General features: G+C 43.2%; 2 protein-coding genes across 2 annotated transcripts; one reads left to right on the plus strand and one right to left on the minus strand.

Moving 5' to 3' along the window:
* Positions 1-2,435: 2,435 nt before the first annotated feature.
* Positions 2,436-59,629, minus strand: TRIM62 (tripartite motif containing 62). The gene is made up of 5 exons (XM_036745882.1): positions 59,222-59,629; positions 30,655-30,750; positions 16,303-16,559; positions 14,448-14,563; positions 2,436-4,784 (listed from the first exon to the last, which is right to left on the minus strand). The coding sequence occupies exons 1-5, from the start codon at positions 59,627-59,629 to the stop codon at positions 4,234-4,236; spliced, it is 1,428 nt and encodes a 475-aa protein (XP_036601777.1). The 3' UTR covers positions 2,436-4,233.
* Positions 59,630-77,725: 18,096 nt separating this feature from the next.
* On the plus strand, positions 77,726-78,122 carry LOC118839883 (pancreatic progenitor cell differentiation and proliferation factor-like). Its single transcript, XM_036747387.1, has one exon. It carries the CDS (start codon positions 77,778-77,780, stop codon positions 78,120-78,122), a length of 345 nt encoding a protein of 114 aa, XP_036603282.1. The 5' UTR covers positions 77,726-77,777.
* Positions 78,123-131,642: the final 53,520 nt, after the last annotated feature.

The following is a 131,642-nucleotide window of genomic DNA, read 5'->3' on the forward strand; positions in this document are numbered from 1 at the left end:
ATCACTGTGACTCCACTCATCTTTCTGAGGCAGGACCTCAAGGCCAAGAGCAAAGACATTCCTCCCTCTGATTTGTTCTTCTCTTCACTTCCCCATTCCCCCATCCCCAAGGACTTAACCTGATATTACAATGACTTATTTCCTTATCGTCAGATATAAACACTTATCGATCCATAGACTGTCTGAGCTAGAAGGAACCTTACCTTTTGAGATTACCTGGTCCAAGGTAACTCTTCCGGTTGCTGCTTAAAATCACCCGAGGCTTTTGTAGCTATGATCAATCTTTGCTTGGCAGTTCCTTTGCCCCTGCCTTATATACCTTTGTGACTTTTTACCTTTCAAGGCTACCTTAGGTTTTTCTTGTAACCTGTCACTTAGCCATGTCGGAGACACAGTGTAATCTGCCCCAGCCGTATTCCCTGCCTTTGGGAATGACCTTCCTACTAATCTATGTGTCCATTTGACCGTGAGCTTCTCCAAGAAGCCTTTTCCTGGAAAGCCTTCCCCTTTGGATTCTGGTTAGATTGTAATAACAACCCACCGACGCAGTGCTTTAAGATTTACAAGGCATTTTCCTCTACGTTAGATAGCTTAAGGACCATCACCCGCATTTTACAGATCAGAAAACTGGGCCATGGAGAGGTAGAAAAGTTTCTCTAGCATCACAGCTGGCAAATCCTAGAGCCAGGAATTGAATTCACTTAAATGTCCCTTAACTCCAAGTCCAGCACTGCCAGATACAGTTTTGGACTTGGAAGCATGAGGGTCTAAGTTCAAACCCTAGCTCAGACACTTAGGAGCTATATAGCCCTAGACGGGTCACCCTCTCCAAGACTCAGTTTCCTCATCTATAAACTGGGGATGCTAATAGCACTCACACCTCAGGGTCACTGTAAAGATCAACTGAGAGAAAAATACATGGGAAGTGCTTTATAAACCCATCAAACATGAGCTATTCTTACCCAATCGGGCCTTTCGATATTCTTTACTACTGAGTGCTTCATAATTGTTTTCAAGTCATTTTACTTAATTATCCTTTTTCCTCTTCCCCCTGTGCCTAAATAGTCAGAACCACCCTCCCCCCCACGCTGATCTTGTTACTTTTGCGATCATCCCTCCCCATCTTCTCCTCCCACACACAGTGCCTGGGGCCCAGCTGCCCGCTGGTGGCCTGCTTCCCTACTCACCTTGGCAGCTGTGGAAACAGTGGTGGTCAGGACCCATAGCGAGAGGCAATGGGAAGAGGGCTGGGCCGGGAGTCACGAGAGTTTACCATTCGTTAGTTGTCAGCTAATTTCACAGAGCCTGGATTTCCTCATCTGTAAAATTGGGGCTAAATCCTGCCCTGTCAGGTTCTCCCTGGGAACATGCCTTTAATAAGCAAGTACTGGGAAGGAAAGCATTCACTGAACAAAGCAACCACGGACCCGTGTCCACATTCCCGGTCGCTTCCTCTGCTCGTTATCTGAACTTCCACTTGATCACCTGTGCCCATATTGCTCCACTGGCCTACCCGTGCCATGCCTGCGTTGCTCTGCCCAGGGCTCTTGGCTCCTGTCCTCACCCCGAACACTACTTTCGTGGTGTTTCTGGCCACATTCTCTCACCTCATTCTGAGGAAACTCCATCATTCAGCATCTCTGGAATTTTATTTTGTTTTTAAACTCAAGCTGACTTCTCCCCTTCCCAGTCTGGTTTCCACTACATTTCCTCCATTCTCCACCTTTTCTTCACTCCAGCTCATAGGATGACCCAGATTGCTAGGTCGTGTCTGTGGGCCTGTGCCCTTTGCCCACTTAGTGGTATCTCCCCTTACCCTTCTGAGTTCTCATACCTCCTCTGCTGTTTGAAACCTGCTTTCAGGAAAGGATCTGGTGAAGTTCCATCACAGGAAGATGTGAGGGGGAGAGATGCTGTGGGGGAGTTCCCCAAGCCCTTGAGATTCCACTTGTTTATAAGGGCAGGCAGAAAACAGGTTCTCTAGGGTGACTCCTAAAGGCCTAACTCAACCTTAGGTGAAAAGCGGCCTTTCTGGGCAGCTGCGTCCTCCAGGGGTGGCTGATAACTCTGAAGACTTTCTGCTTATGCTTTGGCAGCCAGGTCACAGATGGTGAATTTCTGAATCTTGATTGGCTGGGAGGAAATCCAATCTAGTCCAACAGGTATTTATGAAGGTAACCCAGCCCCAGGTAGGGTTAGACATGGAATAGGGTAAGGGGGTCTCACCCCAGACAGAGAGTGAGAGAGAGGGAAGGAGGGAGCCCCTCTCAAAAGAGAAATTGGGCAAAGCAAGAAGAGAGGAGGAGGTTAGAAGAATGAGCTTGGAGACTTTGCCTGTGATCAGAGGTCCCTGCTCATTGAGAAAAACAAACCATAACACCCCATAACTTTAACATTGTACAAATAAGCCATTAGTCACAAAACGGGTATAGTAACCTTTCTTTCTTTTTCTTTATTATAAATACTGCATTCTGGGGAGTGCGGAGGATCAGAGAATGGGGGGAAGGAGAGAAAGGTTGTACAGGCACTGGGCCCAGCTTTCCCAACCATGTCCCTCCAGAGCAGCTCCTTCCCTTTGGGGAACCCCCTGAGCATTCCCATGCCACTGCATTGTTCCACTGCTGCCCTGGGGTCTCGAGGAGACCAAGCGGGACTGCTGATTAATAGGCACACTGGGGTGAGGATATGGGGGCTCTGAGCCATGCCATAATTGTTGTTTTCCCATGAGCTAAGATGTTTCAACTCCTGGTCTCACTTTGTGAATACTGGTGATTTGAGAATGGATCTCAAATTTGCCTGAAAGGATCTGGCCCTGAAATGACTAACTGGGCAACCAGGGGCTGTGATCACAGCTAGACATGGTTCCAGGGAACAGGGAGAAAAAGGAAATCTCAGTTTTGACTTGGGGGGCAGTGCAGCCCCCCTTTTCTCCCTGAGAATTCAGAGCTGCCTTGGGTAGAGCGATTTGAGCTAGGGGGAATGAGGAAGGCTTGGGCCCAATTCCAACAGCAGCAGGGTTTAGATATGGACGGAGGAGCCTTCCTTTCCTGAAATGGACCTCCTTGGAACCCAGGCTGCTGGGCAGGCCTGCCATGCAAAGTCAACTACGGAAGATCAGTCCCTGGATGTCCTTTGGCCTGTCCCTCCCACACTAAGCTAAAAGCTCTGTGGTCTTGTAGGAATACACGATGCATGGCCTAGACTAGGCTACAAGTCATTGATTTCACCAGGGCTGGGCCTGGGGTCTATCCCAAGGCTTCTTTTCTTCTTGCTAGACACTTAAGAGTCCTTGATTTGGGGACTGAGAGTTAACTATAAAGAGATCTGCTCCCCCAAAGCCTCCTTTCCTATACTTTATCCTCTTCTTTAACCTTCATTTGAAAAGCCAAGCTTAGGGTCAGGTTGACTAACATGATAGCTTCTCACCAAAGAAACAATCCTATTAGACTCAGAGCTCATGTCTATACTCCTCCAATCCTGTCCCTTCCCACAGTGGCATGCCTAGGTCCCTTGGATAGTCCCTCTGGCCCCACATCCTACCCTCTGGCAGTCTTCTTTCCCAAGCCCCACATGTTTCTTTAAAATCTCTGAGGCTGGGACAGGAGGTCCACGCACTGTCTCACCCACCAAGACTAAACCACTCCAGCGTCCTTCTCCAAGGGGCTGGCATTGAGAGGGCTCCTGAGGGGCTCTCATTCCCATGAGGCACTGTGTTGTTTCACCCTCATGCTTGAGAAAGAAGCTAGCATGGAGGGAACCTGCAGCCTATATGATCAGGCTGCTGCTCTGAGGGGCTAGGAGAACTCCAATGTGCATAGTCTATGGAAAAATAAGAGGAAAAACATTGCTCTGGAATCTGGGGCAGGTGGGGGGTTTGGAGCTCTCAGACCTTGAGAAATTCCTATCTCCACCTAGGAGTCAACAGTGGCCACTGGCCAAATGGGGACCAGAGTCACGAAACAACCCCTGTGGTTGAGGGGGTGATATTTGATCCCTGTACTGGTCATGGGCAAGCCTCAAGCTGTCCAGGGAGAAGTGACTTCTCTAGCTCCCTGAGGCTGCAGACCACTGGGGCAGCCTCCATCCAGCAAGGCCCCAATGGCAGACGTGCCAGCACTGGTGTATGGCAAAAGGAGGGGGGTAGCCGATCCCACAGGTCAGGGGAGGAGGCAGTGTTCTGCCGCTCCTTCCCAGCTCTGAGGTCTGCTTGCCCACTTCCCCAGGGAGCGGTCACTAAATGCGCACCGTGTTAATGCGCAGAGGCTGCACATTCTTGCCATTGGCGTGGCTCTGACCCGGACTGAAGTAGGAGCAGAGCTTCCCTGGAAACTTCTCCCGGAAGGTGTATAGCCACGACATATCATCTGCATTGTAGAAGATGAGGAGTCCTTTGTCGTAGTCCAAGAAGACGCCCACCTTCTCCAGTTTGTTCTTGACATTGAGCCGGGTCCAAGGTTCTGTACAGGCGCTGTACTGGTTGCCATCATGCATGACGATGCAGTAAAAGCCGCGGCTAGGCTGGATTTGAATGCTGCCCTTGCGGCTGACGGCCTCATGAGCCAGCCCAATCATCCACTGGGTCTTTTCTGACACCACCACCTCCCAGTAGTGGACGCCGCTGCCAAACGCCTCTGAGCCCAACACAGACACCTCCACATCGAAGCGCTTGGGTGAGTCCTGCAGGGGCTGGGGGTGGAGGTTCCCATAGGCTACAATTGTGCAGTCATCAGACAAGATGAGTCGCTGATGGGCCGTCACAGGATCCAGGGTAAGAGCCGCCGGGACTGTGGAAGGAAGGACAGAGAACATGAGGGAGGCGTCCAGCTTTCCTAACGAGGAGAGGGTCGTTGTAACAGATCTGTAACCACATAGCCACTGGCTGCAGACAACAATCATTCTTAATGTATAGTCTGGGTAACACTGCAGCTAGGTTGGTGGTTTGCTTTTATCAGCTTGTGGAAATTTATTAACTCCACTATATACTTTTTTCATTGTATGGAACCTGGAACCCAGCAAGGTTCCAAGGCTAGGAGGAAAAGTCGTTTTAAAATCAAAACACTTAATTACCTCTCTAGGACAGCAAGAGGAATGAAGAGAGTCCTAGGCTAGAGGTCAAAGGCAGAAAGCAAAAAAGATATATACACCCAAATATTAATTGCAACAACTTTTTTGTGGTAGCAAGAAAAAAAATTGGGAACAAAGCTGATGTCCATTAAATGGGGAATGGCTGAACAAACTCAAACTATGGTATGTAATTGCAGTAGAATATTATTGTGCCACAAGAGATAGTGAATATGAGGAATTCAGAAAAATATGAGAAAATATGGACGAGGGGTACAGAGCAAAATAAGTAAAACCAGAAGAGTAACATATACACCCTTCACTTGACCCACCCATCCCCATCCCAGTCCCTCTCCCACACTGTCTTACATCTTTCCTTTTGGTAGCTAAATTCCTAGAGAAGGTACCTCCACTTCCTCTCCCCCTCTCTCTTAACTCAACAGTCTGGCTTCCAACCTCATCATTCAACTGAAACCACTCCCTACAAAGACCAAAGATCTCTTAATCCCCACATTGAATGACTTTTCCTCTGTCCACATTCTTCTTGACCTCTCTACAGATTCTGACACGGTGGATCAGATCACCTTCTCCCCTCTGATACTCTCTTTCCTCGAACATGGCTCTCTCTCGGGGTTTTCTCCTTCTCGTTCTGACTACTCCTTCTCAGTCTCCTTTGTTTGATTTTCATTCAGACCATGCCCATGAACTGTGGGTGCCCTCCCAGGCTTTCTCCTCTTCTCCCTTCATACTATTTTGCTTAGTGATCTCATCAGCTCCTATAGATTCAATTACCATCTCTGTGCTGACGATTCTTGGATCTACTTATCCAGCAGTCTTGTATCTCAAGCTCCCTACTGGACATCTCAATTTGGATGTTCCCCGGACTGGAAGCTCTTTGAGGGCAGGGGCTATCTTGTGACTCTTTTTGCATCCTCAGTGGTTAGCACAGTGCCTGGCACACAGCAAGCTCTTAATAAACTCTGACTGATCTTCAACTCAACTTGTCTAAAACTGAACTCCCCACCCCTGCTCCTCATACTCCTCTTCTTAACATGCTCTTATTGTAGAGGGTACCACCATCCTCTCAGTCACCCAGACTAATAACCTAGGTGTTATACCTGACTCCTCATTATCTCTCACCCCTCCTACACAATCTGTTGCCAAGTCCTATCGATTTTACCTTCAAAATATCGCTCTTGTATGCCCTCGTCTTTCCTCTAACATTGCCACAAGCCCAGAAAAGGACCCTTATTCCCTCATGCCTGGACCAGTCTGATAGCCTTCTGGTCAGTTTCCCCATTCTAGTCCATCTTCCATTCAGCTGCCAAGTTAATTTTGCTAAAGCACAGGTCTGGCCATGTCATTCCCCTTTGTCAATAAACTCCAGCGGCGCCCTGATATATCACTTTCAGGATCAAATGCAAACTCCTTTTAAAGCAATTTATAACCTGGCCCCCTCCAACCTTTCCAGTCTTCTTATACCTTATTCCCCTCCAACGGGCTCTTTGATCCAGTGATGCTCCTTGCTGTTTCTCACAGAGATGTTCCATCTCTGCCCGCTCTGCATTCTCTCTGGCCATGCCCCAAGCCTGGAATGCTCTCCCACATCTCCACCTCTTGGCTTCCTGGCTGCCTTCAAGTCCCAGCTAAAATCTCACTTTCTAGGAAAAGTCTTTCCTGATCCCCCTTCATACTAATGTCTTCCCTCTGAGATTATCTCCTATTTATCCTGCACACATCTCTTTGTTTTTTTTTAAATTAAGATTTTTTTATTTTTAGTTTATAACACTCAGTCCCACATGATTTTGAGTTCCAGATTTTCTCCCCGCCCCCGCCCAAGACGGCATGGAGTCCTATATATCTTCTACATATAACTTCGCGTTGAATTTATTTACACAATATCATGTTGCAAAGAAGAATTATGACCAATGGAATGAATCATGGGAAAGAAGAAACAAAAGCGAAAAAAAACCAAAAACAAAAACAAAAGAGAAAAAGAAAAAAAAAGGAGAACAAACAGTTTGCCTCAATCTGCATTCAGACTCCACAGTTCTTTCTCTGGATGTAGATAGCTCTCTCCTTCGTGAGTCCTTTGGAGTTGTCTTTAAACCTTGTATTGCTGAGAAGAGTGAAGTCTACCAGCATTAGTCCTCACAGAATCCATATATCTGTGGTTGTGTATAATGTTCTCATGGTTCTGCTCTGCTCACTCAGCATTATATCATGTAGGTTTTTCCAGGTTATTATGAAGTCCGTATCTTCCCTATTTCTTATAGCACAATAGTATTCCATTACATTCATATGCCGCTGGTATATGAACATATATCAGTGGTATATGAATATATCTTTGGTTGTTTATATGTTGTGTCCCCCATTAAACTGTGAACCCTCTGAGGGTAGCAATGCTTTTTGTCTTTCTTTGTATCCTGAATGTTTATTGAGTTGATTTGACAATGACTATAATAATGTAAAGAGAATGAAACTGAAATGAAGACAAATGGTCATTGTGATGACCAATCTTGGCTCTGGAGAAGAGACAAAGATGCATCTCCCTTCCTTTGGAGAGAGATGGCGGCCTAAGGATGTAGAATGTTGCATACGCTATTGTTGGTTTAGCTTGATTGTTTTTCTTCATTACAAGAGGGATGAGATGTAGTAAGGAGAATGTATCTATAAATTAATGTGATGTAAAAATGAAAAGTTCCAATGAAACTTATTTTTTAAAATAAAATAAAGAGATCCATAGATCTGGAAATGGAAGAGAATGAAGAGGTCATTCAGTACAAGCCCCTGTAGTTTACAGATGAAAGATCTGAGGCCCAGGGGAGGGGATTGACTTGTTCAAGGTGACATGGGTTGTTAGCAAGCTTTGTTTAGACTAGCACTTGACAAGGGTCTCAGAGGGGATGCATTCCATTCTCAGTATGCATGGGGAAGGAGCAGTGAGTGAGATGGGGGAGAGAAGGCTTTGATGGGAAAACCAACGGGGCTGGCAACCAGAGGCCCAGCGGCCAAGCAGTGGGGTGCTCCCTGGGGCACGATGGAATTTCACTCACTTGGGTTGGAGCCATGGCCCTGCTTTTTAAAAAACAAACAACAACAAAAAGCCTGGGCCACAATTGTGACTCAGCTTTCATTTCAAAAGGGTCAGATTGGTGGCCACTGTTTACTAAAAAAAATCTGCCTCAGTAACATGTCTATTCCTGAGACTATTATATGACATCTAGAAAATGGCAAGTTGACAGTGAATATTAGCACTGGGCCTGGAGTCAGGAAGACTAATCTTCATGAGTTCAAATCTGGCCCCAGACACTCACTAGCTGTATGACCTTGGGCAAATCACTTAACTTCTACCTCAGTTTCCTCACCTGTAAAATAGGGATGATCTTAATAGCATCTATTACACAGAGTTGCTATGAGAATCAAATGAAATAACATGTAAAGTGCTTTGCAAAACTTAAAGCTCTATATAAATGCTATTATTATTATTATTAATAATTATACTGCTCTTCATTGACACATACAGTCAAGGACTGATGGCTGTGTCCTGAAACCGAAGGTATGTGTTATGGCTAAGTACCAAATTGCAACTAACATCCATAACAATCCTTACTAGAATTGGATCTCCATTTACATGTCTACTTACCACAGGTAGCCATTTGTTTAAATAAGTTTCTTCCTGGCACACAGCAAATACTTAATGAATGCTTTCATTCATTCATGCCTTGACCATGACCAATACTAAATTAAAGTGCTTATATTACAAAAGTAAATTTGATTTTCATGAGTTTTGCATTTCACAGCCTCAGTGAACACTCTTTCTCGGTTCACTCGTCAAGGGCAAAGGCAGCATTAAAATGGTTAGCCTAATCAACAGAAGTATAAACAGAAACATAGTTCTCTAATCTGCTGTTTTCTCTTCTCATGCTGCGGACATCTGCTGTGGTTCAGTGAAGGACAAAATCCACCAGACAGACATGTTTGTAATAATATCCTCCTTGATATACCACCCCCTGCACATCAGGGGAGAGCGAAGCCTAACAAAAAAGACACAGTCCCCAGTTTTCCTGGGCCTCAGCTTTTTATTTTTAGAAGAATCCTTGCTTCAGCTCTTTTTTCCCCCTCTGAGTTGAGGTGAAGATTCACGGGTTAGAAGCTGTGATGTGTTTTTGTGTTTCTTGGAGACTGACTATATACAAAGGCAAGGTGGCGGTGTTATCACTGCCTTTAAGAATCACCCCCCTCCATGTAAGAAGCACGTCTCTTTCTCTGTCAGGAGGTGACAGACCAGAGTTGACAACTTTGCCCTCTGGCCCACATCTCCCTGGATCAGTGCAGTCTTCCACGTTAGTTAGGCTAATGCTTAGGTACCTTCCACTATTTACTAAAAAAAAAATCTGCCTCAGTAACATGTCTGTACCTGAGACTACTATATGATGTCTAGAAAATGACAAGTTGACAGGCATTTATTAAGCATCTGCTATGTGCCTTTAATATGTCATCACTGCTCTGGATAGCCCTCAGGGGCCCTGGGTGTGACCTCTCCAGAGAGCCATGGGCTCTGAGATTGTTTGCAGAGTTGGAGAAGCTTCCAGTCACCAGAAAATGCTTTCCAGGCTCCCCACATCCTGTGGGACAAAATCGGACTTCTCTGCAGCATTCCAAGCCGCTGAGGAATTCCTGCCCGGAGCCGATGAAGGCTGGGCCCCGAGAGACGGTTCAGAAAAGGACTAAATGCTCTTTGTTCCCGGGCTTGCCGAGTCGGAGGCACTATGGGAAATGGAAGCATCCCCTGAAGTGGATGGAACTTTGTCTGACCCCAAGATTCCCTGGCGTGTCAGCATTTTAATGGGCAAAGTGGGGCAGCAGGGAGGAATGAGGAGGGGGAAAGGGGAGAGGGTTAGGTTAGGAAATATAGGGGCTCCCTGGATGATACCACATCCTCGGCCACCTCCCACATTGCTGGCTCAGCAGGAGGAGAGCTCAGTCAAGTAGACAAGCATTTATTAATCTCCTACTACATGCCAGGCACTGTGCTCATTGCTGGAGGTGCTAAGTTCAGCCTACTTCTTCCTTCCCAGCACTACTTCCAAACCAATCTTATGTCACTAACATGCTCACACAGAGGTCAGAAAAAGTGATACGAGGTCACTCTCAAGGTCTCTCTTGTGAGACATGGGAGACAATGGTGTGCCCACATGAAAGAAGGTGTTGTGCTTTATGAGCAAAGCAGAATTGTAGTAGCTCAAAAGAAACACGAGATGTGCAAATTTAGAGACATCTTCACTCCAAATGCTCCCATGGACTATTTACACCTGACCTGTGGTAGAGCTTTCTAAGCTTGTATTGGTCTGATCAGCCACAGCTGGACACACCATACCTCAGTCCAAACATAGTGATGCCATTTTGGTCCTCTCTGAGTACAAAGGACAACAACCAACATCACTCACATGCTCCTCTATCGAGGTTCCCACCAGGTAACTTATATCACCCTTCTCCACTGTCACTGACCACCCTTTATGACCCTTCTACCATCCTTCATGGCTTCAGATCCTTGCTCATCCACCCAGTCTCCTGCTGTCATCCTCAGTAACCTCAATATCTACCCAACTTCTCAGCATTCCAGCCCAACGGTGGGTTACATTGGACAACTTCTAAGGTCCTTTCCAACCTGGAGATTCCAGGATTCTGTGAACGCCTCAATTCTGGAGACTTTCATGCTGACTGTAGGACTATCATGCCACCATCTTGGCTTCACCCCACCCCACCTTCCTTTTTTTTCTAGGACTGTCAAAAGAGAAGTTCCCAGCTTGGGAGGTGAGGATCCTGAGAAGGCTTCATGGGCAAACATTCTATTCATTAGCTGTCTCTCTTGGGTGTTTATCAGTCAGGCTCTAGAAAGAAACACTATTCCTGTGGTTATGTGATCTAGTATCTGTTCCCACATAAGCACCGGGCACACAGCACAGTGCCTGGCATGCTGAAGGTGCTCTGGAAATTGGTTGCTACTATTGTTTGTTCCCAGATCTCACCCGAGTCTGTGGCATCCTTTTCTTCCTTTCCATCCCTTCTGGCCTCTCACTTGTAATGAACTTCATTTTGTCCTCCCCACTAATGGGAGGCAATGCAACATGGTGGAGAGAACACTGGAATTGGAGTCCCAATATCTAATAGCTGTATGACCCTGGGTAAATTATTCATGGTCTCTGAGTCTCAGTTTCCTCATTGGAAAATGAGGAGGAGGTTGGACTAGATGGGCACTAAGATCCCTTTAGCTCTAAATCTATGATCCTGTGACCTGCTTGTAAATCCTGGTTCTGCCACTTACAACCTAGGCACCCATTAGATTGTAAGCTCCTTGAAGGCAGGGATGTCTTTTTGTATACCTAGCACTTAGCACAGCCCCCAGCACGCACCAGGCACTTAATAAATGTTTACCAACTGATTGATGTGACTGTGGGCAACTCATTCAACTTCTCTGGGCCCTCAGAATCTTCATCCAGAAAATGTGGGGGTTGGTCTAGATGATTCCAGCTTTAAGCCATAATCCTGAGCCTGGACACTCACCAGAGGCCATTCTTCTACTTCATTACTTCCCTTATGGTTTAGATCCACAGACTACTGAAGGCAGGAGGGCTCTCAGAGAGGATGTAGTCTAAGGGTCCTTCATTCTTCTGTGTCCTAGACTGCTGGGGTGGTGTCTGGTGATGCCTACGGACCCCTCCCTTCTCAGAATCATGTTTTTAAATGTGCAAAATAAAACACACAGCATTACAAAAAAAGCCAAGAATAGTGAAAATAAAGATGTGATTTTTTTTCCCAGCCCACATAACTGAAATCTATCTACGGACCCCTTGGGCATCTGGAGGCCCCAGGCTGAGAGGCTCGGATCTAGATCACCCCTGCTATTTTACAGAGGAGGCCCAGAAAGAAGTTACTTGTTCAAAAGCACACAGATAATGAAGTTAGTTGAGGGAGGAATCAAACCCTGGTCTTTCTGCCCACTGCAGCCCACTGCCTCTCAGTGTTCAATCCCATAAAAGCAGCAGCAACAGTAACAATAACTGACCAGCTGAGATCCCCAAACTCAGCATGGCGGCCATGCCTTTGTACAGGCTGGCCCTGCACTGGTACCTAGAATGTGCTCCCTCCTCACCTCCATGTCTTAGAATCCTTAGCTTCCTTCAAAGTTTGGCTTGTGTGACACCATCTAAGGGAGGACCTTTCTGATCTCCTTAGTCACTGATGCTCTCTCTTCTGAAATTTTCACATCTGTATTTATCTGGTTAAATGCAGTATCTTCCCCGTGTGCCCTTTCTCCCCATGCCCTAGTATGACAGAAGCTCATTAAATGCAGGAAAAGCTTCACTTTTGTCTTTGCCTGGCACTCAAATACCAGGTGCTCAATAGATGCTTATTGGATTGGACTGGAGTCCAACAGATGAAAGTTTCAGCAGAGAGACCAAGGAGATTTAGGTGGCCAGTGTCTACAACAGAGAAGGGAAGCAAAAGGCTCAGAGGGGCTCCTGTGGGCCAGAGGAGTCACCAAAGCGGTTGCTAGTGACTTCTGTCAGACACAATGGGACTCCTCTCTCAGGGGCCCAGGAAAGGCAAGAAGGCAGAACCTTCCTCTGGAGCATCTCCGGCATCTAGGCTTCCTCTCCAGTCTCACTCTAGAAATGTGAGGCTCAGTTCTTGGATTGCTTACATGCTACTTGGGGAAATGTCTCTCGCACATAAGTAAACACTTGCAAAGCAACATGCAAACAAAAGCCAATTAAAATAATTCAAGTAGTGCCATGGGACTGGAGAGTAAATGAGGAATCGGAGTAAGATGGGGATAATCAGGGTGGGCTTCCTAGAATAGGTGAGTCTAAAGAAGAGAGGGAGGAACAGAAATTCATAGGAAGAAAAGCAAAGGGCATCTCATGGGTCTTTTCTGAAGAATACCTGCAAAAAATGGTGTGGAAAGGAGGGTGACCAGCAGCCTAGGTTGGCCAGAGCAGGAAGATTTAAAGAAAGGTGAGCCTAACAAGTGAGAGGGTGGGCAGAGGGGTCTGGATTAGGGTGCCACAATTGGCTCTTGAGCAGGGAAATGAGAGATGATTAGAGCTGACTGGTATATAGTAGGTGCTTAATAAAGGCTTGCTTGTTGATGTGACATTTATATAGAGCATCGAAGTTTACAAAGCCCTTTTTTGTGTACCACACACAGAAGCCTCATAATGACCCAGTGAGGCAGATACTCCAGGTATTATTGTTATTTGAGAGACAGGGAAACTGAGGAACAGAGACAGGGAGTAGGTCACACAAAAGCAAGATTCAAACCCAGATTCTTCTTGACTCCAGGGCTGATAACTGCCTTGAGCAAGGAGCCCTAGGAAGATTCTTCTCCCTGATTAAAATCATAAAATGGATGGAAGCTTGGGAGAGACTAGCGACCTTCTGGGATACTACCATGGTAAGCAGGCAAGGAGGGCCAAGGTCTGGACAAAGCCAGCGGCTTTGGAAGGCGGTGGATCCAGGCAGGCCAGGAGAGCTTTCTGAGGGGAGCCACAGAAAACCTGAGCTCCCAGGATGGCCCTCTCTCTGCTTGTATTTCCCAATAATACTCATCCTTTACACAGCAGTCATGCCATAACCTTCAGTGAGTATCTTTTGGATGAATGAACCTTAGTTTCTTCCTCTGGAAAACAAGGAGCTTGGAATATACAGCTTGTAAAGTGTCTTTTAGCTGTGTCATGCTCTGTTCTCAGGTCCCTTCCATCTCTGATACTCAGTGTTCTTTTCTTTTCTTTTTTGAAGGGGGGGAAGGCAGTGCAATTGGGGTTAAGTGACTTGCCCAAGGTCACACAGCTAGTAAGTGTGTCACGTGTCTGAGGCCGGATTTGAACTCAGGTCCTCCTGACTGCAGGGCCCATGCTCTACTCACTGCGCCACCTAGCTGCCCTGATACTCAGTGTTCTGACATTTTATGTTCTAAGCTCCTTTCTAGCTATGATATTCTGTGTTCTAAGGTCCATCCTAGTCTTGATATTCTGGGTTCTAAGGGTCCTGCAGGCTCTGTCATTCTATGTTCTAAGGGTGCTCTCAGATCTGACATTCTGTGTTCTAAGGTTCTTCCTGATTCTGACATTCTAGGTTCTAAGGCCCCTCCCAGCACTGACAATCTATAACTGAAGGTGTGCATCTGCCCATCTCCCTATAGGCATAAGCTGATGATGAGTCTTGGAGAGTAATTTCACCACTAACAATGATGCTGCACCTTCCATCTCTCTGTCCAAAGTCCCTCTGCCCCATGTGGGGAGCCGGGAAACAACACCACCCCCCTTCCCCGGGAGGGGCTGCACTCCTAGTTCCCCAAGGTGAGCTGGACAGCACCTTACCAGGGTGGATATCCTGAAAGAGAGACTTCCAGATGGTGTACTGCAAGGGGCCTGTGTACTTAGAGGTGGGAAAGTCTTCATAGGTCAGGTTTGTTTCATGAATCTTCCCTTTGAGCCTGGAAGGAGAATGTTCTGGATTAGGGACTAGCTTCCCATTTATTTCCAGGCATTTGCAGCACTGCCCCACCCAAGATGGCATGGATACAAAACAGAGAAGGAGCAGAAGAAGAAGGAAGAAGCTAAGCTTTCATGGGGCCTAACCTCATGGCCCACACAGTCTATAGGGATGCAATCCTCACAGTTCTCTTTGGACCATGTACCATGGTCTAGATCTCTCTCTCTCTCTCTCTCTCTCTCCCATCCCCAACAAAAATGCATTTTTTTCTCATCCTATCCCCTTCGGGTTTTGTTAGGTGACTGGCTAACTAGATTGATTAATTGACAGAAGGTGTTAATGGCTCATGTTGGTTTCATGTTTGTCTTCTTCTCAGAGGGCATTTTTACTCTCCTGGATGGAACAGTAATAGAATGGCAGAACTCCTGGCAGGGTGGCAGGTCTCAGGCCACTGCTTTGATTCTTCTGTTAACCTAAGCTCTATCTTTACCTTGCTCTCTCTTGGGTCAGTCACTTGGCCCGAGATGGAGGCCAACCAGCCTATTTTTCCTACTGTGAATGTTGGTCACCAGTGGCCAGTAACTAACAAGGCCTGTGGTCCTTTCAAAGACTTCCCAGGAGATTCTGCAGCCACTGAGATCACTGAGGAATTCTCAGGGGAGAAGGGAGCCAGGGGAGGAGAGCAGCCTTGTAGGCCTTGAAAGGCCAACATGATGGGCTGTTCTTGCTATAATGGCTTCTGTATCTACTCAGTCATACTGCCCATCCACACTGCTCATTCTAAACTATCAACCTGGCTTGGGAATTGGGTGGATGCAAGTGTCAGCCCTGCCATTAATAACTAAGGCTCTCTCTGGGCCTCAGCTTCCTCGTCTGTAAAACAGGGAGAATGCTATCTACCTACTACTCTGGAAAACCTAGAAGAACTGAACAAATGTCAGCCCTCAGTGCCTATTGAAGGCCTTTATTAAAAATGGAGGCATATGTCCAGAGAGAATGGACCGTGTTTATGTAGGCTGTGTACCCTGTTCCCGGCCTCAGAGTTGAAGCAGGCCTGTTCTTAGCTCCCTGCTCACACTGCCTTCTTCCCTTACACCTCCCTGGGTCCTCACCAAATGCACTTATCCTGCTGCTCATAGTCTTTAATCATGTAGGACATGGCCTCCCTCCCTTCAGGTAGGTGCTAGCTATTATCATCCCCATTTTATAGGTAAGGAAACTAAAGCTGAGATGTACAGTGATGTGCCCAGGGCTACGTAGCCAGTAAATGACCGTGATGGGGATGGAGCTCAGATCTTCCTGCCTCCAAGGTCAGCCCTGGATTCTCTAGCTGCCTCATGGCATGCGATGCTCAATGCTTTCTTCACTTTCCCTGATGGCTTCTTTTCCCCATCTTTCTTCTTAATTCTCTGAGTAGGGGAGGAGGAGGAGAGAGTGAAGGGGATGGAAAAATAAAACGGATCTGTACAAATTTTAAAAAGGAATGCCATCTGTACTTTACATCTGTCCAGAGCTTTATAATGCACTTTTATCTAAGTGAAGATCACAGTCCCCTTACACTTCCCTCGGTGTGCCCAGACTAAGGAGGAGCAATCCCTTTTTGCCTTATAGTCTAGGGTCAAACTTGGCTCCTGGCAGCCACTGGAGGAAAGGGGGAAGGAGGAAGAAGATAGCAGCCAGAGTGGATGCATGGAGGAAGAGCCCCTCCCTGGATGGACCTCTCCTGTCTTCGCCACGTACCGCTCAGACAGTGAGGCGACCCCGGCCAGGAAGGCATGCCTGTCCGCCTCAGCCAGCCGCTCCTGAAGGATCTGGCTGCCCTCCTGGACCCTGCGCAGCTGTTGACTGTAGCGCTGTATCTTCTGCTCAATGTCAGTCAGGGTGCGGGCCGTGTCCGCCTCCAGCTCCTCCAACATGGCCTTCTGGCGCTCACGTAGCAGCCGGTGCAAACGCTCAAAGGCCTCCCCGATGGTGGCCCGCAGGCTCTTGGTGGAAGACTGCAGAGGACACACACAGAGTGAGGCAAGGCGTGGGGTACGAGGTGATGGCACTGGGGTACCAGTGGACAAAAGCACAGTGTTGGGAGCCCGGGGACCCGGGTGCTGCCCTGGCTCTCTCGCTGACCAGCTCTGTGACCTGGGGCAGTCGGCTTCCATTCTCTGAGTTTTTATTTCTGTAAAGTGAGGATAATACTACCTCACCTGACCTACGTCACAGAGGACCAGGTGAAATAAGAGATTCAAAAATATCTGTAAAATTTAACATGTTATATAAATGCAAGGGATAGTTTAATTCAACTTAGCATACCTACCATGAGCATAGCACTATGTTAGGCATGAGGGATACAATAAATACAAGGATTGACAAATCAAAGATGCAGAATGATGGGGGGTGGGGGTGGGGAGAACAGACAAAGGGATATATAAGGAAGGAAAGAACATTATCAGTAGAGGGGGTGAGGGAGTGTGTCATGGAAGCTTCATGGCCCCTGAGCTGAGCCATGAAGGAAGAGAAGAAATCTGAAAGGCTAAGGGGAAGAAGTACAATGGAGGCAGGAGAGATGGCAGTGCAGATACACAGAGGAGGGTGATGGCATATTGAGTCTGAGGAACAAGTGTCTAGTTTTTGCCAGAATGCAGAATGGGCAGCTGAGTGGTGCAGTGGGTAGAGTGCCAGGCCTGGAGTCAGGAAGACCAGAGTTCAAATCTGGCCTCAGACACTTCCTAGCAGGATGACCCTGGGCAAGTCACTTCATCCTGTTTGCCTCAGTGTCCTCATGTGTAAAATGAGCTGGAGAAGGAAATGGTAAACCGTTCTGGTATCTCTGCCAAGAAAACCCTAAATGGCATCATGAAGAATACGACTTGACTGAAACAACTGAACAACAGTGACAAAAGAATGTTTAAAAAGGGGGTACCATGAAATACGCCTGGAAGGGTCGGGTGGAGCCAGGTTAGAGGAGGCCAAGCTGAGGCATATGTATTCTGTTCTAGTGGCAATAGGGAGGGAGCCCTCTCTGAGTAGGAGAAGGACATGGTCAGACCTGAGCTAATTGAGGAAGATTATTTTGCAGGTAAATAAACAGATTGGACAGGGAGGGGGATGGAGCATGGAGGCAGAGAAACCAATCAATAGGCCATTGCAATACTCCAGTGAGGGACAACGAAGGCCGAACTAGGAGGGTGGTGGCAGCTGCCATGTTAGTGGTGAGAAGGGGATGTCTCTGAGATGTTATGGAGGTAGAATTGCCAGGACTTGGCAACTGATGGACAATGGAGTGGGGGCAGGGGGAGGGAATAATCCAAGAGGATTCCGAGGTTTCCAGCCTGGGTGACCTGATGAACATCCAACACAAATGGGAAGCTGAAGGAGACAGCAGATGAGTGGAGTTCTTAACAGGCCCCCTTCCACTAGGGCTGCTTCTGATGCCCGACTTCCTGGCCCTGGCACCTCAAGGCCAGGGAGAATCTCCCTCAGGGGATATGAGATTTTTCTTCCCTAAAAAGCCAACACTAGAGGGTGGTGTCACCCTAAACTTGGAGGTGCCAGAGAGGGGGCAATGCCTTTGATTTTCCCTGCTGAGATGGATAAGTCCATGATAAACAATAACGTTAAATTTTTATAGTGCTTTAAACTTTCTGTAAGGTGCTGCGCATCCCTTATCTCTTTTGAACCTCCCAAAACCTTGGTAAGCTAGGTATTGTCATGCCATCATCTCCATTTTACAGATGAGAAAACTGAGGCTCAGTGATGAAGTGACTTACTTGCCCAGGATTACATTAGCCAGTATCAAAGTCAGGATTTGAATCCTCGGTCTTCTTGACTCCCAACCCAGCACTCTAACCTCTATATTGTTGTTCAGTTACTTCAGTCATATCTGACTCTTCATGGTCCCATTTGGGGTTTTCTTTGCCACTGGAGTAGTTTGCCATTTCCTTCCCCAGCTCATTTTTACAGATGAGGAAACTGAGGCAAACATGGTTAAGTGACTTGCACAGGGCCACAAAACTAGTAAATGTCAGGCCAGATTTGAACTCGGGAAGAGGAGTCTTCCTTATTCTAGGTGTAGTGCTCTGTCCACTGTGCCACCTGGCTGCCCCACTTCTACATTAGGTTGCTTCTAAAGAAATGGCTGAATCTGAACATACCTCTAGAAAACCTACACGAGAACATCGGCCCTTAGTATGTCATACCGAGACGTACCCTGGACAGCAGAAGGGAGAAGGCGGTTTTATTCTTTCCTAGGTCTCAGTCTCATTTACGAGATTAACACTAGGAGATTGTTTCCTTCTTTGTATTTGTATCTCCAGTGCCTAGCACCATGCTTGGCACATAGTAGCTGCCTGATAAATACTGGTTGATTGATTGTAAAAGAAATTGGACCAGATTAAGAGTTCGTACCCTTTTTTATGTCATGGTCCCCTCTGGTGAAGCTCATGGACAGAATGATGGTTTTCAGTGCATAAAATAAAATAGATAACATTAACGAGGAAACCAATTAAGTTGAAATACAATTATCAGAATATTTTTTAAAAAGGCAGTGGGCTCCAGGTTAAGTACTCCTGGCTTAGATGGCCTCTAAGGCCCCCCTCAAGTTGGAACACTCTAGCTTTGAAGGTCTCTTCCAGCTACCTTTTCTGTTCCCTTATCTATATAATGATCTGTAAAATATCGATTAAAAGCTCTCTAAGATCCCTTCTAGCACCAAATCCCATGATTTCCCAACTGAAGGTTTCTTCCAGCTCTAACGTTTTATGTTGGAAGGCCACTCCACCTAACATTCTACATTCCCAGGTCCCTTCTAGCTCAGACATTCTGTGTTCTCAGGTCACGGCATCCAATTGGGTCCAAGAGCTCCCGAAGCTTTCACTGGAACAGTCTCCTGAGCATCCTCTAACCCAAGACTGGGGGGACTAATGATGGCTTTAGGTGGGTCATCACATACTTCCTCCATCAGTTACTATCTCTGCAGCATGGCGTAATGGATGGAGGGCTGGATTTGGAGGCAAGAAGAGCTGGGATGGAGTCCCACAACTGGATATCCTGGGCAGATCACTTAACTACTCGGTGTCTGCCGAGGCAACACTCTAAGGCTGAGTTACAGATGAGTCACCAGTCTATACCCATGGAGAGAATTTCCATAGTTGGAGGCCAGGATTTCGTACCAGATCCCTCAGTGGTCATGTACATGACCCTAAGTCCTACCACTTAACTCAAATTGCTCATCTTCAACAATCTTTTCTCATTCCTCACCCTACTTGAACTCCCTGTAGCTCTTTAAAGGCCACACGACTCTCTCATCAGAGACACCCTCTCCTCCCTGAGTTTCTGTAATATTGTTCTTTCCTGGCTTTTTACCTGAGGCAGCTAGGTGGTACAGTAGAGAGAGCAAAGGAGTTGGAATCAGGAAGACCTGATAGCCCTGTGGTCCTGGATGAGTCTCTTAACCTCTCTCAGTTTCCTCCTCTGCAAAATAGGAATCATAAGGGCACGGATCTCCCTGTGTTCTTATGAGGTTCACACAGGATAATGTATGCAGAGTGCTTTGCACACCCATAGCACCATGGAAATACTAGTTCCCATCATTATTTGTTACCCCTTGTCTGACCCCTCCTCAGCCTCTGCTGCAGAATCGTCATCTGTACTCTGCCCACTAAGTGTGAGGGTCCCTCGGTTCAGAAGCCACACCCTTCAGGAGGCCCATCCTGACCCCCCTAGCTGCTAGCACTGGTGGTCCTGAAAGTCACTTTGTATCTCATTTGTATTTCTTTTTCTTTGTATGAGTTGTTTCTCCTCAATAGAATATAAGCTCCATGAGGACAAGGATTGTTTCATTTTCATTTGTGTCCTTGTATCTCCAGCGTCTAGCAGGAACATAATAGCTGGTTAAAAATGCTTGTTGAGTTCCTTACACCAATGGAAACATGATTTAGCATAAAAAATCCTGCCTACCAACCACACTGAAGACCCCTTTTTGTTTCAGGCCAGAAATGAATAACCCCTCTGCCCCCCTGGCCTCCCACCCTTCCTAGTGGGACACTATGGCATCCTGTCCTATAGACTTAGGCAGAGACATACTCAACTTTAACCTCCTACCAGTCTGGGGCCAAAAGGCCAAGAAGCTCATAAGAGATTTCAATATCTTCTGTCTCCAGCATCCCCATTTACTCAGTTTCCCATGTTTAAACTCTGGATTTAATCTTTGGTTCATCCTTCTCCCTGACCTCTCACATCCAGTCGGTTTCCAAACCCTGTGCCCAATTCCATCTCTGCAATCTCTCTCTAATCCGTCCTGTAAAGACTGAAGTGGAGAGGGTGAGCCTTCCAGAGGGGCATCCTGTGCAGTCATGGAAGTAGGAGTTGGAATGTCCTGAATGCGAAATGACAAGTGGGGAAATCTGGCTGGCATAGGGAATGACATGAAATGAGTCTGGGAAGGTAGGTGGGAGCCAGACTATGGAGGGCTTTAAATGTCAGGCTGAGGGTAGTTTATCCTGGCAGTAACAACCCAACTCCAATGCCACCTGTTCCAGCAAGTCTGCCCTGTTCCTCCGTGGCTGGTAAGAGGAGGCAGCACGGTATAATAAGAGTACTGATCTTGGAATCAAAACCCAGGGATAGGATCTAGGGTTGGCCACTTGGTATCAGTGGGCCTTAACAAACCACTTGACCTCTCTATGACTCAGTTTCCTCTGATGTAAGATCAGGGGAGAAGGAAACTAACACTCTCTACAAAGCAAGTAAACCAACTTTGTAAACCCTGAAGTCCCATGTAAATGGGAGCCATCATTAATCATATTACATGATAAGGAGATTAAGGAAAGGGCCACTTGACTTAGGAATCAGAAGCTCACCAATGACCTTGGAGAAAGCATCTCCTATGGATAGGGGCCAGATTACAAGAACTTAGCGGGTGAGTGGGTTGGGAGGAAGGGGAGGCACATTTCTGGAAATTTGGCAGCAACTGGGAAAAGAGAATGAATGAGAGTTTAAGGGGGGTAGCGGGGTTAAGGAAAAATTCTTTAGGCTAGGGAAAGCATGAATACCATTTGTAGGCTGGAGAGAAAGGGCGAGGACGAAGATGGAAGGGAGTAGGGGAGATGACTGATACAACAAGGAGAAGATGGAAGAGGATAGACTGAGGCTACATATATATGTTACCTGGGTGATTCAGTGGCTAGAGTATTGGCCTTGGGAGTCAGGAGGACCTGAGTTCAAATCCTGCCTCAGGCACTTAATAGCGATGCAACCTTGGGCAAGTCATTTAACTTCAATCAACCTCATTTTTCTCATCTGTAAAATGGGGATAAGAGCACCTACTTCACAAGGTTGCTGTGAGGCTCAAATAAGTTAACACACATGTTTACAAACTTCAAAGTATTACATAAACGCTTTTAGTCATTTTTCAGTCATGTCTGACTCCTCATGATCCCATCTGGGGTTTGCATGGCAAAGGTACTGGGAGTGGTTTTTGCCATTTCCTTCTCTAGCTTATTTTACAGATGGGGAAACTGAGGCAAATGGGGGTAAGAGACTTGGTCAGGGTCACACAGCTAATAAGTGTCTGAGGCTGGATTTAAACTCAGGTCTTCCTGACTCTAGGCCTGGTGCTCTATCCACTGTGGCCACCTAGCTGCCCCACATAAATGCCAGCTAGTATTATTAACATTCTCATCCTCATTATCTTTTTTGAAGGATACAAGTGGAGGGCTTTGAAGAATCCTTAGGCCAGCCCCTCCATTCCCCAGGGCCTCAGATCATAAACAGAGCTGTCCTAAGGGGACCAATCTTCCCTAGGTACCGAGTTCTTGAAGAATTCAAAATACTTCCTGATCTCAGAAGCTGTGACCTAGCTCTCTGAGCTCCCTGTTCCCTGAACCAACTCCCCCTCCCCAAGCAAGTTCAATTCTGCCTTGTGCCCTAATATCTGGATGGCCTGATTTGAGTATCTATTCCTTCTTTTCCACTTCACACCCTCTGCCATGCCTTTTCATAATACTGAGTTTGCCATTTCCAGAATCTGGAAAAGGAGTCAGTACAGAAATACAAGTAGAGAGTAACAGATAACCCACCCAAAAGTGCATACCCAGAAATCAGTTCAGTGGAAATTAGGCAACTTCTAAGCTTCCAAAGCTGCCTGGGTTAAGTCCTTGTGTTGTGCTGTGGGAGAGACACACCAGGCATCATGTACACCCCCTTCCAGCCCCCCACGAGCCTGGGACCTAGGAATCCCCTTGGTCCAAAGGCTGGCTCCACCCAACTCTACCAGCTTCTGGCTGCCCCTCTGGATCCTAATGATAGCTTTATAATCCATGCCAAGTTCTCAGCCAGTCAGGAATCATCACCTCCAACCCTGGCTGAGGCTTAGTCTCCACTCACAGACTTATGAGAGATGGCATGATAATGGATTGGGAATTAAAAGGACTTGGGTTCGAATGCTGGTTTTGCTCCTTATTACCTCTTGGCCGTTGGGTAAATCAACAGATCTCTCTGGCCCTCTGTTTCCTCGTCTGTAAAATGAGGACTGAATGATGTCTAAGGTTCCTTCTAGCTCTAAACTGATGACTGTTGTTGAGGACTAACTAGCTAATTATGACGACTTCCTGCGGGCAAGGGGGAAGAGGCAAGAGGTGTTTGACTGAGGATCCTGAGGGGTTAAAAACAGACTTAGAAAATAAGACATCCCCAAAGCCACAGAGACAGGCCCTCCATTCATTTCAGGGAGTTTAGACTAAGTGAAGAGGACAGCCATATCATCCTCTGAGATTGGGGGGAGGATGAAAGGCCAAGTGAAGATACTGGATTTGAATCCTTGGTGGGGGGCGGTATTTAAAGAGTTAACATGTATATAAGTTTTTTACTTAAGTTGTCTCATTTAATCCTCAAGGGCACCTTGGGATGGGGTGGGGGGAGTAAGTACTTAGTATTATCACTCCCATTTTACAGGTAAGGAAATTGAGACAGTGAAGTGACTTACTCCGTGGTATCCTACAGCTAGGAAGTAGCATCGTCAGGAATCGAACTCTCCTGCCTTTGAATCCAGGGCTCATCCAGGCCACTTCAGATGGCCTCATTCTTCTCAGGAAAGTGGGAGACAAACTCAGTAGGAGTGGGAGGGAACAGAGTGGGGAAGGAGGGAGGGGAGGTGTTCAGGACTTGAGGGGAAAGAAGATATGGAACATCTGCTCTGGGGAATATGACAGGGAGTCCATAAGAGATGAATGAAAACTGCTATTAATTGTCTCATTAAATGTTTCACCGGTGCCAGGCTCGTCTCTCCAAGGAGACAATGAGCTCATTGAAAGCAGAGCCCAGGTCTGCTACTCTTGTCTCCTTGGCACCCAGCACAGAGTAGATGCTCAAAAAATAACCGAACGTTACTCTACCCCTGGCCCAAGATGCCTGCCCTCTACCCCTCAGGCCTCTCACAGTTCTGCTGTTGTTCTGGGTTACATCCCCTTCCCATCCCCTGAATCTCTTCTGATCCAATGAGGTTTTAGATTCCATGTCTCCTGGGATCAGCTGGGGTCAAAGCAGGCTGGGTTACCTCTAAGAGCCAGGTCTAAGGACCTGGGGCATGGGAACTTTGCCAGTCTGGCTCCCCGAAAAACCATTTATTAAAAACTACATGCCAAGAACTGTGCTAACTATTGGGGATACAAACTGAAAATTGAATCTCTGGTCCCTGCTTTCAAAGAGCTAACAATCTAACTGGGGGAGTCAACATAGCAGCGGTCTTCTGTAGGGCAGGTCCCAAGTCCCTCAGGTGAACTGTTAGGAAGGTAGAAGCCTAGTGGGATCTGGCTAGGCAGGGTTCAGGGTGGAATTGTTGGGGGTGAAGGGATCACACCAGTCTGGTGGGCTCCACCCTCTGGGCTGCACCCCCTAGTGGTCTCTGGGTAAGCAGGGTTCTGTCATGAGGCCACTGGGGGACAAAGTGGAATGAGAGGGTTGAGAGGAAGTGGAGGCAGAGAGTGTATGTGTCAATTCCTAGAACTATGGCAGAAAATGGGAAGAGATGCCATAGGACTCTTGTATATAGCAGGTCCTAAATACATGTTAGTCAAATTCAATTCAACCCAGTTACTAAGCACCTACTATGTACGGAGCATTTTGCTAAGCACTGGAGGAAACTCCAAGTTAGATAAGACAATCCCTGTATTCATGGAGCTCAGTATAAAGATGGATATAATACGTACATCTGTACTGTAGAATGACACCATAAATAAGATGTTGTGTGAGGTCTGAGGATGTGGAGGGAGGTCACAGTTAGAATGAGGAATTCAGTTTTGGACATGATAAGTTTTAGGCACTGGAAGGCCATGCAGATGGAGAAGTCTAGCAAGCAACTGGCAATCTGAGACCGGAGCACCAGGACTGGAGGCAGAGATTTGGAAGCCATCCAAGTAGGGATGGTTACTGAAGCCACGGGAGTGGGTGAGATCACCGAGGAAGACAATAGAGAGGAGGGAGAGAAGAGGAACCAGGATGAATTCAAAGCCACAGGAGACACCCAAGCTTAGGGGACAGGAAGAAGGTGAACGCTTTGGTGGAAACGTGAGAACTAGCTCCAAGCAGTCAGAGGGCTGCTCTGTGGAAGAGGGACTAGGGTCTCTTCTGACTGGCCCCTGAGGGCAGAACTAGCAGCCATGGCTGGGAGCTGCAGGTGGGTAGATTTTGATTCGATGTAGGGGAAAAGACTTCCTAATGATCCGAACTATCCAGAAGTGGAATTGGCTGCCTCATGGAGCAGTAGGTTTTCTTCACTGGTTTGTTGTTGTTTTTGGGTTGTTTCAGTCAGGTCAGACTCTCTATAACCTCATTGGGGATTTTCTTGCCAGAGATACTGGAGTGGTTTGCCATTTTCTTCTCCAGATTTTACAGATTAGGAAACTGAGGCAAATAGGGTCAAGTGACTTGCCCAGGGTCACACAGCCAGTACGTGTCTGAGGATTTGAACTCAGGAAGAAGAATCTCCCTGACTCCAGGCCCAAGTGCTCTATCCACTGTGCTACCTAGCTGCCCCTTATCCTCACTGGAGGAGCAAAAGCTGGATGACCACTCATCGGGAGAAGAGGAAGCTATGGAGCTGGGGGGAGGGGAGGCACTGAAGCCCCAGCTCAAGTAGCACTCCTGCCATTGTAGAGCAGCTGAGAAGTTAATTAGAGGAGTTTGGGGGTGGGGGAGAAATATTTCGGACAGTTGGCGTATGAAAATATTCATAGCAGCTCTTTTTGTTGAGATAATGAAGTGGAAACAGAGGGGGTGTCCATCAACTAGGAATGTGATATAGGAACGTAACGGAATAGTGTTTGGCTGTAATGACAGTGTACTTTAAGGTTCACAAAGTGCTGTGCAGGGCTGATCCTCACCACAACCCTGCCAGGTGGATGCTGTTGCTTTCCCTATTTTATCGATGAGGAAATCGAGGCTGAGAAGTTAAGTGACTTGCCCAGGGTCACACAGCTAGTAAGTGGCTGAGGCAGAATTTGCACCCAGGTCTCCCTGGCTCCAAGCCCAGCACTCTTGCCCACTGCACCACCTAGCTGCCAAGGTGAGAAGTGACGAAAGCTTTCATTTCAGAAAAACCTGAGAAGACTTGTATGAACTGATGCAGAGCGAAATGAGCAGAACCAAGAACAATTTATATAATGAGTACAACTACGTAGAGAAAAACAACTCTGAATGACCTGAGAACTCAGCTCCAGTCAGCAACCAACCAGATACAAGAGGACAACGAGCAAAATGGGCATGAAGAAGCATTTACTGAGCACTTAGCAGATGCCAAGCCCCGTGAGAAACTCAGAGACTACAATTTGGTTGGTGTTGAATCGTTTCAGTCGTGTCTGACGCTTTGGGACACCATTTGGGTTTTCTTGGTAAAGTTACATTCTTGGCAAATGGTTTGCCATTTCCTTCTCCAGTTCATTCTGGGTTAAGTGACTTGCCCAGGGTGACACAGTTAGTAAATGTCTGAGTCCAGATTTGAACTCACAAAGATGAGTCTTCCTGACTCCAGGCCTGGCACTCTATCTATCCAAAAGCAAAGGCAGTCTCTGCCTTCAAGGAGCTTACCTTCCGAAGGCACCCTGGGTCCCCTCTATTTTGTGGTGGTAGTGGGGCACAGGCAGTGTGCGCAGGATTGGTGTTAGCCTGGCTCGTACTCCATGTTGTTTCTGGGTCCACAGTGTAGGGTGTGGTAATAATGGTACCTGATACCATACCGATATTGTGTTTTGAAACTTGCAGAGAGCTTTACAGACATTGCATCCATGGCTCACAACAACCCTGTGACATGGAACTTATCTCAATTATCCCCATTGGTTATCCTGATTTTATAGATGAGGAAACTGAGGTTCAGAGAAGTTATAAATGACTCGTCCAAGGTCATATCAATCAATACGCATTTATGAAGAGCTTACTATGTGCCAGGCGCTATGCTAGACGCTGGGAATACAAATAGCCAATGAGCATTTATTAAGCACTTACTGCATGCCAGGCACTATGCTAAGCATAGCACATAAAAAAGAAGAGATACAGCTAGATAGTGTTAAGAAGGAGGATTCGAATTCAAGTCTTTCTGACTTCCAGGCCAGCACTTTGTCTCCTAGGCCATGAAGCTGCCAAGTTATACAATCATAATGCAGAGGGTCCTTGCGCAGCATCGGACAACTTAACAAGTGAGCAGCTGGCAATGCTACCAAGGCCAAATGCCACAGAGGAGACAAGGAGGAAATTTGTGGGATCGTACCTGTCAAACTGGGAGGGACCCAGATGGCACCTAAGCCCAGCCCTTCACTTCACAGATGAGCAAACACAGACCCAGGGAGGTGAAATAACTAGGGAGTTGCTGTGCCAGGACTGGAACCCAGGTCTTGACTTCAAATCCAGCTTTCTTTCCACTCTACCAAGTTCCCTTTTCTAACTGCCCCCAAATTTAACATGTTTAAAACAGAACTCCTCCCTTCCTCTGGAAAACTGCCTTTCCTACATTCTACTGTAGGCACCAGTGTCCCTCTAAACTTCTAAGTTAATTCCTCCTCCTCCTCCTCCTCCTCCTCCTCTTCTCCTCTTCCTCTTCCCCCTCCTCCTCCTCCTCCTCCTCCAATTTTTATCCAATTGGTGCCAAGTTGGTGTAATGCAGGCAGAAATAGCTCTAGCTTTGGAGCCAAAGGGTTCTAATCCTGACTATTCTTTACTTGCTGGGTGACCTTGGGTAAGTCACACCCCCCTTAGCCTCTGACCTATCCTCTGTAAAAGTACAGGGTTGGACCAGATAGTCTCTGAAGTCCTCCTTGTCTCTAAATCTCCTAAGTCCCACCAATTTTTGCTTCCAGTGTTTCCCACAGAGGTACCCTTCTTTCTACTTGTCCTGCCCTAGAGGAGATGGCAGGACCAGGCAGTGGAGGGCAATGATGCTTCACCTCCTTCCTGAGGTGCAGAGACCCGACCCCCCCCCCCCCCAGTCCAGGAAGTGCTCTCAGTCTCTCTTGGCTATTCCTTGAGAAGCCTGCATCGTCCTCCACACTCAGAGCCCCTAGCCCTGCTTGCCAGCCATCCCTGAAGGGGGCTGGGTGAGGTGTGGGACTCCCTGAGGCACAGCGGCTTCCTCCCCTGCAATTGTGCGTGCCCTAGGCCGGGAGTTCCTCTGCGCAGAGACTGCCTCGCTCAGGGGTGACATCCCACCGGCAAAGCCGGGGGGGTTGGGGGAAAGCCTACTATAAGCTGAACAAAGACTCAATTAAGGCCTATTCCAGGCCCGACTCGGCTGCCTGTAAAGAGCTGACAGGCTGAATCGAAGCTCTTTTCAAAGCCCTCTCTCAAAAGAGCAGTGGGGCGTGAGTCCTAAGCAGCCCCGCTAAGCACTGCCGGTGTGCGTTACTGAAGGGACTGGAGAGGAGAAGAAACTCTCCGCTCCCTGAAGGCTGGTGAGTCAGGAGAGACAGACAGTAATTAGCGGCTCTTGGCATCAGTGGCCCATCCAGCCTGCCTCTCCCTGGGTGGCGCCGGCCCAGCGATCGCAGCCCCAGCCAGGCCACAGGAGTCACCCAGAACTGCTAGACAAAAAGGGGAATCGGGCCAGTGAGATGTCGTCTGGGTCGCTGTCCCGCTACGGACCCTGGCACGGCCCACTTCGTGCAGCAGGGGGTCTGGGGGGGCCACCCTGAGCTCCTGAACACTCAATACCAGCACACACTTCCATACCTCTTAAAGGCTTCATCTGAATCATTTTTTGGCTGGGATGCGGAAGGGGAGGGTGCAGGCCCAGACCTGTGATTTCCTCAGTGTAGGGAAGTCCAGGTGTGGGAACTCCCTTGTCTCATGGAGGTTGCTGACTCATCTGGGAAACAAAGAATTAGTTGCCTGGGGACCCTGAGAGATTAACTTGTTTGAGAAATGTCATAAAGTGGTAGCTCAGGTGGAATTTGAACTCAGCTCTTCCTGACTCCAAGGCTGGCCCTTCATCTATTCTGCCACCTTCAAGAGGATATGCTGAGTATAATTATTCCCATTCTCATGGAAGAAGAAACTGAGGCTTAGCCAGAGTGACTTGCCCACAGCCACATAGCTGCTAAGGGCCACAGCTGGGATTTGAAACCAGGCCTCCGCTAACTCCAAAACTAGACCTTCCTTTGCTTTCTTTCTTTTCATGAACTTAACAACCCTGAACATTTCAATATATGAAGAACAGAAAAAGAGGCTTGGGCATGAAATTGCTGAGCCTGCTTGTCCATGACCCTGGCTCACCATGCTTCTGGGTCCCATTCGATGAAATGGTCTGTTCTGCCCAACTTTGGCGATTTCTTTTTTTTTTTTCTTGTCTTGTCTCAAAGAGACTGTAACCCCCTTGAGTGTGTTCTGTCTCCTCATAGCCCAGAGCTGAGGGACACCAGAGCTATTCAATAAAAACTGAAAAAAGTCATCCCCTGACAGGATGAGGAGGAATTCACTTGGGAGACTGAAGTTAACCTCTTACTGACAAGTATCACCCAATCACCCAGGCTAGCCACTGGGCAAGGGAGCCCCAGAATACTGCCTGACCCTCAGCACTAGCCCCTTTGGCCTGTTAGCCCCTCCAGAGTTTGGGTTCCATTGACAAAGCCTTTGAGAGGTCAGGGTCAGCCTCCATACCATCATGAGCTGCTGGAGGGGGACTACAGTGGAAGATTATTACAGTGATGAATTGTGTGTGTGTGTGTGTGTGTGTGTGTGTGTGTGTGTGTGTAAATGCCACAGGAATGCGCAGTTGGCTACTAGGTGAAATATGACCTCCAAAGCGTCTGCAGGAAAAAAAGAGGCATTTCTTATATAAACACCAAGGCTGAGGCAGGAAGTAGGGCCGGGGGAAATGGTGAGGGGCTCGGAGACCCCATGGGCCCACAAGAAGGCCTGGCAGATGGACAAAAAAGTGGGGGGAAGGGAGGAGGAGGTGGGGGAACAGGAAACTGGGCAAGGATAAAAGGCACACATGGGGAAAGAATGGGAGGGCAGAGAAAAGGGGCTGGGGAAAGGGGAGAATGGGCCTTTTTCTTTCCCAACCCTACTAGGTGGTCTCAAGGCCCAGGTCAGGCAGTATACAAAGCCTCCAGGTTCCAAGAGTCATCTTACGGGCCTGGGGCCTGACATTCCTGCCACAGAAGGCCTGTGATACAGCAGCTCACGGCAATAGGGGGGAGGCTGCTGACAAGGCAGGCCCACAGAAGAGATACCGAACTCTACTCTCCCCACCCCTACTTTGATCCCAAGGGATAGGGGAGAGAAGCAGCTGGTGGACGTGTCTATTGTCTCTGGTCCAATCCCTCTGTGTCTGTTCCAGATGGACCTGGCTTCAGCACACTGGAGGGGACACCTGCCCTCCCCACCCCCACCCCCCAATGCCTCCTAGCACTGCCTCAGGCCTCAGGTGTGCAGGGGGCTCCATGCTCTCCTGCCCCCCAAAGCCAGATGGAAGAGGCAGGGCTCCGATGAAGTTGTCACCTTGGCCCCAGGGCTGCCTGAGCTTCATCAGGCTGTGGGGGTGAAGGGCACAGAGGTACCACCGCTCCTCCTATCCCTTCCCTCCCCCCCCCCCCACCCCGACTCTGGGCTCACCTTTGTCTCAGCCAGTTGGCGCTTGAGAAGCTGCAGGGCCTCTGTGTGCTCCCGTTCGCTGTCCTGCAAGGCCTGAAGCTGCTCCTTTAATTCTCTCTAAAACAGATAAGAACACAGGAGTGAGGCCTCAGACAGAAAGGACCAGATTCCACGCTGGGAAGGGCCTGAGGGCCTTCAGCTGCCTACCAGGTCCCCAGCAGCTGGGAAGGAAGCTCTTATCCTAGTCAAAGCTCAGCCTCCCCAAACTCACAGAATGCTAACATCTCAGAGCCAGACTGGACCTCATGAAGAGGGTAGCTGAATATTAGGAGACCCTGTAGAGTATCCCTGACAAGCGGCCACCAGGGCCTTGGTTATAAGACCTCCAACGAGGAGAAAGCCCCAGTCCCTTGGGGAGGCCCATTCTACTGCAGGTCAGCTCTCATGGTGAGGAAGAGGAAACCTGACTCTCTGTTCCTTCTACCCCCTGCTCCTTGGCCTGACCTCTGGGGCCAAGTAAAAGAAGAGTAATCCTTCCATGGGAAAACCTTTCAAATACTTGAAGACAACTACCGATCTCTCTAACTCTTCTTTTCTCCAGGATAAACTGATCTGAGTTCAGCATTGTTCCTGTTCCTTTTCTCATTCTGGTCTCCCACTTCTGAAAATGCTCAAATTTATTCTCATCTTACTAAAAACTGGAAGTCAGAATCAAACACAGTAATACACATAAGGTCTGACCAGGAAGGATTACAGTAAGGTTAACATTTCCCCACCTGTAGGTAATGGGAAGCCACAGAATGTTACATACATCTCATCGAGTCAAGTCAACAAGCATTTAAGTTCCTACTATATTATGTAGCTAGGTGGTGCAGTGGATAGTGTGCTGGGCTGGGTGTTAGGAAGACTCATCTTCATGAGTTCAAATCCTGCCTCAGACACTTTACTAGCAGTGTGACCCTGCTAGGCAATCCTTCCACACTTCCCTTATCAACTGACTATTCTTGTCTCCATCGTAGCTCTTCTAAACCTTTTCATCACCCCTCAAATCTTCCATGACTCCCTCTTCCCCCGCCCTTCCAGCTGAGAATGCTCTCTCTTATTTTATAGAAAAAATTAGGACATTTGCTATGGATTTCCTCTTCTCCCCTCTTCCTCATCTCGTATCACTCAGATACTTTTTGCCACTATATTCTCCTTCACCCCTGTTTCACATAAAGAGGTGGCCCCACTACATATCAAGGCAAAACCGACTACCTGCTCAAGTGACTCCACTTCATCCTGTCTCCTCTAACAGATCGCTCATTCTCCAGTTTCTCCCTGTCTACTGCTTCCTCCCCAACAGCCTACAAATATGCCCATATCTTCCCCATCCTCAAAAAACCCTCACTTGATCCTTCTATCCTTACTATTGTCCCATAGCTCTTCAAACTCCTAGAAAAGGCCATCTACAACAGATGCTTCCACTTTCTCTCCTCTCACTCTCTTCTTAACCCCTTATAGCCCAGCTTCCAGCCTCCTCATTCCACTAAAACTGGTAACTCCAAAGTTACCAAGGATCTCTCAGTTACCGAACCCCACGACCCTTTTCCCAATCTTCATTCTCCTTGACCTCTCTGCAGCCTTGGCCACTGTTTTTTACCCTCTTTTCTTTGATACTCTCTTCTCTCTGGGTTTTTAGGACACCATTCTCTCCTGTTTCTTCTCCGTCCTCCCTGAATGCTCCTTAGTCTTCTTTGCTTGATCCTCATCCAGGTGTCCCACAGAGCTCTGTCCTGGATTTTCTTCTCTTCTTCCTCTAGACTATTCCACTTGGTGATCTCATCAATTCCCATGGATTTAATTATTATCTCCATGCTAATGATTCTCAAGTGTACCTCTCTTGCCCTAACCTCTCTGCTGTCCTCCAGTCTCCAATCTCCTGCTGCCTTTCAGACTAACTGGATGTCAAGGAGACACCTGAAATTCAACATGTCCAAAACTGAACTCATGCTCTTTCTCCCTAAGCCTTCCTTGTTCCTAATTTTCCTTTTACTACTGAGGGCACCATCATCCTCCCACGTCCCCAGGCTTGCAGCCTATATATATCATCCTAGACTCCTCATTATCTTTCATTGCTCCCCCCCCCCAAAAAATATCCAATCTGTTGCCAAGGCCTGTCAATTTCATCTTTGCAAAATCTCTGGAATACGCCCCCTTCTCTCCTCTGACCCTACCACTCCCCTGGAGCAGGCCCTCATCACCTCACTCCTGGACCACTGCAATAACCTTCTGGGGGGTCCACCTGCCTCAGATTTCTCCCCATTCCAGTCCTCCATTCGGGCACTAAAGTGATTTTCCTAAAGCACAGGTCTAATCCTCTCTCTCTCTCTCTCTCTCTCTCTCTCTCTCTCTCTCTCTCTCCCCCCCCCCCCGCCATCTCTGCCTCCTCCTGGCTTCCCAGGCATCCTCCAAGTCCCAACTGAAGTCTCATCGTCTAAAGGAAGCCCTTCCCAACCCCTCTAATTCTAGTGCCTTTTGTCTCTTAATTATTACCTTTTTCTTCTATAAATACATTAGTTGTACATATCTGTTTGCCTATTGTCTTTCCCATTAGCTTGTGAGCTCTGTGAGGGCAGAAACTCGTTTGACTTTTTGTATCCCTGACCCTTAACACACTGCCTGACACATTTTAGGTACTTAATAAATGCTTACTGACTGACTAACTGACAATACTGTGAAAGAAACCTAGTAAGAAATAGATTAAGAATGGTGAGCATTTATAGAGATGGCCCCAAAAGGTTTACAAAGCACTTCATATATATCACCTCATTTAATCCTTACAAAAACCCTGGGATATAGGTGTTACTGTTATCCTCATTTGATGAGGAAACTGAGGCAAAGATGATTAAGTGACTTGTCCAGGGTCACACAGCCACTAAGTATCTGAGTCAGGATTCAAACTGAGGTCTTCCTGATTCCAAGTCTAGTGCTATGTCCATCATGCTAGGCTGACCCTAGAGCAAGGGTTCCAAACCAGAGGTCCAAGAACTCATTTAAAAAAAATATTTCCATCACTATATTTCAGTACAATTGGTTACTTTTGTAATCCTATGTATTTTAAAACTTAATGATGAGACGGGTTTTACCAGACTGCTCAAGGTGGAGATGGGGGTGGGGAGAAGGGGAGAGGTGGAGGAGACAAGCATTTATTAAGTTCCTATTACGTGCCAGGCACAGCGCTGAGCACTTTAAAATATTGTCTCATTAGATCCAGGGGGTCCAGGATACACAAAAATGGTTAAGAACCCTGAGCTGAAAGAATGTAAAATGAGACAAAGTTCTTTGGAAGGTCAGAGGAAAGAAATACCATTTTTAACTGGGAGTAATGGGGGGAGACTTGGGGAGGTGACACCCAAGCTGGGCCTTGAACTCTGGGTAGGATTTCAAAAGCAGAGCAAGACAAGGCCTTCCAGGGACCGGGAATGGCACAGAGGGTGAATGCTGGATGCCCAGTGGGGCCTTGATCCCTGGTGGGAGCAGTGGGGAGGCTGAGCAGATCTGTTGGAACCTCCGAATGGTCAGGCCAGTAAATGAATTGGGGTTTAGGTAAATGCAATATGATAACCATATAATAATAATAACAGCTGCAATATTTGACTTCAAAAGTCATTGTTTTATCCACCTGTGTAAGAGACTGCAGAATATTCACTTTAAAAAATTACAGCAAGATGGTGACTTGTCCCAGGAGCCTTTCTAACTGAATTCCACTGAGCAAGAGAAGAACGAGTTTTCTGTTCCCTAATAACAACATTTAACATTTACAAAATGCTGTAAAGTTTATTAAACGCTTTACATTAGAATCTTTCATTTGATTTTCATAACAACCCAATAAGGTAGAGGCTCTGGTTATTATTTTAAACCTACTTCACAGGTGAGGAAACTGAGGCTCAGAGAGGTAACATGAATTGCCCAGGGTCACAGAGCTAGTAATGATGGAGGCAGAATTGCAAGCCGAGTTCCAAATCCAGCACTCTGTTAATTATATCTTGCTACCTCCTAATATCTGTGATGAGGACCATTAATTTAGAGGAGCTGATATATAAGGAGGGAAGCAATACAATCTGTGATCTGAGGGACGGGAGATGTAGAGCTGGTTGTGGTTTGGTTGTTTTGGTCACATTCGACTCTTCGTGACCCTCTTTGGGGTTTTCTTGGCAGAGATCCTAGAGCGGTTTATCATTTTCTTCTCCAGGTCATTTTAAAGACAAAGAAACTGAGGCAGATAAGGTTAAGTGACCTGCCCAGGGTCACACAGCTAGTAAGTGTCTGAGGCTGGGTTTGAACTCAGGTCTTCCTGACTCCAGGCCCCTGAGCTCTATCTACTATGCCACCCAGCTGCCCTGATGTAGAGCTGAAAGGGGCCTTGGAGGTCACCTGGCTTGACCCCTGTATTTTACTGAGATATGTGCAAAGTTTGCGTAAACTAGAGACCTTAATGCAAGAAGGTCAAAACTGACTCCATAGTCATTACTGAGACTAGAAAGGAATGGACAGATGTCAGGAAGAGAGCTTTGGAAAGGTTTGTCTTATTCAAAAGAGAATACACATTTTTAAAGGCCATGGAATTGCATTTTATATATAAGAAACTCAAAGGATAGGGTCTGGCCCCAGGACTTTCCCAGTATAGGGAAACTCAGGCTGAGGAATGTCCCTCTAGCAATGCAGGTCTGAGTTTGGGACAGTTCCCTGGGACACCGAGATTTTTAAGTGACTTACCCATGGCTGCAAGGCTAGTATATGTAAGAGGCAGGACCTGAACCCAGGACTTTCTGGTCAGCTCTCTAGCTCCCATGCTGCACCTCTCTTACAGTAATATGATTCTTTATTATAAAGGATGGCTCTTTGGGAGGGGGAGGAAGGGAAGAATACAGTGGCAAGTGAAGGTGATGCCTGAACAAAGGATAGCAATCAAAATTTATTTAAAAAAAAAAGCTGGGGAGAGGATTCTGAGAAGATGGCGGAGTAGGTCAGAAAATTCCAAGCTCTCAAGATCTTCCCCTACAAAAGAGTTAAAATAGCACCTTAGGGTGAACACAGTGTGGGTGGAGACAAAGAAGAACAGGGGCACAACCAGGATCTTCCTGGGACAGTTTGAGACGATCTGAAGAAAAATCATAGGACCAGGTTTGGTCCCTGTAAGGAATAAACACCTCCAGGCTAGGTTCTGTTTTAACAACAAGCCCCAAGCCACTTAAACAACTAGCGGCAAGTCTTGGGGTTAGTTGGTCTGAGAGGATGCCTCAGCCCTAGCCACTGGAACTTTGCACTCCAGGATAGTGAAGGGGAGTTGTGGGATTGAACCCAGGAAGACTGAGGGAACCTCTGCTGATGAGCAACGCCAGACCCAGCTGTGCTTCAAGGGGCGGTGTGGGCGAGAAGGAACCAGAACGCACCAGGTGAGTGCAGAAGCAGTGGGGCAGAAAGCCCCCTGGCTGTGGGCACTTACAGGAGGTTGGCAGTTTGGCTTAGGTTCCAGGCTAGAGGGCACTGAAGATCTGAGGCAAGAGGCACCATCCCCTATAACCCAGGGATAGAGGTGATTACAAAAATCAAGTTATTACCACAAAAAAAAAATGCACAGGCAAAGGAGAAAGAATCCAACCATCGAGACCTATTATGGGAATAGAGATGACCAGGGTTCATCTTCAGAGGAGGATATTGAATTAAAGAAACCCCCAAAGAGCAACATCAAATGGTCACTTGCCCAAAAAGAATTTATAGATCTTAAAAAAGACTTTAAAAATCAAACGACAGAGATGGAGGAAAAACTAAAAAAAAAAATAATAATCCAACAAAAACAAGAAGGTTATGAAAGGAAAGTCGACCAATTAGAAAAGGAGATCCCGAATCTCAAGGAGGAAAAAGACACCTCGAAAATCAGAATTGGGCAAAGTGAAGCCAGTGAAATTATAAGAGATCAAGAAATAATTAAACAAAACACAAATAATGAAAAAATAGAAGAGAAAGTGAAATATAAGAAAAACCACAGATTTGGGGAATAGATCAAGAAGAAAAAATATAAAAATAATCAGAGTAACTGAAATTTATGATCAAAAAAAGAATCTTGCCACAATAATACAAGAAATAATTAAAGAAAACTGTCCTGAAGCACTAGAACAAGGCAGGGAAGTAGAAATAGAAAAAAATCCATCGCACACCACTTAAAAGAGATCCGATGAGGAAAACTCACAGGAATATCATAGTCAAATTCCAAAACCCCCAGCTCAAGGACAAAATGTTAAAAGCATCAAGATTAAAACAATTTAAACATGATGGTGCCACAATTAGAATTACACAAGACCTAGCAGCAGAGACATTAAAGGATCACAGGTCTTGGAACACAATATATCAAAGAGCAAAAGACCTGGGGCTCCAGCCAAAAATATCATATCCTTCAAATTTCAGTATTATCTTCAATGAAAAAAGTGGACATTTGACAAACCCTCAGACTTTCAAGACTTTGTTAAAAAAATATCCTCAACTTAATAGAAGATTCGATATACAAGAACCAAGAGAAACATAAGGTACACACCAAAGACTGACTATAAGGGATTCATAAGAAAAGACTGTTTACCTATTATATAACATAAAATGTAAAATGTATGTCTAACACTCTTTTTAATAATTGTCAAGTTCATAAGAAAGAGGGGGATAAACCTGACTATGATATGAATTTTAAAAGTAAAACTATTTAGAAACAGCTAAAAAGAGTAACTATTTTATACAAAAGAGGTGCAAGAAGAAGAAAGGATACAGAGAATTTAGACGGGGGAGGAGGGCTGGTAGTTCTGGTAACCTACTTTCATTGGGAATGGGTTTAAGAGGGAACAATACACTTATACTTAGAAGAGCATAAAAGTCTTCTAAATCTAGAAGAAATAAAATGGTAGGGTTATAGTGAGGGGGGAGAGGTCAAGGGAGGGATTAGGACAAGGGAGGGATTTTTAGAGGGGAGAATGAGGGAATAGGTAAAGGGTGTTTAGATCAATGGGAATGGAAGGATAGGGGAGGGATCCTTGGAGGGGGGAAGGCAAGCAATAGGAGGGCAGGCTGGTTGTTGGAGGAGGAGGGTAGGCAAGTAAGAGGAGGGCAATGTAGTGGGTAGAAGTGAAGTAGAGGAGGCAGGAGGGATAGGAAACAAGAGATATGTGCAAACATAAAAACAAAGATCAGGAGTAGAGTATGTTTGGGAAAGTATATGTCTATATATGCATGTATATATGTATAAGTGTATGTATATATCTGTACGTGTATGTATATATCGAGAAACATATCTAAACTATATTGTATCCTTCTGGTGGGTGGGGGGAGGGGAAAAAAGAAAAGTTAAAAAGTGCACAGCAGAGAACAACAGAAAACACAAGGAAGCAAAGAAAAGGTGGACAATTCTCAACACAAGGTGTATTATTTATCATACAGGCTTTATTGAAATGAAAACTTATTGTTACATGTTTTGAATCCTTTCCTATGTTCTACCATGCACATGACATGCTTTTTTCTTTCTTACTTTGTATTTAAGTTTCAATATTTAAGTTTATGATATGTTTTTGTTTCTTTTCTTTATTCTGTATTTGTGTTCAATAAAATTTTTTTTTTTAAAAAGCTGGGACAGCTAGGTGATACAGTAGATAGAGCACTAGGCCTGGAGTCAGGAGGACCTGAGCTCAAATTCAGCCTCAGAGACTTACTAGCTGTCTGAGCAAGTCACTTAACCCCAATTGCCACCCCACAAGCTATACATATATATATATATATAAAAATATAAATATATATAAATATATGTATGTATATATGTCTTTCTATATGGCTTCTTATCTACAATGAAATTCAACTTCCCTTTTAAAATCTATTCTGTTTTGTTGAATCCTTGTTAGACATGTATGTACACAGAGAGACTTAGTCAAAAGGCTTTTGGGAAATTGCATATTATCATGTGGAGAAATCCAAGAATCGGTGGGGAGAAGCATAGTTGAAAGCAGTTTAGAAAACATCAATGGCAAGGCATGACGGGGCAGTGCTGTAATCCCAGCTGCTGGGATGGCTGAGGCTAGTGGATCGCTTGAGCTTGGGAGCTCTGAGCTGCAGTAGGGCTAAAGCCAATCCCTTAGGAGAAAGAGGAGGCCACCAGACTGTCCAAGGACAGGTAAAATGGCCCAGGCAGGAACTGAGAGGGTCAAAGCTTCTCTGCCCATCAGAGTAGAATAGAGCCACTAAGTAGCCCCTATATGTCCCCTGTGTGTGGGAAAAATAGGGAGACCTTGCCTTCAAAAAGAAAAGAAAAAGAAAATATCAATGGAGGGGATAAATGATATTATGGTAGGAGTATGATACCGACTAACTGAAGGGAGAAAGTAGATGTGAATTTCAGGAAACAGTTCAAAGACCCACCAAGGAGACATGGTGTAGCAGTTATGGGGACTTCAACTCTTCATACATCTACTGGAGCCACAAGCTGAGCAAAGGATAAATTCTTAACTTGCCTTAATGATCATTTCCATTTTTAAAAAGTGGGGGATGGCAAGCATAACTGTTTATTCTGCAAGAGATTCTGAAACCATAAGGAGGAGCTAGTTTCCACTAGTTTATAGTCTGATGCACACCCTGGATTTAGGGAGGATGGATTACACAGAGGTCAGAGAGAAGATAAGGGTCTAAAATCCTCAAGGGGACATCAGAGGCGATGCTAACTCCAAAGCCTTATGTAGGTTCTTCCAATGAAGAAGAGAAAGGGGAGACATCCTAAGAGACTGACATGGATGCATAGAGGATTTATCAATCAACAGATTTTTTTTTAAAGGCACGGATAGAAGATGAAGGCAAAATCCAAAAATGGGGGCAGGGTTGGGGGAGAATACAAGAGAGACACATGGTCCTTTAAAGAGTGTCAGGTGGGCTAAAGCTCTGACTAAGCTAAGATCTGTGATAAGTGCAAGGGATAGTGAAAAGTATTTTTAAGCTGCTTAGGAAGGGTGGGGGTAGGGGAAGAATAAAGTTCAAAAAAAGAGATAAAATTGATGCTCAGGGTAGAAGAGGTGATGACGATGACTATGGGAAGGAAGAAGAACTATTCACCTCTCATTTTTCTTTATTTTCTTTAGTTTTTTGTTTTTTATATCACCTTCACTTCCAAATATATCCTTCTCTCCTCCCCTGTCAGAGAGCCATTCCTTGTAACAAAGAATTAAAAAGAGAAAAATAAAAAAACAGTTCAGCAAAACTAACACATCAACCAAGTCTGATAATATATGCAATTCAACTTTTGGCTTACTTTTGCATTCTTTAACAAGAGAAATTATCTTTAGACTGGGAAGAACAGAACTGAAATGATTTCAGATCCCAGTAGAGTAAGGTGCTAGCAAGAGAGCACCTAGGTGCCAGTAATATGCTCAGGTCATCAAGGAAAGATGAACTGTATTTCTCAGTAGAAAAAAAATGGCAGATGTGATCATCACTGTCAGTCACTCAACAAGCATTTATTAGCTGCTTACTATGGGCATATACCATCTAAGTTCCAGAGACACAAAGGAAGACAAAAGCAGTTTCTGCTCTCAAGGAGCTCCCATTTTAAGGGGGAGACAGACATATGAATTCTTAGGCACACATAAGCTTGCCAACTACTGGCCAGTGATCTTTGATAAATCATGGAGAATGGGAGAGGTGCCCTGAGGCCTGAAAAAAGACAAATGTTCCAATTTTCAGAACGAGAACAAGTCAAAGTAGAGGCAGTAAGCTTGACTTTGATTCCTGGAAAAGTCTGGGATATGTAATTCAAGAGCTAGTTTGCTAGCATTTAGGAAGGGACGGTTGGTCATTAACAGCCAACATGGCTTCATCAAGAACAGATCATGCCAGACTAATCTCATGTTCTTTTTTGACAGGATTAGTAGAATGGTTGGCAGTGAGTAGGTCAGGGGAATGATACAGGCAGTTTCCCTGGATTTCAACTAAGCATATGACCAAGTCTCTCATGCTATCCTTGAGAACAAGATGGAGAAATGTGGGTGGGACAATGCTACAGTTTGGTAGATTCAGAAATGGTTGAATTACCAGACTTGAGGAATAGTCAATAATAGGGTGATGCCAATTTGGAGGGAGGTTTTCCAGTGGAATGCCCCAGGGTCCTGTCCTTGGCCCCACTCCATTCAACAAGTTTGTCGATCACTTGGATGAAGAGATGAATTTTTGACATGCTGATCAGACTTCCAGATGTCATAAAGCTAGAAGAGTAGGGTGAAGATACGGTGAAGTTTAATAGAAATAAAAGTAAAGACCTACACTTGGGTTCAAAAAAGTAATTGTACAAGTACAGGTTATACGAATCTTAAATCAACAATAGCTCAAATAAAAAAGATGTACTGCTTATAATGGACCACAAGTTCAATGAGTCAATAGTATAATATGGCAGCAAAAACCAACCAACCAAACAACAACAATAAATAACAATACTCTAGCTTGAACTTAATTTACATTTTAACAGAGACACAGTATCCAATATAAGGGAGGTGATAGTCCCATGATCTCCTTCTGGCCAAATCACATCAGAAGTGTACCTTCAGTTCAGGGCCCCATGTTTTAGTTAGAAGAGGGACAAACTTTGATAGATGTTGAGGAAGATAACCTGGAAAGTAGGAGCTAGAGACAGAGCCATTCGAGAGTCAGTTGAAAGAACTGGGGGTAGTACACATGGAGAAGAAAAGACTTTGGGGGAGGATGAGGAACCCGATAGCTCTTCAAATTTTGGAAGGGTCATCATGAGGATCAATGAGTGGAGGATGCAGAGAGGCAGATTTGGTGTCAGTGTAAAGAAAAACCTAATGATAAGAGGTTTGTTAGAGTGGAAAGTCTTAGAAGGGAGACAGATCCACATTGCTATAGGTCTTCAAGTGGAAACAGGATGCAGATTTGTTAAGTATGCTGAAGAGAGGATTGCCATTCAGGGATGGGCTGGTGCGTCCTTAATAATGCTGAGGTTCTAGAACCTTGGGATCCAGTCTGATCACAGCTCAGCCCGTTGGTATAATCTGGCCACGAACAGCTGACACAGAGGAACACTAATCATGACACAGTGGAAAGCCAGACCCCAGAAACGTCATGGTCTACCACAATGAGGCTTACTGGGCTCTCCAGCTTTCTCTCCTTTCAGTGTGTGAAGCTTTATATTTGTAGCATGTGGGTCAGTTTAGGAACCACCAGCCCAGAAGCTCTGTCTCTGTTTTTGTTTTGTCTTAGAACTGGAGAGAAAATGGTGCTCTCCTTAGCCTTCCTGGCAGTAGCTATTACCTACCTGCTCCTAACAGCTCATTATTCTGTCTTCTTAACTGTGATAACAAAGTAACACTTGGCTTGCCCCTCCCCTATACACTGGTGTATTACTTTGTATTATATTTATCTGGTAGATCTCATAGCCCCCAGTCATCAATCAATATCCATTATTAAGTGCTAACAATGTAACAGGAATTGTGTTAGACACTGCACAATACCAAAAAAAGAAAGAAAGAAAGAAGGAAAGAAGGGAAGGAAGAAAGAAAGGAAGGAAGGAAGGAAGGAAGGAAGGAAGGGAGGAAGGAAGGGAAGGAAGGAAGGAAGGGAGAAGAGGAAAGGAAGAAAAGGAAAGGAAGGAAGGCAGGAAAGGAAAGAAAGAAGGAAAAGAAGGAAGGAAGGAAGGAAGGAAGGAAGTAAGGAAGGAAGGAAGGAAGGAAGGAAGGAAGGAAGGAAGGAAGGAAGGAAGGAAGAAAGAAAGGAAGGAAGGAAGGAAAGAAGGAAGAAAGAAAGGAAGGAAGGAAAGAAGGAAGAAAGGAAGGAAGGAAGGAAGGAAGGAAGGAAGGAAGGAAGGAAGGAAGGAAGGAAGGAAGGAAGAAAGAAACAGTCCCTGCCTTCCAGAAGCTTGCATTCTGCTGGGGAAAACAATGCAAGCATGTACAAAATCAATATGAGGTCATTTTGGGAGGGGAAAGAGGGAGGAACTAGGACCTAGGGGAGGATCAGGAAAAATCTCATTTATGAGGTGACACCTGCCTAAGAGGCAGAGGGGAAGCGGGAATGCACCACAAACATAAGAGATAGCCCATGCAAAGGCAAGCAGATGGGAGATGGGAGATGGAGTGTTGTATATGAGGAACAGCAACCAGGACAATCTGGCTGGATTGGAGAGTTTGTAAGGGGCGGGGCGGGGGGGGGGAATGCACTACTGTAAGGTTGGGAATGTAGGTTGGAGCTGGCTTATAAAGGACTTTCCATGCCAACAGAAGAGTTTGCATTTGATAGTAGAGGTAAATAGGGAGCCAGTGGAGTTTAATGAGCAGGGGAGTCACATAGTCAGAAATAGCACTTAGGCAGCTTTGTAAAGGTTGAATTACAGAGGGGAAAGATGTAAGGCAGGAAGGCCAATTAAGAAGCTATTTGGGGCAGCTATGTGGTACAATGGATAGACCCCCAGACCTGGAGTCCAGAGGACCTGAGTTTCAAGTCTGCCCTGTGACCCTGGGCAAGTCACTTAACCCTGACAGCCTCCAAAAAAAGAGGCTATTTCTCAGTTTGGCTGAGAAAAAGAGGGGAGAAGACAATGGCTTGGGGGATAGTAGGTTCTGGATAATTTTTTTAAAGGATAAGAAAACTTGACTATGTGTGTGGGTAACAGGGAAGGAACCAGCAGATAGGAGAGACTGAAGATTAGACAAAAAGGTGGAACAGTGGATAGGCACAGGACATGGAGTCAGGAAGACCTGTGTTCAAATCCTGCCTTGGACACTTCATAGCTATGTGACCCTGGGCAAATCACTCTACCTCATTTTCCTCTTCTGTAAAACAGAGAGAACAATAATACTCTCCTCTCAGAGTTGTTGTGATTGCCAAATGAGATAACATAGGTAAAATGCTTTGCAAACTTTAAATTGCTACATAAATGCTATTCAGCTTTTTTTTTGTGGTAGCAAAGAATTAGAAATGGAGAGGATGCCCATCAATTGTGGAACGGCCGAATAAGCTGTAGTACATGATTATGATAGACTATTATAAGAAATGACAAGCAGGATGATTTCAGAATAATCTGGAAAGACATACATGAACTGACGTAGAGTGAAGTGAGCAGAACCAGGAGAATAGTGTACACAGTCATAGCAGCACTGTACAATGATCAGCTGTGAATGACTTAGCCATTCTCAGCAATGCAATGATCCAAGACAATTCCAAAGGACATCGATGAAAAATGCTATCCACCTCCAGAGAAAGAACTGATGGAGTCTGAATGCAGATTGAAGCAGACTATTTTTCACTTTCTTTATTTTTCTTGGGGTTTTTGTGGTCTGTGTTTTCTTTCATAACATGACTAATATGGAAATATATTTTGCGTGACCGCACATGTATAACCTATATAAAATTGCTTGTTTTTTTCAATGAGGGGGGGATGGTAGGGAGGAGAGAGGGAGAGATTTAGAACCCAAAATTAAAAAAATTCAATTATTAAAAATTCTTTTTACATGTAACTGGAAAAAAATAAAATCTTAACAAAATAAATGTTAGCTATTTTTATAAGAACAGGGGGAGCATACTGATGGAGAAGACGGCAAAATGGAACAAAGGGCCCACGTATGTGTTTGCTTTGGCAAAGAGAAGGGTCTCCTCTTTCTCAAAGCCTGGAGTAAAGGAGAAGAGAATGGGGATGATATTAAGCAGTTTTGAGATGAAGAGAAGGGGAGAAAAGAAAGATCATGGTGAATGGCCTCTGTGGTCCTGAATGCAGGAGGGTAGGGTCAGGGGGTCGTGTAGTAACCTTGAGGATGGAAGAGAGGGTTTGGAACAGCCACAGTGGGGAGTATGACAGAGAATCAATGAAGGAGGATCCCTACGATGCAGTAAGGGCCCAGATAATAGTAGATATTTGTCGCAGACCCAGTCAACACACTTGTGTGACTTTCTTTAGTCCAATTCAGTATCACATGAGTGGGAGTGGAGGAGGCATACGGTTAGGGTTTGACCAGGCATGAGAGTGGTGGTAGGACAAGGGGATTTGAGAATAAAGAAGAGAGTAACATTGAATTAATTACTGGGTCAAATCTGGGAAGGGAAGAGAGTGAAATCAGACCAGGGGTGATGGCCTGAAGAAATGCAGAAGGAAGAGGGACCAGGGGGCACGTGAAGATGAAAACAATAGGTTTATGAGGAATAAGGCATAGGGAGAGATCGGAAGCTACAAGGTTTTGGTCCAATAAAGGAATTTCAGAATTCTTGATGATGAAGGTGGATCAACTGTTGCTAATGGTGACATCAAGGTTATGATGACTCATGTGTATGGCTGTGGTGGAATAAAGGTGAAAGTCACAGGAAACTTAGAGAATAAGGAACTTGGTGGCCAGGGTGTTCAAGGGAACATCATTGTGAATCAGGCAGGGGGTGGGGGTGGGGGGGGGTGGAGAGAAAGACTGTAAGCCAGGCACAGATATTCTTTTTTCAAATAATATTTTATTTTTTCCCAATTACACATAAAAGACACCAATATTTTTAGGAAAGGAGGGAGAACTAGACTGTAAACAGCAGAGACAGATCTAATCTCAAACCTGCAGCCTCTTTGCTGCAACAAAATTCAGTGTCTTGCACACAGTAGGCATATTAAAAATCTATTGTATCGAATTGCCAAATGGACAGAACTAAAGACAAAGGGCCGGGAGTGAGCCTAGGAAGCTTAGCCGACAGGGAAGAGAATAGTTCTGAGATCCTTGGAAGGCTTGGGCTATGGAAGGTGGAAGACCACTCAAGGCTTAAGAGCACTTTGGATCCCTCGGCTCTCAAGGCACCACCTTCTCATGAGTCATTTAACCTTGTGGACAAGCAGAACCTGACTGGAATGCTATCTCATCCTCAGAGCAACCCAAGAACAAAGGATGGCGAATCCCAGACTTCTTTTAAGAAGATAAGATGGGAGACAGTCTCCTAAGACTGCCAGGCACTCTAGGGCCAGACTACCTAGTCAGAGATACCCAGAACGGAAAGGGAGTGCAGAGACCAGCTCCTTCATAGTGCAGGAATCCCCCTGAATCTGCTCAACAAGCAGTCACAAGACCTCCAGCAACAGCAAAGGCATCTCCCCTAGAGATAGCGTCTTCCATTTTGGGACAGCTTTCGCTGGGAGGAAATATTTTCTTCTATTGGGTCCAAACCTGCCTCTCCATAACTTCCACCCACCAGCCCTCACTCAGCCATCTGGGGCCAAGCAAAACAAGCCTAATCCCTTTTCCCCATGACAGCTTTTCAGATATTTGGAGATAGTTCTCACGGCTCCCGCGAGCTTTCTTTTCTCTCTAGGCTTCAGACACATACCTGTGTCTGAGACAAGGTGGAAGGTAGAGATACTCTTATTTATAGACACTTGAGAGAAAACAAACATTGCAGAAGAAAGGAGGAAGAAAGTCACATTGCAGAGAAATCTAATTCAACAAAGTGTCCAGCTTGGACTCCAAGGGGAGCCAGCCAGCTATGCCTGAGCCAAGGAGGTACTTTATGAACTGAAGACTGAACTTAGGGAACCCAATTATATCCAATAATATACAATTAATCCAGGCTAGAAACAGGAATCAATTCAGATCAATTTTGGGGTGACAGATCTATAGAATAAGGATGGAACACTGGCATGAGTCTCTCCTTAGAGTCTGATAAAGAAAATAAGCAAGATTAATCTCAGACTCTTTGAATTCCTATCAGGAACAGGGCTGGACCAGCTGTAGGGATGACCAGGGAGCAAGGGGGTTGAAAGGAGGAGATAAGGAAAGGCGGATGGATAGTTCTGATGCTCAGAGAGACATCAAGCCTTGTCTCTGTAGAGGCACACAATTCATTTGTTAGACTCATTTGCATTATACAATAACTCCAGTGTATTCCCTTTCCAACTGATTCTGTATATAGTTTGCTTTGTATATATTTGTTTGCATCTTACCTCCCTCTTCAGATTGTATGCTTCTAGAGGACAGACTGTCTTTTGCCTCTTTTTGTATCCCCAGTACTTAGCACAGTGCCTGTCACATAGTAGGCACTTAATATATGTTTATTGACTGAGTGACTGCTTCCTATTTATCTCACACACATACACATATATATGTATATTATATATATATATATATATATACACACACACATGTATATAGCTGGCTTTATAGATATCTATATCTGTCTCTCTCTGTCCATCCAATCATTTGTTTGCATATTGTCTCTCCTATTTGATCACAAGTTCCTTGAGGGCAGGGATTATCTTTTCTCTTTTTGTGTCCCCAGCACTGTGCTAAGTGCTCTCTTTTGTTCTTGCAATCCTAGTCCAGTGCCCGGCACATAGTAGGTGCTTAATAAAGGTTTACTGATGGATCAATTGATTTGGAGTCAGAGAACCTGGGTTCAAATACCAGCTCTGCATTTGTACCTAGATGACCTTGGGCAAATGACTTGACCTTTCTAAGCCTCAGTTTGATCAGCAATAAAATAAGGAGACTAGACTCCGAGGTCCCTCCCAGCTCAAAATCTACCATCCTGTGACCAAAACCTTGTTAAGTACTTACTATGTGCTAGGTACTGGGGATGGAAAGACAAAAATGAAACAATCCTCGCCCTCAAGGAGCTTACACATTACTGGGGGAAAACAATATATGCGAAAAAAAGCAAATAGAAAATATAAAAATAATTGGGGGTTGGGTGAGGAGAGCAGTTCCAGTGGAGGGGGGACATAAGAAAAGGGCTCACATAATAAATGGTGCTTGAGTTGAGTCTTAAAATGAGCTGAGGGGTCCAGGAAGTGGAAATGAGGGGACCACCAGGACAAGGAGGGCAAAGGGGTGGATCCTCTCTATGCCCCTGCTCTGCTGCTCTCCCTGCCCAGGGAAACCAGGCCTGATTCCAGAACTCAATAGTTCTCTCCTAGTCACGGCTCCTGACCCAAAGATCCTGGATCATCAGCGCTGCAATGGTAGGTAGGTGAGGGTGAGAGAGGGAGAGAGAAAGAGGGTGAGAGAGGGGGAGAGGGAGAGCGAGAGAGAGAGAGCAAGAGAGAGAGAGAAAGAGAGAGAGCGAAGGAGGGGGAGAGAGGGGGGGGGGAGAGAGGGCAAATGACCTCAGGAGAGGGGCTGCCTATAGCAGGGAGTCAGGGAATGAACCTTTTTGAAATAGCTTCCTCACTGGGCTTCTGTAACATCATCCTCTCCTGTCTGCCTGCTCAACAGCCTTCTCTGGCCCAGGGACATCTGAAACCCCAGCACTTTGAAGATCTGTGATTTCACTGGCGCCACAGCCCTCCCCAGCATGGTTACTAGCTTGCTGCACCTCAGGAGAGGGATGCTGTTTATGAATTGCTGTTTGGGGTTTGGGTGTTTTTGAGGACCTGGATAATGCTTTAAGGAACTCTCGGAAAAGAAACTTCCTCACCTCATGTGGCAGTTCAAAATCTCAGATTTCTAGAGTTGCCCAAGTCTAGAATATAGGCAGATAATACTTGAGAAATAAAGCTCTAATCACTGGGAAGTTCTTTACATTGAGACCAAGATCAGCCTCTTGCTGTCTCTAGGATGTGCTGTAGCTGAAATAAAATCATCTCATGGCCTACCTTCTGGTGATGAAAACCTGAAACTTAAGAAAAGGGGAAATGTCATGATGGATTGAGAGGCGAAGGTCATGGGTTCGACTCCTGCCTCTTCTGGTAACACAAGATCCTGGCCAAGTCACTTCCTCTGTCTAGGTCATCTGTAAAATGAGGGGATGGGACTAGATGACCTCTAAGGATGCTTCCAGCCACAGTCTATGTCCAAAATGGAACAAACTTTCTTTTGTTCCTCCCCTTCCCTCAAACCAGCTCCTTTTCTCAGCTCCTGACCTTACTGTCGATGGTACCACCATCTGTCTGTCCCCAGGGCTCACAACCTCTGACTCTTTCCTCCAGCTCCTATGCTTCCCATCTCCTGGTAGTCACTGATTCTTCTTCCAAATCTCTTGGCTCTACCTTCCCAGGTCAGAGAATGGGGTTGGAAGGAATCAAATCTTAACCTTCATTTTACAGAGGGGGAGAGAGAGGGAGAGAGGAAGAGAGAGAGAAAGAGAGAGAGAGAGAGAGAGAGAGAGAGAGAGAGAGAGAGAGAGAGTCAGTCACACAGGGAGAAATGGGGGCGAAGCGAAGAACCCAGCTCTTCTGACTTCCAGGTCAGGGTTCTTCCCCCTATAGTGCAGCTCACTCCTGACCACTTATATTGGAAATGCCTGCCTCATCTCCTATCTCTCTCCTACTCGGGTCTATCTTGTATACACAGCAGTTAGAAAAATCTCTCTCAAACACCCCTACTCACCAACATGCTGTGATTTCCCATCACCTCTCAGACCCAATTTAATGCTTCAGCCAGATATTTAAAGCCTTCCATCCAGGAGGTTCCCTGTGTTTACCTAAACTCATCTCTCTCAGCCTAGGTTCAACAATTAGTCCTTGGCCCTCACATGCTGGGTGATGTTGGGTAAGACGCTGAAACTCCCTGAGGGTCAGTTTCTTCCAATGTAAAAAAGGGGGACATTAATTCTTGTTCTCCACGCTTCATGGGACCGCCGTGAGACCCAAATAAAAAGATGTGTGTAAAACATTAAGGAGCCATAAAATGACATGCAAATGTGTCCTCTTAGAAAGCTAGTCAGTGTCTGAGGCTGGATTTGAACTCAGGTCTTCCTGACTCCAGGCCCGGTGCTCTATCCGCTGCACCACCTTGATGTCCTAGGGACAAACCCTGGGGAATTAGACTAGTTGACCTCAGAGGTCTCTCAGCTCTAAATCTAGGGATCCTATGATCCCGGCTGCCCGGTTCTAGATTTCATTGGCCTCTTCTGATCTTCCTTAGTACTAATACCTTCCCTCTATTGTGTATCTCCATTTTATCCTGTGGATAGTTTGTCTGGACGTAGGTGTTTGCAGGTCATCCCCTCCATTAAAGCACGAGCTCCTTAAGAGAGAGGTTGTCTTTTCTTTTCTTTTTTTGCCTTTCTTTGTAAACCCAGTGCCTGTCTCCTGCCCTAACCCAAGACTAAAATGGATACCAAGTTCAGCCTCATTGTGCCTGAAGCCTGAGAGGGCCCAGGCTATTTCCCCATGGTCTTGTTTCTCCTATCTTTTCCCTTCTCTTCACTCCCAATAGAATCTGAGGGGGGAAATCACTACGGAGCAGCTGGCCCACCCCACATGTGGCCTGGGATCCCCTCCACAATCCATCTGCCAAGGGGCCATCCAACCTGATCTTGAGGGCCTCTAGTGAGGGGCAGCCCCTTCGGCTTGGGGCAGCTGTAGGCCTTAGGATTCAGACTCAATCTGCCTCTGAGACTTCCACCCACCAATCCTTGTTTTATCCTTTGGGGCCAAGCAGAAGAAGTGTGATCCCCAGTCCAGGCTCTGGAGGCCTCTGGCCTGGATTAATCCAACAGCCTCGTGACTGTCCTCCTGGCCTCTTAGCTCCCCTTACCTAGCCAGCCTTCCTACATCTGCCAACATCATCTAAGGTAGGAGCGCTTAACCCTTCCTTGTCCTGTACCTCTCTGGAGGCCTGCTGGAGCCCAGGGCCCCTTCTCACAATAAGGCTTTTAAACACATAAAATAAAAAACACATAGGTTTAAAAGGAAACCAATTATACTGAAATACAGCTATCAAAATATTTTTAAAAAGCAAGTTCAAGGACCTCCTGAGGTTTCTCCACAGCCTCTCTTGGGAGTTGGTGGAGCCCAGGTTAACCTCTGATCTAAGACATAGGCTGAACATGACCCTGCTGTACTCACAAACCTTCAGTGACTCCCTATGTCTTCATGGATAAAATGCAAACCCCTGGGCTTGGCTCCCCCTGTTTTGCCAGCCTTGGTTCACCCTGTTCCCCTTTACACACACTGTTCTAGCCAGATTAGGCTACCCACATCTCTTATCTCTGTACTTTTGTATCTGCTGTTCCCCTGTACTTGGAACATACTCCCTCCTCACCCTCCCTCTCAGAATCCTTCTTGTCCTTCAATATTCAGCTCAGTTGCCATCTTTTTCCTGAAACCATTCCTGACTGCCCTGCCCCATCATCCCCAAAGTGATCATTCCCTCCTCAGATTTTCTAGAAGTTCCATCCAAATCTCCCTTTCTGGCCCCAATATTCCCCACCTTGTACTTATACTTCAAGCTTCTTGAGGGCAGAGACAAGGGGGAAAGGCTAGTCTTCACCTCTGTGCCTGACACATAGTAGGCACTTAATAAATACATGTTCCCTTCCCCCTTTTCCTATTGCCAAGCACAGGGCCTGGTACACAGGAGGCCCCGAAGTTTTGTTGGCATTTCCCAGCAGCCTCTGTTCTGGCCCCCAAATAAGCAACGTATTCTTGGGGCCTGGAATCCAAGTCAATTCAGCAAGCATTGATTACATGCCTAGCGTGTATACCAGGTACTAACTAGGCTCTGTGCTGGGGAAGAAAAGGCAAAAACCAAACCATTCTCTGCCCTAAAGGAGTCCCCAAATAATACATTGCAATAAGCATTGATTAAGAATTGGCTACATACGAGTCAGGGCAGCTAGGTGACCCAGTGGATAGAGCACTCCGCTTGGAGTAAGGAAGACCCATCTTCCTGAGTTCAAATGAGGCCGCAGGCATTTACTAGCTGTGTGACCCTAGGCAAGCCACTTAACCCTGTTTGCCTCAGTTTCTCATCTGCAAAATGAACTGGAGAAGGAAATGGCAAACCATCTTTGCCAAGTAAATCCCAAATGGGGTCACAGAGAGTTGGACACGACTGAAAAATGTCCAAACAACAACACGTAGAAGTCACTAGGTTAGGTGCTGTGGGTACAAAGATAAACTGAAAAACCAGTTCCTACCCCCAAGAAGCCTATGTTCTACTACAGGGAATTAGCATGTAAACTGAGAAATATATCTGCAATAATCTGAGAGACCACAAACAATTAAGAGGAACAGGAAAGGCTTCCCACGTGAGCCAATCCTTGAAGGATCGTAGGGACCGTAAGAGGTGGAGATGAGGAGGGAGTGTATTCTAGGCATGGCACACAGCCCATGTAAAGGCTGGCAACGAAGTGCTGAGTCTGGAGAACACACGGATTGTATGAAGGGAAAGCATATACAATAAGCCTGGAAAGCAGGCTGGAGCCAGATTGTGAAAGGTTTGAAAATGCCTATTTGAAGAGTTTGTATTTCATTCTAGTAGCGACAGCCACTGATGGTTTTTGAGTCGGGGAGTGGCGTGATCAGACTTATGGGCAAGAGAGATCATCGTGGCAGCTATGTGGAGGACCGGTTCAAGAGGGGAGAGACGAAAGCTGGGAGTCCAAGGAGGAGGTTGTTGCAAGAGTTCAGGTGAGAGGTGATTAGGCCTGACCTAGGGTGGTGGCCTGTGTGAGTGGAGACCAGAAAGGACAACAGCCTGTCATCTGCCAATTAGGGCCCTGGCTTTCATACCAGCCAGCTTCCTTTCCCACCTCCACGTCCTCCTACTCTCCATATGTGAATGTTAGCACAGGAACTCTTCCTTCATTCCTCCCTGCCCCCACCAAAGGCACATCGGAAGCACCTGGTATGAAATCTGCCTTCAGTCTCTGTCTGTCTCCTCAGCAAGAGCCAGGAACTGCCCAAAAGGATCTGGGGGTGTGTTTAGGGACTCCCTCGGGCTTCTGACACTCTGTCTTCAGGCAGGAGGCAAAGTGGTAGCTTTGGTCCCTTGAGAGCAGGAGTGGGCGGTAAGTACCCATTACTATCCACCACTCCTAGGCTGGAGATCAAGGCCCCACTGGGTGTATAAACCTCTGTCTGGCCACGGTGACCTCAGGCAACCCACCAGCCATCTCCTCTCTGTCACAAAAGGGGAAACCAAATAACACGGGATGTCAGAACCAAAGGGAGCCTAAGAAAGTATCTGGTCCAAAATGTCCAAATCCTTTGGTCCAGAGATCTCACTGCTAGGAGTACTGCTCAAAGAGGTCAATGATGAAAAAGAAAGGTTCTGTAGAAACCAAAATATTTATAGCAGCCTTTTTTGTAGGAGCAAAGGATGGAAAACAAAGCCAACTCTCATTAAATGGGAACTGGTGAGACAGACTGTAGTACGTGAATGAAACATTACCCTGTCATAAGAAACAATGATTATGAGGAGTACAGAGAAACTTTGGAAGATTTATAGGAACTGATACAAAGTGAAGTCAACATAACCAGGACACACACACACACACACACACTCCAACCACGTAAATGGGAAGAAGAAAAACAAAACAATCTAAACCGAATGCTTGTAAAATCACAGTAACCAATCTTGGCTCCAAAGAAGATCTATGAGAAGGCACCTCTCCCTGCTCCTTTGCAGAGGAAGGAGTCTATGGATGTAAAATACTGCACATGATGTCAGGCTCAGTTGATGGGTTACTTCCAGCTTTGAACTTTCCTGCCTCTCCTTTTTGTCCTGTGTTATAAGGGAAGGCTCTCTGAGAGGGAAGAGAACCAGTGATGTAAAAACAAAAGATATCAGTACATTTTAAATAAAAGAAAGCATTTAATCCAACCTCTTCATTTTGCAAGCAAAGAAACTAAGGTCCAGAGAAAAGTCAGCTGCCCAACTTCACACTGCAAATTGGTAGCATAAACTGGTATCCAACTCAAGTGCCCTTACTCCCATGTCTGATCTCTTGACACAACATACCATGCTGCCACTCACTCTTCTATGTCATCCTCCACCACCACCCTTAGACTCAAATGATGATGATGATGGTGGTGGTGGTGATGATATTAGCAACTAGCATTTACATAATGCCATATTTTGTAAAGTGCTTTCACAAATACTTCATTTTAGTCTCACTACCACGTATTATTCCCATTTCACAGATAAGGAAACTGAGGCAGATGCAGATTAACCGACTTCCCCAGGGCCACACAGCTAGTAAGTGTCTGAAATCACATCTGAACTCAGGTCTTCCTGGCTGCGGGCCCTGCGCTCTATCCACTATGCCACCTAGCTGCCCCTGGATCATTCCAAGGGCCTCAGGTTCTGAGTATGAGATTCTACTAGGCTGGGGAGAGAAGGACTGGAGTCCAGGACACAGATGCCTGGCCCAGAATTTCCACCCTCAGAAATGCTGTGTAAATCTAGTCACTATAGCCGAGAAGTTCTTGAGCTGGTCAGTTTAAATGAAGAAGGGTAGGGTGCAGGTGGGAAATCCCTTTTTTAAGTCAGGTTAGAATTAAACAGATCATGACTGCATATGAAGAATTCAGAGAAGAATGGGCAGAAGCACAGGAGCCAATGAAGAGTGGAGGAAGCACTGGAAGAAGCATCTACAATGGCTGAGATAATATGGAAACAAACAACAAATCTCACAAAATTGAATATTGAATAATGACCAAGAAGGTGGAGGAAGGGAGAACATACTCGTTCACCAAATCCAGAGGCTTTCAGATTTGGAAGGGACTAAAGGTCATCTAATTCAATCTCCCATGTGGTGTTGGATCTTCTCTATAGCATCTCTAAAGGATGGCCGTGTAGACTTTGCTTAAATACTTCCAACAATGGGGGCTTCACTATCTCATGAGGCCACTTGCTCTACTCTTGGATATCTCTGATTATTAGCAAATTCTTCCTCAAATCCACTACCCCATACCACCTCTGATTGCTCTTAGTTTTACACAATGGAGCCAGAAAAGAATTCCAATCCCTCTTCCATATCCCAACTCCTCAGCTATTTGAGGCCAGCAGTTAGATTCCTTTTACACCCCTCTCTTTCCCCCCAAGTCTTCTCTTCTTCACCCTCAGTTCCTTTAACACTTCTTCATGGGATGTGGAGTCCAGATTGCTCACCTCCTTCTGGATGCTTTTGTTGTGGTGGCGGTTAATATCCTTCCTAAAATATGGCATCCTTGACTGAGAGGCAACATGGTATAGTGCATAGCTGAGCTGGAAGCCCGGACGACTTGGGTTTAAATCCTGCTTCAGATACTTATGTGACTCACTTAACCTCTCTGTGCCTCAGTTTCTTCCTGTGTAAAATGAGGGGAGTTAGACTTGATGGCCTCTAAAGTCCTTCCCAACTCTAAATCTATGGTCTTATGAACACGACATGGTGGACTGGAAGCTCCTTGAGGTCAAGGGCCTGCTTTTCCTGTGTGGGTATGTTTGTAACCCCAGTGTCTAAGAGGCAATGTGGAGAGAGAGCTAGCCTTGGAGTAGAGAATTTGGGTTCAAATCCTACCTCTGATACATACTGGCCTTGGGACTCTGCGCAAATCACTCAACCTTTCAAATTACAACCTCCTTATGAGTGACTATTTCATTTTTGCTTTTCTATCTCCCCCAGCACTTCACATGACATCACTTTGCACATTATAAGCGCTTAATAAATGCTTGTTCATCATCTCCAGGCAACTCTCTAAAACTACAGGTTCCAGAAAGGTCTCTGATCTGTATCTTCAGAGGGAGTTCTCGGATTGGGAGTTCTTTACACTGATGAAATCTCAGATCCAGATAAACTCCAGAACTGAGCACAATGCCTTGTCCCTCACTGTTAGGCTTGGATTGGCATACTCCAAATATAGCCTGACTGGGCAGTGGGATGAAAAAAGGAAAGGATAATGTTTCGGGGCACATCCTGAACCTCTGAGATGGACGTCAAGGAAATCAATCATGTCCTCATTTGAGACCCAACTGGTCTCGAGAGCCCATGGGGCTCACTCGATGGGGGCACATCAGATATTCTTGAACATGAATGGGAAGATGTCCTCCCCCCTCTGTGCTGACTGTCACCCTGATCCACCATGAAAACCAAACTGAGATCACGCCACAATCTTTCGTGTTAGGATATGCTTCCCCCATTGGCTGCACGTCGTTGTTGAATTCCTTGGTAAACTGATCTGGAAGTAAATGTTCCAACAGATAGGCCAGTGGTAAGGCTAGCTCCTTACCCTTAGTCCTCCATCAGGTAGCAGCACTCTGAGAGATTGGGTTAAGGCAGTTCATGTGTTGCTTTAGGTTCTACAAGGTACCTTCCTTTCCACCACCCTGGGAGGTGGTTACTCCCATACTCCCATGTTCTATCTATCAGACCTGGGATTTCATGGATGTAGGTAGTCCTTTCAACAGAACAGATCACAGTACACCCATGCCTGCCCATTCAGTGTGTCTTTTGTCCATGCCCTCCCATAAGTGCGCTTCAAGGGGATCATCCAACTTGCTGGGGGCCTTCCTTTCATTCTCTCCACATTCCATGTATCCCGATGGGCATGCAGGCTGGTGATTCCTCATTCTCCTCATGTGACTGGATCATCTCTTCTGATATAGGTAGTACTAGTACTGTGATCCCCATATTAAATCTGAGGAAGCTCAGAGAGGGTCAAGTGACTTGTCTAAGGTTACACCACTGGCGTTTTGAAGGAGTCTAGGTTTTCTGACTCCCGGTCCCGGACAGCCGAGGCCTCAGTTTCCCTTTCTGTAAACTGAGGGGATTGGACTGGGGTAGTTCTTGACTCTTTATTGTGTCATGACTCCCCCTCTTCCATTGCACACACAATTGTCAGTCTGGGGAAGCCTTCTTCTTCTTTTAGGTAATTGCTCAGGGTCACACAGCTAGTAAGTGTCAAGTGTCTGATGCCAGGTTTGAACTCAGGTTCTCCTGATCCCTTCTTAAAATAATGTTTTTAAATGCATAAAATAAAATATATAGGATTACAATAAAAACTGATTATGTTGAAATAGTTAACAAAAAAAATTTTTAAAGTTCAGTGACCCCAGGTTGAGAACCCTTGGACTAGATGGTCTCTGAGAGCCCTGCCTGCTCTAAATCTGTGATCCTACAGCTCCAGCCTCACCCTCACTCCATCCCTGGCTTGGGGCTTCTGCTAGCCATTATACAGATCATTTCCCAGACACCTCTAAAAGGGAGTCTAAAAGAGCAGCTGCTGGCCGAGGAGGGAGGGAGAGAGGGAGAGAGGTAGGAGGAGCTAGTGGGAGTGAGGCCCAACTCCTGCCTCCTGCCCAGGGAAGGGATCAGTTTTACTTCCTAACAATAAACCAGTTCTTCTCATAAATAGCTAATGAGTGCAGGATGTGGCTTTTTGGTCTCCACCCCAGTCAGGAACAAGTGGCAGGTGAGGGAGAAGTGCCGACGCCTCACACCCATCACACTTTTATCGGCCTTGGGCGAGGGAGATGTTTCTCCCACCACCTCTTGGCCAAGCCAGGTGCTTTGGAGGCGCCAGGCAAAGGAGGGAGGGAAGGGCGGCATTATCCGGAGAAGAAAGGGCCAATGGGGATGTCGGGCAGGCTGGGACGCTGAGCTCTCAGAGGGCCGACGTAGTTTGCAGGTACAGCACCCAGAGACCCAGGGCAGTTCCAATTCTCTCCCAACCCTCAAGGAAGGCACTGATGCCATTGTGCCAAGATCCACTCCCCCCCTATCACAGAATGGGGCACAGATCACTTTATGCCAGCATTTCCTCCAGTTCATTTAACTACATGAGACTTTGTGGGTTCCGTCAGTACGTTTGGTCCATGGGGTATGGCCTATCCTTGGGATAAAGGAGGAAGGGGTCATGGAAATTGGGTGAATCAATCAACAAGTATTTATTAAGGGCCCACTGGGTCCTTTTTAATGGATGAGGAAGGGGCTGAGAATTTGGTATTGAAAATAAAATCAAATTGAATTTTTTAAAAAGTGCCTACTTCCAGGCACTGTGCAAAGAGGGAAAATGATTGCATTGTCATACTTTTTGATGCATCATTTTATACCTAATATTTTGTGAAAAACAGAATAATGGATAGTCTTGGACTTGAAGTCGAGAAGGTCTGGGTTCAACTCTCACCAATGCCACTTCCCAATGGCATGGACACAGACAAGGCTCTGAATTCTCCTGAGCTTTGGTTTCCTCATCTGCAAACGGGGAGAATAAGACCTAGAGTATCTACTTCAAAGGGTGGCTGTGATGCTCAAATGAGATAATGGGAGATTTTAAATAACTTATTATTGTCAGTATTTATAGGCGCTTTAAGGTTTGCAAAATGCATTACATCCATTGTTACATGGATTCTAAGTAAAACACTATCCACTGCACCACACTGTCTCTCTAAGTATCAACTGTTAACTATTTCTGAGTGAAAAATATTGCCAGTACGGATGCATTGCTTTTAGATAACAACTCACAGTCCCATGAAAGGGAGGGAAATGGAAGCTCTGAAAGCAGGACCTTGCCCACCTAGTGCTGAGGCAGTAGAGGGACCACTGGATTGGCAACCAGGGTCTAGGCCGGGTGCTGCCATGAAGGAACCGTGTAACTTGAGGCAAGCCCCTTTACTGCTCTGGACATCAGTTTCTTTATTGGTAAAATGGGTAGGTTGGAATGGCTGACCTCTCAAGATCCTTTCAATGCCAGCGTTCTCTGAACGCAGGGCTCATGCCCCACTGAGCACAGATGGGGCTTTATTCTCTCTTGTTACAGGACTCTGCGGTTGGTAAGGATGGAACACTACCCCCAGTCTGGGGGTATGGGTTGACGCCATCCTTGATGGGGACCAAGAGTGTGAGCTCCAAAGATAGCATCATGTGTTCAGGCCCCTGTCCCTCAGCCCTTTTGTGGGAAGCCAGCCTGGTGATATCCTCTGACAGCTTTGGCTCAGGCAGAAGAAAGGAACGGAGGAAAGGGGGTCATGTCAGAGAGGCCTGGGCCACTGCCATCCCCCTGAGCAGGAGATTATTCATTGAGGCCTATTCCCAAGTTCAGTAGGGTAGGAAGGCTAGCTCCTGTCACCCTCGAGGCTAAGGTGCAGGTGCCAGACTGGGGGAGGAGCAAGAGACTCAGATGAAAGATAGTCTGGTGTAAAGTGCAAAGGGCTCTGGGGTCAGGGTCAGGGGAGAGCTGGGTATGGATGCCAGATGGGGATAGGGTGGGGGTGGGGGGTGAAGGAGGCCCATCTTAGAAAGAAGGCAATCTGGTGTAAGTGGAAAGGGCCCTGGATTTGGGGTCACAGGATCTGGGGTTGAATCTCTAGCTGTTGTATTCCTTACAAACCTCATGTGATCTTGACCAAGTTGACCAAGTTGACCAAATCACTTACCCTCTCTGGGCCTCAGGCTTTCCATTTATACAATTGGGGGGGCGGTACAGAGGTATTGGCCTAAATGATTGTCAAAATCCCTTCTAGTTCAAAATCCTAGGATCTCAGCGGCAGCCCCTAGGTTCCCGTCCACCCTGGTACCCCTCCCCTCCCTGATGCACCGCCCCCCCAGTGCACTACCAACTACTATGTAAGTAAGTAGTAATCTTGGGCAAATCCCTTCTTCATTTTGAGCCTCAGTTTCCCTTTCTGTACAATGAGGGGGCTGGCCTAGATTCTGAATCCGCGGACCCAGCACCTCCTCCTTATCCCCAGCCGGTGACCTTGGATACGTCCCTCCCTCCGCTCTGGGCCTCAGTTTCCCCACGTGTAAAAGGAAAGGGCTAGCCTTCGCTGCCTCCCCCCTCCGGGTTTCCTCCCAGCCCTGAGCGCCGCGGCCCCGGGGATACCCCCTGGCGCCCGCCCCCTCCCCAGCGCACCTGCAGCTCCTCGAAGGCGTCGTCGATGCCCGTGACCTGGTGCTGCTCGTGCAGGGCAGGCTCGTCGCAGAAGAAGCAGACGAGCGCGCGGTCGGTGAGACAGAAGAGCTTCACCTTCTCGTGGGCCTGGCAGGGCAGCGCGGCGCGCCGGGCGCTCAGGATGGCGTCCAGCGGGAAGGCGCTGTAGCGCTCCACGATGTTGGCCAGCTTGAGGCTGGGCGCCAGCGCCGGCTCGGCGAACGTGCGCCGGCACTCAGGGCAGTCGCGGGCGCCCTGGGCCTCCTGCCGCACCCAGTGCTCGGTGATGCAGCGGCGGCAGAAGTAGTGTTCGCAGCCCAGGCTCACCGGGTCCTGGTAGATGCTCAGGCAGATGGAGCACAGCAGCTCGTCTTTCAGGCTGCACGCCATGGCTGCAGTGCGCCCGGGATGCCGGCCGCCCCCCGCCCCAGCAGGGCCGGCGAGGGGCACCCACCCGCCCGGGGAAGGGACCGCGGAGGGGGCGCACCCAGGGGCAGCCTGCTGCCACCGGCCCCGGGCTCCTTTCCCACCGGCTGGCTCCGCGTCCCCGGCCCCGGCTCCCTCCGGCTGCGCTCAGGACCCAGGGGAGCAGCCCAACCCGGAACAGGAGGCGCTGGGGGAGCGGAGACGGCGGCGGCCGGCTGGTCCGTCCCGGGCGGAGCCTGGAGAGCCGAGCTCCGCCCCGACGGAGGAGGGACGATCCGAGGCAGCTGCTTCCACCCTCCGCCAGCCAGACGCTGGCTTCTTCCATTCATAGGCTCAGCGTAGCCTTGAAGAGACCTTAGGGAGTATTTTACAGCCGGGGGATCTAAGGGCTGGAAAGAGGGAGGGACTTGTCCAAGGCCACAAGCTTACGTTAGTCGTGGATCCGAATTCGAACCCGCGACTCCTGATTCGCCTGCCCTCCCTGCCAGCCTCTCTTCATCGAGCTGACTCAAATGGCAGAGCCAGACGTCGCAGTCTTTTGAGGGAGAGCTGTTTGGTCATCTGCCCCTTAACCAGATGTTCTTAGCACAGAGCGCCCCCTGTTCCAAAAGGCTGTAGGATTTGGAGTGATGGTTAAGGATCAGTTAGTCCAAGACATCCCTCCCCCTCATTTTATAGTTGAGGAAACAGGCCCATAAGGTCACACATAGTGAAGAGGACCGGGATTTGAAACTAGGTCTCCAAGTCACAGTGCTCCTGTACCAGGCTACCCAACCCCAGTAAGGCAGCAGCACCCCAGGATCCAGCCAAGCTGGGGACTAAGCTCTTGATCCCCCCTTTTCCTTCTGTGATCTCAAAGCATCTTATGAAAACTTTGGCCTGGGAAAAGAAGCTTATGGTAACCCACTCCTGTGTGTTTGGGGGTGAGCGTGTTAGGACAACGGATCTCTTGATGTCAGAGATAGGTAAACTGAGGCTGAATCTTCAATGCCTATCATGGTCCCTCTTTTAGGGAACAGAAGAAAGAGTCATAGTCATTTCAGTAACCTAATCTTCCCTACCCCCATTCATTCAGCAAACATTTGTCATAATTAATACTCAAAGGCATTTGTGATCTTATCTATGTCGATTTTCCTTCCACAACCCAGTCATGCTTGCTGGTCCTGTGCCACTAAAGTCCATGTCTTCCTATGAGTTCATGGCAGGGGGCCTATCCAATGTGCTGGCAGCCTTCCTCTGTTTCTTCTGACCTCAGAAGATACCTGTGGTACTCACATGCTGTCCTCTGGTTGGTTATCTCTCCCTCCAGCCCCATTACCAGGCCATCCTCTCTGATCATACCTTCCTCTGACAGCAAACTTTACTCTGATTCTTTTCTGGTGCTTCTTACACTTTAAGTGTTACAGCTGCTCACATCAACCGTGTTCTTCTTCACTGCTCTTTGGGTGATGCTCATTTTTAATTTTCCAGAGACTGTTGTGCTCCATGATTTGCAGCCAGACAATACTGGTAGAATATTCCTATGAAAAAGATAGACTTTTGTTTCTGCAAAAAGTTGGGGGTCATTAAAGGACCTTTACAATTTCCCAGTGGTAATCCAGCCCAAACTCCTATTAAATTCTGTACCTATTCCATTCATATACACTGTCTGTCTATCTGTCTATCTACCTATATTTCTGTCCATCCATCCATCCATCCATCCATCCATCCATCCATCCATCCATCCAACTATCCATCCATCCATCCATCCATCCATCCACCCATTCATCCAATGATGGACAAGCTCTACAGGCAGCCCATCTAACCATAGATCATAATCTGGACAATAAGCATTCTTCATCTAATTGGTCTTCCTTGAGTGGATGGTGAAGGTAGTCGTGAAGGTGAGTGGTTAAATCCAGGAGGCTCTGCAATGATCTGGGGCTTAATGCAACCCGGTGGATGTCACCTGCCACACATTCCAGAGGAATTCCCTTTTTAACTTGGACTCTCTGCTAAGTCTCCTCCACCCTAATGGTAAACACTGCTGACTATCACATTTGCCTGTCCTATGCTCTTCCCATGTAAATGCTGGGAGGATCACCAAGCAAGGTTATTTCTATTATATCTTTCAAGGAATCTCAAGCAATTTTAATGTTAGCATAGAACACTTATGGGAAGAGAGCCTTTAAGATGAGGTTTTTCTTTACCAAATGAAATGCTTCTTTAAAAAAAAATCAACAAACAATAAACATGGTGGGATCTTGTATCCCCTGAATTGTTGCTTGTGAATGCTGACTTGTTCCCTGTTGACACTTTGCTTATGGTGTCCTCGATGCATGTGTAGACTATTCTGATAAAAATTGTATATGAATCATAAAGCAGGTGTATAGGTCAGTAACTGATGTTTTGGTTGCCTTTATTTTATTAGACTGTGAGCTCCTTGCAGATATAACATCTGCTAAGTCATAAATGGGTAGAGATCTGCACTGCTGGAGGGAGTTCCCATATGGAGAGTTCCCTATGTGGAGGATATGACAGATCCTTTGAATATACTAGATTAACAGATTGGGGCATTCTGTTAAGTCTGCCATTTGACAAGTCTCTCATATCCTTGTGAACATACTGGAGAGACAGTGGCTGAATGGTAATATTGGTCCAATGAACAGATCCCTAAGAGTAGTAAAAAGTGGATCAATGTTTACCTGGGGGTGGGAGTGGGGAAGGTGGGTTGCCTGTATGAGGATTTCACAAGAGCCTCTCATTGACCCTGATCTGTTCAATATTCTAAAGGCATAGATAGCAGTAAATATCCAGGTGACACAGCAGGGAGGGCTGTCGAACTCTTTAGATGACAGCCTAAGAATCCCAAAAGATATATGGAATCTAAGATGAAGCTGAATTGAGATCATTAAATCCTTACACTTACAGTTCAGTCAACCAGGGAGAAGCAAAAAAGATCTGGGAGTCAGAGTGAATTTCAAGCTGCATATGAATTATCAGTAATGACCTGGTTTCCTAGAAACCTTATACAACCAGGCTGCTTTTTTATTGTTATTTTTATTAGCTTACTTATTTTTAGTTTTCAACATTCACTTCCATAAGCTTTTGAGTTTCAAGTTTTCTCCTCCTCCCCAAGAGGGCATACAATCTGATATAGGCTCCACATATACATTCGTATGAAACATATTTTCACATTAGTCATGTTGTAAAGAAGAATTAGAACCAAAGGGAGGAACCATGAGAAAGAAGAGACAAAACAAAAAAAGGCAAAAAGAGAGCAAATAGTGTGCTTCAATCTGCGTTCAGACTCCAAAGTTCTTTCTCTGGATGTGGATAGGATTTTCCATCATGAATCTTTTGGAATTGTTTCAGGTCCTTGCATTGCTGAGAAGAGCTAAGTCTATCAAAGTCAGTGATCGCACAATGTGGCTGTAACTGTGTACAATGTTCTTCTGGTTCTGCTCACTTCACTCAGCATCCGTTCATATAAGTCTTTCCAGGTTTTTCTGAAATCTGCCTGCTCATCATTTCTTATAGCACAATAGTATTCCATTACATTCATATATCACAACTTGCTCAGCTATTCCCCAATTGATGGGTATCCCCTCAATTTCCAGTTCTTTGCCACCACAAAAAAAGAGCTGCTATAAATATTTTTGTACGTGTGGGTCCTTTTACCCTTTTTTATGATCTCTTTGGGATATAGACCTAGAAGTGGTATTGCTGGGTCAAGGGGTATGCACAATTTTATAGCCCTTTGGGCATAGTTCCAAATTGCTCTCCAGAATGGTTGGATCAGTTCACAACATCACCAACAGTGAATGTGTTCCAATTTTCCCACATCTTCTCCAACATTTATCACTTTCCTGTTTTGTCATATTAGCCAATCTGATAGGTGTGATGTGGTACCTCAGAGTTGTTTTGATTTACATTTCTCTAATCAATAGTGATTTAGAGCATTTTTTATATGACTATAGATAGCTTTAATTTCTTCATCTGAAAACTGCCTTTTCATACCCTTTGGCTATTTATTAATTGTGGAATGAATGACTTGTATTCTTATAATGTTGGCTCAGTTCTCTATATATTTTAGAAATGAGGTCTTTATCAAAGACACTGGCTGTAAAAATTGTTTCCCAGCTTTCTGCTTCCCATCTAATCTTAGGTGCATTGGCTTTGTTTGTGCAAAACCTTTTCAATTTAATGTAATCAAAATCATCCATTTTGCATTTTGTACTGTTCTCTGTTTCTTGTTTGGCCATAAAGTCTTCCTTTCTCCTTAGATCTGACAGGTAAACTATTCCTTCCTCTCCTAGTTTGCTTATAGAATCAGCCTTTATATCTAAATCAAGTAGCCCTTTTGACTTTATGGTATAGAGTGTAAGATGTTGCTCTATGCCTAGTTTCTGCCATACTGTTTTCCAGTTTTCCCAGAAGTTTTTGTTAAATAGTAAATTCTTATCCCAGAAGCAAACAGTAGATTACTATAGTTATTGATTCTTATATCTTGTGTGCCTAACCTATTCCACTGATCCACCCCACTGTTTCTTAGCCAGTACCAAGTAGTTTTAATGACTACTGCTTTATAATACAGTTTAATATCTGGTACTGCTAGGCCACCTTCCCTTGCATTTCTTTTTATTAATTCCCTTGATATTCTGGACCTTTTGTTCTTTCACATGAATTTTGTTATTATTTCTTTCTAGCTCTATAAAATAATTTTAGGTAGTTTGATTGCCACTGAATAAATAATTTAGTTTAGATAGAATTGTCATTTTTATTATAGTAGCTCGGCCTACCCATGATCAATGGATACTTTTACAATTATTTATTTATTATTTTTTTTTTCTTTTCCTTTTTTTATTTTTAGTTTACAACACTCGGTTCTACATAATTTTGAGTTCCAGACTTTCTTCCCTCCCCCCCCAAGATGGCATAGAATCTGCTATATCTTCTAAGTTTAACTTCGCATTGATCTTATTTACACACTAGTCAAGTTGTGAAGAAGAATCATGACCAATGGAATGAATTGTGAGAAAGAGGAAACAGAACCAAAAAAACCCCATAAACAAAAAAAGAGAAAAAAAGGGAAAAAAGGTGAGCATTAAGTGTGCCTCAATCTTTTCCAATTATTTAGATCTGACTTTATTTGTGTGAAAAGTGTTTTGTAATTGTGTTCATATAGTTCCTGGGTTTGTTTTGGCAGGTGGACTCCCAAATATTTTATAATGTCCACAGTAACTTTAAATGGAATTCAGGGGTTTTCGAACTTTTGGAAATTATAGAATCTTTGTATTAGAAGAAGATGAGGAAGGGGGAGATTTGGAAGTCAGAGTTAGTAAAAAGCATTGTCCAAAAAAGGAAGAAAAGAGAGTAATTTTTTAATGCAGAGAAGGAGATAGATGGAATTTCAGAAGGAAACACTGAAAATCAGGACAGCTTTGAAAGCAACAGATTGAATTTGTTATATACTTTAATGGAAGACTGGTCAATGGGAGCCCTGTTCTCAAATCATGTCCAGCAAGCCGTCTCTTGTCAAGCCACAAGGGGAGGTTTGGGTAGCTGCTTCTGGAAGTGGGTGATGATACATCATGGAGGGCCCTACCCTCCAACTGAGAGCATTCACAGGTTTGACCCTTTCTAGTCCATCAACCAAGTAGAGAAGAAATGGACTTTTGTTTGGCTGCCAAGAGAGAATTGGGAGGGCGTACAAAAGACTCCCAAGGGGAAGTTAGGCCTTCTTTTTCCTTTCCTTGTTGCCCACAGAGGAGGATAAGCTGTTATGGGAAGAAGGGGGGAAGAGGAGAAGAAGAAGAAGAAGAAGAAGAAGAAGAAGAAGAAGAAGAAGAAGAAGAAGAAGAAGAAGAAGAAAAAGAAGAAGAAGAAGAAGAAGAAGAAGAAGAAGAAGAAGAAGAAGAAGAAGAAGAAGAAGAAGAAGAAGAAGAAGAAGAAGAAGAAGAAGAAGCAGAAGAAGAAGAAGAAGAAGAAGAAGAAGAAGAAGAAGAAGAAGAAGAAGAAGAAGAAGAAGAAGAAGAAGAAGGAGGAGGAGGAGGAGGAGGAGGAGGAGGAGGAGGAGGAGGAGGAGGAGGAGGAGGAGCAGCAGCAGCAGCAGCAGCCTTGGATCCTCTCTCCCACCTGGCACCACCTGAGAAAAATAGAGTCAGATCTAATGACCTACTCTCCCTACCTGGGACATCATGAAGTCATAAGCGCCTGACTTTGTTATGGTTTCTGTCTCTATTGTGAAGTGAAGGAGTATTGGAGACAGAATGGACCAGACTAACCTGGGAGCCTTGAGAGGTCAGCAGATAAGCCACTAGAGTTCCAGTGATGGGAGTCCATGACAGAGCTTTCAGGCACCCCCAGTGACATGCTTGACCCAGCAGTGTGTCAAAGGAAGCCAAGATAGAGCTCTGCTGAATCGGAAGTGAACCTACTAAGTGCAAATGTTTTGTAATAATAGCTTCAAGTTGGAGCCCACTTTTCCCTGGGACTGAGATGAAAAAAGGAGAGTGTTTCCTGGGTGTTGGGAGGGAAATGTTTGTATCTTCTTAGTGAATAACCTTTTGTAAAAGCTAATTGATATTAATCAACACTAAAGCTCTAATCACTGAAGGATATGAATGCTATAAGAGATACACTAACTGTAAATGACAGTTTATTGGAAAGAACTCGCTGGAGTGGGGGTTCAAACAAATAGCATTAGAGAAGAACCCCCTTCCATGCAGCCAGCCCTTGGGGGACCCAACTCATCGGTGTGAGTGAGAATTGGGATAAAGACTCCCCAGGGCTTATTATGGGTCCCCCACTCCTTTATAAAGCAAGCTGTTCAATAGAGGTTTAGGATTTTACATATAATCCTCTTTTTTCCCCGTCTACTTTTTATATGGAAATGTCCTTTGGTTTTTGAGTGTTCATTAAATCCAGAATTTTAAAAATGTAATTAAAACTCTCTCTGCTCAAAAGCAGTATCTCGCTCAAATATCAAAGACTCAGTGGCACAAAAGGGAAAATATATGACAACAAGACAAAAGCAATGTGCTTATTTAGCCCCAGAAGACTGGGGGAGGGAGTAGGAGGCCACAGGCTCACCATCCTTAAATATCAGGCTAAAAGGGGATTAGATTTGTTTTCCTTGGCCCCAGGAGACAGAACCAGGACCAATTGGTAGAGACTATGTAGAGTCAGATTTCATTTCAATATGTGCAAAAATTTTCTAGTGATTACAGCTGTCCCAGGATGCTGTGGGGCTGCTCCATGTGGTTGTGAGTTCCCTCTCACTGGAGCTGTTTGAGCAGAAGCTGGTCTTGTATTGGCGAGTGAGGTGCCCTTTAAGGTCCCTGCCAATTCTTTGCAAGCTGCAGGTTGGATTTATTGTATGTTTTAAAAGAAAAGCAGGCTGTACATAATAGAGACCTGCAGTATCGTGGACATGTCTCTTTTTTTTCTCTTCTATTATGCTTATGCAAATACCCACTCTCTTTGGTGTTTATTCATTTTATTTAACTACATTAATTAAATTTTTAAAAACGATTCCTACTGATTGTAGAAAGTCTTTGATTCTATTGTGCCAGCTTGCAGCGGATGATCAATGCCAATGGTGACAGAGGTGTGCCATGTGATAATAATAATATTAACTGATATTTACATAGGGCTTTAAGGTCTGCAGAGCGTTTTACATGTTTTATGTCATTTGATCTTCACAATAGCCCAGTGAGGTAGGTTTATTATTCTCATTTTGCAGACAAGGAAGCTGAAGTTGAAAGGTCAAGAGACTTGCCCAGTTGCTAGTAACGTCTGAGAGTATTTGAACTCAGTTCTTCCTGACTCAGAGTCCAGCACTCTCTCCACTATCCCAGGCTAGTATTACAAGTACTCCTAGTGGTATAAATGCATTTCAGGGTGGTAAGGTTGGGGATCGATCAGTAAATCAATAATTATTCATTAAAGTACCTACTATGTGCCAGGTACTCAGGTTCTGGGGCTACAAACACAAAATGAAACCATCTCTGCCATCAAGAATTTTACATCTATTTGGGTGATGAAGGGTGTAATAACATTTCTTTTTCCCCACTTTTTATATTATTCTGTGTCTAGTGACAATATAGTAAATACACTTGTACTATCCATTTTCTGGTTTGGCCACTTGTACGTGAAAATAAATGCACCATTAGGAACTAAATATAGGAGATTAATTTAGAGACAAAGGAAGAGAATGGAACTGAATTAATAAACTGTATCCTCCCACAAATTTACACCATGGCCACATCTATGCTCCTATCAATCCCTCATCTGAAACCCCACTCCAATTTTACATGCCAATTTCTCCACAGAACCCAAGAAACTGTATCTTTGAGCAAGGCTTTTCCCATATTTGAGCCTCAGTTTCTTCAATTGTTAATTGACCTGGATAGCCCTTGATGTCTCCTGTAATGCTAACATTCTTGGATTCTATGATTGTAAATTGCTGAAGATTCTTAGGGTTCTGGAGCACAGTGTGACTATCCTTGTCCTAGAATAGCACTTCTATTTGTTCCATAAATAATCTTGTATATACTTACCTGTTTGCATGTTGTATATTTTGACATCTAGAACACTGCTTTGAACATATTAAATACTTAATAAATACTGATCGAATTGGATTGGATTTATAGAAAATGCACAATATGAAGAAAGGTGTGCTATATGTATGTGGGGTATAGATAATACAGGAACGATCTTGATATCCAAACCAAGGAGAGACAAAGCAGAGAAAGAGACTATAGATCAATTTCATTAATGAATATTGGTGCAAAAATTTTGACCAGAATTCTTGCAAGGAAACTATAGAAGTATAGCCAAAAAATAATCCACTATGGCAAAGTTGGATTCATACTAGAAAAAAATGGTTCAGCATGAAAGAAAGCAATTGGCATGATTAGTCACATAAACAACAAAGAAACAAAAATTATGTGATTATTTCAAAAGATACACAAAAATCTTTCCAAAAATATAACTCATTTATGTTTAAAAAATACGACTAACTACAAAGCATAGGAATGGAAGAACCTTTTCCTTCAGCTGATCTTTTTATGGCATGCTACCTATTCTCACCATCTTGGTTATCTTCTTCTAGAAGGTGCTCAGTTTTCTTACATCCTCACAGACAATGAAAATCTCATGCCCAGCCTGAACACAATTATCCAGATATGATCTGACCTATATCAGCATCTATTCCACATATCTATCTTGTGTGCAAAGATAGCATGAGAGATCTTTGTCAAATACTTCAGTGAAATCCAGGTAAACTGTATCTACTTCATTCCCTGACCTACCTGCCTAGCATTCCTTTCAAAAATGGAAAATGAGGTTAGTCTGGCACGACTTGTTTTTGGTGAACACAGGAACTCTTAGCGATCGATATTTATCTTTCTCAATGTTCACAAGCCATCTATAGCCCAGGCTACCATGACTCTGGGGTCCTTTACTATTTCTCATGCTCAGTGTCTACATATTTTCATGTTCAGTGTTTCTCATGTTCAACATCGAATCCACAGGTGATGAACCTCCATCCAGTGGTCATTCTAGCCATACTTAAGTCACATAAATCTAATAAAATGTTTAATCAAAACAGAAAACCTGAGGCAAGGTGAATAACAAAGGAAATGAATCATATAATTAGTATTCTCAGTACCCATTCCCAGACAGCTGCTGCCTCCCAACACTCCCCAAGGTAGCCAATGAGTCAGAGTCCCATCAATTCCCAAACATCCTAATCCCTTGAGAGAAGGAAATCATTCAGCTAAATTCATGGCTGGGTGTTAGGACGCTAGAGAGTAATGTCCACAAACAGTCTCTGCTTGATCATCTGCTTCTCAATCTCAAAGCAGCAGCTAGGATGCCCTTGGGTACCAAGGCTCCAAACGTAAGAGCCCAAGTATCTAACTCTCTCATTCACTGGATTCCACTCTCTGCAAGGTGGATTTCCTTTTCACATCACCAGTTTCCTAGCTTCCCTTCTTGCACCGCAGGTATCTTCTCAAGAAAATATCCATTCTCTTGTGTCTTGGAAACTCCAACAGGATTTCTGTAAATCTCTTCCAGCCCTATGCACTATATCCTGTGATCCTTTTAAGACTTTTTCACTAGAAGCTGAAAAACTTTCACACAAACTTATGGGAAATGCAGTCCTCCAAAGTAAACTTGGAAGCTACCTCTTCAACTCACTCTTCCTTACACATCTCTTTAAAAATATATTCGCTAGGTGGTGCAGTGACCCTGCACTGACCCTGGGGTCAGGAGGACCTGAGTTCAAATCTGACCTCAGACGCTTACTAGTTATGTGACTCTGGGCAAGTCACAATCCCAATTGCCTCTAAATATAGTGAAATCAAGATCATCAGTCTAAAGCCTGACTCTTCCCTTTTTTGAAAATCTGTACATCTATCCTTCTTTAGTTCTTTAGTACCTTTTCCACTTCTTTGAGTTTTCCTTTATAAAAAATTAAATGTTTTGTTATAAACAAATTAAATATCAGTACATACAACTATATCTGCTTAGTAATTATTTTCATTTAAATTTATTAATTTCAATGCTTAACATAACACTTAAATTTTTTTTTCCTCAAAGTCCTCATCCAGGTTTGTTATCCATTCAATCTCATTCATTTTTCCTCATATAATCACTGCTAGTATGTATTCCATCCTTCTGGTTTTGGTTTTCCAGTTTTGCATTATTTCATGAAGGTCTTTCCAGCTTTCTTTGTATTACTCATAATTGTCCACATTAATTGTATTATTCCATTGTAATGGTAATATTTCATTACATGAATGTGCCACAATTTATTTAACCATTCCTCTTCTGTTAGGCATTTGGGTTGTTTCCAGTTTACAATTATGTATAATGTTACTGTGAACTTTTTTGAACAGATAGCTCTGTTTTTGTGGAGTTTTGGTGACACTGTCAGGGTACATTTCCCACAATGGAATAATTGGTTCCAGAGGGAGGTTATTTTTGGTAGCTTTTCCTGTTTACTGCCAGATTGCTCTTTAGAAAGATTTTACAAGTTTGTGAGTCTACAGGTAATCAGTTACTGTACCTGTTTCTCCACAATCCTACCATCATTGTTTTCTTGCTTGTACCTGTTTTTTTTGCCCATATGACAGTAGTGAAATGGTACATTGAAGTTATTTCAATTTGTACTTCTTTGATTATTAGTGAGGTTGAATATTTTTCCCACATAATTATTGACCATTTGTTACCCACTTTAAAAACTGTTTATTCCTATCCTACGACACAGTCCTTCTGCCTCTTAGGATCCCAAGTTTCCTTGAACGCTCAGCTCAGATGCCAGCTCTAACATGAGACATTTCCTAATCCCCCTGGATGCTAGTACTTCCTTCAAAAAATTACCCTGTGAGGAGGGAGAGCATTCCAGACTGGGAAGAGGATGGGGAGAATGAAGAAAATGCAAAGTCATGGAGGTGGGAGATGGAGTGGGAGGATCAGCAAATACTCCAGTATAGCTGAGTTATAGCGCATGTGGAGGAGAATAAATTGTAAGAAGACTGGAAAAGTTGGAAGGTGCCAGCCTATGAAGGGCTTTAAGGGTCAGAGACAGGAGTTTATATTTGATACTAGAGCTAATAGAGAGTCATTGCAGTTTATTGCTCATACCTGAACTATAGGAAAATCACTTTGGCAGCTGAATGAAATATGGATTAGAATGAGAGGAAGCTTAAGGGAGTGAGACCAATTAAGAGGCTATTATAGTATTAGGGTTAAAGATAATAAGGGCCTGGATCAGAACAGTGGCCATGTGAGTGGAGAGAAAGAGATGTACAGGAGAGATGTAGTGAAGGTAGAAACTTTGAAATCTGTTCATAGATTGTATACATGGGCTAAGTGAGGCATCCAGGATGACACCGAGGTTTCAAAGGTGGTTGACTTGGGAGGATGGTGATGTCTTCAACAGTAATAAGAGAGTTTTCAAGAAAGAAGGGCTTGGAGAGGAAGAAAATTGATTGTGTTTTTGTTATGTTGAGTTAGACATGCCTACAGAATGTCTAGTTGGAGACATCTAAGGAGCTGTTAATGATATGGGAATAGAGCTCAGCACAGAGATTAGGGCTGGATATGTACATCTGAGAAACATCTGCTTAGAGACTGTAGTTTAGCCTAGGGGAGCTGATGAGATAGTATGGAGTGAAAAGAGAAGAGGGTCCAAGGCCAACACATTTGGGGGATGCCTGCTGTTAGCAGGAGTGACCTGGATGAAGATCCAGCAAGGGACACTGAGGAGCAGCCAGATGAGGTAGGAGGAGAGCCAGGAGAGGGCAATGGCAGGGAAACTTTAGAGAGGAGAGAGAATCAAGGAGAAGAGGGTGGTTGACAGTGTCAAAAGGCTGCAGAGGTCAACATGGATGAAGACTGAGAAAAGGCCATTAAATTTGGGGATTAAGAGATCATTAGTAACTTTGGAGAAGGCAGTTTCAGTTGGAGGATGAGGCCGAGAAACAAGACTGCAGAGAATTAAGAGACTGAGAGGAGAGGAAGTGGAGGCAGCAATTTCAGATGACCTTCTCAAGGAGTCCAGCTACAAAAGGAAGAAGAGATAAAGGGTGATAGCTAGTGGGCTTAGACAGATCAAATGAGGGCAAAATTCATCTGGAAGAACAAGAGGTCTAGAATATCTAGGGTATTAATGAAAAGAAGTGCTAGGGAAGGTGGCCTAGCCATACCAGATATTAAACTGTACTATAAAGCAGCAGTCATCAAAACTACCTGGTACTGGCTAAGAAACAGAGCTGTGGATCAGTGGAATAGGATAGGTACACAAGACACAGTACTCAACAACTATAGCAATCTACTCTTTGATAAACCCAAAGAATCCAGCTTCTGGGCTAATAATTCACTATTTCACAAAAACTGCTGGGAAAATTGGAAAATGGTAGGGCAGAAACTGGGTATAGGCCAATATCTTACATCATATACCAAAATAAAGTCAAAATGGGTTCATGATTTAGGAATAAAGGCTGATACTATAAGCAATTTGGGAGAGCAAGGAATAGTTTACCTATCAGATTTATGGAAAAACAAAGAATTCATGACACAAGAGATAGAGAGGATTACAAAATGCAAAATGGATAATTTTGATTATGTTAAATTGAAATGTTTTTGTATAAAAAACGCCAATGCAACAAAGATTAGGAGGGAAGCAGAAAATTGGGAGAAAATCTTTACAACCAGAGTCTCTGATAAAGGCCTCATCTCTAAAATATACAGGGAACTGAGTCAAATTTATAGGAATACAAGTCATTCCCCAATTGGGAAATGGTCAAAGGATATGAACAGACAGTTTTCAAAGCAAGAAATTAAAGATATCTATAGGCATATGAAAAAATACTCGAAATCACTACTGATTAGAGAAATGCAAATCAAAACAACTCTTAGGTACCACATCTCACATGTCAGATTGGCTAAAATGACAAAACAGGAAAATGATAAATGCTGGAGAGGATGTGGGAAAATTGGAACATTGTTACATTGCTGGTGGAGTTGTGAGCTGATCCAGTCATTGTGGAGAGCAGTTTGGAAGTATGCCCAAAGGGCTATAGAAATGCTCATATCCTTTGAGCCAGCAATACCACTTCTGGGGTTGTATCCCAAAGAGATCACACAAGTGGGAAAAGGACCCATATGTACAAAAATGTTTATAGTGGCTCTTTTTGTAGTAGCAAAGAATCGGAAATCAAGGGGATGCCCGTCAATTGGGGAATGGCTGAATAAGTTGTGGTATATGGAGGTAATGGAATACTATTGTGTGATAAGAAATGGGGATGATACGGACTTCATAATAACCTGGGAAAATCCTACACAATATAATGCTGAGTGAGCGGAGCAGAACCAAGAGAACATCATACACAACCACAGATATATGATGACTAACCCTGGTGGACTTCGCTCTTCTCAGCAATACAAGGTGCAAGGACAACTCCAAGGGACTCATGATGGAGAGAGCTATCTACATCCAGAGAAAGACCTATGAAGTATGAGTGCAGATTGAGGCACACTGTTTACTCTCCTTTTTTTCCCTTTGTCTTTTTTTCTCTTTTGTTTGTTTTTGGGTTTTTTTGGTTTTGTTTCTTCCTTCTCCTGATTCATTCCATTGGTCATAATTCTTCTTTACAACTTGACTATTGCGTAAATAAGTTCAATGAGATGTTATATGTACAAGATATATGGGATTCCATGCCGTCTTGGGAAGGGAAGGGAGAGTGGGGGAAGAAAATCTGGAACTCAAAATTATATGGAACTGAGCATTGTAAATTAAAAATAAAAAAATCTTAATTATAAAAAATAAAAAATAAAGAGGAGGGATGCATGAGCTTGTTGCCCCAGGCAAACTGAGGCATGGGGAAGACCTGAATTTAGAAAGGCCAAGGTTATCCACTGCATCCCAGGCCATCGCCAGTCATCTTGACTTTTGTCTTGCTACTGGACTTCTCTGGAGGAGAGAATGAGGCTGATGACTGTGTGCAGCACGGTCTCATTTTTTAAAAATGTTATTTTATTTTTAATTTATGGAATAAAACAAGCATTTCCATAATACAGTATAATAAAAAGATGATTGCACATCAAACTGCAAATCTATTATATGCAACTTGCTATTTCTTTTAAATATACAACAAAGTTAACATGTAAATTTCTTTGTTTTTCTTCCTTCTCCCCACCCCACCTACAAGATGGTCCCCATCAGACACAAATAGGTATATAGCTAGATAGATATAGATATAGTTATATATATTATATATATAATTATTCTATATATAATTCTATTTATCAATTCTTTCTCTGAATGCAGATAGCATCTTTCTTCATATGTCCTATTTTATAGTTAATTTGCATATTTATAATAATCAAAATGGCTCAAAGTCATTCTTAAAACAATATTGCTGTCACTAGATACAACGTCCTCTCGGTTCTGCTCATTTCACTTTTCATTATTTTGTGTAAAGCTTCCCATGTTTTTCTAAGATCACTGAGCTCATCATTTCTTATAGAACAGTAGTATTCTATCACAATCATATACCACAACTTGTTTAGCCAGTCCCCCTTTGATGGGCATCCCCACAAATTCCAGTTCTTTGCCACCACAAACAGAGCTACTATAGACATTTTAGAACATATAGGTTCTTTTCCTTTTTCCCTAATCATCTTTGGAAATAGACCCAGTAGTGGTATTGCTGGGTCAAAGGGTTTAGGCAGTTTAATAACTTTTTGAGCACAATTCCCGACTGCCCTCCAAAATGGTTGGATCAGTTCACAGTTTCACCAACAATGAGTTAGTGTCCCCAATTTTTCCATATCTCCTCCAATAGTTGTCTAACTTCTGCCTCACTTAAATCCAATTCACATGCAAGTCAAGATATCACCCTCGTGATGTCATTGGTCCTCTTCAAGAATGAAGGGAGAACAACAAGAAAAAAGGAAGGAGTCAATAGACAGGAAGAGATTGATGATAAGAGAGAGAGAGCAGGGTTTGATCATGGGGATAAGCCGCTTGAGAAGACAAAAGGGGTTGGGATAGGAGGTTCATGTGGCTTCCTAGCCCTTGGCATGGAGAACCACTTTTTCATTTGAGGTAGGGTGATGTGAGATGAGGAGGGGAGAATAAGGAGCTTTCAAGTAATGGCCTCAATTTTTTTGCGAAGTATGAATCAAGATCCTCCTCTGAAAAGAAGAGAATGGAATGGAGTAAACATTTGTATAGGGAAGGGAGTTCAGTGAGGAGGGATGAAAAGGTTTGGAATACCCTATGCAGTTAATGGGATAGTAAATCCATTACAGAGATGTGGAATGATTGCCTTGGTGTCATGACTTCCTTTCTGGTCCTTCTCAGGTCTGTTCCACCTCCACAAAGGCCACCTCGCCCCTCTTCTCTCCTTTCACCTCCCCTTTTACATGCCTTCTTCCCCAATAGAATGTAAGCTCTCAGTTTAGCACAACAGCTGGGCCACAGTAAGCACTTAAACGTACCTTGTCTATTGGTGTCAAGATCTATCATAATAGCTAGCGCTTATGTAAAAATGCTCTGAGGTTTGCATATATATATGTGTGTGTGTGTGTCTGTATGTATATACATACATATATATATATGTATATAATCTCATTTGATCCTCACAACTCTGGGAGGTGACTATTATTGTCACCATTTTGCGGTTGAGGAGACTGAGGCAGACAGAGGCTAAGCAATGTGCCTAGGGTCCCACAGCTAATAAGTGCCTGAGGCTGCATTTTAATGAAGGTTACCCTGATTCCAGGCCCAGAGCTCTATTCACTGTGCCAACTATTTCTATCTATCCATCTATCTATCTATCTATCTATCTATCTATCTATCTATCTGTCTATCTATTTATCTATCTATCTATCTATCTGGCTGTCTGTCTATCTGGCTGTTTGTCTCTATCTTTATCTCTTTTTCTCTCTCTTTCTTTCTCTGTGTCTCTGTCTCTTTGTCCATCTCTCTGTGTTTCTCTGTCAGCCTCCCTGTCTATGTCTTTCTCTGTTTCTCTGTCTCTCTGTGTCTCTCTGTCTCTGCCTCCCCACCTTTGTCTTTCTATTTCTCTGTGTCTGTCTTACTCTATGTCTGTCTCTGTCTGTCTGTCTCTGTCTATCTCTGTTTGTCTCTGTCTGCCTCTGTCTCTCTGTGTCTCTCTTACTCTGTCTCTGTGTCTCTGTCTCTCTATCTCTGTTCCTCTGTCCCTATCTGTCTCTGTCTCTGTCTCCATCTTTGTCTTTCTGTTTCTCTGTGTCTCTGTCTGTCTCTGTCTCTGTTTCTCTGTCTCTGTCTCTGTTTCTCTGTCTCTGTCTCTGCCTCCCTGTCTTTGTCTTTCTGTTTCTCTGTGTCTGTGTCTCTGTGTCTGTCTGTCTCTCTGTCTCTGTCTCTCTCGGCAGTGAGGGCCCATAACATAAATGATGGTGGACCTAATCAGCATGGTTTTATGGTTGCCTCAAGGTTCCCTTCAGAAGCACATGAAGAGGAGCAAAGGAGGTAGATGGCAGGCATAATCCAAAGTTGGACTTTGACAAGATGTGATTGGAAATAGGACAAGAGGACCAAGGATCCAAGTGCAGAGGATAGCATACAGTTGAACTGGCTCAGCAAGGAGTTGAGATAGAGAAGGGAAGAGAGCCTAGCCAATGTGAGGTGATAGACTGGGGAAGAACTGAAGAGTACAGGGATCAGAGGTCATGGTGAGGATGAGCAGGATTAGGGGAGATAAGGCATAGGTAAAGATGGAATGATAAAAAATGATGAGCAGATAAAGGAATTTTGGAGGCCTAGCAGTACTTCACCTCAAATTAAACTAAAAAGCAGCAATCATCACAATTACTTAGTACTGGTTAAAAAAATAGAGAAATTAGCCAGTAGAATAGATTAGGTATATAACATACAGAAGCAAACAAGCCTAGTAGCCTAGTACTCTATAAGCCCGAAGACTCCGGTTACTGGGGTAAAGACTCACCCAACTACCAAGGCTGCTTGGAAAACTGGAAAGCAGCCAGGCAGAAATTAGACATATTCCAGCAACTCATACCACATATCAAAATAAGCTCCAAATAGATGTATGACTTAGATATAAAAGGTCATATCATAAAGAAATTAGAGGAATGAGAAAGTAATTACCTTTCAGATCTGGGGATAGGGGAAGAGTTCATGACCAAACAAAGGATAGAGAGAATCACAGAAACTAAAATAAATCATTTTGAGTACACAAAATTTTAAAAATTGTACAAAGTTTGTAAATGTGGTTAAAATTAGAATGGAAGCAGTTAACTGGAAAAATATCTTCGCACCAAGTTTCTCTGATAAAGGTCTAATTTCCAAAATATATGAGACTGCTTCGAATTTATAAGAGTAAGAGCCATTCCCCAATTAAATAAATGGTCAGGAAAACCCAGAGAACTCTCACATTTTCGTTGCCGTGGAGCATCCTCTCGTAATCTCCTTTACAAATGGGCTCCGTGGCCTAGTGCCCCCTTCCCCCGAGCCAGGTCACCCATGATCGTCCGCCGCAGCCTGCTGCCTGACAGGGGCTGCTCGGGAGCCCCCACTAAGGTTTACATCATCATAAGAAGAACAAGCAACATGGCAGCAATCCCGTCCAGCGGTTCACTTGTAGCAACCCATGACTACTACCAAAGGCGTCTGGGTTCCACTTCCAGCAACAGCTCCTGTGGAAGTGCTGAGTACTCTGGGGAAGTGATCCCCCACCATCCTGGTCTTCCCAAATCAGACCCAGGCCACTGGTGGGCAAGCTTCTTCTTCGGGAATTCGAGTCATCTGTTCATGACAACTGTATTGGAATCCCCAGGACACTCAGGAACTTTCCAGGTTGCTCATGGCACGATCACCTGTGACCTGGCTCAGGAGGCCATGAGGAAGCAGTATGTCAGCGAGCCCAGCAAGACCAGCACTGGGCCTTCTGCATGAGCAGCAGCAACCTCCTTGCTGCTCCTCGCTTCTGAAGTGTGCTGGGCATCAGAGCCCATTTCCCCCTCCCCTCCCCTCCTTCCCTCTCCCACCTATTCCCTTAGAATAGATAGACTGCTTAAGTGTAGAAGTAGTTGTGTTGTGTGTGTGGTTTTTTTTAAAAGGAAAACAAAAGCAAAACACCAAAAAACGAGTAAAAGAAAGCACACTATTATTGTTTGTTACTATCTGAATCACCTATGTGCTTTTCAGCAGCCTCAGTAACTTGTTTACTTTGTACTCAACAGAAACTAATAAACTTTGAGCAGCCCTTTAAAAAAAATAAATGGTCAGGCTATGAACAGACAATTTTCAATGGAAGACATCTAAGGTATAGACAGTCATATGAAAAGACACTCCATATCACTATTACAGAAATGAAAGTAAAGCAAATATAAGGTTCACCCCATACCCATCATATTGGCAAAGATGGAAATAAAAGAAAATGACAAATGATGGAGGGACTGTGGGAAAACAGGGGTACTAATGTACTGTTGGTAGATTTGTGAATTGGTAAGGCAATTTAGGACTATATTCAAGAAGTCATTAGACTGTTTATATCCTTTGACCTAGTAATAACACTACTAGGCCCAAAGAGATCAAAGATAGAGGGAAAAGACACACATGTACTCAAATATTTATAACATCTGTTTTGCGGCAGCAAGGAATTGGAATTCGTCTGTCAATTAGGAAACAGCTGAACAAATTATGGCGTATAAATGTAATGGAATATTATTGCACTGTAAGAAATGAACACAGGGATAATTATGGAGAAACCTGGGAAGATATATATGACCTAATACAAAATGAAATGAGGAGAACCAAGAGAACAATTTATAAGATAGCAAGGACAATGTGAAGACAAACGATTTGGAAAGGCATAAGAACTCTGATCACCAAGCGCCATTCTAGACAACTAATGAAATATGCTACCCACCTTCTAACAAAGATGATGGACTCAAGATGCAATATGAAGATGCAATATGCAATATGCAAGAAACATAGATTCTTTTTGGACATGGCCAATGAGGGAATTTGTTTTGTTTGACTATGGATATTTGTAAAGAGGGCTGTACTTTTCTATTCAGTGGGCAGGGGTGGGGTATGGAAAAGGTTGAAGGTAGAAGGAGCCTCAGGATAGGGTTGCCAAATGACAATAAAAGCATGAGAAGAGAACAGAAGAAAGGCCAAAGGGAATCACAGACAAGTAGGACAGCTTTGAAAGTTATGTTCTGAATTCATTATATACTGAAAAAGAAAATCAAGACCAACATAGCATGGATTCACAGTTTTGTGTGTAATTCCTTTCTTCTGTTCCGCAATATAAATGGAAATGCTTGTTTTATTTGGTGTTTAAGTTCAGGATATAAAACAATTAAATAAAGAAATTTAGGAGTTCATGAGCATGAAAGCAAATTATTTGTGAGTGATGGATGACAAGATCTGTGTGTTTCTGAAGTGCAGTGGAAATATCAGTAGTTTGAGAGAATTGAGTCTATTGAAGAGTTGGGAAGTTAGGAGAGCATCAATATGTATATAAAAGCCCCCCTAGTATAAGGGCAGGAGATATATTTATAATATCTTTTTCTAATTCTATTAAAAAATTCCTCAGTCTTTTGATTGGAATTACATTAAATATATAAATCAATTTGGGGAATAACGTCATTTTTACTCTATGAATGTGATCTATTTATAAACATTGAATGTTACTCCAATTGTCTGAGCTGTCCTTTATTTTGGTAATTATAGTTTTATATCTTTCCGTATACATGTCCTGTGCTTTCCTAGGTAGGCTAATTGCCAAATATTAGATGACTTTTATTCTTATAAATGAAATGGAGCTTCTTTTTTATTACATTTTCTTCATCTTTATTACTAATAAGAATGCAAATTTTTGTGGGTTAATCTCATATTCTGAGATGTTTCTGAACTAATTTATTGTCCTCATTAACTTTTTTTGGTAGAAACAGTTGGATTTTCTAGCTACGCTACCATGTCATCTGCAAATAATCATATATTTAACTCTTTACTTCCAATGTTAACCTTGCTAATATTTTTTCCATTTCTTATTATATTTGCTAGAATTTCTACTACTGTGACAAATGGTATTGAAATATTGGAACTTAAACAGTCCAAGAGGCAACATGGCATAATGGATAGGGCTCTGGCCTTGGGGTTATGAAAGTCTAGGTTCAGATTCCGCCCCCCCCCCCGCCCCGACTTGGTAGATGTGTGACACTTGACAAGACACTTAATTTTTCTGTGCCTCAGTTTCCTCATCTGTAAAATGAAGGTTTAGACTCAATGATCCCTCACATCTCTAAAACCATGATTCTATAAATAAAAATGTCAATAGTTCCATGAGTTTTCAAAGAGCACTGGGGATGGCTCAGCTATCATATCTGCAAGTCATTTCAATACCTTAGGTTGTAGTTGCTCCGGCTCTAGAGGGTTGAACTCACAGAGTGCTACCAGGTAAACTCCTCCTATCTTTGGTCTAATCTCCCTATTGGTCATTTTTATTCAGCCATTTCCAGTCCAAAGATCATTCTCCTTGGCAGAGAAAAAGGAAACAGGAAAAGATTTGAGTAGTTCTGCCTTCACCTGGTCAACCATTATCATTGTCCTTTTCATCCTGAGCAGTGGTTCTATCCCTTCTTTGACCCTTGTCTTTCCCAAAAGGTAGATTTTACACAACCCCTTTTGTTTCCTGATCACCTCAGCTCATTCTGAGCATCAGCATCTTTGACACTTCTTGGGTCTGTGCCATGCTTTCACCTTCATTTTCAATTACCTTCCTTGCTTATCTTCTCCACATAGTTCTTTCTAAAAATGTTTGTCAATGAGTTACCCGTGCACTCCGTCCAAGCATTCTCTCCTTTGCTTCTTTTTGTAATTGTTTTGCTTTTCATGAAAAGCAGTAATGAGAGAATTTGCTGACACTTCTTAGACAAGCCCAGGTCATAACTGGCAGCTCCCAGAAGGTGTATGACCTCACTGCCTCCCAAGTCCCCCTGCCTTCTCCCACCAACGCCATTCTTTGACTCTAAGAGTATAGACAATTGAGGTCACAATTTTTTAAAATTGATTTTTATTAACATAATTTATTTTTATATCACTTAGATTTTCCCCCTTTATTCCACACCCTCCCTATCCCTTCCTGAGAGCCAATCCCTTGTAACAAAAGTCTTTTTTTTAAAGAAAAAAGAGAAAGAGAAAAACAATCAGCAAAACCAAGCAATACATTGAAAAACAACTAACATTATATGCAATGAAAGCTGTGTGTGTGTGTGTGTGTGTGTGTGTGTGTGCAGGGGAGTTACCTCATATCCCAGCTTTGGAGTCAAGCTTGTTCTTTATAATTTTGTAGCATTCATTTTCTTTTTCTTTCTTTCTTTTTTTTTCTCTTTTTTTAGAGGGGGAAGGGAGGGCAATTGGGGTTAAGTGACTTGCCCAAGGTCACACAGCTTAGTGTGTCAAGTGTCTGAGGCTGGATTTGAACTCAGGTCCTCCTGACTCCAGGGCCAGTGCTCTCCTCACTGCACCACCCAGCTGCCCCTGTAGCATTCATTTTCAGTTGTTACTTGGTCACTTTTTCTGTTTACATTGCTGTTGACGTTGTGTACAGGCATACATCCGAGATATTGTAGGTTCAGTTCCAGACCACTGCAGTAAAGCGAGTATCTCAATAAAGTGAGTCATAAGAATTTTTTGCTTTCCCAATGTATATGTTATATTCACATTATATGGTAGTCTATTAAGTATGTGATAATATCATGTCTAAAACACTGTACAAACCATAATTAAGAAAATACTTTATTGCTAAAAAATGCTTACCACCATCTGGGCCTTCAGTGAGTCATAATCTTTTTGCTGGTGGAGGGTCTTGCCTCCATGTAGATGGCTGCTGACTGATCAGGGTGGTGATAGCTAAAGGTGGGGGTGACTGTGGCAATTTCTTAAAATAAGACAACAGTGAAGTTTTCCGCATGGGTTGACTCTTCCTTTCACTTAAATACTTAGAGGCCATTGTGGGGTTATTAACTGGCCTAATTTTAATATTGTTGTGTCTCAGGGAACAGAGGACAGGAAGAGAGACGGGAAATAGCCAGTCAGTAGAGCAGTCGGAACACACGTGTCGATGTGTCGATTAAGTTTGCCATTTTACATGGCGCCCCAAAACAATTACAATAGAAACACCAAAGATCACTGATCACAGATCACCAAAACAGACGTAATAATAATTTTAAAAGTTTGAAATATTGTGAGAATTACCAAAATGTGACACAGAGACACGATGTGACCACATGGTGTTGAAAAAGTGGTGCTGATAGACTTGATTGATGCAGGGTTGCCACAAACCCTCAATTTGTTAAAAAAAAAAGCAAACAGCAAGGCGGCCTATCTACTGTTTTCTTGGCTCTGCTCACTTCATTCTACATCAGTTCATGTGGGATTTTCCACACATCTCTGTTTTTCATCAAACTCATAATTTGTTACAACACAGTAATATTGTATTATATTTGTGTATCACAATTTGTTTAGCCATTCCCCCAATCAACAGGCATCTACTTTGTTTCCATTTCTTTGCTATTGCAAAAAGTTCTGTGATAAATGTATTGGTTGCTATGAAACCTGTCTTTTTTTTTTGCCAGTGACAGCCTTGGAGTATATCCCTAGCAGTGCAGCGAGGGGCTGGATCAAAGGTCTTTTAGCCACTTCATTTTCATAACTCCAAATTGCTTTCCAGAACACACAGGTAAAATAAATCCACAGTTCCACTAGCAATGTATCAATGGACCTTTCTTTCTACAACCTCAACATTGATTACTCCCATCTTTTGTTATCTTTACCCATTTTCTGGGTGTGAGGCCAAACCTCAGGGTTGTTCTGATCTGTTCTTCTCTTATTATTAATGACTTGGAGCATTCTTTCATAGTGGCTGTGAATACTTTGTAATTCTTCTGAGAAAAGGCCACAGGTTTTTATTGTTAGCTCTTTTCTTAGATTTTAACTTTTGGGAATTTGTCGGGGTAAAATTTTTTAAAATATGCTTTAGCTTCCAATTTCTACAATCCCTAGCTTGGCATATCTATTTATTTGCATATTCACACATATACATACATATATATCTATATATACATCTGTATATATATATTCAGACACATATACATACACACACATATGTGTATACGCATGTGTATATATAATCCTAAGGGTCACTACGTTACGTTTATGCTTAATGAAGTAGATTCCAAAGGCCCCAAGTTTATACTAATTCTGTCTTTGGAAGCATAGCTATGAAACATATAAATGGCTCATGATGATGCCCCGCCCCCCCAATTAGAGAATGAAAACTCTGACAATGGGCTAAGGGGTTGATATTCCAGCCCAATACTAGGAAAAGTCCCTGTCTCTTATATAGCTCCCAGAAGTGTCCAGTGTCTTCATGATACAAGCAAAAGACAATGCAAGGACAGGGTCAACCACAGGGATTGATGAGAAACAGTGTTAGGTCAATCAGATGTGGTCTTTAACAGAATATAAAGGGCATAGTGAGTAATGGGTGTCAATTGTACTCCTCTGAAATCAGGCAGGAGAACTGGATGAGATGATGACTTCAGTGCCTCTATGTCTGTTTTTGCTTTTAGAACTCTGGTTATCTGAGCAAGTACTGTTGATAAAAACACAATTCCTCTCTCATAGTCTTTCTTGGAAGCTTGGAACTAAAAGAGAAATGAACTGCAGATGCTGCTGCTATCAGCTATGACAGTCTTGACGCTGTTCTATATGTCATGGGGAAGACCTCTATCACCTGCCTCTTCTCTTTATGTCCTTGCTTTTCCCTGTGGGGGGGGGAGGGAGAGAGAGAGAGACAGAGAGACAGAGAGACAGAGACAGAGAGAGAGACAGAGAGAGAGAAAGAGGGAGGGAGGGAGGGAGAGAGAGAGAGAGAGAGGGACGGAGGGAGAGAGAGAGAGACAGAGAGAGAGAGAGAGGGAGAGAGAGAGAGAGAGAGGCAGAGAGAAAGAGAGAGCCTGGTCTCATATTAGCTTCCTCTCTTCCCATACTGGGAAGAAATGCAACTCCCAGGGTCTTTGGCAACTTTAGGTCCCCTTTCAGGGCAGCTAAAGGGAACAATCTTCAAGTATTGGACAAAGGGATGGGAAATTCACATGTAATGGGGTGAGCGTATGGACAGAGCCTCTCTGATGGCACATGATGGTGCCCCACATGGAGGATACTCAGGAGCTTGCTTCCTGGAGAGTTGTGATGAATCTCTCCCAGGAGAGTCTTGGAGAGAAACTGGAACATGCATAAACATTCTGTAGCTGGTTCCAGTCTGCTAACCATGTGATTAAGAAAAGCCTTTTCAATTGGCTGCGTAGATAGAACTTGGGCATCATCAAAAAGGCTTTAGTTGGCCCCACCCATTCTCATTCTTTTCAGCTGTGCCTGTGGTGGTTGGACTCTTTCACTGATGGCATTCAGTGAGAGATAATTGTAAGGAGAGGGGCCTTGTCCTCTCTAAGGTCACCTGAACCCCTGAAATGGGCCTCTGTGATTCTCTGTGATCTTCAGTGAAGGGCTCAGAGTCACCGATCTTGTGTGTCTTTTTAAAGGTCAGGAGAAGGAGTCTATCAGCTTCTGGGCATCCCATTATCCCAGTGTCCAGGTTTTGCAGTCAGCTCAGCATTGGTGCCCAGAGGATCAAAGAATGACCTTTATGAATGACCTTTAGGATTCAGCCTACTGGTGGAAAAAGTCTTGATGCATTTGAATGTGACCTCCAGGGAACAGGATTATACAGTAACTGTGCTAAGAATGAGGTTAGTCTCCAGAGTGTACCCTTGAAATGCTAGGGGGAAATGCTGCTACTTTTGTTATTGCTGTAACTTTGAAGTAAATATCCTTTGGAAAAGCTAATTGATGTTAAGTGATTAAATGGAACTGGAATGCTAGTTGATCACTGGCACCCAACAATAGGGAACCCAATTGGTAGCGGCTTGAGCCAATGGCATTACAGAGGAGATAACCCCAAATCCCTCAGAGCATCCCTAGATGTCTGAGAGGCAGATGTAGCATTCCTTGCTCTGAGAGACTGAGGCCAGAAAGTATTTACTCTATGTGTGTGTATCTTTAGCTGGACTAGATCTAGATACACACATATACATGCATGCATATAAAATATAAATTTATACTAAATATAAATATGTGTGCATATATACATAGATCTATATCTATATTCCTCTCTTTTCAGTTTAAACCTCCCTTGGTGAGATTTGCAAGACTCCAGCAAATACGTTTTTGACAACTCTTAATATGCATACTCCATGCCTGGCCAAGAGTCCATCAATCACATATTTTAAAGTGTAGTCCAAAAAATCATTTTTCAGCCGCTGTCTCCTTAGCCGTGTGTTCACTTCTAAAAACCTTGCTCTTCTGAAGTCCTTCCGTTCATTTGTCAGCTGTGTTAACAGTACTGCTTGTGCCCCTAAGGTCTTCAGTTTCTTGCCTAGGACTTCATAATCCCTAGAAAAGCTTTCTGGGTTTCTTCCAGCACTTATTTGTCTCCCCATGAATTACTGGAAATGAGCAGGGGTCATCAGATCTGACAGGTTTTGGGAGGCCCTCTGTCAGATCCCAGAGGGATGCCCCAGGAAGATTGTAGACCTCACTACTATTGATGTAGCTGACTCAATTTCCCTAGGTCAGGAGTCACCATTACTTGTCTGGTTCTCCTCGGTCCCTAATGGATTACCTCTGTACTGGTGGGAACTGTATAGATGCACGTCATCACTGGAAGGAATTGTAAGGAATTGTTCCTTCTTCTGTCCAGTTTCCCTGTTTATGGTAACAGATTCATACCTGTATTTATCGCCAAGCATTCAGTGGTTCTTGTTCCTTCCTTCTGTGGTACAGTCTTCCTTCCAAACTTCAAGTTCCTGATCTAGGTCAGATTTTCCCTCTGGCTTTTTCAGGTCTTTTTTCTTCTTAGACTTTTATTTAGAAGCTCCTTTTCCGTTTTTTCAAGGAACACTTCATCCTTCCCGTTACCCTGAGAGTAAAGAAGCATTCTTGATACCCCTTACCCTATTCATCTAGGAGGGACACCAACTTTGCTCTGAGCACATGGGGCTCTTCTTGGCTCTGGATTAAAGACAGTTAGGACAGCTCAGAGAAGGTCAGTGAAACAATGCTGCCTTCCATAATGCCGGGCCACGTGTTTCTTCTCTTGCCTGTCCTTCCCCCATGCCCTCAGTTCCTGTGGACCTCCTGATGGCTGACCAGCTGACCACCCACCCTGACTGGCTCTCTCACTTCTTGCAGATGTCCCTGCTTATTGCCTAGACTTTGGATATCCCATTTGGTTTAATACCCCACCCCCCTCCATTTCTGTCTTCCTGATTTCTGATTCTTATCTGGCCTCTGATTCACTGCTGCCTGGGGCCTTGTGGCGGCTTTGTGTGCTGAGCAGCAGCAAGGGCCCTGCTGTGGTCATACAGCAGAAACCCAGAGAGTAAAGGAAGTCAGCTCCTTTTTGAAATTTTTCTCTAGCCACGTGGTTTATCCCAGTGCAGTCAGGGAGCTAATAAAGATTTCTGAGCATAAAGGACAGCACAAATAGAGAAAGGTGGCTAGGTGGTGCAGTGGATAGAGCACTTGAGCCTGGAGTCAAGGCAACTTGGGTTCTAATTGAACCTCAGGCACTTCCCACCTGTGTGACCCTGGGCAAATCACTTAATTTCTGTCTGTCTCAGTTTCTTTATTCTTAAAATGAGGATAATAATAGCACCTACCTCCCTGGGTTGTTATGAGTATCAGATGAGATAATATTTATAAATGCAAGATATTATTATCATTGTTTTTATTATTGTTATTGTTATACGGGGGAAGGAAAGTATGAGGTTGGTATGGGGAAAAGCAAGTAGACCAGTTGAGCTAGTTTTCCGTGTTTATAAACTTGCTGGCCTCAGAGTGTGCTTCACATCCCATTCAGTCACTCCCCAGGGCCAACCTAATTTGGGTACCTTGCCATCACTCGCTCCTGCAGAAATGCTCTCTCTCCTTGCCTCTGAGATGTCTTAGAATCCCTTGTTCCCTGCTAGACTCAGCTCAAATGCTACCTTCCACAGGAGGCCTTTCACACTCTCCTCTGCCCCCCCAGGGCCTTCTTCTCTAAGGTATGTATCATGTTTTTACCCACATCCATGTTCTCACCCCATTAGGAAATAAGCTCCCTGAGAACATGACCTCTTTCACTGTTTTCTTTCGTTTAAACATGGCCTTTCCCTTGTACCCCGGGCATGTAGCACAATAAGGGCCTGGCATCTAGTAGGCACTTAATAAATGCTTGTAGATTGATTGATTTCCACCTGGATGTTCTACCATAAACATGTCTAATATCTAAGTCAATGATTTCTTCCCACGTACCCTCCAACCTACTCCTCTTTCTGGCCAATTGCCATTGACTTTTATAGAAATCCTGCAGACACAGGAATGTAAGGTTAGTTCAATATTAGGAAAACTACCAGGATAATTGACCATAGCAATAACCAAAACAAAAAAAATCAAATGATTATCTTTTTTAAAAATTTATTTATTTTTAGTTTTCAACATTCACTTGTATAAGATTTTGAGTTCTAAATTTTTCTCCCTCGCTCCCCTCTCCCCTCCTCAAGATAGCATACAGTCTGATATAGGCTATATATGTACAATCATATTAAACATATTTACGCATTTGTCATGTTGTGAAAAAAGAATCAGAACAAAAGGGAAAAAAAACCACAAGAAAGAAAAAAAGAGAGGGAAACTAGTGTGGTTCAATCTGCATAGTTCAGACTCCATAATTCTTTCTCTGGATGTGGATAGCATTTTCCATCCCAAGTCTTATGGAGTTGTCTTAGATCATGGCGTTGCTGAGAAGAGCTAAGTCTATCAAAGTTGGTCATTGCACAACGTTGCCGTTATTGTGTTCAATGTTCTCCTGGATCTGCTTACTTCACCCAGCATCAGTTCATGTAAGCTGATTATCTCAATAGACATAAAAAAAGCTTTTGACAAAATACAGTACCCATTCTCATTAAAAAAATAAGACAAGTAAAGTAAATTGAAGAAATTGGAATAGGCAACAAGGAAACAAAACTGTCTCCTTTTACAGATCATGTGATATTCTATTTGGAGAATCCTAGGTGTTGTTGTTGAGTGGTTTCTCAGTAACATCCCACTCTTTGTGACCCCATTTGGGGTTTTCTTGGCAGTTACTGGAGTGATTTGTCAGTTTCTTCTATAGCCCATTTTACAGATGAGGAAACTGAAGCAAATAGGGTTAAGTGACTTGCCTAGGGTCACAAAACTAGAAAGAGGGGTCTTCCTGACTCCAGGCCCAGCACTCTATCCACTGTACCACTTAGACAATCCTAGAGAATAAACTAAAAAACTAGTTGAAATAATTGACAACTTTAGCAAAGTTGCAGGATATAAAATAAACCCATGTAAATCATCAGCATTTCAATATATTATCAACAAACTCATCAGCAAGAGATAGAAGGAGAAATTCCTTTTAAAATATCCATAGGCAACATAAGATACTTGAGGGTCGACCTGCCAAGACAAAACCAGGAACTATATGAGCACAGTTACAAAACACTTTTCACATAAATAAAATCAGATAAACAGTTGGAAAAATATTAATTACTCATGGGTAGGCTGAGCCAATATAATAAAAATTACAATTCTACCTAAGTTAATTTACTTATTCAATGTCATCCAATCAAACTACCAAAATTATTTTATACTGCTAGAAAAAAATCATAACAAAATTCATCTGGAATAACAAAGGTCAACCATATCAAGGGAATTAATTAAAACAAATGTGAAGGAAGGTGGCCTACCCATATCAGATCTCGAACTATATCATAAAGTGGTAATTATCAAAACAATCTGGTACTTGTTAAGAAATAGAGTGGTGGACCAGTAGAATAGATCAGGTATACAATACATTGTAGTAAATGACCATAGTCATTTAGTGATTGATAAACTTAAAGATCCAAGCTTTTGGGACAAGAGCTCACTATTTGACAAAAATTGTTGGGAAAACTGGAAAACAGTTTGCCAGAAACTAGGTATAGACCAAAATCTTACACCATATACCTAGAAAAAGTCAAAATGGGCACATGATTTAAATATAAAGGGTGATATTTTAGGGAAGCATGGAATAGTTTACCTGTCAGATCTACGGATAAGGGAAGAATGACCAAACAAGAGAGAGAACATTAAGACGTAAAATGGATAATTTTGATTACGTTAAATTTAAAAGTTTCTGCACAAAACCGATGCAGTCAAAATTAGAAGAAAAGCAGAAAACTGGGTAGAAATTTTTTTATAGCAAGTTTCTCTGCCAAAGGCCTAATTTCTTAATATTATATAAAGAACTGACTCAAACATGTAAGAATAAGGGTCATTCCCCAATTGATAAATGGCCAAAGGATATGAATAGGCAGTTTTCAGATGAAGAAATCAAAATTATCTATAGTCATGTGAAAAATGCTCTGAATCACTACTGATTAGAGAAATGTGAATTAAAACAACTCTGAGGTACCACCTCATACCTATCAGATTGGTTAATATGACAGAAAAGGAAAATGACAAATGTTGGAGGGGATGTGGGAAAATTGGGAAACCAAAGCATTGTTGGTGCAGTTGCGAACTGATCTAGCCATTCTGGAGAACAATTTGGAACTATGCCCAAAGGGTTATAAAACTGTGCATACCCTTTGATCCAGCAATATGATGACTATGTCTGTATCCCAAAGAGATTTTTTTTTAAAAAAGGAAAAGGACCTACTTCTACAAACATATTTACAGCAGCTCTTTTTGTGGTGACGAAGTATTGGAAATTGAGGGGATGCCCATCAATTGGGGAATGGCTGAACAAGTTGTGGTATATGAATGTAATGGAATACTAATGTGGGAAAATTGGGAAACCAAAGCATTGTTGGTGGAGTTGCGAACTGGTCTAACCATTCTGGAGAACGATTTGGAACTATGCCCAAAGGGCTATAAAACTGTGCATACCCTTTGATCCAGCAATACGATGACTATGTCTGCATCCCAAAGAGATTTTTTTTTTAAAAAAGGAAAAGGACCTACTTCTACAAAAATATTTACTGCAGCTCTTTTTGTGGTGACAAAGTATTGGAAATTGAGGGGATGCCCATCAATTGGGGAATCGCTGAACAAGTTGTGGTATATGAATGTAATGGAATACTATTGTGTTATAAGAAATGATGAGCAGGAAGACTTCGGGAAACCTTGGAAAGACTTATATGAACTGATGCTGAGTGAAGTGAGCAGAACCAGGAGAACACTGTACACAGTAACAGCCACATCGTGCAATGACTGACCTTGATAAACTTAGCTCTTCTCAGCAATGCAATGATCCAAGACAATTCCAAAAGACTCATGATGGAAAATGCCATCCACATCCAGAGAAAGAAATATAGAGTCTGAATGCAGATTGAAGCATACCATTCGTTCTCTTTTTTTGTTTTGTTTTCTTTCTCATGGCTCCTCCTATTCACTCTAATTCTTCTATACAACATGACTAATGTGAAAATATGTTTAATAAGAATGTATTTGTAGAGCCTATATTGAATTGCACACCATCTTGGAGAGGGGAAGAAAATTTAAAACTTATGGAAGTGAATGCTGAAAACTAAAAATAAACAGATTAATTTATTTAAAAAAGAAATGATGAACAGGATGCTTTCAGAAAATCTGCATTTATATGAACTGATTCAAAATGAAGTGAGCAGAACCAGGAGAACATTGTACGCAGTAACAGCAATATTGTATGACAAACTATGAATGACTTAGTTCTTCTCAGCAACACAGTGATCCAAGACAACTTTGAAGGACTTATGATGAAAAATGTTACCCACATCCAGAGAAAGAACTGATGAAGTTTAAATGTAGACAGTAGCATACTTTTTAAACTTTCTTTTTTTGGTCTTTTTTTTCCACAACATGACCAATATGGAAATATGTTTTGCATGACTGCACATTTATAACCTATATCAAATTGCTTGCCTTCTCAGTGAGGTGTGGAGGAGACAGAGGGAGGAAGAGAATTTGGAACTTAAAATTGTTAAAAATGAATGTTAAAATTATTTTTACATGTAATTAGAAAAATAAAATATTTTAAATGAACTATAAAAAGTTAGAAGAAAATTGAATAATGAATTTGTCTCAATTGATAAGGAACATTACTTTTTTCTATTAATCCAAGAAAATATTAAAGACAGGGCAGATGTAATTGATTATATATATTTTTCTTTTTTTCTAAGGCAGTTGGGGTTATGTGACTTGTCCAGGGTCACACAGCTAGTAAATGTCTGAGGCTAATTGACTATATTTTAAATTTTCTTGTTTGACCAAGAAAAACATAATCAAAATCAAAGTAATAGATGAGAAAAATACTTATGGCAAATAAAAAATTCATTACATTCCATATATATCTTTATATATGTGTATATATATATAAAGAGGTATATTCACATATACTTATCTTTATCTATATATCTAAAATGTATAAAGAACTGTTAAAAATTTACAACAGTAATGTCTGAGAAGAGTCAAGGAAGGATGGTTAGGGGACCGGCCTTGGAGTCAAGAAGACTGCCTGGGTTCAAATCCTTCTTTTGACAGATGCTAGCTGTGGGACCAGAGGAAAATCACTTTCCTGCTCAAGGCCCCAGGCAGCTCCCTCAGATGAGAAGTTAAAGGAACCGTTCAGCTCTGCATCAGTGGGGGAAGTTCTGGATACTGGGAGTTCTAATGAAATAACGGATCCAGACTCCCTGATCCACTTCCCTTGCCCCAAATGAGAAGCAAAATGTTTCCAGTCCATAGTAGAAAATGCCATAAGACAAGAAAGATAACAGCACAAGAGGAAACATAATAACTATTTCTTCCCCTAAAGATAGTTGATTTTTTTCTGGGTGTGGGGGAGGAGGGAATAAACCCAGGTGCCAATATATGAATATATTATCTTCTTAACCTTATGTTCAGGACTTTATGCCTCTATAAAATAAAATAGCTCATTTCCCCTTAGGGAACAGTATCACATTTCTCTTTACAATTATGAAACATAATTATTAAAAATGCCTTGAAAAATATTCAAACCCTCTAATGATCAATGTGATATAAATGAAAACAACTTTATGGTAATACTTTATCCCCATCACATTGGCAAAATTAAAAGCAACAAGTGTGGCTCCTCCCATTAGTTCTGATTTTTCTTTGCAACATGACTAATGTGAAAATAAGTAGAATAGAATGGAGTAAAAAATAAATAGGATGTATAAGTCTATCAGTTTACATGACATCTTGGGGAGAAGGGAGAGGAGGGAGGCGGAGAAAATTTAAAACTCAAAAACTTGTGGAAGTGAATGTTGAAAACTAAAAGTAAATAAATAATTTTTTTAAAAAGCAACAAGACAGTGATATGGGGGAAAGTCATAGAATTTCAGAGTTGGAAGAGATCTGAGCCAATCCTTCCACTCACATTTCCCCCCCCTTTTAATATTCCTGACAATTGACCTTTCAGTTAAAAGCAGAATGACATCTTGCCTCGATAATGGTAATTTTATGCTTCAAAAAACCAAAGAAACCAATAAAGGAACCAATCCATTCTAAGCATAGTGCCAGAATCGCTGAAGGAGCTAGAGGAAGGAAAGAGAGAATTTGATTATCTGATTCTCACCGGCAGGGAGGAATCATCATGATGATGATCATCATAAGTAACATTTATATAGTGCTTATATATTTATATGGTGGTCATCCAACCTTTGCTTGAAAATCTCTTGAGGCAGTTCGTTCCATTTTTGGAAAGTTCTGATTTTGGGGAAATTCTTCCTGACATTAAGCCTAATTTTGACTCTGCAATATCCATTTGTTTTTCCTACCTCTGTCCTCTGGAACCAATCAAGACAAGTCCAATACTTCTTCCACTTGATAGACATTCAAGGACTTGACGATAGCTCTCATGCCCCCCGATGCCTCTTCTCCAGACCAAGCATCCCCACTTCCTTCATCCTATCCTCTTATGACTGACAGATGCTTCACCTTTCAGTTTCCCCTCCGCAAAAAACCTTAGCATCTTCTCCAAGTTAGACCTCTTGCTTTTACTTCGAGTCTATGACTGACTTCTTCCCGGCAAACTGTGTGCAGTGAGAGACAGGAGTGGTAAGGGGAGAGGCTTCAGACCTCTTCCTCATCTGAGACTTAGCTTTGGCCATGGTGGACACATCCCTCACTTCTTGCCTGCCTCACCATGCATTCTTCCATTTTAAGTAAAGGGATTGGAAGCTACTACCTTGTGAGTTTTGTTGTCCGTTGCATTCCTAAGCTCCAGCCTAAGCTTCTTCGGAGATTTAGCACTCCTGATGGTCATTATTACATGAAAACACTGTCTTTCTGTCTTCTCTTAACTTTCCCTCACCTCTATCTTTTGTGCGTATTTCCTAAAAATCTAAGTTGGCCAATGGATTCTCTGTGTGCCCACCTTGACCTCTTCAGGCAACTTCCTTTTTTCTTTTTCAGAAGCTTTTGTTTCCTTTTGTATCTTTGGAGTCTTGCTCTTCAGCTCCTCAGCCTTTCTGTGTTGACAGCTGGCTGCCCAGCGAGGCAGCACAGTGGATAGAATCCTGTACCTGGAGTCAGGAAGATATGAGTTCAACTGTGGTGTCAGACACTTACTAGCTCTGTGATCTTTAAAGGCAAATCATTTAACCACTGTTTGCCTCAGTTTCCTCATCTGTAAAATGGGGATTATCGAGGCAAGATGTCATTTGCTGTTCTGCTTTTGACTTAAAAAAAATGCTCCTGAAGATGTCTAGATAGTTGAAGTCTACAGTACCATGCCTTGGGGCAAGGCCTGTGATCTGTTTCCTCAATTCTTCTATTTCTTCTTTCTGTTCAGGTGGTCTATAGCATATTCTGAAGGCAAAACCACTCCTATTTCTCATTCTATTGATCTTCACCCGAACGTTCTCCACCCTGCTTCCCCTTTCTGATTCCTTCATTTCCTTACACGAGTTTTACTTCTTAATATACAAGCCTCCCTTGTCCACTACTTTTTCCTATATTTCTTTTAAGTAAGGCATACCCATCCAGATCTGCATTACAGGTATCGGTCTCATCCCTTCCAATTCTCAATGATCACCATGAAGTCAAACTCAAGGACCTTAAAGTAGGACCTCTAGTGCATCTCCTTTGTTGATCAAGCTTTGGACAATTTTGTCTGAACAGTTGAGGTTATAAGTCATACCATTACTATCTCTTTTCTTGAATTTTTTTCCTCCTATGAGCGTTTGTGTCTCAATATCTATTTTTTCTGCCTGCAGTATATAATGAAACGAATAAGTATACTCACTTGTTGCTGGTAGAATTGCAAAATAATAGAATCTTTTTCAGAAAAAATCTAGCTGTTTCCCACAAAAGTGATGCAAGAATCATATCTTGTGACCTAATGATTTCATTGTTAGGAATATACCTAGAAAGTATTATAAGACAACAACAATAAAATAAGCTATCTGTTCACAGTTTTTAAAATGGCAGCATTACTTGTAATTGCGAAACAAACAAACAGACAAACCCAAACTGGAAGCAATCTAAATGTTCAACAATAGGAGTGTTGGAAGACCAGTAATTTTGTGGTTAGTAGGAATGCCTAACCAAGGCAGGAATGTAGGACAAAGAAACCAAATCAGTTTCAGCCTTAGCACAAGGTAATTTGCATGGCAACCAGAGGCATTATGGAGGCTCAGAAGAACCTAGTCACCCTGGCACCACACAACTCCCTTCTTGTTTTTCCAAGTAGAGTCCTCAGGATGTTTTGAAAGAATGCAGACTAACATGGAGGTGTATCAAGAATTGAGGGGAATTTTCTAACCACAAGTTAGAGAGGAGACTGGTGTAAGTGTAATAAAAAAATTAATGTCAATAAGGTTTCTGTACTTACCATAAAATCCACCAATGAGAGAAATGCTAGAAACGTGATTAGAGTGGCAAAGGGTTCAACCAGAAAGTTTGTCTCACTTATCACACAGGGGAAAATCTTTATCATTTATTTAGTGTGCCAAAGCCTTCATCCCAAGAATAGCCTTGAACATTCGTAAAAGAAAAGAAAAAACCCTGTATGTGCGGTGTCTCTGGGAAAGGATTTAGTCTGCACTCATATTTTTTCTAGACATCAGAAAATATGGTATTAGGGAGCCTGAGCACAGCAAGAAGAGTTCGTTTCAAAACAAAAATAATACAAATGAAATAATGGAAATCACATGATAACATTAATGGAGACAGAAAAAAACCTTCAACAAAATATAGCACCAGTCCTGGAGTCAGGAGGATCTGAGTTCAAATCTGGCCTCAGACACTTGACACGTACTAGTTGTGTGACCTTGGGCAAGTCACTTAACTCCAATTGCCCTGCCAAAACAAAAACAAAAACGAAAAAAAACCCAAAATATAGCACATATTTACATATTTTTAAAAAAGACTTTCAAAAACATAGGTATAAAAGGACCTTTACTTAACATGGTCAAATGTATAAGAGGCAGGATTATTTGTAATGAAGAATCATTAAAAACTTGCCAAATAAAAGTAGGGCACAGCCAGAATGCCCTTTGTCTCCATTCTTATTTGATGTAGTACCAGAAATGCTAGCTGTTAACGGTAGGTCAAGATACAGAAACTGAAGAAACAAGTGAGGGAAATTAATTTTATGTTGTATTATTTAATAAACAATATTAATTTCTGATCCATCCTTTTCCTCAGTTTGTCAGACCACGCTTTTAAAGGGCAGGCAGTTTCTGAAGGGCATGATAGAGTATTGTGATCACTCTCAGCCCCCAAGATCTACTGTTAGCCAGTTTGCCCTAGACCCCTCCCAAGTGGGACCCTCTCTTTTGTTTACCCCAGAGACAGAGAACCAGCTTGAGCTAGGACCTCCCCAGGGGACAAGTCTCCTATCCTTGCTTTCTTATCAAAGTTAGGGGTGACTTGGTCTACATGGAGGAGACAAACAGGAGATGGTTTTTGCTTTTCTAGCCAAGATTGCTAGAGACAGCTGGGTCTCATAAAGCAATTAGCATTCCTCAAGTGTCAGAGAGGTGCGTAATCATCCAGACCTGAATGTCAACCTACATACCAACAGAGATTGCTTTACATTTGCCAGGGGAGGTCCAAATGATGTTCTGCCCGGCCAGTCAGAAGGAAGACATACCTAGGTTTGAAAGACCCTGTTGGCCCTCACTCTGGGTCTTTGGTCGTTGAGAGAGGCCAATGACCCAATGTATTGGTTACTGCTGGCCTTGCTAACAAATTGATTAATTGTGCTCAGAACTTTGTCTCTCAGAATTTCTATTGTGACACCCATCCTTTATTATCAGGTAGCATGCCTCTGTTAATAAATGATATCATGTGTGGAGAACTGCCTCTGTTTACCCAATTGTTAAATTTCATTCACAACATAAGCACTGGTAAAGAAGAGGTAAAATTATCATTATTTGTATTTGCAGATTGTTTACTGAGAGAATTCTAGAGATTTGATAAAAAAAATTAATTGTATCAAGAGAACCAAAGAGTACAAAATATTCAGGATAATAGAAGAGCACAAAATAAACCCAGAAAATCACAACTTGTCCATATCACTAATGACATCCAGCAAGAGGGGATAAAAGAGAAGTTCCATTCAAAGTCATTGCAAAATGAACGAATTATCTGAAAGTTATCCTCCCTAGACACTCAGGACCTCTATAACTGTAACTACAATATAGTCTTTACAGAAATAAAAGAAATGTAAATGATTGGAAAGACATTTACTGTCTATGGATGGGCTGCACCAACATTCTAAAAGCAACAGTACTACCTAAACTAATTTATAAATCGAGTCCTATATCAAACAACAAGGAGTTACTTTGTAGAATTAGACAAAATTCTAACAAAATTACTTTGAAGGTATAAAAGGTCAAGCACCTCTTCCTGTAATAAAACAATAGGAGGAATGGAGGGGACCTAGAACTATAGCATCTTAAACTATGTCATGAAGCAATAATGATAAAAACTATTTGGTTCCAACAAAAGGACAAAAAAATAGATCGCTAGAACAAACTAGTTAAGGAAGACCCCAAAGCAATAGAAAATGGTAGCCTAGAGGTTAATAAATCCCAAAACACGAACTGCTGGGAAGGCCTGCTGGCTCAACAACAAATTGAGAAGACTGAAAAGCAGTTTGGCAGAAATTAGGTTTAGACCAAGTCCTTGCACTATATACCAGAATAAGGTCTAAAAGAAGAAGCAAACTTTATATAAAAACTCACATTATAAAACAAAATCTAGTGCGAAACAGAAGGAAGTACTTTTCATGTCTATGGTTTTGGGGAAAACTCATAACCCCTCCCCGCCCCCCGCCACCAAAATGGAATATGGAAGATCACAATAGACAAAACAGGCAACTTTGATTACATAAAATTAAAACACTCTTGCACAAACAAAACCAGTAAACTATAATAAGAAAAGACTATTGATTGGGAAAAAGAGCTTTCTTTCATGTACTTCTGAATCTTTGTGCACACACACATACTCATGCACACACACACATACACACACTCATGCATATACACACACATACACACACTCATGCACATACACACACACACTCCTGTACATACTCTCTTCTTTAGGTCTTGCTTTCTTTAACCTGTGCATGTGTATTTGTGCCTGGCCTTGGGCACAGATGAACAAGCATAGCTATGATTAAGAGTATTTACTAAATGGTTTCCTTTCAAGGGGGAAGCCAGGTGTTGCAGCGGACAGAGTGCTAGACCCGGAGTCAGGAAAACCTGATTTCAAATCTGTCTTCAGACACTAGCTATGTGAACTTTTGTCATTTAATCCTGTTTGCCTCAGTTTCCTCATCTGCGAAATGAGCTGGTGAAGGAAATGGCAAACCGCTCCAGTATGTTTGCCAAGAAAATCCCAACTGGGGTCATGAAGAGTCAGACATGACCAAACCAAATGAACGACAACAATGTCCTCAAAACAGTCTTGTAAAGAAGGCACTGTAAATATTATCGTACTCATTTTACAGATGGAGAAACTGAGGTGAAGTCTATTAATATAAGCTAAAAGAGACACAGAATCATATCTGGATTCACCCCTCCCACACTTGCAGATTGTGCACTGAATTTTATACTCTCCTATGTGCTCAAGTATGCAGATTTGTACATTTTGTACGGGTCTGTGTGTGTTTCCCTATATTACTTCCATTCTGTGGGGAGCCATTCAAACTTCACTGCTGGAGGGCCTTGATCTCTCTCCAGCTTCTTTCTCAAATTTGTGGTAGGGGTGGCCAGGTGGGACTTTATTCTGTAGGTCATAGGCAGCCATTAAAGGCTTTTCAGTAGGAGAAGGAATCATTCTAAGCCCAGCCTATAAAGTGATGTGTGGAGAAGTGGGTTTGGAGTCGAGGATCTGAGTTCAAATCCTGACTCACTATTTGTAATCCTGGGGGAGCCACTTAATTTCTCTGGGTCTCAGTTATTTGTAATCCTGGGGGAGCCACTTAATTTCTCTGGGTCTCAGTTTTTTCTTCTGTAAAATGACCTCTAAGAGTCCTTCCAGTTCTAGATGTACGATTCTGGGATTCTCACCACAGCCCTTTGGGCAGGAGTTACTGTTGACCCTAAGAGATGGTTGGTTGCCAGAGGAGTATTGGAATCTCTTAGTGCCAAGGTCTCTGGGTGAGCCCAGCCCCATAACCAACACCTCACTCCTATCTAATATATCACCTTTCAGAAACTAGAACTAATTCTGAGGAATCCAAAGAGGTGCATCCAGAGAGCTGCTGACTCTGGAACTCAGACACCTGGCTAAGCAAACCAGAAAATTATGTTTCCAACAGGGTGGTAGCGGTTGTGTCCTGAGGCTGGGTTAGATTCACTGAGGGTTATTCAGGGGAAGGGAGGGGTTAACCCTTCTCCCAGAGCATGCAATGAAAAAACTTCAAATCTCTGGCAGCAAACTGAACCTCCTGTGGGGGAGGAAAAGAAGGAGGGCCCCGAAGCTTCCACCTATGCCAGATGAGATGGGGTCATGGGGTCTTGGGGCTATGACTTTGAATGCCAGTTATGGGGGGTGGGGGGGTGCAGGGAGTGTACAAAGAGTGTGATTGGGTGCCATGTGAATGTGTGAACTCACATGTCATAATGTGTCTCTCCACATATCTCAATATCAAAGGAACAGCGCTGTGTATTTTGGAATGCCTTGGAAAATGCCTTAAACATGTATATGCGTGTTATCAGAATGTATCTCTGTTTATGAATGATCATAATAGCTCTGGTTTCTATGGTGCTTTGAGCCTGGTAAAGCATTTTCCTCCCCCCTACCCTGTGAGGGGCAGTAACAAGTGGTACAAGACCAATTTGACAGATGGGGAAACTGAGGCTCAGAGAGCAGGAGCAACTTGCCTTTTGGCCACACAGCCAGGAAAGATCAAAAAGCTGGGGTCTGGACCTAGATTTTTCTTGGATTAGGTCCAACAGTTTCTCTACAATGACATACACATAACTGGGTAAAGTGAGCCTGATCCTTTGGGCCAACCTGGCTGCCACAAGGAAGCCCCATGTGCAGGTACCTAAATCACTGTCATCAACAACATCTATGGGGTGCCCACTGAAGGAAGACCCTACAGCTACCCTCTTCCCACACCCAGATACCTCCTCCTTCCTTCCTCACCTCTCCAAAGTCTCACATTTCTATGACACTGTAATAACAACAGCTTCTAAATTGCTTTCATATCCATTATCTCATTGGGAACAAGCCCTAGGAAGGCAGTGAAGTTACTCCCATTTTGTAGCTGAGAACACTGAAGCTCAGAAAAAAGCCCAAGGGCATTGTTGGTGGAGTTGTGAACTGATCCAACCATTCTGGAGAGTAATTTGGAACTATGCCCAAAGAGCAATCAAACTGTGCATACCCTTTGGTCCAGCAACATCCCTTCTAGGTCTGTATCCTAAAGAGGTCATAAAAAAGAAACAAGGACCCACATGTACAAAAATATTTGTAGCAGCTCTTCTTGTGGTGGCAAAGAATTGGAAATGGAGGGGATGCCCATCAATTGGGGAATGGCTGAACAAGTTATGGCATATGAATGTAATGGAATACTATTGTACTATAAGAAATGAGGAACAGACAGACTTCAGAAAAACCTGGAAAGACTTACATGAACTGATACTGAGTGAAATGAGCAGAACCAGGAGAATATTGTATGCAATAACAGCAACATTGTGCAATGATCAACTATGACAGACTTAGAACTTCTTAGCAATGCAACGATTCAAGACAATTCCAAAAGACTCACAATGAAAAATGCTATCCACATCCAGAGAAGGAACTATGGTGTCTGAATACAGAGCAAAGCAGACTATTTTCATTTTTTGCTTTTTCTTTCTTGTGAGTTTCCCCTTTTGTTCTGATTCTTATTTCACAACATGACTAATGTGGAAATATATTTAACATGATTGTACATGTACAACCTATATCATATTGCTTGCTGTCTTGGGGAGGGGAGAAGGAAGAGAGGGAGGGAGAAAAATTTGGAACTGAAAATCTTATGAAAATGAATGTTCAAAACTATCTTTACATATAATTGGAAAAAATAAAATACTATGAGGTGGAAAAGGTCAGAGTGCTGGTATGTGGGTTCACACTGTAGAATCCCAGAATTTCAGAGCTCAAAAAGACCTTAGAGGTCAGCTAATACAACTCACACCTGAAAAAAAGGATCCCCAGTACAAAACATCTGACAAGTGGTCATCCTTGCTTTCAAGTACTTTTTGCTTGAAGACCACCAATGAAGGGAACCTCTTACCAACCTGAGTCATCCTGTTCCACTTTTGGACAGTTCTAATTGTTAGGAAGCTTTACCTTACTAAATTTGTCCTTTTGCAGCTTCCACAAACTGCTCCTAGTAATTGCTAGGGAAATTTCCCTTGAAGCCTAAAATTACCATTTTTTTTAAACTTTTACCCGTTGCCTCTATCCACTGGGGCCAAGAAGAGCAAGCCTAATCACTTTTCCAGATAATATCCTTTTAAATATTTAAAAATAGGGTTTTAAAAATCATATCCCTCCCTCAACCCTTTCTTCTCCAAACTACATACCCCCGTTTCCCTCAGCTGATCTTCATAATGGCATGACCTTGAGTCATTTCACCATCTTGGTTGACTTCCTCTAGATAATCTCCATAATTTTTGACTTCTAATTTGGTGCGCTTTCTATTTTCTACATTAGATACAGTCCCTGACTACAGAGAAGTCACAGTCTAGTTGGGTGGATAAGGTGAACAAATATAAAAAGAGAACTACAAGTCAAGAGAGGTGGCACACACCTGTAATCCCTACTCCTAGAGGAGGCTGAGACTGATGGATTGTTTGAGTTCGGGAGTTCTGAGCTTCAGTAGGGCTAAGGTTAATCAGATGTCTACATTAACTCAGGCACCGATATGGGGAGCTCTTGGCAGAGGGGATGGGTAGTGTGGGAAGAGGGTAAGGGAAAGGCAAACCAGCCCAGCTTAGAAATGGATCCAGTCAAAGCTGATCAACAGTGAGATTTGTGAGTGGCCACTGAACTTCTAGCTTGGGTGAAATAAGGAGTCCCAGTCTCAAAAGAAAAGAAAAAAGAAAAAGAAAGAGAGAGAGAGGGAGAGAGAGGGCGAGGGAGAGAGAGGGAGAGGGAGAGAGAGGGAGAGGGAGAGAGAGAGAGAGGGACAGAGAGAGAGAGAGAGGGATAGAGAGAGAGAGAGAGAGAGAGAGAGAGAGAGAGAGAGAGAGAGAGAGAGAGAGAGAGAGCAGGAGAATGCTATGAGACCATCTGTGTTGTTCCTAATGGTTACATGGAGTGCTGGGTAGAAAGCTCCATAGATACAAAGATTAAGCATCTCTTAGTCTCCATGTTGGCTCCACTTCAAGAAAAGCAAGGACACTTTGTCTAAACAAGTCTTTGCCAAAGGATAATATCTTTTGTCAGACCACGTGTCCCAATATTTCATTAAGAAAATATGGTTACCAAACTTGTAGACATTCAGAAGAGGGAGAGCTTAGTCAGACTTAAGATGGGTGGGGAAGGATTCTTGGAGGAAGTGGGACCTAAGCCAAGTGTTGAAAAAAAAAGGATATGGGTAAATAGGATATGTGGCTAAATGGAAAAGGGAGGATGCAGGGGAAATGTCATAAAAGGAAAGACATGGAGGTGTGGGATGGTGTATGGTATGGTCAGGAGACAATGAAGAAAACAGGCTGGCTGAAAAGGAGAATCTGTCCAGGGAATAAGGGCAAATAAGGATATAGGGGCAGCTGAGATCAGAATGAAAAGAGCCTTGAATGTCATGGTGAAAGATTGAACTAGATCTTCTAAGCACTGGATTGACATAATGGAAGGGTTGCTCTCAAATTGTCAAATGGACCTGTGATCTCACTAATTTGGGCGTCACCTCCAGTGGTACATGTCACAACCCATTCATGCCTGTCCATCCTCTGTTATGCTTGTGTGTATACTCCTATAAGTTTGCTACAGAGAGGTCCACCCAAAATGCTAGAGGCCTTCCTTCCTCTCTCCTGATGCAGTGAGGGGTCCTGCAGAGCACATAGGCCACCTACCTGTCATCCCTTATTTTTGTCATCTGACCAACCCTTTTTATACTTCACTTATATTTATATTATTTATATATTATTTTTATATTCTCTTTTTATACTATTCCTTGATGATGTCTTTTCTCCTGCTCTTCAGAGTTTTTCATTGTCTCTGTGTTGCCATGTGTTTATACCCACCACCTGGCTCTCTATTGTTCTCTGTATAATACCCATGTTCAGCTCTGTGGAGGGTGTTGTATTTCATGAATCAATACAATACTGTAATACAGTTGTACAATGTTAGTATTAAAAAAGAAGGATCTTTGCTTTCACGTAAATTTTGGGATTTATAGAGAAGCTTTGCAAATTTCCTAAAGTCAGTGGTGTCAAACTCAAATGGTAAGGATTCTCTGTGGGCTGCATGTTGACTTAGACAACCACAAATTAACATTATCTATGTTGTATTGGATTTTTTAAAAAACTTATTCATTAAGCATTTTCTAGTTACACGTTAGTCTGGTTCAGGTTGCACTTCAGAGGTTAGTTTAATACTTCTGCCCTAAAGCATACCAGCCCTTATAAAACTGTGCATACCCTTTGATCCCACAATACCACTTCTAAGCCTAGATCCCAAAGAGAGAAGAAAAGTGGAAAAGACCTATTTGTACAAAAATATTTATAGCACATCTCTTTGTGGTGGCTAAGAATTGGAAATAGAAGGGATGCCCATCAATTAGGGAATGGCTGAACATGCTATGGTACATGATTGTGATGGAATATTATTACGTTGTAAGAAATGACAAGCAGGATGATTTCAGAAGAACCTGGAAAAACCTACATGAACTGATGCAAAGTGAAGTGAGCAGAACCAGTGGAACATTGTATACAGTAACAGCAACATTGTACAATGATCAGCTGTGAACGACTTAGCTGTTCTCAGCAATACAATGATCCAAGACGATCCCAAGTCAAGACTAATGATGAAGCATACTATCTGAATCCAAACTTGACAGACTAAATCCTTTTATTAAGGGGAATTGTTCTATAAAGTTTGGATTCACTCAAAGGGCTGCACTTAAGGACCTAGAGGGCCACATGTGGCCTCGAGGCCACAGGTGCCCTACCCCTGAGATAATGTCTCATGCAAATAAGCATTTCACCAATGACAGTTACACCCTCTTGAACTTGGACTCTGTGCTGGATCTCCTCCATCACAGTGGCAAGTATCTCTTGCAAACATATATCTCACTGTTTTATGCCTCATCTGATATTTAGTATCAGAGGATCATAGAACAAGGCTGTTTCTGTTATCATGTCTTCCAAGGAATCTTCAGTGATTTGGATGTATTGGAGGTGGCCCTAATGTTCAGAACAGAAGTTGGGATGAAATGAGGCACTCACAAGTCACTGAACAGTTAACAACAGGTTTACTTTGTCCTAACCAGGAAGGATATGCAACAAAGACACAGTGACACTCTGGACACAGTTCTCCTTGACTTCATATGGAAACACTCCAGTCATCAGGGCCCTCTATGGTTAAAAGATCTGACTATTTGCATGGTCTTCAAAAATCTACCAAGTCCCAGGGGTCATAACTGCCCATGGCTGGGACTTTATATACCTTTGGGTGGCCAGGAGGCTGTGACTAGGAAGCCAGGGGTCAATCAGGGCCCAGGGACAGCCTTGTCATTTTTTAGGGAAAGCTAATCCCTAAAGACTAGAAAGGAGGAAGGACCTGGGGCTCATCATGTCGTAAATGAGAAGAAATATGTGAAATCAGAGAAAAGATGGCAAATATTAGCCTTATCATAGGATGGGAGATACTTTATCGTAAAAGAACTGATAAGTTCTAGATAGATAGATAGATAGTGCATTTATTATGCACCTCCTGTGTGCCAGGCACTGTGCTAAGTTCTGAAGATACAAAAACAAGCAAATGAGATATTCTCTACACTCAAGGATCTGATATTCTAAAAAGGGGAACACAAAACAGGTGCTAGAAAGATGGGATGGGATTAGAGGGGGATGAGCACGTCTGCTGGAGAGGAGATGGAGAGGTCTGGAGGATAAGTTGATCTGGGAGTGAATGGCCCATGACTGGGCCCACTCAGGACATGACAATTCCAGTCAGGGACTCACCACTTAAGAAAGCAGGCAGTATGATGGAGGTATCCTGAACTGGGCAGGGCTGTACTAAATGAAATGCTTTTTTTAAAATCCATGAACAGGGGCAGCTAGGTGGCACAGTGAGTAGAGCACCAGCCCTGGAGTTAGGAGGACCAGAATTCAAATCCAGCCTCAGACACTTGACCCCAATTGCCCTGCCTTCCCCCCTCCAAAAAAATCTACAAGCAATAAGCATAATGGAAACTTATATTCTCTGTATCTTCCAGGTAATTATGAAGTTGTGAAAATGTGGCCCACTGTTGAATATTGCTTGGGAAAGTCTGCTTGTTCCCCACAATTATGGGCATCAAAGATGCCCTCGATTCATGTATAGATGACTCTCATAAAGATTTTGTATAGATGGGAGAATAAGCATATAGATCAGTGGCTATCGATGTACTCTTGGAAGGGTCACTGGGAGAAAAATAGAGTATCCTCTCCAATCTTTCTGCTTAGAATTCCCATGGAGGGGGGCAGGATCAGAATTGGCTCAGAGGGTGGAGGAGGATGGAGATGTGGTGGGTGGATGGGTGGGTGAGTAGACTTTCACCAACTCATTCCTGATCAGTTATCAGCTAACCTCTGAGTTAAGCAAGCTCAGCATAAGTCCACAGTGTGATTTGGCAGGCAAGAAAGTTGCCATGTTCTCAATCACATTAAGAGAGGCATAGCTTCCAGGAATTAGGTGACAGTACTTCTATGCTCTGCCCTGATCAGACCTCATCTGGCTATATAGGGAAGACATCAATCAGTAAGCTGGAGAGCATCCTGGGGAGGAGGGGGCAGGCAGGATGGTGAGGGGTCTTGAGTGTGTGCCGTGTGAAGATCATTTAAAGCATCTGGGAGGAGGAGGGGAGGGACACGGTAGCTGTCTGCAAGTATTTGAGGAATTGTCATTCGGAGGCTGGAGGGGGAAGGAAACAAGCATTTATTAAACACCAACTATGTGCCAGACACTGTGTTCTAAGGGCTTCACAAATATCAGAACAGATTAGACTTGTTCTATCTGGCCCAGAACCAGAAACAATGAGTGGAAATTAAAAAGAGAAAAATTTAGTTTTGAATGCCAGAAGCGGAATGGGGGCTGCCTTGGGAAGGTCTTGAGGTATGGACTCAAGAATATTTGTAGGGCATGGGAGAATGGGATTTTTTTTTCTGGGCATGGATTGGAGCAAACAGACCCTGAAGTTCATCCCAACCATAAAGCTCTGAGATTCTGTGATTATCTTAGGGTCCACAGCCTACTGGCGATGTGAAAGAGAAGTTCAGGGCCAGGTCCCGTGTGTGTGTGTGTGTGTGTGTGTGTGTGTGTGTGTGTGTGTGTGTGTTTTATGGGTAGGTATGCCAGTGAGAGAGGGCATGGGTAGACCCAGGCATTATGTGGTTGGGAAGGTGTGTCTATTGAATGTGTGAGGCTGACACACACATAAGACGGTGTGTGGGTGGTCATTCACCAAGTGGATGGATGTACCCCCCCCATAGAGGCCATGTGGGCTAGCTGGCAGGTTCTAGATGTAGGTGCTGAGTGGGAACCTGAACTGGGTGGGTAGGTGGGGACTTGGATGATTGCTGGATCCAAACCTATCTACATGGAGCCCACCCTGCTTTCTCTGAGCACCCTGGAGGGGTGAGGCAGCAGGGCCAGTGGGAATGGCTCTCTCATTTCCTTTATCAATTCCACAGGAATGTTTCCTGTCCCAGCAAAACTTGATCCTTTAGGCAAGGGGGAGGGAGGTTGAAACGAGCCAAGACCTGCCCCACCAGTGCTGTGGCTGCTTCCCTGCTGCTCCCAGCTACAGTTCTGTAGGGCTCTGGAGGCATACCTGGAAGGAGTCAGGAGGGGTGGTAGAGGCAATGGATTACAACCCATCTTGGCTACTTGCACCCTCCCTGCCACCATGGGCAGGTTGGAGTTCCCTCTCCTTCCCCTGCTTCCTAAGTCTGGCCCCTTGGCCCTTTCCTGGGTTCTGAGGGACAGTGAGACCCTGACTAGCTCAAGCTGAGATAAGGAGGGGGCTAAGGTGGGAACTGCTAAGGAGACAGCACCTGAGAAGGAATGGAGAGGACGATTGTAGTGGTCTTTTGAAGTCAGAAATACCAAGGTTTGAAGCCTATTTCAGACACTTATTAGCTATGGGACTAATCAATTAACCTCTCTCAGCCTCTGTTTCCTCATTTGTAAAATAAGTTTACTAATAGAGCAGACCTCTCAAAGGGTCGTTGTGAGGATCAAATGAGATAATATTTGTAAAGTACTTTACACATGCGATCTATTATTAGTATTATTGCTTGGCCTGTGATAGCTCACATTTATCATTACTTGGGTTATAACAGCTCCCACTTATGGACGCTTTAAAGTTTGCAAAGTGCTTTGCATCAATTATTTCATTTGATACAATCTGTGAGGGAGGTACTCTTATTATGTCCATTTTACAGATAAGGAAACTGAGGCCGTTAAGTACTTTACCTAGGAGCCACACAGCTGTAGCTAACCTCGCATCCTGTGCTGGAACCTTCTGTGCAGCTTCCCTGCCTGAAGACTTCTGGTGATGCATACAGCTAGGTCTGTCTCTGAGGCCAAACGTGAGCCCAGTTCTTTCTGACTCCAGCAATACATCCCCCAAATGCCGGGGCTCTCGGTGGTCAAGTACAACCCAGAGCTGCCTCATCTGAATGGAATAAGCAAGCAAAGTTGATTCTCCAGCTCTAGGGAGGGTTGCCCAGAGAGAGACGAGGTATTGGGAACAAGTAATAGGCTAAGCCAAGGATGACAGCTGTTCCTTCTTCACCTTCCTAAGAGCCTGACTGCCCACTGGGTCCAACCTGCCTTTATCATAGCAGGAGGTTACTCACTCTACAGGGTGCCAAATCCTGGGCTGGATCATGGAGGACACATGAAGATGAAATAAGGTGCAGTGTCTATCCCCTGAGGGATCTACGATATAGCTGGAGAAGAGGATGGATGGATGTGAAAAACTGACGCAAGAGATTTGCTGATTTATTCATTCAAAAAATATAAAACAACTATTAACAAACTGCCAACTCCATGAAAGCAGGAGCTAAGTGCTGATATCTCCACCATATTTTAGCACAATGTTGTACTCACTAGTTGCTTAATAAATGTTTGATGAATTGAAATGATTCTTATCTCACCAACTAGACTTTGAATCCTTCTCTTGGCTTTTTGTGAGAGTTTCTTGGCATTTTCCATATCATCTAGTTTAGGAATATATGTATATATATATATATATAAATGAATGAATGAATGAAAAAGCATTTATTAAGCACCTACTGCATGCCAGGCACTGTGCTGAGTACTGGGGATACAAAGCCTTTGCTCTCATGGAGTTTATAATCTGATAGGGCAATTCAACCAGGGATGATGTTGGGTTCCTTTACAATCTCTTAGCCATCATCCTTGAAACCATTTCAGGATGGCTGCTATGTCACACTGTTGACTTCTACAGTGGGAGCAGTCTATGAAAATCCACAGGTCTCTTTTTTTTTTGCATGAACTGTTTACCCATTCTTCCATCTTCCACTTATGTAGATTTATTTTTTGAGCTTTAAGAAAGGACTTTACATTTGTCCTTATTAAATTTCATCTTAGTGACCAGTCTAGGAGTGGGAAACCTAGAGCCTCGAGGCCCCATGTGGCCCTGTAGGTCCTCAAATTCAGCCCTTTGACTGAATCCAAAATGTTCTGTGAAGTTTGGATTCCATCAAAGGGCCACACTTGAGGACCTAGAAGGCCACAATGTGGCCTAAGGCCGCAGGTTCCCCATTCCTTGATGATTGATTTCCAAGTCAGTTCGTTCTCTCTATTCCAGGTGATTTGGCCTTAACAAGCCTCCTTTCTCTTTGTGGAACAGATACCTCTGAGTCCTGCTCCCTGCCCTGACCAGGTCAGCCAAACAGCCTGAGAATACTCAGAAACTTCAAGCCAAGAAAGAAGGAATCACCAAACGAATGTTGGCCTGGGAGTTAGGGGACACCTCCCCAAACTGGGAAATATAAACCATGAGATAGACCTGAGATTTCTGGGGGACTCCATAACCTAGCAACCACAGGGTAGCTCCCATAAGATCAGGAGCTCCCTCAGAGGGAGAGACACATCTTCTCTAGGAGAATATATCTCAAGGACAGGGCCATGTTATCTTTCTCAGACAAGGTGTTTGGTAGACTCCACGCCCAGATTATAGCATGTACTATAGATGAAAGTGACTTTAGGGACTTTGAGACACATTATTGCTCTCGCTTAATCCTCATTTCTTAGAGCCTCAATGACCCATGAAGACTCTGTCTGGGCTTGTGTCCAGGGTGCTGGTGGTTGCTCAGTGACTGAAGGGTGCTGATCTGGTGATCTTGTTAAACACTGTGTTCCAAGTCAACTTATAGAAAGATGGTTAGGTAGAACCACAAAATTGAAAGAGACCTTGGAACATGGAACATAAAATTTCTAAAAGCAAAGCACTTATGAATGCAGAATATCAGAGCTGGAGGGCCCTTAAAACAGAATGTCATAACTGGGAGGGCCCTTAGTACAGAGAATGTCAGAGATGGGAGGGCCCTTAGAACACAGAATGTCAGAGTTGAGAGGAGCCTTAGAACACAGAATGTCAGAGCTGGGAGGGGCCTTAGAACACAGAATGTCAGAGCTGGGAGGGCCCTTAGAACACAGAATGTCAGAGCTGGGAGGGCCATTAGAACACAGAAGGTCAGAGCTGGGACGGCCCTTAGAGCACAGAGTGTCAGAGTTGGGAGGGATCTTAGAACAGAGAATGTTGTAATAATTAATTATGTCCAAAGAGTTATTAAACTACCTATACCCTTTGACACAGAAATATCACTACTTGGTCTATTTCCAAAGATAAATATGGAAAAAGGAAAAGAAATGTTCTAAATGTTCTAAAATGTTTATAGCAGCTCTCTTTGAAGTAGCAAAGAATTGGAAATTGAGCAATCAATTGCCCACCAATTAGTTGAACAAGTTGTGGTATATGATTGTGGTGGAATACTACTGTGCCTTAAGAAGGGATGAGCTCAGTGATCTTACAAAAACATGGAAATACTTGCATGAAATAATGAAGAGTGAAATGAGTAGAACCAAGAGAACGTTATATACACTAACAGCAAAATTGTTTTAAGAATGACTTTGAATAAGTTATTTTGACTATCATACATATTCAAATTAACTATAAATATGGACATATGAAAAACGACGCTATCTGTATCCAGAGAAAGAACTAATTAATAGAAGTATGAGTGGAATAATTTTACATATATCTACCTACATATACATACATACATACATATATACATACATACACACACACACATATATATTATATATATATATATCTACATACTATATATATACATACACACAAACACATTTATTTGTGTCTAATGGTGACCATCATCTCTAGGGCAGTAGGAGGAGGGAAGAAAAAAAGGGGAAAAATTTACATGACAATTTTGATGTATATTTGAAAAGAATAGCAAATTGTGTATAGTAGACTTGCAGTTTCATGTGCAAATCACCTTTTTTATTGTACTATTTTATGGAAATACTTGTTTTATTCCATCATTTACAACTAAAATAAATTAAAAACAAAGAACACAAAATGTCAGAGTTGGGAGGATTCTTAGAATACAGAATGTCAGAGCTGGGAGGGCTCTTAGAACACAGAATGTCAGAGCTGGGAGGGCCCTTAAAACACAGAACGTCAGAGCTGGAACGACCCTCAGAACATAGAATCTCAGAGCTGGAAGAGGCATTTAGAATACAGAGTATCAGAGCTGGGAGGAACCTTAGAACATAGTGTCAGAGCTGAAAGGGATTTTTAGAATGTAAAATTTTAGAGTCAGAAGGGACTTTAAAACATAAAACGTTTGATAGCTGGAAGGAACTTCAGAGATCATTGAGTCAAACTCTCTCCAATTTATAGAGGATGAAACAAAGGTCAAGGCCACCCAATGAGTTAGCAATAGCTGGACACCACATCCCTGCCTTCTCCCACAAACCCAGCCACCACATGAATCATCCTCCTTGCTGACCAGTCACCCATAGCATGCTGTGTAGGCCACAAACAAGCAGAGATCCTTCTCATTGGAATAATCGGAATCATACCAGGGCCACCCAGAAAGTTAGCAGCAGAGTATGACCTGGAACCCAAGTCTCCTGTTTCCAATTTCGATATTCTTTATGTTAGACCCCTTGTATTAGATTTTATATTAGACCACAAAGTGACCTTTAAGCATCAGCGTTACCATCTGTAAAATGGGGGTGATATTTATTATCTTTCCTACCTTAGAGTGCTGCCAGGAGATTCCAATGAGATAATGGAAGAGGAACTGCTTTGTAAACTTTAAAGTACCATTAGAATGTAAGCTATCATTACATAATTAACACATATAAATGTTTATAGTATATTTGAAAATCTTTCAAGCTGTTAAAAACAGTGTACTATTGTTGAAGATGGCTATTATTCTCACTATGATGATGACTGCTTTGTGACCATGGCTGCTGTGAATTAAAAATTTATATGATTCTATAAAAATGGGACCCCACCCAATTACTGTCAGTTGGCCTGTGCATATTAATAGTAGCCAACATTTATATTTGAGAACAGCAAATGGCTTTGCAGTCATCTCCTTTGAGCCTTACAAGAACCCTGTGAGCTAAGTACTATAGAAATTATCATCTCCATTTTACATCTGGGGAAACTGAGTCAAAGTATGACTAAGTAACTCATCCATTGTTGGGGGTTTGTGAGTAGGATGGGAATTCAAATCAGGTCTCTTCTGACTCTTTACACACTGCTTCCCCTAAATAATCTCCCATGTTAGTAATTTCTCATGCCTGTAGAGTGGATTGTACTTTCCAAAGTGCTTTAGCTAAAATGTTATTTAGAGCTTACCACAATAATGAGTAAATATTTACTAAAGGAATGGGCAAACCTGTGAGGTAGGTAGCACAGGTATTAGCAGACTCAGGGAGGGTGATTTGTTCATGGTTACCCTGAGTCACAAGGCCAGAACTGGAGATCCAGTACCCTCATCCTGAGTCAGTACTTTCTCAGCACCATGTTGCTCCCCCAATTTGTTCCGCAACTCGCTGGAGGCCCTGCTGCCATGTTGGGTTTTTTTTCTTTCCTTTTATTTTTTTATTTTTAGTTTACAACACTCAGTTCCACAGGTTTTTGAGTTCCAAATTTTCTTCCCCTCCCTCCCCACACCCCTCCCCCCAAAACAGCATGGAATCCAATATGTGTTCTACATATACCTTCTCACAGACACTCTGTGAGGAGAGAATGAATGAAAGGGAGAGCAAGGTGGGGAGGAGAGAGAGAGAGAGAGAGAGAGAGAGAGAGAGAGAGAGAGACAGAAGGGAAAGGTAGGGAAGAGAAGGGAAGGGAAGGAAAGGGAAGGGAAGGGAAGGGAAGGGAAGGGAAGGGAAGGGAAGGGAAGGGAAGGGAAGGGAAGGGAAGGGAATGGACTAGAAGACATATATAGAAGAAAGCCAGCTCTTCAATATGTCCCTTTTACTCCTCTTTTCTCTTTTTCTATATATACATCCATAATTGAGGTATCCCCTTTTCATGTTAGGATCTTCAGGTGCTGGGAATTTATTTACTTTCCCCTGTAGAACCTGAGTTCATTTGTAGAATCTCAAAAACCCATAGGAACCTTCCTCAGAAGGCCTTTTCTCCTCATGTGAGAGAATAAATCACTGTCATTCTTCTGGAACTGACTGAGTAGTTTAGAGTCAGAACTCTTTGGGCAGATTCATGCCCATATTAACGGGCTACTATCTGAGGTTTTGTTTCTGAGTATCTTTTTCTTTCAGCCTTAAGACCAATGGTGTTCTCCATGCTTACCCAAATATGGCTTCATAGTTAAAATCCTACACATCTCCCCTCTTGATAGACCTTTTTAGATGGAAGGACAATCCAATCCTGTGCCTCTCATTTCACTCAGGCAATTTTTGTGATCAAAAATTCCAGAATAGACCTGGAAGCAAATAATGTTTTTTACTACTCACCAATTCACTCTGCTCCTAACTTCCAGACTTGAAAACTATGCCTCTGCCACTGAAAAGTCCTGGAACTTCCTTCAGTGCCCAGGACCATTTCATTCTGGAGCATCCAACCATCTTTGGCCTTCTCAAACTGTAATATCTCTTCATAAGGCCTGCTTGCTTCCATTAGTGAATTCTTCCTGGGGCCTCCATTGTGTGGAGGAGCCTAGGCTGGTCCTCATTACCCTCCTGGTCCTTTTCCAGGCTTTTGGACTTCAAATCCATTCTCCCCTTACCTCCTGCTTTTCAGCTCCTTTTAGGTGTTGTCTTCCCCCATTGTCTTTTTTTTCTTGAATGCATATCATTACTCTTAGCATAGTGCCTGGCACATAGTAAATGTTTGATAAATGCTCCCTCCTCCCTCCTCCCTCCTCTCTCCTCCCTCCTCCCTCCTTCCCTCCTTGCCTCCTTCCTTCCTTCCTTCCTTCCTTCCTTCCTTCCTTCCTTCCTTCCTTTTCTTCATGCAGATGTTGGTTTACCACACAATCACTTATTTGGAGAGTCCTTTACTGCCAAATGAATGAACTGATATAGGTGGGAGAGGTTAATCAAGTCTCCTCCTTTTAAAACTCCTAGAACACATATATAGGGTCTTCATTCAAATCACCGCCTGAGTGGCCCTAATTCAGGGTGTGGGGCCTTGGGACTGCAATCCTCAAGTCTCTCATACTATAGAGTAAGGCTTGACTCAACAATCCTGGCTATGGTCCCCTTGAAGTGAAAACCAGTGACCTTCAAAAGCAATCTTCAGAAGTAAGGACATCCTCCTAGGCAACTCTCTTGAAGATGCTAGAAACCCATGAAGAAGCCAGAAAAAGTAGATGGTATCTGAAATTTTATTGGTAGGGAGAGGAGAGAAAATAAAGGAAGAGGTGAGAAGTGGATGGATAGAAATGGGACTTCTGCCTAAGATCTTCTGAGAGAAGATGAGGAAGGCAGCTTCTGTTTGCTTTAGGATTTCGGCAGGAATCTGTTCAGTACAAATCAAAAGCAGAAACACAAGCTGATATCTCAAGTGAAAATGTGGGAAAGGCTTGGAAAAAAGTGAGAAAGCTTTTTTTCAGAGACTTGATTAGGCATCTTTCACAAGTGAGTCAGGGGTACCACAATCAAGCAATTTGCTGTGAAATATATATATATATATGTATATATATATATATATTATATATATGTGTGTGTGAGTGTGTTTGTGTGTGTCTAAGTTTAAGTATGTATGTTCTAGGAGTTTTAAAAGGAGACTTGCATGTATATATGTGTATATGTACACATATACTTGTATATACATACATATATACATACAAATATATACACACATACACATACATGTATGTGTATGTGTGTGTATATATACATATATGTGTGTGTGTATATATATATATATATCTTCATAAGAGACAGGCTAAGGCACCAGCAACAAGAATACCAGTGGACCCAGAACTTCAGTTCCCTCAAGGATGAAGGAAAAGAGTAATTTTACAGTGACCTTCAGACAGTAAACTACACTTGTGTCTCTTCTGGTTCTCAGAGCCATAAGTACATGAAAACAGAATCTAGATTGGTCCCCCTCTTAATGAAAGCAAAAGTGCGAAAGGAATCCATCTCTTCTCTACAAGCCGATGGGGAAGATGAAAGATTCCTTGAAAGAATGTTTAGCAACGGTTGAGGTATGCTTGGAGGCAGCTAGGTGGTGCTCTACCCTGGACCTTAGAAAAACCTGAGTGCTAATCCTGCCTCAGATACTGATCCAGCCTTGTGACTGGGCAAGTCAAGTAACTTTGCTCAGCTTCAGTTTCCTCATATGTAAAAAAAGAATGCAAATAGTGTCTGCCTTCCAGTGTTGTTGTGAGGACTGAGTGAGATAATATTTGTAAAAAGCTTTGCAAACCTTAGAGTGTTATGTAAGTGTGCTGGCATTTCTATATCTATAGTAATGCACTAGCATTATTTTTAATACATGGTTGGTAAAGGGCGAAAGCTTGGAAAGCAGAACAGATTACATCCTCTTGGGTGGCCCCCACCCTCAGGTGTATAGAACCCTCTACATCCAAATTTCTCCTTTCAGGTGAGACTTTCTAGTAACTGCCTTCAGCTCCACCCTGTGGATAACCCTCCTTTAGGATGGACAATGGAATATCAAAGGTGCCTAATGCAACCGTCACTGAGGAGCTAATTCTAGCTCTCTTCGCTTTTCCATCTACCAGAACTGCTAGCCTCAGGCTCCTTCACCCAGGGGAATCCATTTCCATGTGATATCTACTTTTGGAAGCTAGATGAATATGAATCAATAAAATCTCTTTTGTTCATCTTGAGCCCCCAGCTGGTAGTCTCAGGGATTAGACAATCTATCTCTGTCTGGTGAATCTATATCACAATATGAAATCTCCTATGCTTTTTATGCTTTACCATCTTGTATGCTTTGCCACTCATTACCCTCCCTCCCCACCCCAACTCAGCTATATTTAACCCCCAAGGGCATATGCGCAAAACCAGTACTGAAATAACCATGGGATCTTAGAGAAATCAGGTTTTGTTTTTTTTTTTAATTGCATGATGTAAAATCAAAATAAACTCTTAAGGAAACATGGATTGGGAATGCAGCTCAGTACTAGACTCAAGATTGAGTCTCAAGAGTGAAAGTAAAGCAAAGCTTAGAAAAGTAAGGATGTTACCAGTTTCACTTTCAGCAGTAGGGATGGCTATGGCCACTGGGCATCTGCTCCCAGGTTCAGCTACAGCTTCCCTGTTTCAGAATTCTCTTTCCTGTAAGTACCCTTGGAGATCAGTGGTGGGCAGCAGCAGAAATGCAGCCTTGCCCCCTCACCAACTCAGCTACGATTCTAGTCCTCGAACATTTCCACTCCGGTGCTGCCAATCGTTCCCTCAAGGTTTCAGGTCTCCTTCCTTCTTTAGGATGAGGAAAGACAGCCCCCATAGTCCTTGAATAAGAGCATACTTCTGCAGATATACATCTCAGCCAGACTCTCGCCAACTCCTTGGGAGAAGGAGCACTACAAACAAAAAAAAGAGGTTCAAAGGTGAAATTACGATGAAAAAAGAATTTGACAGGGCAGAAGGGGAATCCTAAGCACAGTTAGGAGGTTGGGTGATGGAAGAATGTGACCCGGGAAGGACTCCTGAATTCTCTTGCAGGAGGGGGGCAAGTTGTATGGACAATTCAGGAGGAAGCCAATTCCTCGTAATAATCAGAGAGGCCACCTCATAATAATCAGAAGATAAGGGGTCACTCTCAATGGGTGGAGGAGGGGAGGGCAGGAGGAGAGAATTCGGAACTCAATTTTCTCTTTGAAGAAGTTAAAATAAATAAATAATAAATGTGCTTTTTAAATACATCTATCTATCTATATATCTAATTTCCCTCCCCCAAGTACATGTTAAAACAATTTTTAACATTTAAAAAAGTTTTGAGTTCCAAATTCTATCCCTCTCCCTCTCTCCCCTGAGATGGTAAACAATCAGATATAGGTTATACATGGGCAATTACGTGAAGTAATAAATGTTTTTTTTTTTAAAGAAAAAAAGATAAGAGGCAAGTACTGTAGTGGTGGTTGGGAACTACTCGCTGGGGGATGCTGAATTGGTCATAGTTTGAACTGTCACATACAGATCAGATAGTCGATCAACAAGCGTTTATTAAGCATTTAGGTATGTTGACTTTTCAGTGTGTTTATCTACAACAGGCTGGACAACCTTCCATGACTTGTAGAACTACCCATTTTTGGTGACTCATGGGTGGACAGGTGACAAAGACAGAAGGAACCTAAAAAAAGCATTGCTGGGTATCACAAAGTTCCGGGCAGGAAACTGAGGACCTCATAGTTACAGGTGGCATCTCCATCCTTGCTGTCAGTTATGGAATAGGCTTCAGAAGAGAAATATAGTCTTGGGAAGTGAGTATCTGGCTTTTTAAAAATAGTGTCTAAAATGGACCAGAACTTAAGATATAGGAATGATGGTTTCTTGTGTAGGGATGGAGTACCTCTAACAAGGGCTAGAAAAATATTTGCCAGGAGATTTGCAAATCTGATCAAGGAAACTTTAAACTAAAAATATAGAGAGAGTGTTTAAAGTGTTCCTCGGAGTATAATTCACAATTGCATAAAACTGGAAGCAACCTAAATATCCAATAGAATAGGAATGGTTAAATAAGTGTTGGTCTATTACTATAATGGAATACCATAACACAATTAAGACTGACAAGTGTGAGGATTACAAAGAAATCTGGAATGGCCTTTGTGAAATAATGCAAAGTGAGAAAAGCAGGCTCACAAAATGAAAAATAAACTAGTAACAATCACATGAAGCATAGGGAATGGAAATGAGTGGAGAGAAGATACTGATGCACACTTGGAGGAAAAAACTGAAAAAGCATGAAGTTAAATGTAATTGCTTTTAAGTAAAAGTAGTTCTCTTCATTAATGTTTGCTGTAGTTTCCAAGTAAAACTTATAGTAAAAAAACAAAGTAGAGGAAGAAAACTGCCTACATTTATCTGCCACACCAGATATAACAGAGTAGGAGAGGCAGCAGAGGAAGAAGGATAACAATAAAGAAAACGATAAATTCACAAGAAGACAGTATCCAAGAAGAGGACCAACCATTAAATACAGTGTTAGAGAACTATACACAAATGCACAAACTGTGGATGACAAACAACGCATATAGGCAGCTAGGTGGTGCCTCAGGGCACAGAGCACTGGACCTGAAGTCAGGAAGACCTCAGTTCAAATCCAGCCTCAGACACTTACTAGCTATGTCACTCTGGACAAATAATTTTATCTCTTTCTGTCTCAAATAAAATAGAGATAATAATTCACTTACTTTCCTAGGTTATTGGGAAGATAAAATGATGTAAAATTTGCAAAGCATTTTGAAAACCTTAAAGTTCTATATAAATACTAGATATTGGTATTATTACATAGATCGTAATACAAGGAGGTAGATCAACCTCATAGGTATCACTGACTCTTGATGGCATGGTATCCAAGAATGGAATATAGTGATGGAAGGCTGTGCCTTATTCAAAAGGGACAACATAAGCAAAAATACAGTGGAATAATGTATGTTAAGAAGATATATTCACATGAAAAAATCTAAGAATTGGAGGACAGAAGCATGGTGAAATACTTTTCAATGAAGACTGATGGAAGAGTAAATAGGAGTGATGTTATGTTGAGAATTTGCTACTGAATATCTGCCCAGAAAGAGTATATAGTACAGGTAGTGACACCAGATACATGGCCTGGTTTAGCGTCAATGGGGAATTTCAATTATCCAGATATCTACTAGAAGTCTCTGCCAGAAGAGGAGCTGCTGATAAATTCTTCATTTGCCCTAATGATAATTTTGTTCTTCAAAATGTGGAGTAAGCAAAAAGAGGAACTACTTTTCTGGATTTCATTCTGATCAGAAAGGAAGAATTAGTTCCTGAAGGAGAAAGGCAGGACCCTTGGAAGGAAGTAATTATTCCATCTCAGAGATCATGATTAAGGAGAGGAAAGCTGAGCTTAGTTTGCTCCATATGCTATATTTTGGGACAGATTTATGAGAGTTCAAAAAACAAATAGGGAGGGTCCTGTGACCTAAAATACCAGAGGAAAAGTTAATTCAAGAGAAATAGGAAACTGTCAAGAATGGAATTCTACTGACAAAAACACAAACCATTATCAGGACCAAAGGGGGAGCCATCTAAAGAGGTCGATTTGGAGGAGATAGGACAGTGGAGGGGGGAGAGAAGAGGGCCCAGGACAGGGCCTTGGAGGACACCCACAGCTAGAGTGACATGGTAGCCAAAGAAGCTGATTCACTCTTGGGCGTCATTAATAGAAGCATAGCATCCAGGAGGAAGGAAATGATAATTCCTCTGTTCTCTTCCCTGTTCAGATGACCTCTGGAATACTTGTGTTCAGTTCTGCATGCCATATTTTAGGAGAACACTGACAAAGAACGCTAGAATTATAGTCGCAGGACCTAGGTCTAAATCCCTACCTTGCAACTCATTTACCTGCGTGATCTTGGCTGTCATATCATGTCTCTAGACCTCAGTTTCCTCATCTGTAAAATGATAGTGTTGAAGTATATGACCTATAAGGTCTATTCCAACTCTAAAGCTATGAATCGATGTCTAGAAGAGGGTGGCCAGGACAATGAGGAGACTGGAGACTACACTATTTGGAAGCGAGTTGAAGGAACCGAGAATGTTTAACCTAAAGAAAAAAAAAAGACTTGGGAGAAATGATAGCTGTCATTATGTATTGGGAGGGCTGTCATAGGGAAGAAGGATTAGGCTGTGGTGATGGAAAGCAGACTGTCACTAGGGGGAAAATTCATGCCCCAGAGGCTCAGGACCTAGCCTAGATCCTCACTGCCTTTGAAATTTGTGTCTTCGTGGAACAATGCCTCAGCCTGGCTTGCACAATGGTATGGTTAAGTCTGGATAGTGTAAGGCGATAATGATGTGAGGGCAAAACTATGTTGGGAAAGGAGACATTAAGTGGAGGATACTTGTTGGAACTTTTCAAAGAAGTTTGTCATTCTCTTCTCAGAAAAACCTTGTGAGGTGCATAAGGCTGTAACAGATAGTGTTGGGGCTGGAGACAATTCCAGAAGCTTCCATCAGGTGCAAACAGGGTGATTACAGGTCATTGGTACAAAGGGCCATCCAAGGGCAGTGAATACACAGATCCAGGCACCAGACCCTCAGAGCTCAAAAAGATCTCAGAAGTTGACCAGTTTGCTTCCTCCTGAGGCAACCCATCCCACTTTTGGACAGCTCTACGTATTAGGAAAAATAAATTAAAAAAAATAAAAAGTTTTTAAAAATTAATAACATACTTGAATGAAAAAAATGGATGTATTTTCCAAAACAAAAAAGTTAGCGAGAAGAGTGGCTTTGTTTTACATAGTTTTACAAATCTCCATAATGTCTAGCTTAATGGAAAACAACTGGATTCTCATATCTGTTTCTGCATTCAGATTGTTGTGAAATGTTGTTTTGGTTGAAGTATATGAAGAAAATCTAATCTCACACAGATATATTTTTTGTTTTGTTTTGTTTTCTCCTTAAGTCACACCTAAATCTGTGGCTTCAGCTTCCTGATTCTGCAACTTGATCTGGTTCTTCATTCTGGTTTTATCCTTTGTGGGTTAAGCATTCATCTAGCCATTCAATGTAAATGTTAAACTATTCCTGAAATCTCAGGATGCACTTTTAAGTTTAATCTTCATTGTTGAGACTTTCTCCATCACTTTCTTACCTCTGGACAATAAACAGAACAATGAGTCAAGCCCTGTTTTGTAGCCTTTGCCCATTTCTGAGGTGTAAATACTCTCACTGAAAATTTAACCATCAGCTCTTGCTAGTTAGTACCCAGAGTACTCCTGGATACAATGATTAAAGTCCCAAGTGATCCCTGCTCTCAAGGGATTTACATTCTAAGCAGAATTAGTTTGATCTCTCTTTCACATGAAAGCCCTTCAGATATTTGAAGACACCTCCAACTCCTGCCTGTGTACGACCTTGAACATGGCATTTAGAGTGACATGGGAAATCATTGGGACAAGGAATAATTCTGAAATAGTTTCACTTTATGACAGCAGTGGTCATGCGCTTGCTTCTACTGGCAAGAGGCTGACTCAGGATGTCTGACCTTGAGTAGATGAAACCAGACGGAAATGGTTTCTTCACCTTTACTTAGTTTGGTCCAGATGAGCGCTGGACTTTTGTGCCATACATAAATTGCCTCCTTGGATATATTTTAAATTTTGTGGCTTTTAAGAATGGATGTCACCGCAGGGAGATCTGTACAAGTTATGGCTCTTACAGAGCACACTTCAACGACTGTGAGAGAAATTGCAGTGGCTGTTGGTGTGGGGAAGTCAAGCGTTTCAAGGATCATTCAAGACAACAATGAAATAGAATCATTTATACTGAAGTGCAAAGAAAAGTTCAGTCAAAAATGAAAAAAATCCACCAAGAACCAAGAAACTTTTGCTGTAGAGCAGTTTAATTAATCCTCAGAAAACAAGTAAAGAACTTTGGAGGAACATGGAAGTTGGCAAGGTTGTTACTGATTCCTTTAAAGCAGTGGTTCTCAAACTTTTTGGTCTTAGAAATCTTTTACACTCATAAAAATTATTGAAGACCCTCCCCAAAATCTCTGTTTATACAGATTATATCTATCAATATTTGCCATATTAGAAATTAAAATCGATTAATTTTTAAAATATCTAATTCATTTAAAATAACAATAATAAACTGGTTACATGTAAAAATAAATAGCATACTTTAATGAAAAATGGATATATTTTCCAAAACAAAAAGAAAATTAGTGAGGAGTGGCACTGTTTTATATAGTTTTACAAATCTCCATAATATCTGGCTACATAGAAAACAGCAGATTCTCATATCTGCTTCTGCATCCAGAATGTTGTTGACATGTTTTGCTTGAAGTATATGAAGAAAGTTTAATTTCGCACAGATACGTAGTTGGACAAGGAAGAAGTATATTAACATTATTATATATTAACATTAAATAATGTCTTAGTATTATTGTGAAATAGTTTTAACCTCAAAGATTCCATAAAAGAGTTTCAGGGATTCATGGATTCATGGACCACACTTGAAGAACCTCTGAGAACTTAAATTTTTTTAAAATATCTGCTAACCATTGCTATGAAGGAAAAAAGTTGTCAAAAACAAGAAAATATAAAGACTGGAGTGTTGAAGAGTGGAAAAGGATAATTTTTATTGATGAAATTTATTTTTTTGTTTAAGGCTATACCAAAACCAAAACCAAGTCCAGGTGAGCCTATGAGATCTGGGTACCTTAAACTTTGGAATATCTACCCCAAAAAAAGGGGGATAGGGATTTATTACTTCCAATAGGTCTGGAAGGCATGGTCTCATTGAGTAAATAATGAATTCTGTTAAATACAGGGTGTACCCAAAGTCTTAGTGCAGTTTAAACAATTAAAATTTAAATTTTTAAAACACCCTATATATCAATGAACTAAAAAACAATTCCTTGCTCTAAGGGGTCATGCTTTTTGAAACTGCTCTCTCCCTCAAGTAACTATTTTTCTGTATCTGTGCCTATCTTCAGGACAGGCCAGCTCTCTCTTCACCCCTCCACTCTATCTCTCACCTTTACTAATACACCCTAGAATTTGGCCAGGAAATGAAGTCAGGCTCATTAGCCTGTCATCTGTATAATCTACCTTCTTCCCCATTTTGAAAATAGGTACAGCATTTACCCTTCTTTTATCCTGGGGCTCCTCTATTTTTCTCCATAGTTTGGCTCACATTCGATCATTCTTGCCAATGTCCTGTGAACTCACTGACCCAGACTCTTAGAGGACAACTAGGTGCCTTGTTACTACGTCTTCAGTCATCTTGGGATTCAACCTACTGATTGACTTTTTCCCTCCTATACTTTCCAACCTGAAGATCACTCTTCTTGATATAGAGAACCCACAAAATGAGGGCTGATTGGGTCCAACTTTTCTCTGTTGCCAGTTCCTTAATTCCTTCTACTTCCAGTATCCCTCTTATTGCATTTTTAATTTTTGTCTTTTATCCAACATAGTTTGAAAAAGGCTCTCTTTTCCTTGTCCTTAGCATTTTGGTCATTACTACAAAATGGTTTGCAGCCTCAGAGGAATCCTTGATTCTTCCTTCTCCCTCACCCCTTCTATTCAGTTGGTTGCCACTAAGATGTTGATTTTACCTCCACAGGTAGGTCACAGCTATCTATTTCCTTCCTCTCCGCTCACACAACCACTATGGTGGTTCTGACCCTCACCGTATCTCACCAGGACAATTACAATAATATCCTAATAAGTTTCCTTGTCTTTCCCCTCTCCGATCGAAGGTGCTGAATTGATATTTCTAAAGCACAGGTCTGCCCATGTTACTCTCTGGGTCAAGAAATTCCAGTTGCCTCTCAGATAAAGTTCCAATTGTCTGTCAAATAAAATAGAAACTCTATTTGGCATTAAAAACTCATGATGAGGAGCAACTAGGTGGTGCTGTGGATAGAGCACTGGCCCTTGAGTTAGGAGGACCTGAGTTAAAATCAGACCCTTACTATCTGTGTGACCCTGGACAAGTCACTTAACCCTGATTGCCTCCACCAAAAACAAACAAACAAAAAACCCTCATGATGATCTGGTTCTACTCTTTTTTTTTCCAGGCAGATTGTACATCTCTGTCCTTCATGAACTCTCTGTTCCAGACAAAATGGCCCCTTTGCTGTTTCTCATACATTTTCTACCTCTAGGCTTTAGCACAGGCTGACTCAGATGCCTGGAATCCTGTCCCTCCTCACTCCCACCTTTTAGAATCCTTAGCTTCCTTCAAAGTTCAGTTCAAATGCTACCTCCTATGAAACCTACTGATCCCTTGAGGTGTTAGTAGCCTCTCTTTTGGAAATTAAATCTGTGTTTACTTGTTTTATTTACATATCTCCTCTGGAGTATTGCATCCATGCTTTAAAGAAAGTGTTGATAATCTGGAGAGTATTTGGAGGGAGGCAACCAAGATAGTTAAGGTCATCTGAGGATTGTCTGAAGAATTTGGGAATGTTCAGCCTTCTGCAGAACTAGGCGATCCAGCCAAAGTAGCCTCTCTGTTCCCCCATATTCCATTATTTTGCTTCTGCACTGGCTGTACTGCATGCCTGGAATACATTTCTCAGCCATATAAGAGTCCTTTAAGATGAAACTCAAGCTTCTAGATGAAGCCCTTCCAGATCCCCTCCATTTCTAGGGCCCTCTCCCCAAACTGCCTCGTATATATTTGTGTTTATCCACTTCCTATTTTTGCTACATTCACTTACATACGTGCCCATTTTCTCCCCCACACCATTTATTAGAATGTAAGTGAGTCAGGATCATATCTTTCTCTGTATTCATATCCCTAGCACCAACACAGGGCCTGGTGCCGTAAGTAAACACTTAATCAATCAGTTTGACATGAGCGGTAATCTGTCACCATATAATTATGTTGTCTTGGGTCAATCCTTTGTGCGATATATTACTGAATAAATGCTTGTTGATTGATTAAAAAGAGAACACTCAGAGTGGGTATGATAGCTGTCTTCAGGTATTTGAAGGTATGTCATGTGGAAAAGGGACTAGACTTGTTTTTCCTGACCCCAGAAGGCAGAATCCTGAAGAAGTTCTAGTAGGTGGAAGTCAAGGTAAGCCGAGTCAAATCAAGAAGCATTATTAAGCACCTGCTATGCACCAGGCATTATGCGAAGCTCTGGGGATACAAAGAAAGGCAAAAAACAGAATCTGCCCTCAAGGAGCTCACACTCTAATGGGGGAGACCATAAGCAAACCACCAGATACATACAAGATTATATATATATATATATATATATATATATATATATATATATATATATATATATATATATTGGAGATAAGGCCTCTTGCAGAAAGTAAGACTTTAGCTAAGACTTGAAGGAAGCCAGGGAAGCGGGAGGTGGAGATGAAGCAGGAGAGAATAGCAAGCATGAGATTCAGCCATTGAAAATGCCTGGAGACTCTTGGCTGGAGTGTTGGGTGCAAGGAATATCAAGGACACCAAATGCAAAAAAGTCAATTTAGGTTGTATGTCAGAAAAGACTTCCTCTTTTCCTTTTAAATAGTATTTTCTTTTTCTTTTTTCATTTATTCATTTTTATATAAAATTTTGAGTTCCAAATTTTTCCCTCCCCTCCCCCCTCTCTAAGATGGTAAGCAATTTTATATAAATTATATATGTGCAATCACATAAAACATATTTCCATATTAGTCATGTTGTGAAAGAAGAAAAAGAAGAAAAGGAAAAAGAAAAACATACACACAAAGAAAATGAAAATTGAATGCTTTGATCTTCATGCAGATTCCATCAGTTCTTTCTCTAGATATGAATAGACTTTTCCATCATGAGTTTTTTGGGCTTGTCTTGGATCATTGTATTGCCAAGAAGAGCTAAGCTGACCATGGCTGATCATCGCACAATGTTGCTATACTGGTGTACAATGTTCTCCTGGTCCTGTTCACTTCACTTTGCATCAATGCATATGTTTTCAGGAAAGACTTCCTAACAATCCAAGCTGTCCCAAAATAGAGCAGGCTGCCTCAAGAGGCAGTGGGCTTCCTTTTCTTAAAAGTCTTCAAACAGATGTCTTATTGAGTCTAGATGCCACTCAATGGCTACGGGGGTCACTTCTAATCCCCAAATTGGGTGATTCTGTGTTTGCATTTCTTTCAGCTATAGAATGCAATCTGAGGTATAGGAACTGTTTCATATTTGTGTATCCCCAGAGCCTAACACATAGTCAGTACTTAGAAAATGATTGGTGAATAAATGAATGAATGGTAGTGTCTCCTTATATTTATCCTCACATTTCCTTAAGTCTTTAGAATTTGTGTGGTTTGATGAGTTCTCAATGCAGCCACAAATGCCTCTGGTCTGCCATACTAAAATTGTGTTTCTGATGGAAGAGGTCATTCATGAGATTCCTCTTGATTATGGTTTGGTTACCAGGAAGTAAGTAGCTGAAGAAGATTTTCCCATGATCATATTACTATTAAAAGAGTCCCTTCCTCAAGACAGTGCTTTGTTGAATTGGATATTATCCACATACACCCCATACAGTGAGCCTCTAATCTGGAAACCACTAGGTTTGTACTGCAACCCTCTTCCCAGGATATCTCCCCAATCTCCAGTGATGATCCCTCTTGGGGCATTGCTGATGAAATACACACACTACTTTCTGGGCAGGCTCCCACGTGTCTATATCCCTGCTACTCAACCAAGTGTTGTGACTGCTCACGCTGTCATGAGGAATCCAGTACTAACCAGACCCCAAACTCTTCCTGCCTGTCTGTTTGCACTGGGGCTGGCAGCATGCAGGTGGGTGCAGGGCTTGATCCTCATGGGACTTCTGGAAGGAAAACTGATGAAATACGTGGTGCATATCTGAATTTACAGCTGTGCTTCCTTCTTCTAAGAGGCTGAGGGAACATGAGCGGCTGGCTTCCCTATAACATGAGTGGTATACAGCCACCATATAATTATGCCATTTTGGGATAATCCTTTGGGAGAAGTAAAGTATCATTAAAAACAACAATAATGATATCTGGCATTTATATAGTATTTTAAGGTTTGCAAAGCGCTTTGCATACGTTAATCTCACTTGATCCTCATAACAATTAAAAAAGCCGATATAATCTTGGGCATCGCTTCCAGGAACAGGGAGGAGTCTCATGAATGAATTTCTCCACCAGAAACATAATTTTAATATGACAGACCAGAAGGAGCTGTCTAAACAGGTCATCGGGATCTATATGTGGAGTACTGTTTTCGGTTCTGGGCATCCCAATCTAAGAAAGACATTGATAAGCTGGAGAGAGTCCAGAGAAGGGCAGCCAGGATGTCTTGAATTCATGGCAGATGACAATGAGTTGAGGGCACTGGAGAAGTTTAGTCTGGAGAAGAGAAGACTTATGGAGAACATGATCACTGTCTTCAAGTATTTGAAGGATTGACATGTGGAGAAAGGATTAGGTTTGTTCTGTTTGCTCCAGAGGACAGAACCAGGAACAATGGGTGGAGATGTTTAAAGAAGTAAATGTAGACGTGACTTAAATTTACCTAACAACTCAAGTTATCTCAAAGTGGAATGGGCTGTGTTGGGAGGTGATAGTACTCCCCATGTTAGAGGTCTTGAAACAGAGGCTAGACAATAACATGTTGGATGTATCATAGTGGGCATTCTTTTAGTAGGTTGGACTATATGGCCACTGAGATCCTTTCCAGGTCTCAAATTCTCTGATTTTGAGGTAAGTACTATTATCATCCCCATTTTACAGATGGAAACTGTTTCTTTGCCCAAGGCCACAGAAATAGTGTCTGAAGGAGGATTTGAACCCATGTTTTCCTGACACTCTATGCACCATATCATATTGCCACCTTATTACCCGTAGGACAGTGCCCTACTTTCCTACATCGACTCTGCTCTGTGTGAGTTTCCATTAGCTTTGGTCTCTTTGCTCCAGATCTCAGACCATGTTTCCATGCCTCACTCTCTGAATCTAGTATCTTATGGATTCCTATCATTGACAATGCTGGTTGTCATTGGATCTCTAAAACCAAATATAGGGATAGAATTTAAGACAGAGGTTGTTTCACTTCTGTCTAAACTTACCAAAGTCCACTAAAACCCCCAGATCTTTTTTTTCTCCGTAGGAACTGTTATCTAGTCATATTTTTCTTGACACATAGAGAATCAAGGGCCTGTGATTTCAGTGATATAAGTAACTCCCAGATGAGGAAACTCCTTCAGAGACTCTCCCCAGGGCTAGCTCTCTATCTACCAAATCAAGCTGCCCAGCATATAGTTGATTCTTAATTGCTGATTGATTTTTTGCAGGCACTACACTCGTGTCCTGTCTCACCAGGACTTGACGCTCTCACCTATTTGTCACTGTTGTATCTTGCCTGGATCAAGGTTTCCATCTTATTTTCTTCCATGTCCACTCCAGGCTGTCTCCACTTGGGTCATCCTCCCCAGCTCTTTTCCATAGGGCTCTGCCCCTGGAACCACCTTGAACTCTGATACGCCAGCTTTGGTCTTATCCTGCCAGGTTTCAGGCTGCACTGGGCTTCCCAGTCATAGCCACAACCTGCTGCCACACCAAATGCTCCCTTCTCTCCACTTCCCTTTTATATGTTGAACCTTCCCATTGAAATGCGAGCTTTGTGAAGGCAGGGGTGGCCTTAATTGTTTGTATTTGTATTCCCAGATACCTAGTCCAGTGCCTGGTATATGCTGTTGTTGTTCAGTCATTTCAGTTGCAAATGGTGTCATGAAGCGTTGGACATGAACGAAATGACCGAACAACACCGTATGCCAGGCTTTACCGGAACCCCATGTCTTCCAACATTCCACATCAAGTCGACAAAAATGTTGGAGGGAAATACAGCAAAGAGAAGAATTGTAAGAAGACAGTCTCCACATCATGGACACATGGGGTGATGGTGGTGGGGAGACAAAACACACACAAAAATAAGACTGAGGAACCCAAGGTGGAAAACAACAGATTTATTAGTGGCTTTTGTTGTTCTTCAGTCGTTTTTCAGTTGTGTCTGACTCTTCGTGACTCCAGTTGGGGTTTTCTTGGCAAACATACTGGAATGGTTTGTTATTTCCTTCTCTAGCTCATTTTACAGATAAGGAAACTGAGGCAAACAGGGTTAAGTGACTTGCCCAGGGTCACACAGCTAGTGTCTGAGGCTAGATTTGAATTCAGGTCTTCTTTACTCTAGGCCCAGTGCTCTATCCACTGCACCACATCTCTGTATCTGGCTGGCATATAGTAAATGTTTAATAAATACTTTATCCATCGATCATCTATCTATCTATCTGTCTGTCTGTCTGTCCGTCCGTCCGTCCATCCATCCATCCATCTATCTATCTATCTATCTATCTATCTATCTATCTATCTATCTATCATACGCTCTATTCAGTCCAGCTAGTATCTAGACCAGAAAGGGAGAACACAGCTGCCTGCATCTCTTGGGTGATCAGCTATTTAGGTAGAGACAAAATGTTTCTACTCTGGTGGTCACACTTGGCCCAGTAGCAGGAGATAATGATAATGGTTCCCATTTACTTAACACTTTGAGGGTTGTAAAACTCTTACTTACATTATGTCACTGGATCCTCACAAGAGTCCCGTGAGGTAGGCACTATAATCATCATCTCCATTTATAAATGAGAAAGCAGTGGGTCAGTGAGCTTGAGTGATTTGCCGAGGGGCGTACAGCTAGCAAGGTGAGATTTCCTCTTGGTCTTCCAGACGCCAAGTCCAGCACTCTACTGATTGTGTCGCATTGTCTCTTCATCTGGCCCCTGGTGTCTGGGACAGAGCAGGGTGAGAATGGAGCATGGATGGAGGATTACAGCCAGAGTGAGTGATTGAGTCAGTGCAGAGCTGTTGTATGAGTCAGTGGGGTCATAAGATCAGAGATGCTTAGAGGTCATCTAGTCCAGTCCCGTTCATTTCACAGATAAAGGAGAGGCTAGGTGTCCCATGAGATAGAGCTCCAGACCAGGAGTCAGGAAGACCTGAGTTCAAATCCAGCCTCAGAGATTTACTAGCTGTGTGAGCAAGACATTTAACCTCTGCCAGTCTCAGTTTTCTCATCCCTAAAATAGGGATAATGACAATAGCACTTATCTTCCAAGGTTGTTCAGAGCATCAAATGAGATAATATTTGTAAAGCAAACCTGAAATTGCTGTGTAAATGGTAGCTATTATTATTATTAAGAACTGAGGCCCAGAGATAAGAGACTTGCCCAGGGTCACACAGATACTAAGTGGCAGAGCCTAAATTAGAACCCCAGTCTTTTGTCATCTTTTCACTGTGCTGTATATGCTGTGTATAGCATGGTAAAAGAGTGAGAGTGGGGAATGTTTGGGTGCAGATCCCGGGGAATTTGTGACTTTGTCCAAGTGTGGATCCCCACAGGATTAGATTACCCAATTTATCTCCAATTTATCCTGTCTATATGTTATGGCACACAATTATTTGCATGTTGTCTCCCCTATTAGACTGTAAGCTCCTAGAGGGCAGGCCTGTCTTTTGCCTTTCCTTTGTATCCCCAGCACTTAGTACAGTGTCTGGCACATAGTAGGTACTTAATAAATGCTTGTTGACTTGTCAACTTACCATATAGGGTGAAGTTTGATTTAAGGAACTAGGGAGAGTGAGGATTAGGGCCATTCTAAAGGCGATCAACCCCTGCCTATGCAGCTGGTGAAGTTGTCTGGATCCTAGTTCTTAGGAAAACTAGAATTCAGAGAGTAGTAAGGAGAGCACCACAACAGATGCTGTATCTGAATGATATAGTTCTGAGCTCCCAGAAAGGCCTGGAACATGATTGAGAGCAAGGAGTACATATGTATGAATGAATAAATGAATTAATAACAATTTATTAAGTGCTAACTAGGTGACTGGCCTTGTGCTAAGTACTGGGGAAACAAATATTTTTAAAAAAACAGTTCTTGCCATATCCCACTTATCCCTAGTACAGCCAGCCTGCTCTCTTCACCCTTGTCAGGGTCAGGATCAAATACTCAGGCTGAGAAGGGACTTTAAAGGTCAAGGTCAATAAGTTTGAGCCCCTCATTTTCCAGATCAGGAAACCGAGACCAAGGGAGAAGGAATGACAGGTCTCCTAACTCCAAAGCTGAGCTCTTTCTGAAGTTATACTTTCTGTACCATGATAAATGCATGTGCTTCCCACCAAACATGCATCCCCAGCCCTGTCAATGGCAAGCCCTCCAACTTGTGGCCCTGCACACCCTCCAGGTGGATTTCCACACAAAGCTAATGTCCCAGAACCCTCCAGTTATAGCCAGACCAAACCTCAGAGGAAACCACTTCCCTCTGGGGAGACTCTGAGGCTCTCCAGGAAGTGAAGGATGGCTCTGGAAGGGGCAGCTTGTTTGCCCCACCCAGCAGCAGCACAACAAGGCCCAAACAGTGGGTTCCTCTGGGTGTGTGGAAGACCACCTGGGGCAACCTGCACAAATAAAACTTGATACAGACCCTCACCCCAGGGAACTCACACATCTTGGGGCAAAGGAAGCTTTTGTAGAGTCATGCGAAGAAGGACAGGCCACCTCCTGGACCATGCCACAACTCAAGAGGATTAGCAAGCTGCTCAGCTTCAGTGAAGGGTCTATCCATGATATCAGGGAGAACTTTGATACACTTCCTGGGAAGGCAGCCATCCACAGCATCCTCTGTCTCAGGAAGAGGGAAGGAGTCCTGGTAGACTATACCAGCTTCTTCCTGTCAGCCTGAGCCACAGTTACTTAGGAGTGGACTTCCTTTGGTCAGTTTTTAGACTGTCTGGTCCTATCTTGGATCACAATAGCGTATTTCTATACCCATCAATCACTCAATCAAACAACAAATATTTATTAAGCCATGACTAGGTGCTAGGTAATGGAAATACAAGAATAATGACAATAGCTAGCAACTTGTATTGCACTTTAAGATTTGCAAAGCACTTTAGAAATATTATTTTAGTATAGCCTATAATAGATTGCATGCTGTCTTGGGGAGGGCAAAAATGTAGAACTTAAAATCTTATAAAAGTGAATGTTGAAAACTAAAAATAAATAATTAAAAAATTATTTTATCCTCACAATAACCCTGAAAGGTAGGTGCTATTATTAATATCCTTCTTTCATAGATGAGGAAACTGAGGCAGAGTGATTAAGTGACTTGTCTGCAGTCACACAGTAAGTATCTGAGGCTGGATTTGAACTGAGGTCCTTCTGACTCAAGGTCCAGACTTTCTATCCATTGTACTACCTAGATGCCTTTGAAAAGGAAAAGCAAAAAATAGTTCCTCCCTTCAAAGAGCTTACATTCTAACGAAGGAGACAACATGCATGTAATTAAAGATTGGCCAGTGAGGTCTCTGGCCTTAGAGAATGTGTGGAT

This window comes from Trichosurus vulpecula, chromosome 2 (genome assembly GCF_011100635.1).
Source record: "Trichosurus vulpecula isolate mTriVul1 chromosome 2, mTriVul1.pri, whole genome shotgun sequence".
Lineage (NCBI taxonomy): Eukaryota > Metazoa > Chordata > Mammalia > Diprotodontia > Phalangeridae > Trichosurus > Trichosurus vulpecula.

Coding starts and splice junctions, on each gene's coding strand:
- TRIM62 (XM_036745882.1), bottom strand. CDS start 59,629: ATGGCGTGCAGCCTGAAAGACGAGCTGCTGTGCTCCATCTGCCTGAGC. Junction 14,564..16,302: donor GTCGCCTCACTGTCTGAGCG/GTACGTGGCGAA, acceptor TTCTCCTTCCAG/GCTCAAAGGGAAGATTCATG. Junction 4,785..14,447: donor CTTTCAGGATATCCACCCTG/GTAAGGTGCTGT, acceptor TTCCTTCCACAG/TCCCGGCGGCTCTTACCCTG.
- LOC118839883 (XM_036747387.1), top strand. CDS start 77,778: ATGGCAGCAATCCCGTCCAGCGGTTCACTTGTAGCAACCCATGACTAC.